The 119,911-nt window shown below is 40.5% G+C and overlaps 2 protein-coding genes across 2 annotated transcripts; both read left to right on the top strand.

Moving 5' to 3' along the window:
* The first annotated feature begins 24,675 nt into the window (after positions 1-24,675).
* TMEM30A (transmembrane protein 30A) lies at positions 24,676-64,701 on the top strand. Its single transcript, XM_068984882.1, has 6 exons — positions 24,676-24,988; positions 50,319-50,426; positions 57,034-57,121; positions 58,148-58,291; positions 58,903-59,109; positions 61,984-64,701. The coding sequence occupies exons 1-6, from the start codon at positions 24,752-24,754 to the stop codon at positions 62,175-62,177; spliced, it is 978 nt and encodes a 325-aa protein (XP_068840983.1). The 5' UTR covers positions 24,676-24,751; the 3' UTR covers positions 62,178-64,701.
* Positions 64,702-73,558: 8,857 nt separating this feature from the next.
* On the top strand, positions 73,559-78,967 carry COX7A2 (cytochrome c oxidase subunit 7A2). The gene is made up of 4 exons (XM_068985325.1): positions 73,559-73,688; positions 74,825-74,914; positions 77,070-77,154; positions 78,754-78,967. The coding sequence occupies exons 1-4, from the start codon at positions 73,671-73,673 to the stop codon at positions 78,810-78,812; spliced, it is 252 nt and encodes an 83-aa protein (XP_068841426.1). The 5' UTR covers positions 73,559-73,670; the 3' UTR covers positions 78,813-78,967.
* Positions 78,968-119,911: the final 40,944 nt, after the last annotated feature.

Raw genomic sequence — 119,911 nt, 5'->3', positions numbered from 1 at the left:
TTCTCCTGCATTTATAATGAAATTTGCAGGGGATGATGGTGTGATCAGGGCAACTCAGATGGTTGCTCTTTTCCGCCCCTGCTATGATTAAGTCCCTTCTTTAAACTCTAATGGAATGTGAGTGACAGATGAGTAAAATTAATCTACATTAATAAAAATTGTCTTGACAAAAATAAAATATTAAAAAATGAATAGAAAATAAACACAGAAGTCTTTATCTAGTGAATAAACAAACAAGATTATAAATAGTCATACTCCAGTGAAAGTGTGAAAGGGTTAGTTGCTCAGTCGAGTCGGACCCTTTGTGACCCCATGGGCTGGAGCCCACCTGGCTCCCATGTCCATGGGGTTCTCCAGGCAGGAACACTGGAGTGGGTTGCCATTCCCTTATCAACATCCAACTGAAAAAACTGCCCCCGTGTTCAATCCTGGCACTATCCCAGGCCAGGCTCACATAATTTCTATATATTTTATTTTAAGTAAACCTCCAATCATCAGTATGAATGACAATCCATTTTCAATGGAATAATTATGTTTTCTGAAGCAGAGTCATAATCAGTGTTTCCAGATTAAGATGCATAGTTGAACTAATTCATTATGTTGCCTCTTTCTTTTTGATAGGAGAATGTGTTCTGACAGTACTGATTACAAAGATTTTTTTTTCAAGTATTTCATAAAACATTAAGGTTTGATGAAGTTAGTTGTAAATATTCCAGATATCAGATGCCTGGAATGGTCACAAAATGTGAAGAATTAATTGTATCTTAGGACAACCATTTGAAAAAAAATCATGATGTGGAGTATATAGCTTAAAGATTAACAGAAACACTGACACTATTGAAGTAACTCACAGCTTCTAAAAACCAGTGACAAAGGAAGTATAAAGTGGTGTGTTAAACAGTGTAATTAATATGGTTGTGCCTTTTTTCTATATACTGTGGTTGAATTTTCCTGGAAATAAATTAAAAGTACAGCTAAAGTAGGGTGTGTTCATGAATGTGATGAGCAACAATTCTAAAAACACCAAAAATGCAAGATGGAAGTTTTTTAAAAAAACATCTGGCACCTGAGGCATATATGTGCCTCTGGACTCCAGTGCCATGCCTCTGCTAAAAATATTAATTGGAAGGCAAAAAAAAAGAACAATAAAAATTGCTGTAATGAATTCATAAAAATGGGGAAAGTTTCGTGGAATTATTTTTGCTTGCTGACCACTAAACTTTTTATTTTCTTAAAATTTCAGCATTTACTACATAACTGATGAAAACTGTGTTTGTTACCTAGAGAAACTGTCATATATTCATAAATTTCAACAGAAATGTTTATCGGTGCCATGACAAGATTCTTTTTTTTTCTGGTGTTATTTTCTTTTTGTTTGTTTATGTTATTTTGGTAATTTTACCTCACCATTCACAGATTTTGTTATTTGAACAATTCAGGTCTGTATTTATTTAGATTTTTTGCTTTAAAAATATCAGATGTTAACTTTTCCAATATAAGAGATTTATAATGTGATCAAATATTCTTAGAAGTCTTGCCGGTTTAATGGATTTTTGAAAGCAAAGATTGCATTGAAAAGTTTGTGAGCTGCATTCTATTTTCACAGCATTCTCAATTTTGTCTCCTTTAAGTTTTATTAAATCCATGAAAAGCTTATTATTTTTCACTACACCCAGGTGAATTTATGGATATATACTTGTCTTTTCTATGAATGTAATATCCTACTTTCATTTTTTTCACAGGCTATTGATATTACTAAGCCAATTAAGACATTCTCTATGTTATTTCCCAAAGCCAACTATGTTTGTCAAAATCTCACCAGGGTGAGAAAAAATAATGATTGTGATACAAAAGCATTTGTGCAATATTCTTTTTTGAATTGGAACATAATAGTTATCAAATTAAAATCATTTAAAATGAATATTTGACCTTCTTTTTACTTAAAATTATTTGCTTTAAAATAGATTTCCCCTCTGCATTTCGTATTTTCTTTAAAATATGGTGTTTTTCAACGTGAATAAATATAAGTCAAATAGCAGATCTCCCAAAATGAGAGAGGCTTTTTCTCTGAGCTGTATCATGGTTTGAGTCCCTACAAGACACCAAGAGATGGAAGTGGTTACAGGGTTTCCCTTGTCCATAAGCCTCCCCCAAATGCTTTGTTGATCAACATTCAGATACTTCTCACTGCCTTCCACTGTCTGTCTAAAGGTAGATTGCTCAGCAGAGCAAATGCTCCTGAGGTTTTGCCAGCAACTGTCAGCCCAGCCCCCACATAGGCAGCTGGATAATGGTTTTAGAAAAGTGGGGTGGGGATGACGGTGGGGTTGTGCTCTGATCTCTTTTATTTGCCAGCTTTGTGCCAGAAATGGTGGTCCACTGCCATAGCCAGCCTGAAACTTATCTTTGCCTTATTTGAGACAAAGGAATGGGTTTTTCTTATTTATTATTTAAAGATACACATATCCAAAAACCAGGCAAGGCTGCTGTCTACACAAAGATGCCTTCCACAGGAAAGCTGCAGATGTTAGGGGTCTTGACCACAAGGACAGATCTTTGGCTTCTCTTCTTTGAGGTGTGGAGCCCTTTGGGGTACATGGTTTGAGAGCACTTGCCAAAAGACTGTTTATTTCATGACTTCCCGGGAGAAGGGGTCTCAGGCTTTCCATCATATATGGGCAAATGGAATATTGTCTCTGAGCCCTGAACTAGAGTCACTTTTAGTGAGAACAGGTGCTTCCCCTAGGTATAGAGAAACCAGAGCAACTTATCTGGGCTTTATGTTTGTTGGCAATAGGACACACTGCACGAAACTCTTTTTCATTTTTTTTAAAATTAAAATTTTTTTTTTCCTTTACAATACTGTATTGGTTTTGCCATACATCAACATGAATCCGCCATAGGTGTACATAAGTTCCCACTCCTGAACGCCCCTCCCACCTCCCTTCCCATATCATCCCTCTGGGTTATCCCAGTGCACCAGCCCCAAGCATCCTGTATCCTGCATCGAACCTAGACTGGCGAGTCATTTCTTATATGATATTATACATGTTTCAATGACATTCTCCCAAATCATCCCACCCTCTCCCTCTCTCACAGAGTCAAAAAGTCTGTTCTGTACATCTGCATCTCTTTAGCTGTCTCACATATAGGGTTATCGTTACCATCTTTCTAAATTCCATATATATGCGTTAGTATACTGTATTGGTGTTTTCCTTTCTAGCTTACTTCACTCTGTATAATAGGCTCCAGTTTCATCCACCTCATTAGAACTGATTCAAATGTATTCTTTTTGATGGCTGAGTAATACTCAATTGTGTATATGTACCACAGCTTTCTTATCCATTCATCTGCTGATGGACATCTAGGTTGCTTCCATGTCCTGGATATTATAAACAGTGCTGTGATGAATATTGGGGTACACGTGTCTCTTTCAATTCTGGTTTCCTTGCTCTGTATGCTCAGCAGTGGGATTGCTGGGTCATAAGGCAGTTCTATTTCCAGTTTTTTAAGGAATCTCCACACTGTTCTCCGTAGTGGCTGTACTAGTTTGCATTCCCACCAACAGTGTAAGAGGGTTCCCTTTTCTCCACACCTTCTCCAGCATTTATTGCTTGTAGACTTTTGTATTGCAGCCGTTCTGACTGGTGTGAAATAGTACCTCATTGTGGTCTTGATTTGCATTTCTCTGATAATGATTGATGTTGAGCATTTTTTCATGTGTTTGTTAGCCATCTGTATGTCTTCTTTGGAGAAATGTCTGTTTAGTTCTTTGGCCCATTTTTTGATTGGGTCGTTTATTTTTCTGGAATTGAGCTGCAGGAGTTGCTTGTATATTTTTGAGATTAGTTGTTTGTCAGTTGCTTCATTTGCTATTATTTTCTCCCATTCCGAAGGCTGTCTTTTCACCTTGCTTATAGTTTCCTTTGTTGTGCAGAAGCTTTTAATTTTAATTAGGTCCCTAGAATGCAAAAGTAGGAAGTCAAGAAACACCTGGGGTAACAGGCAAATTTGGCCTTGGAATGCGGAATGAAGCAGGGCAAAGACTAATAGAGTTTTGCCAAGAAAATGCACTGGTCATAGCAAACACTCTCTTCCAACAACACAAGAGAAGACTCTACACATGGACATCACCAGATGGTCAACACCGAAATCAGACTGATTATAGTCTATGCAGCCAAAGATGGAGAAGCTCTATACAGTCAGCAAAAATAAGACCAGGAGCTGACTGTGGCTCAGATCATGAACTCCTTATTACCAAATTCAGACTCAAATTGAAGAAAGTAGGGAAAACTGCAAGACCATTCAGGTATGACCTAAATCAAATCCCTTATGATTATATAGTGGAAGTGAGAAATAGATTTAAGGGCCTAGATCTGATAGATAGAGTGCCTGATGAACTATGAAATGAGGTTCGTGACACTGTACAGGAGACAGGGATCAAGACCATCCCCATGGAAAAGAAATGCAAAAAAATGGCTGTCTGGGGAGGCCTTACAAATAGCTGTGAAGAGAAGGCAGGCGAAAAGCAAAGGAAAAAAGGAAAGATATAAGCATCTAAATGCAGACTTCCAAAGAATAGCAAGAAGAGATAAGAAAGCCTTCTTCAGCAATCAATGCAAAGAAATAGAAGAAAACAACAGAATGGGAAAGACTAGAGATCTCTTCAAGAAAATTAGAGATACCAAGGGAACATTTCATGCAAAGATGGGCTTGATAAAGGACAGAAATGGTATGGACCTAACAGAAGCAGAAGATATTAAGAAGAGGTGGCAAGAATACACGGAAGAACTGTACAAAAAAGATCTTCACGACCCAGATAGTCATGATGATGCGAACACTAATCTAGAACCAGACATCTTGGAATGTGAAGTCAAGTGGGCCTTAGAAAGCATCACTATGAACAAAGCCAGTGGAGGTGATGGAATTCCAATTGAGCTGTTTAAAATCCTGAAAGATGATGCTGTGAAAGTGCTGCACTCAATATGCCAGCAAATTTGGAAAACTCAGCAGTGCCCACAGGACTGGAAAAGGTCAGTTTTCATTCCAATCCCAAGGAAAGGCAATGCCAAAGAATGCTCAAACTACCACACTCACTCACATGCTAGTAAAGTAATGCTCAAAATTCTCCAAGCCAGGCTTCAGCAATACGTGAACCGTGAACTCCCTTACGTTCAAGCTGGTTTTAGAAAAGGCAGAGGAACCAGAGATCAAATTGCCAACATCCACTGGATCATGGAAAAAAGCAAGAGAGTTCCAGAAAAACATCTATTTCTGTTTTATTGGCTATGCCAAAGCCTTTGACTGTGTGGGTCACAAGAAACTGTGGAAAATTCTGAAAGAGATGGGAATACCAGACCACCTGACCTGCCTCTTGAGAAATCTGTATGCAGGTCAGGAAGCAACAGTTAGAACTGGACATGGAACAACAGACTGGTTCCAAATAGGAAAAGGAGTACATCAAGGCTGTATATTGTCACCCTGCTTATTTAACTTATATGCAGAGTACATCATGAGAAACGCTGGACTGGAAGAAACACAAGCTGGAATCAAGATTGCCGGGAGAAATATCAGTAACCTCAGATATGCAGATGACACCAACCTTATGGCAGAAAGTGAAGAGGAGCTAAAAAGCCTCTTGATGAAAGTGAAAGAGGAGAGTGAAAAAGTTGGCTTAAAGCTCAACATTCAGAAAATGAAGATCATGGCATCTGGTCCCATCACTTCATGGCAAATAGATGGGGAAACAGTGGAAACACTGTCAGACTTTACTTTTTTGGGCTCCAGAATCACTGCAGATGGTGACTGCAGCCATGAAATTAAAAGACGCTTACTCCTTGGAAGAAAAGTTATGACCAACCTAGATAGCATATTCAAGATCAGAGACATTACTTTGCTGACTAAGGTCCGTCTAGTCAAGGCTATGGTTTTTCCTGTGGTCATGTATGTATGTGAGAGTTGGACTGTGAAGAAGGCTGAGCACCGAAGAATTGATGCGTTTGAACTGTGGTGTTGGAGAAGACTCTTGAGAGTCCCTTGGACTGCAAGGAGATCCAACCAGTCCATTCTGAAGGAGATCAACCCTGGGAAGGAATGATGCTAAAGCTGAAACTCCAGTACTTTGGCCACCTCATGCGAAGACTTGACTCATTGGAAAAGACTCTGATGCTGGGAGGGATTGGGGGCAGCAGGAGAAGGAGACGACCGAGGATGAGATGGCTGGATGGCATCACGGACTCGATGGACGTGAGTCTGAGTGAACTCCAGGAGATGGTTATGAACAGGGATGCCTCGCGTGCTGCGATTCATGGGGTCGCAAAGAGTCGGACACGACTGAGCGACTGAACTGAACTGAACCCTTTTGTTTATTTTTGCTTTTATTTCCAGTATGCTGGGAGGTGGGTCATAGAGGATCCTGCTGTGATTTATGTCTGAGAGTGTTTTGCCTAAGTTCTCCTCTACAAGTTTTATAGTTTCTGGTCTTACATTTAGATCTTTAATCCATTTTGAATTTATTTTTGTGTATGGTGTTAGAAAGTGTTCTAGTTTCATTCTTTTACAAGTGGTTGACCAGCTTTCCCAGCACCACTTGTTAAAGAGAGCATCTTTAATCCATTGTATATTCTTGCCTCCTTTGTCGAAGATAAGGTGTCCATAGGTGTGTGGATTTATCTCTGGGCTTTCTATTTTGTTCCATTGAGCTATATTTCTGTCTTTGTGCCAGTACCATACTGTCTTGATGACTGTGGCTTTGTAGTAGAGCCTGAAGTCAGGCAGGTTGATTCCTCCAGTTCCATTCTTCTTTTTCAAGATTGCTTTGGCTATTCAAGGTGTTTTGTATTTCCATACAATTGTGAAATTATTTGTTCTAGCTCTGTGAAAAATACTGCTGGTAGCTTGATAGGGATTGCATTGAATCTGTAGATTGCTTTGGGTAGTATAGTCATTTTCACTATATTGATTCTTCCAATCCATGAACATGGTTTATTTCTCCATCTATTAGTGTCCTCTTTGATTTTTTTCACCAGTGTTTTATAGTTTTCTATATATAGGTCTTTAGTTTCTTTAGGTAGATATATTCCCAAGTATTTTATTCTTTTCGTTGCAATGGTGAATGGAATTGTTTCCTTAATTTCTTTTTCTACTTTCTCATTATTAGTGTATAGGAATGCAAGGGATTTCTGTGTGTTGATTTTATATCCTGCAACTTTACTATATTCATTGATTAGCTCTAGTAATTTTCTGGTGGAGTCTTTAGGTTTTTCTATGTAGAGGATCATGTCATCTGCAAACAGTGAGAGTTTTAATTCTTCTTTTCCAATTTGGATTCATTTTATTTCTTTTTCTGCTCTGACTGCTGTGGCCAAAACTTCCAGAACTATGTTAAATAGTAGTGGTGAAAGTGGGCACCCTTGTCTTGTTCCTGACTTTAGGGGAAATGCTTTGAATTTTTCACCATTGAGGATAATGTTTGCTGTGGGTTTGTCATATATAGCTTTTATTATGTTGAGGTATGTTCCTTCCATTCCTGCTTTTTGGAGAGTTTTTATCATAAATGGATGTTGAATTTTGTCAAAGGATTCCTCTGCATCTATTGAGATAATCATATAGCTTTTATTTTTCAATTTGTTAATGTGGCAAATTACATTGATTGATTTGCAGATATTGAAGAATCCTTGCATCCCTGGGATAAAGCCCACTTGGTCATGGTGTATGATCTTTTTAACATGTTGTTGGATTCTGATTGCTAGAATTTTGTTAAGGATTTTTGCATTTGTGTTCATCAGTGATATGGGCCTGTAGTTTTCTTTTTTTGTGGCATCTTTGTCAGGTTTTGGTATTAGAGTGATGGTGGCCTCATAGAATGAGTTTGGAAGTTTACCTTCCTCTGCAATTTTCTGGAAGAGTTTGAGTATGATAGGTGTTAGCTCTTCTCAAAATTTTTGGTACAATTCAGCTGTGAAGCTGTCTGGACCTGGGCATTTGTTTGCTGAAAGATTTCTGATTACAGTTTCAATTTCCATGCTTGTGATGGGTCTGTTAAGATTTTCTATTTCTTCCTGGTTCAGTTTTGGAAAGTTGTACTTTTCTAAGAATTTGTCCATTTCTTCCACGTTGTCCCTTTTATTGGCATATAATTGCTGATAGTAGTCTCTTATGATCCTTTGTATTTCTGTGTTGTCTGTTGTGATCTCTCCATTTTCATTTCTAATTTTATTGATTTGATTTTTCTCCCTTTGTTTCTTGATGAGTCTGGCTAATGGTTTGTCAATTTTATTTATCCTTTCAAAGAACCAGCTTTTGGCTTTGTTGATTTTTGCTATGGTTTCTTTTGTTTCTTTTGCATTTATTTCTGCCCTAATTTTTAAGATTTCTTTCCTTCTTTTATTTTTCTTGAATGTCATTAAACTCCACATTTATAATTTGTATTCAGTGAATCCCAAGGAACCTATTGTTGCTGCTTAGTTACTAAGTCATGTCTGAGTGACCCTGGACTGTAGCCTGTCAGGATCCTCCGTCCGTGGGATTCTCCAGGCAAGAAGACTGGAGTGGATTGCCTTTTCCTTCTCCAGGGGATCTTCCTGACCTTTGAAAGATGTCAATCAGCTGGGGCAACCCTACTGACTGCAAGTTTCCTGGCACAGCCAGATCACAGCCTGATCCACAGAAAACAGTAGGAACCCAGTTCTCTGCAGTTCCCAATTTTTTAAAAAAGATAATCAGTTCTTTCATTTTGCCTGGCAGTATTTCTAGCATCTCTTTTTCAGAGATAAGCATCTCTAAGAATAAAGTCTTTCTTTGTCTTTCTCTTCAGGAGTCCTTTTTTTCTCTTTCTGCCTTATGTTGACTAGCACCAGGACACAATGCTGTCTCTCTAGTTTGACTGTAAGTTTCTCAAGGGCAGGACTTGCATATTCCTTAGAGTGAATACAAGATACTGAATAAATGTTTGCAAAGGGCAATATAATTCCTTCTCCCAGCTGCCTTGCCTCATGGTTTTCCATGACCATAAGCACATAGTCAGTTGGGGGTTTTCTGATGGACTCTCACTCCCATTTGTCTCTCCTTGAGAGGAAGGCATGTGCATAGTCAGAATAGCAGGGTGCTTTGTAGGCACTTGGTAATTGACTCCTAATCCCAAAGGGCTGCTCCTTCAGTAGTGTGTTCTGGGCTAGATCTTCCTCACCAAATTGACTTGCCTGGTGATTCTTCCCTTGCAGAAGCCACTGTACCCACTGAAGTTTTCAGAGGCAGAATATCTGGATGAAACAGGAGTCTCAACACTCATTGATTCACTCTGCAAGGACAAAAATGCCCTCATTTTATCAGATCACCAGATGGTCTAGGCTACTAAAACACAAGAGATGTATTCAGCCATTTTTGAACCACAAAAGAGGTAAGCACTGGTTCCCACATCGAGCATTGGTGCAAGTAGTCAGTGGGACAAGGGCACTCTATAAGCTAACAAACCAAGCATCTCCCAGAAGAGGAGGGTACCAGACAACTTTGTTCATAGGGAAATTGTGACCTGCTAAGATCTTGCTTGAGAAAAGGAGCATGATCACTGAGGGTATATATACAGTTTTACAAAACATTAATAACAAGTTTAGTATAAGGTTCAACTTTCTCTATGTCCCTTTATCTTTAGTTCTATTCTCTTCTGGGTGAAGTGAAAGTCATTCAGTCATGTCCAAGTCTTTGCGACCCTATGGACTATACAGTCCATGGAATTCTCCAGGCCAGAATACTGGAGCGGGAAACGTTTCCCTTCTCCAGGGGATCTTCGCAACCCAGGGATTGAATCCAGGTCTCCTGAATTGCAGGCAGATTCTTTACCAGCTGAGCCACAAGGGAAGCCCAAGAATACTGGACTGGGTAGCCTATCGCTTCTCAAGTGAATCTTCCCGACCCAGGAATCGAACTGGGGTCTCCTGCATGCAGGTGGATTCTTTACCAACTGAGCTATCAGGGAAGCCCTCTCTCCCGGGTGGAGAACCACAATACCACTCAGACCTTAGGATCCATTTCCTCACAGTTTAGTTTTTGATATCATAAAGAGGATACGGTGTGGTACCTCCTCAGACCCCCTATTAGACCCTGACCACACATTTTATATGCCAGTGACCTCATTATTTTTCAATTATTTGTTGGTAAATTGTCTTTCTCACACAAATGTGAGTTCATTCAAAGCAGATCAAGTTAATTCAACAAGTTTATTGAGTTCCTTTTATGTCCCAGTTCCCTTGACAGATATTGGAGATATAGTAATTGACAAAAACACCTCTGACCTTGAGAAACTTATACCTACTAGGAAAGACAGGTATAAAAAGATACTTTCTGACACTATGGTAAGTGCAAGTATAGAGATATGCACATATTGCCACGTGCTCAGAGAACAGTTCTTGGTTCAGTCTGAGGGGACAAAGACTTGAACTGGCCACTGTCCTGAATCTTGACGCTTGAGTAGGAATTAGCTAGCAAGGCAGTTTCAGTGGAGGAGAGGTCTGAATTCTGGGAGCACTGGGTCCGTGAGTACTGGGTGTTGGAGACAGTGAATGCAGCTTTTTCATCCCAGGAGATTTGGTGACAGTCAAAATGATGTGGTGGAACAGTGTGCCGAACCTCATTCCTTACCGTGTGCTTGTTAGGGAGAAATCCCAGGAGGGCCTGATGTCCTAAATATTCAGTTCCAGTTACTAAAATGGGACTAAGCAGGCTCAGTAAAAACTGACTTTCACTTTTAAGTTCATCTTATGAAAGTCATCCTTCAAGTATATGTTAAAGTTACTTTAAAGAAATAAATGGGGCTTCCCTGGTGCCTCAGAGGTCAAGAATACACCTGGCAATGCAGGAGTCATGGGTTCTATCCCTGAACCGGGGAGACCCCACATGCCGCAGAGCAATGAAGCCCGTGCACCACAACTGTTGAGCCTGTGCTCTGGAGCCTGGGAGCTACAACTGCTGAGCCAATGGGCCACAGCTTCCGAAGCCCACTGCCCAGGAGCCCATGCTCTGCGACGAGAGAGGCCACTGCAATGAGAAGCCTGCACACTGAAATGGGAGAGCAGCCCCTGCTCACCACAACGAGACAAAAAGCCATGCAGCACAGCCACATATAAATTAACAAATAAAAAATCATTTAAAAAATGAGTGACTTAATAGATAGTAGTGGCCCAAGTGTTTCAAAAACAAAAACAAAAAAACAAAGATGAAATGCCTGCAATACCCATTCCCTCCAAACTTCCAATAATTTAGTACTTGGAGTAATGGCACAAAGTAAGTTCAAGTCTAAAAATTGTCCAACATGTGATTTATAAGAGATTAATATTTTTAAGATTCTACTTTCCTGCATCTCTTGAATGATTCTCATGGAGCAAGTAAAGTCTCTTTCCTTCATAGCCCTTCCCCTTTGAAAAAATAATTTCACTGTTACACATATGTCAGTTGACTGTCAAACAAGAAACTGTAATGTTGCATTTGAAAGGAAGACCTTATCTATAACTAATGGCACTCATAATTGATAACTGATGGAAAAATACATACCATGGGAAGTAACTGACAAGGTTCTACACAATGGAGGGAAGATCCCCTGGTGGCTCAGATGGTAAAGACTCTGCCTTCAGTGCTGGAGACCTGGGTTCAATCTCTGCTTTGGGAGGATCCCCTGGAGAAGGGAATGGCAACCCACTCCAGTATTCTTGCTGGAAAACCCCATGAATAGAGGAGCCTGGCAGGCCATATAGTTAATGGGGTCACAAAGAGTCAGACACAACTGAGTAATTAAGCAAGCCACACAGTGGAAGTTACGGAGCCTGAGGTTCCATTAGAATTGTATTCTTTCATTTAAGGAGTGTGTAGAATTATGAGACTACACTTGATCTTAGCCAAAAGGCCAAGAAATGATGTAGAATTATGAGAAATGGAACCTTATTTCCTTCCCCAAACAAAGTTCTTAGACCTCCTACCAGGAGTTTTGGTGTCATTATCTTTCCTCTAATGAGATTAACCATTAAAGTATCTTGTTTGACTTGTCTTTCTGACTACTGATTGCGGTTATTCATGGATTTGCATAATCTTTATCACAGTCAATGACCTCAGGCTAATTAGACAATCTCACTGGGAGAACAAAAGGATTTTCTTAAATGCCTAACTGAAAGTTTAGTAAATACCCTACATAAAAATCAGAAAAAGATTAACTTTAACAATAGTTTGGATCAAGTTCTGTTGCAATAAATACAAATCAGATCATATTCCTGATGAAAAATTAATCAATACAGTAAGTCCCCTACATACAAATGAGGCCCGTTTTGAGAGTGCATTCGTAAGTGCAATTTGTATCAAAGTCCAAGTTAGCCTCGGTTAACTAAGTAGTTAAGTAACACATGTGGCAATATAGTACTGTACCATAATGGGTTTATAATACTTTTCACAAATAATACATAAAAAACAAACACAAAAATAAAGAAAGCATTTTAAATCTTACAGTACAGTACCTTAAAAGTACAGTAGTACAGTACGACAGCTGCACACAGGGGCTGGCATCGAGTGAACAGGCAAGAAGCGTTACTGACTGGAGGAGGGAGAAGGGTGGGAGATGAGAGAGCTGAAGGGTCGTCAGCAATAGGAGATGGAGGGCGAGCTGCAGTTTCACTCCCACCTGACAGTGATGGCACAGGTTCTGGTTCCTTACTGGGTTCAGCTCTGCCCATCCTTTAGAAAAAGTGATCCAGTGACGTCTGGGTAGTAGATCTTTTTTCTCAACATAGATGACGTTGGATTGCATACTGCAATCTTTGTGTACCATTCCACGTTTGGGTCCTGTGCCTCAAAAACTAACAGTGTCTCCTCTGGGACCTCCCTAGTGTCCAATGGCTGAGACTTTGCACCCGATGCAAGGGGCCCGGGTTTGGTCCCTTGTCCAAGAACTAGATCTTGCATGCTACAACTAAGATTTCACATGCTGCAACTAAAGACACACACAAAGATGGAAGATTTTGCTTGCTGCAAATAAGACCCGGCACAGCCAATAAAATATTTAAAAAATAAAATTATCAGTGCCTTCACAAATAGAGAAAATCCCCTTGCCATTTCTTGCGTCCTAAATTTCTTTAGTTACTACTTCTTCCTCTTGTCTCCCTTTGTTCTTTCTTTGGACCTCCAATTCCATCAGGTCTTCCTTAGTAAACTCCTTGTGTCGCACAGTAAGAAGTTCAAAGAAGATATACTCTTGCAAATCTAGCTTGAAATAAAGATACTGTGCTACTGTGCTCTATACAGTACTGTGCATTAAAGAACACGAAAGCACAGCTACTTGTAGAGGATGCACGCACGTGACAGTGTATGCCAGACACGTGACGTGACTGGACATGTGAAAGCATGTTTGCATATTTAAAACTTCAAAACTTTAAGTTTGTAGGTAGGGGACTTAACTGTAGTCAATCTAAGAAAAAAAAAATGGAAAATTTTATTTGAGCTAGCCTGAGGATTATAACCCAGCAGACAGTCTTTGAGAAAGCTCTGAGGATTGCTCTGTCTGGTAGAATGGTAAACTCCAACCCACTCCAGTATTCTCACCTGGAAAATCCCATGGACAGAGGAGCCTGGCGGGCTCCAGTCCACAGGGTCACAAAAGAGTTGGACGGGACTTAGTGACTAAACAGCAACAGCCAACAATTGATCATACAGGCTCTTTTAAGTTGGCTATCCTGGAAATTTTTAGAAGGAATCTCAAATTAAACTTTCAAAGACATCAAGGCTGGGAAAGCATGTCAAGGGCTTGCTGTGAGATTCTGCGATAGCTATAGACTTGAATGTATTCCTCTCTTCTCAAAGTGAAAGTGAAAGTGAAGTCACCCAGTCATGTCCAACTCTTTGTGACCCCATGGACTGTAGCCTACCAGGCTCCTCAGTCCGTGGAATTTTCCAGGCAAGAGTACTGGAGTGGGTTGCCATTTCCTTCTCCAGGGGATCTTCCCAACCCAGGGATTGAACCTGAGTCTCCCGCATTGCAGGCAGACGCTTTACCATCTGAGCCACCAGGGAAGCCCAAAAAGGGACGCTGTGGCTGCATGGGCCGGGAAGTCCTCAACAAATCTTGAGATTCCTGCATCTGCCAGCCTTTCTTATTCATCTGATGAGGTTGCTGGGAACCTAAGAGTTTCCAACTTCTGGAGAGAACAGGGAGAAAGGAAAGATAAATGTTACAGTTTCACTTACAAAGGTATAATTTATCAAATTGCTGTAAGCTATAATTAGCTTAGCTTCCCTTGTGGGTCAGACGGTAAAGCGTCTGCCTACAATGCGGGAGACCTGGGTTTGATCCCTGGGTCAGGAAGATCCTCTGGAGAAGGAAATGGGAACCCACTCTAGTACTCTTCCAGCCTGGAAAATCCCATGGATGGAGGAGCCCGGTAGGGGTCCTGGGGTTGCAAAGAGTCAGACATGACTGAGTGACTTCACTTCACTTCATAATTAGCTTAAGGGGAAGGGTTTCCTTATAGCTGGTCACAATAAATACATTTGGTTCATAAGCAAAGCACAGTGATATATGTTTTTGAGACAAAGGGTTACATTTCAAATGATGTTTTGACAGTTTATACAATCCATATCTGCATGTACAAAATGATTAGTGGATCATCCTGCCCCTTTACAAGAATAAGAGGAAAGGGTTACTTCTGAGGCGGTATGGCTAATGCAGATTCACAATACACACTAAAGGGGAAGGAAGAGGCTCAAATAAGCAGAGGAAAATCTTTATGTTCAAATTTTTGTCTTGTCATGAAATATGACTTTATTTCATCAATTCCCCCTCTTATATCATTAGTCTTTTAATGGAAAGCATTAGGTGAGTAAACACTTGGTCCCTCAATGCCAGGATTGTTGCTTACCTTCCAGGCAACAATCTTGCCTGGAAAATTCCACAGACTGAGGAGCCTGGTAGGCTACAGTCCATGAGGTCACAAAGAGTCGGACACGACTGGGTGACTTCACTTTCACTTTCACTTTGAGAAGAGAGGAATACATTCAAGTCTATAGGCTCTATCAGGCTCTATCATGTCCCTTCATGTTGCATCTTTATAGCTTGGCTCTTTCTTTCCTTTTAGGGTGTTATACTAGTGAGATGTCTGGGATGGACTAGTGGTAAATTCCAAGTTGTCCAATAGGACTTATGTCAGTGTTACCTCACATGTGCATTTTTCATGTTCATTAATTTTTTGAGAACTATGGATGTGATCAGCAGTTTCAAGATTTTAGGTATCATTATTTTAATAGGAGTAGGTGATATACAGTGCAAAAGGCAAGAAACTATCACTTTATAAGTCACACCAACTATAATCAAAATTGTCAATTGGAGTAACAATGTCATTAAACAAAGGTTTAAGCCAAGATCCTCGTGTGTGTGTGTGTGTGTGTGTGTGTGTGTGTTAGTTGCTCAGTTGTGTCCAACTCTTTGCAACCCCATGGACTGTAGCCCAACAGGCTCTTCTGTCCATGGAATTCTCTAAGCAAAAATACTGGAGTAGGTAGCCATTCCAAACCATTTCCTCATATTTCCACTAAACTGGGAAAAGGATCATTCAGAACAGAAATTTGATTCTTCATATGTGTCATGAGTTACACCAGAAGACACAGCAAGTATAAAAATCCAACATGCATTTTGCATTATATCATCAGTTCTCCCATTTTGTAAGACCATTTTTCTCATCATAAAGACTTCAGAAGTGGGCAAACTGTTGGCTTGATGACTATCATTCAAAGTTTGCTCAGTAAATGTTAAAGCCACTATGTGATTAATGATATCTTCCATTCCAAGTGAAGGAATGAATACACTGGCTAAATGATCATACCATTGGAAAACTGATAGAAAATCAGCATGCAAATATCAAAGGCAGATTGACAAGCATTGTTTCCAAGGCTACACATAGGGGACCTTGACCCCAAAAGAAACCAACTCTGCATCTTCCTAACCAACCTGGGGAGAGCCAAGGCCATAAACTTGTTCCACAAATCTACTGGTCCTTTTAGGAACTACCCAATATTTAACATCTGGTGAAAAGGAATATTTATGGCCAGGTTCAAAGCAGGTTACATTGGCCAAGTAAGAAGATCTCACTTAGTAATACTGGCAGTAATGGTAGCTTACATGGTACTAGAGCTTCTTTCTTCTAAGCTAAAATGTCTAACGGCCATTCAACTAGAACCTTGGAGGGAGAAATCTACCAAGGTAACCTAGGAATACTGAATGCAGGTAATTGGCCACATGTCCACCAAATGGATTGATTTTTGCAATTTTCAAATGAGTGAGCCCAAGGAATAAATACATTTTGTTCATAAGTAAGATATGAACAATTATCAAAATAATTAGTACATAGTCCTGGTCCAGTAACTTGGGTCAGCTCTCTAGTTCAGATGACGTCGTCATTTTGTCCTGGTCTGGTAGTGTTGGTCTAAGTTGAAGTTGGGTGTCAGAAACAGGAGTTGCAATTACACAGACTCTTTAAGTTGGCTAAGCTGGAAATTTTTATAAGGAATCTCAAAGTAAACTTTTAAGAGGCATCAAGGCTGGGAAAATCATGTCAAGGGCTTGCCATCACATTCTGCCTGCAATAGCTACCGACTGTCTTCTTAAGGTCCTCAAGATATCTTGCAATTCCTGCACCTCCCAGGAAGTGGCCTTTCTTATTCACCTGATAAAGCTGCTGGGAACCTAAGAGTTTTCAATTTCTGGAGAGAACAGCTAGAGAGAAAAGATAAATGTTACAATTCTACTTATAAAGGCATAATTTACCAAATTGTTGTAAGTCATAAATAACTCAAGGGAATGATTAAAAATCAGTAATATTTCAGATAAAAAACACAAAAATATTATAACCATATTCATCATTTCCCTCAGTCCTATGTGACTAATTCTTGATCTTAATATTCTGTTAACAGTTTTATGAAGCCATCAGGTTTTTCCATTAGAATTCTTTCATTTCTTACCCAGTTCAGCACTATGACCTAAAAGTTATCAGAAGCTTGTGTTTGTCATAAAGTTCTTTCTATGAATCATTTTGAAGATCAAGTATTTGTGTGTTTTTTTTTTTTTTTGCAAAAACATCAGTAAAATAATAACTATAAATGACAAAAGACTTGGCAAGGTTAGAAAGCTGATTACAATGTAATCGACAAAGTTGGTTATTGCTGTGGCAAAAGACATATTAGGATAATAGTAGAATTATTACTGCTAACATTTTACTAGGACACAATCAACTTTTACGAATTTCACACAATCTCTAGAACATTCATATCATGATGTTTACCTAATACAGCATACGAAGGTTATTAGCACTCATTGGACAACATTTCCCATGTAATTTAACACACCAAATAAGACCAAATCTTATTGAGAAAACAATTCTTTTGAGGTATTCCAGGGGCCCTTTAGAAAGTCACAAAGGTCAATGAAACGTCAATTAGAATCTGATCTTTGAGAAGTTTGTCAAAAATATCAAAAGATTTCAAAACACTTAGTCAATAAGATCATAGGTCATTGTGGGACAATGCTTATTTTCTTAACCAAAGTAACAATAAGGAACAAAAATCTACAAGCAATAAATGCTGGAGAGGGTGTGGAGAAAAGGGAACCCTCTTACACTGTTGGTGGGAATGCAAACTAGTACAGCCACTATGGAGGACAGTGTGGAGATTCCTTAAAAAACTGGAAATAGGACTGCCTTATGACCCAGCAATCCCACTGCTGGGCATACACACCGAGGAAACCAGAAGTGAAAGAGACACGTGTATCCCAGTGTTCATTGCAGCACTGTTTATAATAGCCAGGACATGGAAGCAACCTAGATGTCCATCAGCAGATGAATGGATAAGAAAGCTGTGGTACATATACACAATGGAGTATTACTCAGCCATTAAAAAGAATACATTTGAATCAGTTCTAATGAGGTGGATGAAACTGGAGCCTATTATACAGAGTGAAGTAAGCCAGAAAGGAAAACACCAATACAGTATACTAATGCATATATATGGAATTTAGAAAGATGGTAACGATAACCCTATATGTGAGACAGCAAAAGAGACACAGATGTACAGTCTTTGGACTCTGTGGGATAGGGGGAGGGTGGGATGATTTGGGAGAATGGCATTGAAACATGTATAATATCATATATGAAATGAATCACCAGTCGAGGTTTGATGCATAATACAGGATGCTTGGGGCTGGTGCACTGGGATGACCCAGAGGGATGGTATGGGGAGGGAGGAGGGAAGGAGGCTCAGGATAGGGAACACGTGTACACCCGTGGCGGATTCATGTTGATGTATGGCAAAACCAATACAATATTATAAAGTAATTAGCTTCCAATTAAAATAAATAAATTTATATTAAAAAAATTCAAAAGCTAATATAGAAAGTTATAACACATTACTTAAAAGGTAAGTAAATGTTACAATCTGTTATCTCATTTACATTTAATTTATTTAATACTTTCATCACATCAAGTTATTTTTCTTGCTGGAAAATTTTATAACAGGAATAATAAAATCTTATTTAACTTCTAGTAGAACTTCCAGATGTACAGGCTGGATTTAGAAAAGGCAGAGGAACCAGAGCTCAAATTGCCAATATCTGTTGGATCATAGAAAAAGCAAGAAAATTTCAGAAAAACATCTACTTCTGCTTCACTATGGTAAAGCCTTTGTGTGGATCACAACAAACTGGAAAATTCTTAAAGAGATGGGAATACCAGACCGCTTTATCTGCCTCCTGAGAAATCTATAGGCAGGTCAAGAAGCAAGAGTTAGAACCTGCCATGAAACAATGGACTGGATCAAAATTGGGAAAGGAATACATAGCTGTATATTGTCACCCGGCTTATTTAATTTATATGCAGAGTAAATCATGTGAAATGCTAGGCTAGATGAATCACAAGCTAGAATCAAGATTGCTGGGGGAAATATCAACACCCTCAGATATGCAGATGGCACCAACCTAATGGTAGAAAGTGAAGAGAAACTAAAGAGCCTCTTGATGAAGGTGAAAGAAGAGAGTGGAAAAGCTGACTTAAAACTCAACATTCAAAAAACTAAGATCATGGAATCCGGTCCCATCACTTCATGGCAAATAGATGGGGAAACAGTGGAAATAGTAACAGATTATTTTCTTGGGCTCCAAAACAAAATCACTGTGGATGGTGACTGCAACCATGAAATGAAAAGAGGCTTGCTCTTTGGAGGAAAAGATATGATAAACCTCAACAGCATATTAAAAAGCAGACAGCACCTTGCTGACAAATGTCCATCTAGTCAAAGCTATGGTTTTTCCAGTAGTCATGTATGGATGTGAGAGCTGGACTAGAAAGAAGGCTGAGAGCTGAGGCACCAATGCTTTCAAACTGTGGTGCTGAAGACTCTTGAGTCCCTTGGACATCAAAGAGATTAAGCCAGTCAATCCTAAAGGAAATCAATCCTGAATATTCATCGCAAGGACTGATGCTGAAGCTCCAACACTTTGGCCACCTGATGTGAAGAGCCGACTCTTTAGAAAAGACTCTGATACTGGGAAAGATTGAAGGCAGGAGGAGAAGGGGACAACAGAGAATGAGATGGTTGGATGGCATCACTGACTCAACGGACATGAGCTTGAGCAAACTCTGGGAGACAGTGAAGGACAGGGAGGTGCGGCATGCTGCGGTCCAAGGGGTCGCAAAAAATCAGACATGACTTAGTAACTGAACAACAACAGAAATAATAAAAGTATTATACTTAATGTTAATAACTCTAAAGACATGTCTATATTAAGCCAACAACTTAATTTCATTCATTAACCATTAATCTTAGATCTCATGACCCTGAAGTTCATTTGGGTTAGTTTTTTAAATATTTCTGAGTATTTATATAAGTGCTTAATTTCCTTTAAGCCAATTAAATAGAGCTCTTTTACAGATTAACATTGGCAATCTTACACATCTACAACACACACACAGATAATGATGTTGTGCTGAATAAAAAGCTAGGTGGGTAAAGCTACCATGATGGCAGAGCATAGTAGAGGAAAAGGAACTGGAACGATATCAAGGAGTCTGGAAAAGTCATTTCAACCATTTGGACCTCATCTGAAAAGGTAAGTTTTAGATTAAAAATGTAAGAAAGCTTTCAGTTATACAAGTGTTGGCAAACCTCTCAGATTCAAGTTTGGGTGTCCAACGTGCAGCCCAAACCAAGTACTGAGACCCCAGCGTGCATGGAGAAAGGTTCATTAGATTTGGCCAAAGTGAGAACAATAGAAGCAAGATTGCTTAGCTTCCCCGTAACAAAGAAGCTAAGTTGGGGAATTTTACATGATTAGGAAGCAAGAGAGAGGGAGTTTTAGGGAACTGAGGGGGGAAATCTATGTTTCTTCAGTCTCAGAAAACCACTGGTACAACCAGACTTCTGGGTGCCAGCAGCTGATCATATATTATCCTTAAAGTCATCCATTTCTTCTGCAATACAAACTCATAAATTCTCCTTGTGACCCTGGTGTTATCTCCTCCTGCCTGACCAAGAAATAGCATTTCAGCAGCTAAAAGTTAGATCATGAAAACAAGGAGTACTGGGCAGGGAGCAAGGAGCCAACATGTGTGAGCAAACAAGGCCTGCTGCTGCTAAGTTGCTTCAGTCGTGTCCGACTCTGTACGACTCCATACATGGCAGCCCACCAGGCTCCTCCGTCCCTGGGATTCTCCAGGCAAGAATACTGGAGTGGGTTGCCATTTCCTTCTCCAGTGCATGAAAGTGAAAAGTGAAAGTGAAGTCGCTCAGTTGTGTCCGACTCTTTGCGACCCCATGGATTGTAGCTCACCAGGCTCCTCCGTCTATGGGATTCTTCAGGCAAGAGTACTGGAGTGGGTTGCCATTGCCTTTCTGCAAACAAGGCCTAATCAGAATTTATTTTAGTCCAGTTGCTAAATGTTAGGGGGTGCTAAAATCACAAGGGGTCTGGCTAATCACAAGGGACCCAGCTAAAAACAAGGGACCCATGCACACAGGTCTATATTTCAATCAAAATGGACTTTTTAATTAGAAAAGAAGAAACAAGAAGTTAATCTTTTCTACAAACAAAAAACTAAAAAAAATAAAAACAGTATATCAGAAAAAATATATCATGATCACTCAGATCACTAGAATAACAACAACAGCAAAAAAAAAAAAAAACAAACCCTGAAAGCAAATTACTTGACCAGTCTCAGAAAACGCTGGAATACCAACCCAGTTAAAGTAGTGGTCCCCAATCTTTTTGGCAACAGAGATGGGTTTCGTGGAAGGTAATTTTTCCAGGGACAGAGGCAGGGGTAATGTGGGCAATGGGGAGTAGCAGATGAAGCTTCACTTGCCTGTCGCTCACCTCTTGCTGTGTGGCCTGGGTTCCTAATAGGCCGTGGACTGGTATCAGTCTGCGGACCAGGGTTTGGGGATCTCTGACTTAAGGAACTATCACATTTTTAGTGGGTATAATGATGCAACCAGAAATGGGGAGAAAAAAAACTTGCCTTATGTTTTGTATTGTTGCATTATGTCCAACGTTGTTTATATATATTTACAAGCCAACAGACCCTGGAGAAAGAAATGGCAACCCACTCCAGGATTCTTGTCTGGAAAATCCCATGGACAGAGAAGCCTGGTGGGTTACACCCCATGGGGTCGCATACAACTGGACACGACTTAGCAACTAACACACACAAGCCAACAGAACTTAGCAAAACATTTCTCCATTAGCTTTGATAGCTGAATCTTTTCCACTTGTGCCTGAGGTTGAAAGGACATTTACATAGATCAAAACAACATATAGATCAATTTATGTTACCAGTGCTATGCTAATTATTCGAGAGATAAATGTTGCTATATGAGCAAATGAGTTATCTGCCAGATAAATATTAGATTGGATCATCCCTTGAAATTTGTAGTCATTTTTTGAAAATGCATATAATTGTAAATTATGAGGCCCAAGCAATCTTTTAGTTCCCCTTCCCTTAGTTCACCTTCCAGAAGGCCTAACTATAGACAAAGGCTTAAAGAAAGTAAAGTTTGGTGACCTTTTTTTTTTTTTTAAGTGATGTGACTTACTCTCTGTTCTGGATTTCAAAGATGCCAATTTAACATGGGCTATATATAATTTAAAAATTCTTTTCTACAAATAAATACTTCCTGCAGAAAATTTGGAAAATACAAGATTGCAAAGAAGTAGAGGAAAAACATTCTCCATCCAGTCAGCGGAGGTTACTACCATTTACTTTTTATACTATATAGTTATACTACTTTAGTATTACGATTAAGTCACTTTTTGTTATGTATTTCCATGGGCCATTAAATCCTTGGTAGTTCTTCAGTGTCTGCACAAAATTTCATTTTATAATAATGCCATTCTTCATTGAAGTTTCTTTATCAAAAGTAAAATAAGAGCTATAGATTATTAGGATTGTTAAGTCTTTAATAAAAGACCTATTAAAGATGTGAAGAGATGTTTTTCCAAAGAAGACAAACAGATGGCCAACTGGCACATGAAAAGATGTTCAACATCACAAATCATCAGAGAAATGCATATCAAAACCACAATGAGATATCACCTCAAAACCAAATGAGATATCATATCACTGTCATACCTGACAGAATGTGATGTGCTGTGCTTAGTCACTCAGTTGTGTCTGATTCTTTGCGACCTGATGGATTGTAGCCCGCCATGCTCCTTTGTCTATGGGGGTTTTCCAGGCAAGAATACTGGAGCGGGTTTCCAAGCCCTCCTCCAGGGGATCTTCCCAACTCAGGGATCGAACCCAGGTCCCCAACATTGCAGGTGGATTCTTTACCATCTGAGCCAACAAGGAAGTCCAAGAATACTGGAATGGGTAGCCTATCCCTTCTCCAATGGAACTTCCCAACCCAGGAATGAACTGGGGGTCTCCAGCATTACAGGTGGATTTTTTTACCAGCTGAGCTACCTGAGAAGTCACCTGTCAGAATGGTTTTCATCAAGACCACAAATAATAAATGTTGGTAAGGATGTGGAGAGAAGGGAACTCTCATGCACTTAGTAGGAATGTAAATTGGTGCATTCACTGTTGGAAAAAGTATGGACGGTTCTCAAAAAATTAAACGTATAACTACCATATGACCCAGTAATTCCACTCCTGAGTATTTATCTTTCCCAAATGAAAACAGTAATTTGAAAAGCTATATACACCCCAATTGCATATCATCATTCCAGGTGGCTCTAGTGGTAAGAAGGAATCCTCTTGCCGGTGCAGCAGATGTTAAGAGACACCGGTTTGATCCCTGGGTCAGGAAGAGCCTCTGGAGAAGGGTAGGGCAATCCACTCCAGTATTCTTGCCTGGAGAATCCCATGGACAGAGGAGCCTGGTGGCTACAGTCCATAAGATTGCAAAGAATGGGACACAAGAGATTAGCAGGCATGGAAGCAAACTAAATGTCCATCAACAGACAAATGGAAAAGAGTTAATACTCACACACACACACCACGCAACGGAATACTACACAGCTACAGAAATGAATTAAAATTTGTCATCTGCAACAACTTGGACAGACTTGGAAGTTACTATGCTAAGCTAAATAAGTGAGACTAAGAAAGTTTAAATACTGTATAATATCACTTGTATAATCTAAAAAAGTAAAACTAGTGAATATAACAAGAAAAGAGAGAACAAACTAGTTACCAGTGGGGAGAGGGAAAAGAGGAGGGGCGAGGAGGGGCAAGGTGGGGGCAGGGGATTAAAATGTACCAATTATTAGGTGTACTTTACAGCACTGGGAATATCGCCAATGTTTTTTAATAACTATGACTGGGGCGTAACTTTTAAAAGTTGTGATTCATATTGTACAACTGTATCTCATTTTTTTAAGACTTAAATCAATATGCAAAGTAGCCTGGAGATCATAAATGGTGGAAAAACAAGTCAGAGCAATTACAGGCATGATAACAGGGTAAACCCAGTCACATGATTTATTCCTGAGAACAAAAAGATCACCAACCATATACATCCCACTAATATTTATCCTCGCACTTTAAGTGGAGGTTTATTTCTTTAAGTCGACAAAGTCGTGGTTTTGTAACTCAAGCAAATACTGCCAATGCCACGAGGCTCAGGCTCTCTTTGTGTGGCCTTTCCAATGCTGCGCTCCCCTTTTACAGAGGACCTCGAAGTAGACGAAACACCTAGCTGGCTTGAAGCCATCCGCCCCTCGGCTGACGGAAGCAGTGCAGGCCGGGCGGATCCATCAACCACCTGAAACACCCGTCGCCATGATACCAAAAAGAGCGGGCAGCGGAGTGCGAACAGAAGCTTCCGCGAGCCGAGTGGAAGACGCGCTTATGGCGCAAGCGCCGAGGCCTCTTCGCCCCACCCTCCCCAGGGCCGCGCATGCGCCAACGCAGCTTCCCACTCGGGATAGAAGCACTCCCTTTGTCGTCACAGGGCAGATGATCGGGGTGCGTCCGCCTTTTCCCTCCCCCTTCCATCCTCCTCCCTTTCCCCCTCCCCTTGTCCCTCAGTCTTCTCCCTCCTTTCTCTCTCCCTCCCTCTGGCGTCCCCCGCCAACTCTCGCTTCCGGTCGGCGGCTGTCTGCGGAAGGGTGTCCCTCCCCTTCCGCCTTTACAGCGGCGGCGGCGGCGGCGGCGCCTGCGCGTCTTCTGTCAGGGTCAGCAGGCGGGTGCCCTGGGCCGTCCACCTGCGCGTTGCGGAGCCGCACCCGGGGGGGTCGATGGCGATGAACTATAACGCGAAGGATGAAGTGGACGGCGGGCCCCCGTGTCCTCCCGGGGGCACCGCTAAGACCCGGAGACCAGATAACACGGCCTTCAAACAGCAACGGCTGCCGGCTTGGCAGCCCATCCTGACGGCTGGCACGGTGCTGCCCACCTTCTTCATCATCGGCCTCATCTTCATCCCCATTGGCATCGGCATCTTCGTCACCTCCAACAACATCCGCGAGATCGAGGTGAGCGGCGGGGAGGCGGCGGCCGTGCGCGTTGGCGCCGCCGGGGAGCGGTGTCCCTCCTTCCTGGGGTCCAGGGGGTCGGGCGGGCCCTGCCCTTCCCCACCTTCTGTCTTCCTCAGTTTCCTCTTTCTTTTCCTACGGGTTTTTCTGCATTTGCATCTTTGCCGGCGCTTTCTCTCGCTGTTTATCCAGTTGGGGAATGACTCTTTGTAATGCAGAGTGTGGGTCAGGGGAAGAACGCCCCTTTGATGGGCGGTTTGTGTGGTTTTGAACCTCTAACGGAGGTTAAAAAAGGGAAAAAAAAGAAAAGGAGAAGTGGAAAGAAGTTACATGGAGATCAAACTCCGGGAGAGTTGACACGGTCAGAGTGTCACTTATCTGTGTGGGGATTATCCCGAGTCACGGAGATAACAACACCTTGGCCGTTGTCGGGGAAAGGACCCAGTGTCTTAGAGGCAATGATGATTTTTATGTAAAGAAGTTGCCATGTGGCAGATCACGTATTAGGACCTGTGACCGAAGTGTGTACAGTACTTTTCACTTTGAACTCACAGATGCTTTTACTTACAGGGGCGTGTTACCGGTGAAAGGTAACTTGACGCTTCAATTCCGGTTTTACTTTTAGGTTACATTGATTAATAATCATGCCCTACATTCGCCCTCGTCCCCCCTCAACCCTCCCCACCCCGCCAGATTTTAAACTGAAAAAAAAAAAAAAAAGTCTGTGACCTCACAGGGAGAGTAATTTGTGAATTATTTCCTGAACGTCTTACTGTTATAAGACATGATAGAGAAACTTGGGGAAACATCTTGACCTCCGTCGGAGAAACCATCATCGTAATATAGTACCTTCATACATCTGCAGTGGTGAAGATAGGTTGGTACAGAATGTAGAAACTTTGTGTACATGTCCAGTATTAAACATCTGCTCATCCTCTTTTCTTGACTATCTGAGGGTATTTTTTATCTGTTTGAAAGGGGAGGAACGGGTACAAAATTCTCTTGATTTTTTTTCTGTTCTATCAGTTATGTCATTTTTTTCCCTTTTTAATTATACTAAAGACTTTAAAATGTATGCATACAATTTAATAGGGCTTTCAAAACAACTTTATTTCAATGGCAGGAATAGGCATACTTTCCAATTTAATTAACAGTGTTACCTGTAAAAGCAGAATCATATTTTTAATTGTACAACGTGTACATTTCTGTTAGTAATACGAGTGTATAGCATAGTTTTAAAATCTTTTACTGAAAGTTCATTTTCAGTTCACAGTAAATTTTTCAGTCTAATGTTCTCTTTTATCATTTTTATCTCCTAGTAGTCCTTCAAATGTAGTCCTTAGTGTTCTCCCAACTGTATTGTGCTGTGCTGTGCTGTGCTTAGTCGCTCAGTCATGTCCAACTCTTTGAGACCCCCATGGACTGTAGCCCGCCATACTACTCTGTTCATGGAGATTCTCCAAGGCAAGACCACTGGAGTGGGTTGCCATGCCCTCCTCCGGGGGATCTTCCCAACCCAGGGATCGAACCCAGGTGTCCCTCATCGCAGGCGGATTCTTTTACCGTCTGAGTCGCCAGGGACGCCCCAAACCTTTTTAGGACCACACATACCAGGATGTGAGCATAGTGGTATAATACAAGGGCCGTGGGCTCTAGGCAGGAGTCAGGCAGAGCTGGGTTTAAATTCCAGCTCAGCTATTAACTGGCTCAGTTTGTTGCAAAACATAATCACCCTAAGCCTCAATTTCTTCACTTGTAAAATAGGTAAATAATTCCTATTTTTTGTGAACTGTGAGATTTAGAAAGAAGATAGATAATATTCCTGGTACTACATTTATACACTAGTTACTGTATTGTGATGTCCGCTAATCAGGAGATGAGAAATGGAGTCAGAGGGGTTGGTATTTGCTAGTAAGCTAGAAAAGCATTGTAAAATTGAGACAGAAACCAAACCTGGATGTCTTGATTTTCAGTCTTAAGCTTTTACACTATACTGGGATCCTTATGTCTATGTTTTTAGCGGATATTAAGATGAAAGCAGCAGTAGTTTGGAATTTATATGATGAGTCTTTACTAAATTATCAGAACTCAATTTCTGTCAGTATTTACTATACTATGAAGGTAAATGTTAACTTTCTTTAAAACTTTCAGATTCTGAAATAAAGTTCTTCACGCTAGTTGATGAAATGGAAAGTTCGTAAATAATTTTCATGTATGTAATTCTGATTTCAAACTGTCTGAAGAGTCTACTGTAGCTGGATCTCGTTAGAAGGACACTGAAGTTGAGTCAAGGCATTAGAGTCCAGCTTTTACTCCCTAGTTTGTGATCTTAGGCATGTTTTTGAGTCTCAGTTTTCATTTCGCTTGAAGAGCTGAACGATTCAGACTAGATGATCCCTTAGAGGCCTTGTTCAACTTTAATATTCTGTGACTTCCAACTTTAATGTGATTTTAAGAAAAATGCTGCATATTCAAGTTGTATCACCTTTGGAACTAGAGGAGATGAGAATTAAGAATGATTAGGAATTTTGTACCAGTGCTCAGATACAGTTGTGCAAATAAATTTTTTAAAAATTTGATGATTGTGTAGAGAACTGGTTCTGAATTGAGCCTGGAGTTACTAGAAGAACCTAGGGAACTTCCCCTAAGCACACATACTTGTTTCTGACTGCTCCCCACCCTTTGTCAGTCACTAGTTTAAAGTTGAGGGTTATTAAAAATAAATATGTAAGAAGAAGTTCTTGGCAAGATTCACTTCCGTACTACACGTTGCTCACATCTCTTTAGCTTATGTCCTCATTTTTGAAACTTTTAAGACTTTCATTATTGCACTCATCTCATCCACTAGTAAAGTAATGCTCAAAATTCTCCAAGCCAGGCTTCAGCAATACGTGAACCATGAACTTCCAGATGTTCAAGCTGGTTTTAGAAAAGGCAGAGGAACCAGAGATCAAATTGCCAATATCCTCTGGATCATGGAAGAAGCAAGAGAGTTCCAGAAAAACATCTATTTCTGCTTTAGTGACTATGCCAAAGCCTTTGACTGTGTGGATTGCAATAAACTGTGGAAAATTCTGAAAGAGATGGGAATACCAGCCCACCTAACCTGCCTCTTGAGAAACCTATATGCAGGTCAGGAAGCAACAGTTAGAAGTGGACATGGAACAAAAGACTGGTTCCAAGTAGGAAAAGAGTAAGTCAAGGCTGTATATTGTCACCCTGCTTATTTAACTTATATGCAGAGTACATCATGGGAAACGCTGGGCTGGAGGAAGCATAGCTGGAGTCAAGATTGCTGGGAGAAATATCAATAACCTCAGATATGCAGATGACACCACCCTTATGGCAGAAAGTGAAGAAGAACTAAAAAGCTTCTTGATGAAAGTGAAAGAGGAGAGTGAAAAAGTTGGCTTAAAGCTCAACATTCAGAAAGCTAAGATCATGGCATCCAGTCCCATCACTTCATGGCAAATAGATGGGGGAAACAGTGGAAACAGTGGCTGAGTTTATTTTTCTGGGCTCTAAAATCACTGCAGATGGTGACTACAGCCGTGAAATTAAAAGACGCTTACTCGTTGGAAGGAAAGTTATGACCAACCTAGACAGCATATTGAAAAGCAGAGACATTACTTTGTCAACAAAGGTCCGTCTAGTCAAGGCTATGGTTTTTCTAGTAGTCATGTATGGATGTAAGATTTGGACTATAAAGAAAACTGAGTGCCGAAGAATTGATGCTTTTGAACTGCAGTGTTGGAGAAGACTCTTGAGAGTCCCTTGGACTGCAAGGAGATCCAACCAGTCCATCCTAAAGGAGATCAGTCCTGGGTGTTCGTTGGTAGGACTGATTTTGAAGCTGCAGCTCCAATACTTTGGCCACCTGATGCAAAGAGCTGACTCATTTGAAAAGACCCTGATGCTGGGAGGGATTGAGGTCAGGAGGAGAAGGGGATGGCAGGGGATGAGATGGCTGGATGACATCACCGACTCAATGGACATGGGTTTGGGTAGACTCTGGGAGTTGGTGATGGACAGGGAGGCCTGGCATGCTGCGGTTCATGGGGTCTCAAAGAGTCAGACACAGCTGAGCAGCTGAACTGAACCAAAGGACTTTCATTGACATAATATATCAAATTACTAGGCCAGAGAAGACTTTTCCAGTCAGAATGCTTTCGTAATATAGCTTAAAGTGCTAAGATCAGAAATCCAGATAAAAATCAGTGGGTCTTCATCTTTTTCCTGGAAAGTTTATACAAAATATTACTACTCTTGTAAAGCATGTTGGACTCCCCTAAAAAAGGTGTTTAGAAATAGATTATCTCGTCTCATTAGGTTTCTATATCTTGTTTAGCTGGGTTTTAGATTTTCTATTATCTAATAAGATAGAAATTTTTAGAAAACTAAAATTGTTCATTTTTTCAGTCATAAAATATTTAATACCTAATTAAAACTAAGATTTAATATCTTCACTTATTATTAGCAGCAAGAAATAAGTCTTTAATGTGGCAGTTGTAAGAGTCGGGAACATCTTTCTATTAATACCATAAAGGTAATGTTTTTCTAGTTGATGGTCCTTGTTTTTGAGGCAGAGATGTCAATTGAATAGTGCGAACCTGAAAAAGAAAGTGAAAGTCGCTCAGTCCTGTCCGACTGTTAGTGACCCCCATGGAATTCTCTAGGCCAGAATACTGGAGTGGGTAGCCTTTCCCTTCTCCAGGGGATCTTCCCAACCCAGGGATCAAACCTAGGTCTCCCTCATTGCAGGCGGATTCTTTAGCAGCTGAGCCACAAGGAAAGCCCAAGAATACTGGAGTGGGTAGCCTACCCCTTCTCCAGGGGATCTTTCTGATCTAGGAATAGAACTGGGGTCTCCTGCGTAGCAGACAGATTCTTTACCAACTGAGCTTTCAGAGAATCCCCTTCTATCCCTGATAGAAAGTATTCTTAACTTTTGCATTTTCACACGTTTATCAGTTTTAAGTTATATAGTTGCAAATTAATGGTTAGAATCAAATGAGGACATTATTTGGAGTGATAGCATAAATTTAGAACTAAATATTTACTTCAAAATTAATATTGCCAAAGTGTTGTGTTCAACCTACATTTGCATTTCAAATTTTAGTGGAATAGCACTCCCACCCCCATGCAAACATGCTTGATTGAGAAACCCTAATTCTCTTCCTCTTCACCTTATTATTGTTTCATTTATCACCCTCAACTCTGTTATTCTGGTTTTTTTCTGTTTCCTAGTTTCTGACAAAAATTGATTTTTATCTTTTGATTTTATGCTTGTGCAGTTTGAATTCTTGGGGCTTCCCAGGTGACTTGATGGTAAAGAATCCACCTGCCAATGCAGGAGACTGGGATTCGATCCCTGGGTCAGGAAGATCCCTTGGAGAAGGAAATGGGAACCCATTCCAGTATTCTTCCCCGGGAAATCCCATGGACAGAGGAGTCTGGCAGGCTACCATCCACAGGGTCACAAAAGAGCTGGACACGACTTAGTGACTAAACAACAACTTAGGTTCTTAGATTTAAGGATTTCAAAAGGATCTTCTGTATTTGGTATTCTTTGTTTATACTTAGCCCATAGCTAAGAGTCAAAGAAGAATAAGTTGGTTTGTAGACATGATTGTTAAAATTTAGATAGTTCATGTTGAGAAGTGTAAAGATTTTAGTAGTTAAATGAATTGCAGTTGGTTAGAAGTTGACTCTTGGAAACGAGATTTTTAGCATTCGTGTTATTTGTTTCTCTTGTAACTTTAGTACTTAGGGCCATGGTACGGGGAGGAAGGTGGAGGGGGTGCATGATGGGGAACACTGGTACACCTGTGGTGGATTCATGCTGATGTATGGCAAAACCAATACAATATTGTAAAGTAATTAGCCTCCAATTAAAATAAATAAATCTATATAAGAAAAAAGTAAATATGGCTAGCGAAACCACTTTTGTGAAGCCCAGGAACTGAGAATGGTTTTACAGATGGACATTTGCAATTGAGTTTGATGCTAGAGGATAGTAACCTTGAACTCCAATAATATGAAATGTTATCTCCCCAAAATAATTTTATTCTTACTTGTAGACCTGTGTCACCAAAAAATTGTACACATTTATTATTATATTTTTAATTCCATCAATTAAAATCTGTTATATAAGAACCTATATAATATCTCCAAACCTGCCTCTTAGTTTGCAAAGCATAAAATATTTACTTTCTGACCCTTTACGGAAAAGAATTTCCTGTCCTTGACTTGGAGTTTTAAAGAAACATACTGCCAAATTTAGCATTTGTTATAAAAATAGCAGTGTTTATTTTATACATTCTAATCCTCAATAATTTTTCAAGGTAGGTGTAGTGATCACTGATAATTGCTTGTATTCTACATTCTTTGTACAAATAAATGTAGAATACCTTAGTTGAATTTACCATTGATCTTGGTACAGGTAATATTATTATCCATGTCTTTTCACAGATGAAGTTTAAGCAACTAAACGAAATTGCTTTTGAAGTTTTTACTTCGGTTACCTTTTGTCTTCATTAGAGCCTCTAGAAAGGACAAGTAATTCTCTTTTATTTATCTCTTATTTTTTAATTTTTATCTTTTAAAGATGAATTCTTTAGTATGAAATCATTAGTTCAAGGGGTACTTAAAATGTTGTTTTTAAATTTAATCTAATTAATACTTAATATGGTTTACCTTATTACTCAGCATTTTGTTGAGTGATCTGTTTAAGTCTTATATTGATTTCCTTTTAAGTCAGATTTACATTCGAAAATGGAAGTTCTCCAGCCCTTATACAGGGTACAAATGGCATGTCCTTCAAAATCCTCCTTTCCCACTGCATGAAGTCCAGTCAGCTTTCTTAAGAATGGAATGCAGTTTAAGAATTACTGAGAATTGTCAGTTTGATTTAGGAGAACAATTACAGTGGTAGCAGAAACAGAGCTGAGAAACATGATAGCGCTTAAACTAGCCATCTCCATCTGTTGCTTTGCCTCTGGCTCTTTGTGTTTTGAATTTAAGCTGCCAGGCAGGTCTCCCGCTTGTTGTTCTGCACTGTGCCTTCTATGCTTTTGACATGTAATAGGCATTAATTTTTAAAATAAGGGAACTATAGTTCCTCTCCTACCTGGTAGCATCTTTCTTTCTAGGGTAAGTTATGAATTATTATCTTAAGTATAAGCTGTTTCTTCCCTAATTTTATTGAGGTTGCAATTGACAAAAATTGTATAGATTATATAAATTTTATATTTATATAGTTATATATATTGATACATATACATTGATATGCATTGTGAAATGATCACCATAATAAAGCTAATTAACGTGTCCATCACTTCCTATAGTAACTCACATATTAAAAAGACAAGTGATAACAAGTGTTTGTGAGGATATAGAGGACAAGGAGCTCTTATGGAATGTAAATTGGTATAGCTATTAGGGATAAGATTATGTTAGGTGCTCAAAAATGAAAATACAGAACTACCATAAGATCTAGCACTCCCGCTGCTGCTGCTGCTGCTGCTGCTGCTGCTAAGTCGCTTCAGTCGTGTCCGACTCTGTGCGACCCCATAGACGGCAGCCCACCAGGCTCTCCTGTCCCTGGGATTCTCCAGGCAAGAACACTGGAGTGGGTTCCTTCTCCAATGCATGAAAGTGAGAGTGAAGCACTCCCACTAGGTATGTTTTAAAGGAACTGAAATCAGTATCTTGAAGAGATACATGCACTCCCATATTCACAAACCTTGTTTTTGTACCCAGTGGATTTTATTACAATTTGGATATTAGGCCAGGCTGCCTCTGAATTTGAGTTTATGAAGGATATAGTGGGGTTTTGATGGTAAAAACTCATAGACTGAGTTAAATTTAGCAAGAGTTTTAATCAGCATTTAGCATTTTCTATAAGTAAAGTGCTGCTCTGGGTATAGTATGCCCAGAAAAAAGTCTGTGAACAGGTCCTCCTTTTTTTTTTTCTTCCAAGTAGTGAGCCCTCCTTAGAAACCTCACGAAGTCTTTCGGAGGAGATGAAGCATATACACATAAAAGGAACTGCAAGCATTGCTGGATGAGCGGCACAGATAGAATATGCCCTAGAGGTCCAAAGAAAGACAAGATTACATGTCTCCAGTAACCGTGGAAAACTTTCAGGTGGGCTTTGAGCTGGAACTTGAAGAATAAATAGCACTTCTAAAGAGGAGGTTGGGTGCATTCCAAGAAAGCAGATTTAGATGAGCAAAATCGTAGTAGCAGGAAGTCAAAAGGTGTAAAAAGTTGGAGTGAGGGAAAATAAGCTGATGCTAGGTGGTGGATAGACTAGGTATTTGATGATAAAAGATGATGGTGTCCACTGTAGAATGATTGCAGTGAAGAGCAGTTAGATTTAGGATGTATTATGAAAGTAGAGCTAAAAGAATTTTCTCATGTAGTGGGTGTGTAGCTGCTGCTGCTGCTAAGTCGCTTCAGTCGTGTCCAGCTCTGTGCGACCCCATAGATGGCAGCCCACCAGGCTCCCCTGTCCCTGGGATTCTCCAGGCAAGAATACTGGAGTGGGTTGCCATTTCCTTCTCCAATGCATGAAAGTGAAAAGTGAAAGTGAAGTCGCTCAGTCATGTCTGACTCTTAGCGACCCCATGGACTGCAGCCTACCCGGCTCCTCTGTCCATGGGATTTTCCAGCCGAGAGTACTGGAGTGGGGTGCCATCGCCTTCTCTGGTGGGTGTGTAGGGTGTGAGATAAATTGTAGAATCAAATCTAACTTGAAGATATTTTGGTCTGCATTGGAATGATGGAATTGTAATTTTGTAACCAAGCATGGGTTTGTATGCCAGGTTGCAGAAACTGATAGCAAGTATTTGCAGCAAAATGTAGGGTTTTATTTGTAGAGTGCCACCGAGGGGAGTGGGGGACAAGCCACTCCGACCTGGTCTGTGAGTTGGGGCGTTTCTTAAGGAAAAGAACACAGAGGCCGAGATTAATGGTCATCTTGTGATGTTTCTTTATTTGCAGTTTTGAGGGTCAGGATGTCTCTGGTTTACGTGGTCCATGGCTCAGGCATCTGTGAGCTCATCTTGTCCCGGAGAAACAGCCTGAGTTTGTGTGTTAATGATGATGTCTATAAGAGCAGTTTTAGTACAGCAGTGATGTTATCAACAACCACTGTGATTTTAGTCATCTGACTCTGGTTGATTAGCGTTCAGCTAGCACAGGCTTGAGGTCAGAGGGAACAAGAAAGGGATAAGTTTTGGATAGAGAGATTGATTAGTCATAAACTCAGGGAACACGGTTTTAGGGGGAGGTGGCTTTAATTTATCAAGATGGGGAAGACCGTAGAAACAGTTGCGGTGTGATAGCAGGGGTTGGGAGGTTAGAAGCTGAATAAAGAGTTCTGGTTTTTACTTGTTACAGTGAGATGCCTTTTAAACATCCAAATTGGAAATAATGAGTAGACAACTGAACAGGGAGAAGGTTGAGACTGGGGTCAAGTATTTTGAGGTTTCATCAGTGTAGATGATACACAGAGACATAAGATAGAATGAAGTTAAAAGAGTTAAAGAAGGAAGAACATCCAAAGAGAGCCATGAGTCACTCCAGTGATTATAGAGGTCGGGGAGTGAGGAGAAGCTAGCAAAGGAGATAGAGCAGGAACAGCTAGTGAGACCGGAGAAAAGCAAGGAAATGTGGTGGTCTGGAAACCAGTTTCAAGGTAGAGCACGTGATAACTACGCCCAGGGCTGCTGCTGCGAGTTCACGTGAGCGGAAAACTGGAAGCTGACCTCCGAGTTAACAGCATGAAAAGCAGCTCTCGTGCAACGAATGGAGTCACCATCCACATGGGTTTCAAGCCAGAAACCCCGAAAGTCTTACTTGTCATCATCTTATCTCTAGCCACTAACTTGTGTAGATTTTACTTTCTCTGTATTTTTTGAAACACTTTTTCCTTTTATTTCTACTGCCTTTGTCTGTATGTTTTCCATGTATTGCTAGGTTATTGTAATAGCATTTTATTTTATTTTTCTAGTTGGCATTTTCTTCAATCTTTCTGCACGTTACTGCCAGAAGCGTGCAGGCTAGTCTGAATATTTAAAAGACTGGTCTGAATATTTCATCTCTCGCTTAACATTTCTTCCATGTCTGCCTCTGGCATTCAGGATAATGTTCAAAACCCTTAACATGGAATGTAATTTTCTTCATGATAAGCTGGCCTCATCTCCTACCACTCCCCTGCCCTTTGCTTTAGTCATAACTGTTGCAGTTTATGAAATGTGGCATGTTGCTAGATCAACCTGAAATATCCTTCCTTTCTTGTTCTACCACAGTTTTCAAATTTCATTCCTGTCCCACCTGATATACTGAATAAATGGATGCTTCTGTCCGGTTTCATAAGGACTAGCTTATAACCTGGCATAACATTATTGAATTATATTTTTAAATTACTAATTAACATAACTTTCTATCCCACTATTATATAAGTTCTCTTGTGGCATGAACGATGTATTTTTCCATTATATATTATCATCCTGGCATCTAATAGAGATAGTTCCTGGAATCTAATAGAGATCTAAAATGTTTAAATAAATGAATGAATAAATTCCAAAGATGATGCCTAAATTTTGAGTTTGGATGCTTGGGGCAATGGTGGTACCATTTGTAGGCATCAGAAGACCACTCTTAGGTGTGAGGTTATGGGAGTCAATGAACCATGACTATTTTTTTAACTGAAATTTTTAGAAGTGTAACCCCCCGAATTAACAAGTCACAAATATCTGGCTTAATTTTTAAGAGCTCACCATGGATTTGAAATACCATGGAGATGGTAAGAGTTTCAAGTGAGAAAGAAGAAATTCAACCAAAGGAATACATCTAGGAATATGAAAATGGGACTTGAGGGTGGAAATAAGTGTATAATGTGTACCTTATAATGTATGAAATATGATATGAGGCCGCACAAGGTTATTGTCAGAAAGTAGCACTGGAGACAAAGATAAAAGCCACTAATATTTGAATATCAGTTATATGACTGTGTAAAACAAAGCTTTATGTAGAAAAGACCTGTATTTCCTTTAAATAGAAGCCCTAGTTTACTCATACTGATTGCTTATCTGTTCCTTTTCTCTACCCTCTTGTATAGATTGAAGCATAATTAGCAAAGCCATTTTCATCAGTTTTGTCCTAGGCAGTTTTTATAACTTGATACTTAAGTAAGAGTCTTAAGGGGTAAACTAAACCTCATGTTGGAGTATACTTTTTTGTTTGTAAAAATGCATTAAATGCCAGATGTAAAAACTTTGTGTGTGACAACTTAGTATAACAGAATTCTATTTCAAACTCTGAAAGTTAAGGTGTTCCTGAAATGACATCCACCTTGCCATAACCAAGTTGTTGTTTTGAATCTGTATTTTAGACAAAAACTATGAAGATTTGCTGGTACTGTTTAAAACATCAGCATATTCATGAATGGTGTCAATTTTATTTTTAAAACATAATGTCTTTTAAATTGACTTCCATGTTTCCAAATGATTGTACAGTAGGAGCAGGCCAGTCTTATATAAAGAACAGCAATTTTGGAGTTAGACAGATATGATTATATCACTGTTACAGATTGAATTGTGTCCCTGTGAAAGACACGTTGAAACCTTAAGTCCAAGTACCTGAATTTGACTTTATTTGGAAATCGAGTCTTTGCAAATGAAATCAAGATGAGGTTATTCTGGTGGGCTCCTGTTCAGTATGTCTTATCTCGTGTCCCTGTAAGAAAAGACAGGCATAGAGTGAAGATGATGTGAAGAGAAGACACGGGGAGAATTACGTAGCAGCAGATGTGGAGGTGGCGTGATGCAGCTGCAAACCGAGGAATGCTGGCCGTTGCCAGAAGCAGGCAGGAGGCAAGGACCGTTTCTCCCCAGGGTCTCAGGGAGAATAGCCCTGCCGGCACCTCAAGTTCAGACTTAGGGCCTCCAGAACTGTGAGAGAAGAAATTTCTCGTGTTCTAAGACACCTAGTTTGCAGTAATTTGCTTCACTAGCCCTCAAAAACTAATAATAGTCATATATTAGCTTATTGGTTCTGGGCAGTCATGTAACCTCTGAATATCAGTTTCCTCTGAGAAAGATTAAAATAGTTCTGGCACTGAATAGACATTTGGGAAATAATAGCTAGTTTTTAAATTTTTTTATTGTTATGATGGTTTGCATGACATATTACTTAATTCGTTTATCATTTCCACATGTGAGATTGACTTTCTGATTGAATTAGAAGTAAACACCTTTTCGGTAGTTCTCACTAAGATACTTTAACCTACAGAAACATGCAGCGGGTTTCATACGACTCATAGAATTTTATTAGGATATGAAGGGTTAAACTTGTTCTGTAACTAAGCTTTTGATTTTTTAAAAAACTAATTTTCAAAAATAAAATAGTGAATTAAAAAAATAATTCAACTGTTAACTTTTAATTGACTCTAAATAATTTGAGTATGTGTCGACTGAAAAAAAAATCATCAACCTTAAAGTTGTGAGTTAAGTTTTGTTTGCAGGTCTTACTGAGTATTGAGCCCAGGAGACAGCCTCCCAGCTCTGATGTGCTGTCCCCAAGAGGTCCGGAAGGAGCCAGGATATATAGAGTTTAGTCCCCGACTGAATCCCTAAGAAGAGACTGACACTGAAAGTTAATGATTTTAGTGCTTTTCTGTGTATGGGAAGATGCAGGAGTCTGGGCTCACTGAAATTATTCCTTAGATGCATCTTGACTGTCTCAGGCCAGTACCTCAAGCACAGAATGCTTCCTGTTTTTCCTCCATGCTGAATTTCCTCAGGGCACACCATTGGTGGGCAGATGCCATGGCTAATTGCTTGGTGCTTATAGAACCGGGATTGGGGGGCAGCATTCCCTGTCCACGTGTCGATGTGATGTCTTTCCTCCACCTCCTTTATCTGATGAGCGTTTTTGAAGGGAATTTTTCTTCTTGAGGTATTACCTATTGAATAAAAAGGAAGCTTTTTATTTTATATGCTTTTAAAAATGTTCAGTGTCCCAGAATATCCTGCTTTCTTCTTGTGCCCCCTTTCCCCCCCTCTCCTCACTCTTTGCAGTCCTTACCCACCTTCTTTCTTACTGGGGCCTGGGTTATACAGATGACCTCATCTATAGTCATAAAAACATGTGGAGAGCTCAGTGCTGTCCCTCATTCTTGAGCCTTGAGTTAGAAGCAGTGTAAGTTGTATTACTTCCTCTGAGGCGAGAACATGGTCCACTGCTCAGCCTGTACAGCCTTCTCTTTTCGTGGGAGATCTCTTCATAACAAAGGGGGAAGTTGGCTTCTGTGGTGTCACATCAGTGGCACTGGTTGACTCCCAAATCCTGAGGTGTCTGCTGGAGGCACCTAGGGCAAGGTTAGCATCGTGACCTCCCTGTCCCCCAGCTCTGTCTGCCCTGCCTGACGGGAACTGAGCCAGCTTCGTTTTTGTTGCTGGAGTTGCAGCATCTCGTGTGTGCAGCTGTGTCGGTGTGAGGGTGCTGTCTCCTGAAGCTTCTGACTCCGCCCTTTCTAAGAGTTCTGGGCTGGCTCTCTCTACATTTTGTCCCCTGGACTACAAAGCCACACTGCTCTTGCTTATAGTGACTCTAGTTACAGAAGCTACCCCTTTAGCTTCGACTCTGTAATCCAATTTCATTTTTCTGTTTTCTGAGACCTAAATTTTCCTTACTACTGATTGCCAACTGTTTGGTAAATGGACACTGTAGAAAAATTAGATGTTTTAACTGGTGAACTCCTAATTGATTCTCACATTTTTAATGCAGAACTTTATGTCCCAAATTCATGTACCTTGGCTTTGTTCATGTGTTAAGCCCTCAGTTAGAGATTGTTGCTCTTGGTACTATCTCCTTGTAGGTAACATCCACTTATCAGTCCTCATGGAGAAATTGCTGGATACTGGATTAGGTATGAGTTTCCATAGGACCTGTATTTCTTTTACCAAAACACCCATTCCATTTCAGTGACGTGTGTTTTGTCACTGTAAGCTGCATGTGGTTAGATATTGGGGTGAGTCCCTCTTGCCTGGAAAACACAGACATTCAAGTAAATATTAAGTTAATAAGTGATGCTTTCCTGACAGCACATTCAGGAAGAAATGAAAGTCATATTTCTTAGACTCCTTTTTTAAAATCTGTTATCACACGGGTGTTTGGTTATGTTAGCCTCCTCTCTCTCCACTTATTTCCTGCAGGACATTTTGAACACTCAGGATTACTTAGCTTTCCGAGGCTTTGTTGCCAGCAACAGTAACCAACTGTGGGTACCTGATGGGGGAGAGGATTTATTGGAGGGAGATTGGGTAGGTCTCACACTGAATAGGTGGGAGGTCTAGAGGATCAGGTTTGGAGACGAGAGGAAAGCAAGGGAAGTTTGGAAGCAGAAATAGTGGCTCAGATGCCACAGCCGCTGTTTAGTTGTCTGTTAGACTACTGCTTCAGCTGCTGGTCTGATGACACCCACTCAACTCTGATTTTGTGGAGATTCAGTGCTCTAGTCTGTATCAGGCTTGATCCAAATCTTACGCTTTTTGCTTGGCTCCTGGGGTTAGGATGCGGAAGGACTCAGTTGCTCTCTTGGCTTCTGAAGTGGAAGATTGAGCCCTGCCTGCCTCCGAAACTCTCAACATGGAGAATTCCCCAGTGCTTCGGAGTGTGTTTGGGTGCTGGGCAACCTGATTAGCAACAAAAATAAATCACAGATACTTTTCTTCGTTCATATAATCTGGAGGCTCTGAGTTTGTGCATCAGAAACGATGGTATATTCCTTGTGTAAGAGGACATAAGATGGTGTTAAGAACGTAGATTTTAGAGAAAGTCAGAGCTGGGTTTAAATTCTTGGTGGGTGATACTGGGAAAATTACTAAACCTTCCTAAATGTCAGGTTCCTAGGTTAAAATAAGGAAAATAAAAATTAACTTTGCAGGAAACTATTATACATTATATATATTAATGAGTTGATGTGTGTTAAGTACTTAATGTCAGGCACTTAGTATATACATTTGATAAACAGTAGCCTATAAAACTATGGAGAAGGCAATGGTACCCCACTCCAGTGGACGGAGGAGCCTGGTGGGCTGCAGTCCATGGGGTCGCTAAGAGTCAGACATGACTGAGCGACTTCACTTTTAGTTTTCACTTTCACCCATTGGAGAAGGAAATGGCAACCCACTTTAGTATTCTTGCCTGGAGAATCCCAGGGACGGGGGAGCCTGGTGGGCTGCCATCTATGGGTCACACAGGGTCGGACACAACTGAAGCGGCTTAGCAGCCTATAAAACAAAGCATGTTCTTATGGATCCAGTTTACCTTTCAGCATTGTCTCATTTCCTTCCAATGTGAAAATGCTCCGCAAATCCAAACTGTTCATGCTCTGCTGCTTCTGCTGCTGCTGCTGCTAAGTCGCTTCAGTCGTGTCCGACTCTGTGTGACCCCATTGACGGCAGCCCACCAGGCTCCCCCGTCCCTGGGATTCTCCAGGCAAGAACACTGGAGTGGGTTGCCATTTCCATCTCCAATGGGTGAAAGTGAAAACTGAAAGTGAAGTTGCTCTGTCCTGTCCCACTGTTCGCGACCCCATGGACTGCAGCCTACCAGGCTCCTCTGTCCATGGGATTCTCCAGGCAAGAGTACTGCAGTGGGGTGCCATCACCTTCTCTGCTGTTCATGCTCATTGTCCTTAAATGTACCTGTGGGTCCTGGCTTCATGCTTCGCCATATGGCCCTCTTTTCCATCTTTTTTTCCTTTTAATGGCTCATTTCAGATCCTCTTTTCTTTGAAAGTACTAGTCCGTCTGGTACTTACTGTCCTCTGCTGTTCAGTTTAGCACTTAATATTATACTTATTTTCCCTGTGTGTTAACCTTTGATGAAGTAGTCTTCTGGAGGGCCGAGGGAACTGTTTTTGTGAAGAAGCAGTTTAGTAGAAGGAACACTGGACTTCGAGTCAAAAATTCTTGTGTCCAGCATAGCACCAGCTCTTGCTATTTGCGTATCCTTGGGCAAGTTTCTGAATGTGTTCTCTTTATGTAAAATGAGGATAATACTTCTGGATTTTGGTGAGGATCAGATGAAATACACGTTTAATAGAAAGGACTGTGTAAACTACATAAAATACTACTTTTGCATCTGCCTTGCACTTCATGTCATGTGTTGCAGATAGAAAGGTTTAAGGTGTTAATGATCATTTTTTTTACTTTCAGAATTTCCTGGAATCGAAGACATGTAATTTTTTTGTATATTTAAAAAAGTATAATTAAAAGATTATGATGAAAATGTTATAGCTATCCTTTGATTTTGTAGAAGTATAATTTAATATTAAGCAATACTTGGTTTAAAAATACTTAAGTTTTAATATACTATAGTAGTGTAATTTATTAGATTTCATATTCCATCCTATTGTTTTTGTTCAATTAAATAAAGAATATATCTTTGTTTAATCACAACTGATCATCTTTCTTTCCCCCTTTGCCTTAGACACCAATTTGAAAGAGAGTGGTTTAAGAGGTTTCTGTTCAAAGGCAAACCATATATGGTAATAGACCCAGCTGGCAACTTTTTTTTAATCCTAAATTAGACTTAGAAGAAAGAGAAGATGTGTAGAGATTTTTAAACAAAAAATTGAAAAAAATTTAATATATTTTAATATAGATTTTAGATATATTTTTCTAAATGGTCTCATCTTTTCTCTCATCTTGTCAACATCATAAAATTTGACTTTTAAGTGGAATATTTTACATGAATAAGCCCTAGGTAGAAAGCTGTGACCTCTCAAGTTTAGTGAAAAATTATATATGCTTTGCCTGTCTTCATTTAGGAGACTTGTGTTTATTAACTTGTTTTAATTACATGCTAAGCCTCTCTTAGATATTTGTAGTGAATGAAAATTTTCTCTAAACAAAGTTTCATTAGTAAGTAGGCTTTGATGGAGAACATTTCAATAGGTTGTATCAGAATTTGACAAAATGAAGTTTTATTAAGCAGTTTTATGATTTTTGAAAAGCAGTTAGGTGTAATTGTTTAATTTTTTAAAAACTTCTGTTGGAGTATAATTGATTTACAGTGTGTTTCAGGTGTATAACTGAAGTCGCTCAGTCGTGTCCAACTCTTTGCGACCCCATGGAAGGTAACCTGCCAGGCTCCGTGGTCCATGGGATTTTCCAGGCAAGAATACTGGAGTGGGCTGCCATTTCCTTCTCCAGGGGATCTTCCCAACCCAGGGATTGAACCCGGGTCTCCTGCATTGCAGCCAGAAGCTTTACCGTCTTAAGCCACTAGGGAAGTCCAACACATATATTAATTCTTTTTCACATTCTTTACCCATATGGGTTATTATAGAATATTGAGTAGAGTTTCCTCTGCTATACCGTAGGTCCTTTTTGGTTATCTGTTTTGTTGTGTGTGTAGTAGTGTGTCTGTGTTAATCCCAAGCTCCTAATTTATCCCTGCACCTCCCCACTCCAGCGTTTCCCCTTTGGTAACCATAAGTTTGTTTTTGAAATCTGTGAGTCTGTTTCTGTTTTGTAAATAAGTTTGCTTTTATCATTTTAAAAATTAAGAGTCCACATGTAAATATTATTGTATAATATTTGTCTCTGTCTGCCTCACTTCACTTAGTATGATAATCTCTGGGTCCCTCCATGTTGTTGCAAATGACATTATTGCCTCCTTTTTTATGGCTGGGTAATATTCCATTGCATTTATGTAGCACATCTTCTTTATCCATCCCTTTGTCAGTAGACACATAGGTTGCTTCTGTGTCTTGGCTATTGTAAACAGTACTATGAACATTGGGATGTTTGCATCTTTTTGAATTATATTTTTTCTTGATATATCCTCATGAGTGGAATTGCTGGATCAAAAGGTAGTTCTATTTTTAGTTTTTTAAGGAACCTCCATACTGTTTTCCATAGTGATTGTACTAATTTACATTCCCATCAGTAATGTAGGAGGTTTCCCTAGATGTTGTAATTTAAAGCTTTATTTTCTATATACAGATTTTAACCTTTTTTTTCAATTATGAAAAGAAATTGAATATCCACATAGAAAGTTTACGTGTTCAGTTTCAAAAATAAAGGTCAGTTGGCTTTTTTTTTCTTCTTACTTTATTAAGGTAAAGGTAATTAGAGTTGTTAATGATAAAATTCTTACTTATCACAAGAGTGATAAGACAGATCCCAGTCTGGGAGAAAAAAGTTGTTAAAAGGCATATCTGATAAAGGGCTGTTACCAAAATATACAAGGGACTCTTAATACTCAGCTATAAGCAAGTGAAAAACTATTAAAAATAGGCAAAAGACCTGAACAGGTACCTCACCAAAGAAGATATGCAATATCCTAATAAGCTTAGACTGCTACAATGACGTGTTGTAAACTAGGTGACTTAAATAGCAGGTACTCATTTCTCACAGTCCTTGAGGTAGGGATGTTTAAGGTCATGGTGCTGATAGGTTTGGTTCTTGGTGCGGACCCTCCCGGTTTGCAGGTGGCCACTCTCCTGCTGCCCTCACCACAGCAGAGAGAGAAGGAGCTCTGATTTCTTTTCCTCTTTTTATTAGAGGTATTAATCTCATCATGGGGACCTCACCATCCTGACCTCATCTAAACCTGATTATTTCCCAAAGGCCTCAACATATGAATTTTGAAGAGACACATTCATTTCATACATTCCACCCTTGTGCTCATGGACAATACTTCTATTCCATGTAATCAGCCCCCAAAATCTCTTCTGTTTCCAGCATCACCTTTAAAGTCTTCTAAATATCATTATAATCAGATAGGTGAGACTCACAGTATGATTCATCCTGAGGCAAAATTCTCTCCAGCTGTGAACCTGTGGAACCAGATGTGCTTCCAAATACTGTGAAGTAACAGACATACAGACACTCAAATTTGAAAGGGGGGAAAAAAAATGAAAAGGGTGATGAGTTCCAAGCAGATCTCCAAAACTTAGCAAGACAGATATCATCAGATCTTAAGGCTTGAGAAGCCTCTTAAGGCTTGTTAAACCTCTTTGGTTTAACACTCTACCTTCGAGACCCACTGGGGTAGAAGTCCTGCTTCAAGGCTCTGGGTTGCTGCCAGCCGGTCTGTTGAACTCCTCCTCCAGTACGAAATGAGGATGTAGCCCTGATGGTGTCAGAAGTCATCTCAGGGATCATTCTTCTCTTCTTTTGGAGAACCCGTAGCACATTATGTAGAGAATGGCTCCGTGGGCCAGTCCTGTCGGATCTGAGCAGTTCCTCGGCTTGCCTTCCTTCTGCTCCTTCTCTCTCCCCTTGAGTTCACACGGCAGTGTGTCTGCTAGAATGGCTGACTAGGTCCACGGTTCGCATGCACACTCATCTCTTTACTGAATGGTTGTTCCGCTTAGTATTACCCTTAGTTGTACCCTTAGTATTCTTTTCAGAGCATGCTTTCTGATTTTTTGTGGTATGGATAGGTTTGAGAATTTTTGTTTAACATGTTTTCTCTTTGTTTAACATTTTTTCTTAGTCCATTTTCTCCTCTCCCGTCTTACTATTAATAAGCAGTCAGGTGGAACCAAGCCACTCTTTGAACACTGCTTAGAAATCTAAATATCCAGCTTCATCCTTCCACAAGTGCTACATTCCACAAAACCCTGGATCACAGTTTAGTCATATTCTCTGCCACTTTATTGACAAGGATCACCATTTTCCCAATGTCCAATAATGTCTATTTCTAAGACTTCACCAAAGCTGTCTTTTACCATCCATGTTTCTACCAGTATTCTGATCATGTTTATTTATTAGCTCTCTAAGGAGATGGAAGCTTTCTTTTTAACTCTCCTCATTTCTTTCTAAGATCTCACCAGAATCACCTTTAATGTTTATATTTCTAGCATGCATCTCAAATCTCCAGCCTATACCCATTTCCCACTTCCAAAGCTACTTCTGTCTTTTTGAATATTTGCTGAAGCAACACCTCACTTCTCAGTACTAAAGTCTGTCTTAGCGTAAACTGCTATTTTAAAAACTGTATAGACCAGATAGCTTAAATAACAGACATTTATTTCATACTGTCTTGGAGGATTGGAAGTCAGACCAAGGTGCTGGCAGGTTCAGTTCCTTCAGATTCTTCACCCTGAAGAGAGTGAAGAAAGACCCTCCTCCTGACTTGTAGATGGGTGCCTTCTCACTTTATCCTCCCATAGCAGAGAGAGAGAGAGAGAGAGAGAGAGAGAGAAGGAGCGTGCAGAGAGAGAGAGAGAGAAGGAGCGTGCATGCAGTGTACACAGGCAAGCACTCCGCTCTGTTTTTTCCATCTCAGAAGGATTCTTGTTCCATTGTGGAGGCCCTACCTTCATGATCTCATCTAAACCAAATCCAGTGTTCCCACCTCCAAGTTATATTGGAAATTAGGGCTTCAACATATGAATTTTGGCGGAACCAAACATTTAGCCCATAATTTACAGATGGCAAGTAAACAAACGTGAAAGATGCTTGACATTATCATTAGGGAACTGCAAATTAAAAAATGAGGTACCACTGCACACCTGTTAAAATGGTGAAAACCCAAAACATCAACAGCATCACATGCTGGTGAGGATGTGGAGCAAAAGGAAGTCATTTATTGCTGGTGGGAGTGCAAAATGATACAGCCATTTTGGAAGACAGTTTGGCGGTCTCTTACAAAACTAAACATACTCTTATAACGCAATCCAGCATTTTTACTGCTTGTTATTTATGTAAATAGGCTGAAAATTTACATCCACATGAAAACCTGCACATGGATGTTTATAGCAGTTTTACTCGTAATTTCTCAAACTTGGAAACAACCAAGATGTCCTCTGTGGTACACCAAGAAAATGGAATAATCTTTGATGCTAAAAGGAAATGTGCTATCAAGCCATGGAAAGACAGAAATCTTAAATGCATATTACTAAGTGAACGAGATAAATCCAAAAAGGCTTCATGCTATATGATTTCAAATTATGTGCCATTCTGGAAGAGGCAAAACCATGGAGACAGTAAAAAGATCGATGGTTGTCAGGGGTTAGGGGTGAGGGAAGAATGAATAGGTAGAGTGCAGAGAGTTTTTAAGGCATGAAACTATTCAGTATGATACTGTGATGGTGTATTTATGTCATTACACACTTGTCAAAACCCATGGAATGTGCAACACCAGGAGTGAGTCTTAAGGTGAACCATTGCCTTTGGGTGATGATGTAACGTTACAGGGTCATCATTTGTAACAAGTACGTTTCTCTGGTGAGGGATATTGATAATCAGGGAGATTGTGTCTGTAGGTCCAGGGAATATATGGGAACTCTGTAGTTTGCATTCAGTTTTGCTGTGAACTTCAAACTACTCTAGAAAATAAAATCTATTTTAAAAAATTCGTGTAATGGAAAAAACTTTTCTCATTTTAGCTGTTAGGTCAGGTCTTCTGACATCTGCTGGTGTATTGCAATTCAGTTGTGACACTAACCACCTGAGTTTGTGTCAGAGTCCACAGGTGTAAGGGCTTGGTCTCCAGCAATACATCTGAGTGCCACTCAGGCACCGGCTGCAAGTCAGGCTCCAGGGCAACCCATACTTACGGCCAGCTGGCTACAAATAAGGGAGTTCCGAGGCCTCCCCCAGACCGCCCTCACTTCACAGGCCAGGTGCAAGTTCAGACGTCGTCAGGCCACCTGAACTTCTCACCAACTGCTCATAAATGTGGGAGGTTACTGTAACTTCTCTCAGGTTTCCCAAGATGCTGGAATGACTCAGAACTCAGGGAAGTGCTAGACTTACACTTTTATTTAAAATTGTATAAATTAGGATCAGCTAAACAAAGAGACATTTGGTGAGGTCCTGAATGTAGAGCTTCGTGCACTCCTCTTCCCTCAGAATCGGGGCTTGTGGATGGGCTAACCAACTCAAAACTCACCTGTGCTTTGGTGGCCAGTGTTTTTATTGGGATTCCAGGAGAAGGCGGTGGCAACTCACTCCAGTACTCTTTGCCTGGAAAATCCCATGGATGGAGGAGCCTTGTGGGCTGCAGTCCATGGGGTCGCTGAGGGTCGGACACGACTGAGCGACTTCACTTTCACGCATTGGAAAAGGAAATGGCAATCCACTCCAGTACTCTTGCTGGGAGAGTCCCAGGGACGGGGGAGCCTGGTGGGCTGCCATCTGTGGGGTCGCACAGAGTCAGACACGACTGAAGTGTGTATCTACTACTTAGCAGCGGTAGCAGTATGATGAAGACAGGATTGATTAAACACTGATGGTTCCGTTGGTAAAGAATCTGCCTGCAGTGCAGGAAACCCGGGTTCGATTCCTGGGTCAGGAAGATCCTCTGGAGAAGGGAATGGCAACCTACTCCAATTCTTGCCGGAGAATTCCATGGACAAAGAAGTCTGGTGGGCTACAGTCCATAGGATTGCAAAGAGTTAACACGACTGAGCGACTAAGACATGATTCAACTAAACCTCCAGCCTTCTCCCTCTTTGTAGAGTTTGAACTGGGCCAAAGTCCCTAGTCACATCTGGTCTTTCTGGTGACTGGCCCCCTGCCTGTCCCATTGTCTTAGCACAAACTCATGTGAATTAAGGGGCTTATCAAAAACAGACTCTAATCAGCAGGGAAATTTTAAAGGATTTAGAGGCTCCTACCAGGAACCCAAGACAGAGATCAAACAGATTCTTAATTATCCAACACCAGGTTTTAAAAATGGTAGCCCTTGAGAAACCTGGTAGTATTTTGTTTGCTTTATTTAATTTGAAGATATGCCATGGAAAGCTGAGATGACAGAAAAGTTGTTTAGACTTTATAGCTATTTAAAAGTTAATACATCATACAGTTTGAATTTTATATTTATGATTTTGTGCATAAATGTGTTTCTTTGTGAAAAAGGAGAGATGAGCCAGTAGGATTACATAGGATCCTTTCCAGTTTTTACAGGCTCACACTGTCTAATAGATGACCTTATAAAAAGATTTTTTTCTGGACTGTGGTTGCTCTTTCAGACTCATTTTTCTATCTGACAGCAGATTATTTCAGAGTGTATTCACTTTCTCCAAGGAAATGGACTTAGTTATGTTTTTCTCTTGCAGATTGATTATACCGGAACAGATCCTTCCAGTCCCTGCTATAAATGTTTGTCTCCGAATGTTACACCTTGTATTTGTACCATAAACTTCACACTGGAACAGTCATTTGAGGTCTGTATTCTAAGTAATGTCTTGGAAAACCCATGCTTTAAAAAATATTGGTATTAATTATTTTTTACTAGTTATTTTCTTGTTGAGATGTTGCTTTAATTTATTGAGAGTCAGTACACTTTTGAGGAAGATTATTTTGTTTAGTTAGCGAATTATGCTGTCTGATAATTAAATGCATTACTAGTTTATTCTAATTAGTACTTTATAAGCAAAATTTGAAACCTATTTCTGGAAAATTTTATAACTGTACAAATCACTTTTGTATCAAGATTCTATCTACATATGTTTGTATTTAAAAAATTACTGCTCAAACTGTGTTGACTACTTTTAATACCAACAGTTTTTACTTTAGAAAATAAATACTAATTCACACATTTAATTGCATCATTTTTTAATCAGATCTGATGGTTTAACCTTTAACGTAAGTGCAAACACTTAGTAAAACCTTACTGACAAGCAGTTAGAAAACTCTCCACAAAGTATGCAATGTGTGTGTGTGTGTGTGTGTGTGTGCACGCACGTGCGTGGTCTGCGTGCTTTTTGCATTCACACTTAGCTGTCATTCTTGGAAACTGAGCCAGATGGTGAAGGACACACAGATTCAGAGTAGTCATGGCTAGACCAATTTATGCTCTCCTTTACCTGGAAATTGAACTTTTAAAATGTACTGTTTTATTCTTCAGGGAGCAAAACTACTTTAATACAGGCCAATTTTTTGAACTTTTGTAGCTATGCTTTAGATTTTTTTAAAGGTACTGATGACTTTTGAAGTCCCTGGTAGATGGTTGCCATCTAGTGGTTATGGATGCTCTTGCACTGAGATAATGGACAATAAAGCTCCCTTTTTAAAAATTATAAAAATAAATTAGGGAGAAGACAGGAATTTAATTATTTTGTTTTAGCAGAAATAGCATAAATGTAAAACATCAGAAAAGTTTGATTTTTTTTAATGTGATGGACAAACTATAAAGATGCATTAAGTTCTGCTTTTGTCAAAACAGGCAGAATGAAAGACATGGACAAGACTTATAATGATTTGGAAGCTCTATTAGTTTCCTCTCCCATTCGGAAACACTTAGGGTTTCAGAACTTTTCTTCCGTGAAGGTGATTGTCCTCAGATTTATTTTTTTTGTGGGTTCTGTGTTCTTTCACAAGCCCAAATTTGAATTGGACTAAAACCTTTTCAGAGAACAGAAATCAGCCAACAAAATAAATGAATAAATAAATAAAAGGTTTCTATGTAAATGGTTTCTTTATATAGACTGAAAAAATTTGCATACTTGACATTCAAAAATCAAGCCTTGAATAAATGATTGTGTATTTGAAAACAGCAAATCAGATAAAGCAAAATATTATTGAAATCCTTTTTCTTTTCTGAATTCCTTTTAATCAAGGATAGATTACAGATTGTAGAGGTAGCAATGAGAAAGGAGAAAATAGCTAATGTTTTTGCCATCTCCAAAAATCTTAGTCATTTAAGATGAGTACATGGCATCTTCTAAATAATTATAGTGTATATAGGTTACTCTTCTTTCCTAGGATTTTTCCAAGTTGACTCCACTGCATACATTAAAGTATTTTGCTTGATTATTATAAAATGACTTCTGTTATCTTTACTAATTATAAATTCATTCATTATTAATACTACATAATATCCTGTTGAAGAATTTACTATGTCCCAATTCAAGTTCAGCATTTATTTTGAGCAATAAATGAAAGCTTGACAATTATATCATTGGAAAGTTGATGCTAGTTGGATAAAGACCAATCTGAATTACAGAAAAAATTTTAAAAAGTTATTTATAGATTTTAATTGGAAGATAATTACTTTGCAGTTTAAAATTGAAAGTAGATCAAAGTAGGCTAATAGATTTCATGAGAGCTTTTTTATTTGTTTGTTTTAATGTAAATAGATATCTTTGAGGTCTTTCAGGGTATTTCAGAGTTTACTCTTGGATTTTTTGGAGCATGCTTTCTTTAACTTTATTTCCAGTTCTGGCAGAATTCACCCCGGTACCTGTTTTAAGTTAACAATGTTCTGAACTAGTCCAAATTACATAGTTTTTATGTATGCATGAAACTTTGTACTTAATAGTTTTATATGAACATTTTTTCCCTTTCTCTAGGGCAATGTGTTTATGTATTACGGACTGTCTAATTTCTATCAAAACCATCGTCGCTATGTAAAATCTCGAGATGATGGTCAACTAAACGGAGATCCTAGTGCTTTGCTTGTAAGTAAAGTGACAGAACATGAAACTGGTGCTTTAATAACTAAGAACATGTGCTAATTGTGTTGTCTTATTTCAGTGGGATCTGTCAGTTCTCATTTCAGTAAGAAATGATAGATATTAAAATGTTAAATTAAAATATTGCTTGTCATTTTTCATTTGTTCAGTGAGGGTTTTACTTTAAATTTTTTTCTCTGGAATTTGCACAGGTTAATGATTAAGAGAGTAATGATTTCTTGAGGCCAGAGGACACGTTACTTCCTGTTTGTTTCTCATAGTATCATTGGGATTTTTGCTTTGTTAACTCCCTAGCCTCAGCTATAAAGAACCTGCCTGCTAATGCAGGAGACACGGGTTCCACATCCTGGGTTGGGAAGATCTCCTTGAGAAGGAAACGGCAACCCACTTGAGTATTCTTGCCTGGGAAATCCCAAGGGTAGAAGAGCCTTCAGTTTAGTTCAGTTGTTCAGTCGTGTCTGACTCTTTGCAACCCAATGGACTGTAACACACCAGGCTTCCCTGTCCATCACCAACTCCCGGAGCTTGCTCAGACTCATGGCCATTGAATCAGTGATGCCATCCAACCACCTCTCCTCTGTCATCCCCATCTCCTCCTGCCCTCACTCTTTCCCGGCATCAGGGTCTTTTCTAGTGAGTCAGTTTTTCCCATCAGGTGGCCAAAGTATTGGAGTTTCAGCTTCAGAATCAGCCCTTTCAATGAATACTCAGGACTGATTTCCTTTAGGATTGACTGGTTTGATCTCCTTGAAGTTCAAGGGACTCTCAAGAGCCTTCTCCAACACTGCAGTTCAGAAGCATCAATTTTTCTGCACTCAGCTTTCTTTATGGTCCAACTCTCACATCCATACATGACCACTGGAAAAACCATAGCTTTGACTAGACGGACCTTTGTTGGCGAAGTAATGTCTCTCCTTCTTAATATGCTCTCTAGGTTGGTCATAGGTTTCCTTCCAAGGAGTAAGCATCTTTTAATTTCATGGCTGCAGTCACCATCTGCAGTGATTTTGGAGCCCCAAAGATAAAGTCTGTCACTGTTTCCATTGTTTCCCTATCTGTTTCCCATAAACTGATGGGACCGGATGCCATGATCTTAGTTTTCTGAATGTTGAGCTTTAAGCCAACTTTTTTACTCTCGTCTTTCACTTTCATCAAGAGGCTCTTTAGTTCTTCTTCACTTTGTGCCTTAAGAGTGATGTCATCTGCGTGTCTGAGGTTATTGGTATTTCTCCTGGCAATCTTGATCCCAGCTTGTGCTTTGTCCAGTCCAGCGTATCACATGATATACTCCACATGTAAGTTAAATAAGCAGGTTGACAATATACAGCCTTGATGTACTACTTTCCTGATTTGGAACCAGTCCATTGTTCCATGTCCAGTTCTAACTGTTGCTTCTTGACCTGCATACGGATTTCTCAGGAGGCAGGTAAGGTGGTCTGGTATTCCCATCTATTTAAGAATTTTTTGACAGTTTATTGTGATCCACACAAAGACTTTGGCTTAGTCAATAAAGCAGAAGTAGATATTTTTCTGGAACTCTCATGCCTTTTCAGTGATCCAGTGGATGCTGGCAATTTGAGCTCTGGTTCCTCTGCCTTTTCTGAATCCAGCTTAAACATCTGGAAATTCAGTTTACGTACTGTTGAAGCCTGTCTTGGAGAATTTTGAGCATTACTTTACTAGCATGTGAGATGAGTGCAATTGTGCAGTAGTTTGAGCATTCTTTTGCATTGCCTTTCTTTGGGATTGAAATGAAGAGGGACCTTTCCCAGTCCTGTGGCCACTGCTGAGTTTTCCAAATTTGCTGGCATATTGAGTGCAGCACTTTCACAACATCATTTTTTAGGATTTGAAATAGCTCAACTGGAATTCCATCACCTCCACTAGCTTTGTTCGTAGTGATGCTTCCTAAGGCCCACTTAACTTCTCATTCCAGGATGTCTGGCTCTAGGTGAGAGATCACACCATTGTGATTGTCTGGGTCGTGAAGCTCTTTTTTGTACAGTTCTTCTGTGTATTTTTGCCACCTCTTCTTAATATCTTCTGCTTCTGTTAGGTCCATACCATTTCTGTCCTTTATTGAGCTCATCTTTGGTATCTCTAATTTTCTCGAAGATATCTCTAGTCTTTCCCATTCTATTGTTTTCCTCTATTTCTTTGCATTGTTCACTGAAGAAAGCTTTCTTATCTCTCCTTGCTATTCTTTTGAACTCTGCAATCAGATGGGTATATCTTTCCTTTTCTCCTTTGCCTTTAGCTTCTCTTATTTTCTCAGCTATTTGTAAGGCCTTCTCAGACAACTATTTTGCCTTTTTGCATTTCTTTTTCTTGGGGATGGTCTTGATCCCTGCCTCCTGTACAATGTCACGAACCTCCGTCCATAGTTCTTCAGGCACTCTATCAGATCTAATCCCTTGAATCTATTTGTCACTTCCACTGTATAATCATAAGGGATTCAGGTCATACCTGAATGGTCTAGTGGTTTTCTCTACTTTCTTCAATTTAAGTCTGAATTTGGCAATAAGGAGTTCATGATCTGAGCCACAGTCAGCTCCTGGTCTTATTTTTGCTGACTGTAGAGAGCGTCTCCATCTTTGGCTGCAAAGAATATAATCAGTCTGATATCGGTATTGACCATCTGGTGATGTCCGTGTGTAGAGTCTCCTCTTGTGTTGTTGGAAGAGGGTGTTTGTTATGACCAGTGTGTTCTCATGGCAGAACTCTGTTAGCCTTTTCCCTGCTTCATATTGTACTCCAAGGCCAAATTTGCCTGTTACTCCAGGTGTTTCTTGACTTCCTACTTCTGCATTCCAGTCCCCTGTAATGAAAAGGACATCTTTTTTGGGTGTTAGTTCTGGAAGGTCTTGTAGGTCTTCATAGAACCATTCAACTTTAGCTTCTTCAGCATTACTGTTTGGGGCATAGACTTGGATTACTGTGATATTGACTGATTTGCCTTGGAAACAGAGATCATTCTGTCGTTTCTGAGATTGCACCCAAGAACCGCATTTTGGACTTTAAAGAGCATGGTGGGCTACAGTCCACAGCGTTGTAAAGAGTTGAACATGACTTAGCAACTATACAACAAAAGCGACAGTCAGTCTGTAATGGAATTTTGATGAATGTAGCGTTCTGGGAATATAATTTGTTCTGTTGGGTTTATTCATTATTATTATACTGGGTAGGAGTATGTAAATAAACTACTTTTAATTTCTGAGATTATGTTTTAAAATCAGACATGTATGCTCTTTGTTTTTTACCCTGTGGGACACCTAAGTACTAAAATCCAAAGGGTGAGTTACTGAAAAACTGTCTGAGGAGCTTTTTGAAAATAGAGGGTCCAGAATTCTCCTAAGTCTTTCATGTCTACGTCTACAGGGTTGGAGCTCTAAAATGTCTATTTTTTACAAGCTCCCCTTCTGATGCTCAGCCGGGTTTGGCAACCTATGGACTAGGTGATCTTAGGTTCCTGACTGTTGTTCAGCTTCCATAGTAGTGGTTGGTGCTCAAGTATTTTATACTGTTGCTGTCAGTGCAGCAAGCCTTAGGAATCGCACGGTAATTTAAGGATTTCTTAAAAACAGTGACTCTCTTAGAATGCAGTTTAGAACCATATTGGGACCAGAATGGTCCTGGTAAATGTATAATTGCCCTTGGTTATCCTTCCCAGTTTTATTGCTCTTTCTTGATGTTTGGAATCTTAAGAAATAACAAGTCTGTTAAAGATTCCAGTTAGTTCCGCAATAGTTTGCAGTCCATGTGGGGGTTTATGTTGTGAGATCCACAAGTCCAGAGAAGGTGATGTTCCGTGAGACACACCAGGTACTCAGAATTTGTTGATTGGGTGTGTGTTGAAAGACCCAGAAGTGGTGGTTGATTTACAGTTCTTTTATGTAGATAACACTCTTCACAGAGGGCAAAAGAAGCTGAGATTCTTTTCTTCCAAACTTCAAGCAAAGTTTTTCAACTAAACTTAGGATTTTCTGTAAAGGGCCAATAGTAAACATTTTAGAATGAAGGCAGCCATAGACAATACTTAAGTGAATGGGTGTAGCTGTGTTCCAATAAAACTTTATTTACAAAAACAGGTCTCGGGCTGAATTTGGTTTGCAGGCTGTCATTTATGGATCCCCGGACTAGACCAAAATATGTGACTTAAGACCAGATGGCTTTCAGAAATTTTAAAGATATTCAGAATAAACAGATTGAAGTGTAAGTTACTTAACATCATGTGTAAGGCCCTCCACAATCTCATGTCAGCCTACTACTCCAGCTTCTTTGGTTTTATAGTCTATCCTTAATGTCCCTTTGGCTTGGCTGCCCTGGGCCGTATATACTATTCCATAACTATGCCTGGTGACACACGTAATCTGCCCATTTTGACATTTGCATTTCATTTGTCTAGATTGTGGATTTTACTCTTTCCCTGGAGGTCCTCTCATTTCAGGCTTGCTGTTTAGTGTCTCTGGATGCAAACTAATGTCTTTCTGTGTGTACTTCATTCATACTGTGTTCATACGTCATTTCATACTTTACTTAACACAGTCTCCCCGTATCATCCACTCTCTCTTCCTTTCCAGGCCGTTCCAGCAGTTCTGCGTAACTGCTAGAGTAATCTTTAAAAAAACATAAATACCATTTCTCTGCCTAAAATCTTTCAGTGGTGTTTTTACTCAGGATGGTCTGAGCTATGCACGACTCTCCAGTCTTACCGCTTTCTTTATTGCCCATACTCTTAACTACATTCCCTCTTGACTTTCTCAGAGATACCAGGTTCTTTCTAAATGGCGTGTGCTGTCCTCTCTGCTTCAGGCTCTCTTCTGCGTGTTCTTCACGTGGCTGTCTCCTGCTTTCTTCAGGTCTTAACTTTGATGAGAAGGACTTCCCCGTATCATTTCTTTACTTATCTTCTGTCTTCCCAACCACACTGCAAGCCCATGAGAGCAGGGAGCATGACTTTCTTTAATCACCATGTACCAAGTACCTCTACAGTGCCTAACACATGAGAGGCGTTTACTAAACATATAGGAATAAATACAGACACTTTTGTCATGGCTCTCATTTCATATTATAGTTGGTTGTGTTTGGGTTTGTTTCCCTTGTTACATTGTGAGTTGCTGAGAAGCAGACTTTTTTTTCTTCCATTTTTCCCTTTCTAGCACCTTTCATGGTATGTGGTACATGTTAGGTACTCATTAAATGGTTTTTCTAAGCCAGTAACTGCAAAGTATGTAACACTGCTTAGTTCAGTACCTGATGACTAGGTAGTGAATATTTTCCTTTCTTTTAAAACTTCAGTAACTAACTTAGTAGCTAGAAGACAGTTCTTCAGGACTCAAGTCCACCATCTCCTCTCTGCTGGTTTTCTAAATGAAGTTGCTATTCCACTCCCTCCCTCGCCCCCCAGGAGTTTAGTGGTTACAATATATGTATATATGTCACACTGAGAGTTTATTTACCTTTTTTTCTTGAAATCACACTTTTAATCAAACCAATCAAATAGTAATAGGCTAATTATATGTTGTTTATCTTCATAGCCTTAGAATAATAACTTTATGAATGTAGATGGCATAGGGACCGAAAAGCTGAGAAGTCAAATATTAAAGAGACTTTATGAGATTTCTGCCACATTTCTTTAACCTTCTCCTGTCTTTTTCACTCCTGTAATTCTTTTTCCAATGAGAGTGTAGATATAAGACAACATTGGTGATAATGAAATAGCCCTAGGACGCTAGGTTCTAGTTAATTTCAAACTGAGACTTATCTTGGTTTATGTGTTTTGAGACATGGCCTAATGTGGCCTTGGAATCGCAGAATAACTCAGACATGTACCTCACGTTAGACTTGGTAGAATCTCTAGATTAACTCTACAATTTACATCTTTCCTTGAGATCTTCAGTGGGAACTAAATCAAAACTGAATCTGGAGGACAGGTGAATTGCTGTTTGCCTTGTCAACATGTTTGCTTTCTTTAACCTGGATGCACAATTTAGAGAAGACTGCTATATTCTGGGACTTCTTCTCCTTCTCTCCAGTCAGCCAACCCTCTTCCCTGCTCTCCCTTCCTTCTTTCCACAGGATTTAATTTGGGGATTTAACTCCAAATTACAGAATTTGAAATTATCTAGTTGAACATGTTCTTTTTTGTAAGTCAGGCCCAGATAAATCAAGGGACTTGCCTGAAGTTACACAGTACCTTAGTTGGAACTAGAAGCTCCAGTCTTACTTCCAGTTTAAGATTCCCTTCATTACGTTATAGCTGGATTGACAATAGATGGCTTCTTAATTTTTCTTGGGTTGAAAACTGTTTGTAGTTATTATTTCTGTGTTGGTATGAAGATGTTTTAAAATTTCATTTTGACATGTATCTGTGTGACAATATATGCAAAGATTATAAAGCAATAATGTTAAGGAATATATTTTGCATAGTTAAATGTGGTATTATTTATAATCTGTCTATAGGGTAGATACTGTATGCATTAAAAATAAGAAATGTGTAGGCATTGAATTTTTAATCAGTAATTAAGGCTAACTGAAAATCCTCTCAGAGGCCTGGATAATAATTTCTCTCTTCTTTCCTTTTGAATATCAGAATCCCAGTAAGGAGTGTGAGCCTTATCGAAGAAATGAAGACAAACCAATTGCTCCTTGTGGGGCTATAGCCAACAGCATGTTTAATGGTATGATATAGAGATAAACAAAGATTATATATAGTATACTATAGTTAGGAATATTTGTATAATCTTACAGAAATAAGAATGGACTTAGCAACTGAACGGGAACATGAAATTGTAAAATTCAACAACTTTAAGATAAATATATAATATTAGTTATGCAGTGGGATATTGGAATGCTTTATGACTTTCTTTTGTGAATTCTTATATTTTAAGAATGAATTTATGTCTCTGAGAAGAAAGAAGTAGAGATGTTCTGCTAACTTCTGGTTTCATATATGATAAACCAACTTTGAATATTCATACCATTAAAAAGGGGCTACAGCACTGTCTGATATGAATAAAATATGAACCATAAATGAGAGACATGTATATAATTTTAAGTTTTCTGATAGTCACATTAAAAACAATAAAAAACAAGTTAAATTAACTTTAATAATATTTTATTAAACTCAGTATGCCCCAAATATTATCATTTCAGCATGTAAGTGATGTTCAGTATATAAAGTTCTTAGTGAGATATTTTATATACTAATTTTTTATGTAAAATCTTTGTCTGATGTATATTATAGCCTTATAAAACATATTCATTTGGACAAGCCATAATTTCAAGGGGTCTGTAGCAATATAGCCAGTGATTACCATGTTGAACAGTGCAGATAGAGAATTTGATAAGCCAGAAGCTGTTTAGCAATGTGTGTTTTTCTTTTTTAAAGAATAGGAGAGGCAGATTTACCTTGCAACTTGTTTTATTTGTGTTATTATTAAAACATTTGACCTTGTCACATATCAGCTAGCCATGTAGGAAAATGACTTGGAACCGTATTGAGGGAAGGCAAGTTCATCTAGGATCATGAAGTTACCATAGTTAATTCACATGGAAATAACCGAGAGAGCAGATGCACATCATGTGCCTGCTTTGTTAAAACTGCTTTGGGGAGCAAATACCAGATCCTCATTTCTCATGGAGTAAAGCTATTACTATGGATTTTCAGTAGATGTTTAGTAATATCTCTATTTTCTTGTGTCCAGATACACTAGAATTGTTTCAGGTTGGCAATGCATCTGATCTTATGCCTATTACTTTGAAAAAGAAAGGTATTGCTTGGTGGACAGATAAAAATGTAAAATTCAGAAATCCCCCTGGAACAGATCCCTTAGAAGAACGATTCAAAGGTAAAGTATTACTGTTATCCCGTAAGACATAATCTAGGTATTTTAATGAAATACCTAAAATTTCCTGTCTTTAGGATCTTAAAAAAGTTTATGGTTTTTTAAAAACAACTTTTCTTCATATCAAATTAGGTAAAATATGTAGCATTTTCTAATGTGTTAGAATTCTAAAGGAAACATACACTGTTCATCTTGAATTTCTCTGGTATTTTCTTATGTGTTTCAGCTATAATCTTCTAAAGTTGTAAAAGTTTATTTAAACAAGTATTTATTTAAATTTTATAAGTCCAATTTTTTTTTCTTTGCTTCCTTTATTTCATAATGTAATGTTTCTTACCATTGCATCTTTGCATTAAGTCGTCTGCCTTTTGGTACATACTCAATAGCCTGATATCAGTCAAATCTTTGTAATTATTTGTTAAGGTTTTATGTGATGAATTGATTTCTCTTTAGATTTTAAGACTTAGAATATGACTATATATCTGTTTTTGCACATAGGGAAAATATTCATATTGTCTATCTCTTTGTTTTATCAGAGTGTGACTTTTCATTGAAACTCTTAATAAAATTGAATATTTTGTCTCCCCATTCCACTCCCATCTCTCCTTTGTAAGGCACAACGAAGCCAGTAAACTGGGTTAAACCAGTTTACATGTTGGATTCTGACGAAGATAATAATGGCTTCATAAATGAGGATTTTATTGTTTGGATGCGTACTGCAGCATTACCTACTTTTCGTAAGTTATATCGTCTTATAGAGCGGAAGAGTGATTTACACCCAACGTTACCAGCTGGACGATACTATTTGAATATCACATACAGTATCCTTTTTTGGCCAGGTACACAGATGCAAAGACTCTGAAAGGAGTACCGTCCAAGCTTGTCTCAGTTATGCGGCATGCTACTTTGCGCTTTAGTTTTGTTCACTGCATTTTTATAAAGGAGTATGTGTATAGGCATGAGAAAGTCTCTTTTAACTTGTTTCTTCTGGAAACATATTTAATTTCTGTATACTTTGGACTAGAATTCAAGCATATTATTTGGTGAAAGAGTGATCAGGGGCTCCCATATTACTTGGTAGATTATTTAAAATGTAGAGCTAGATTTATTAATAAGTTAGATATTTTTATGAGAGAGATTGTAATTGAGTTTAGTGCAAAGGCTAGTAAGTATACCTAGTGCTTAGCAAATAAATGTTGGTGGTACTGGGCTGTTTCAATTTTTTTTTTTTTTTCAAAAAATTTTCTAGATATAAAAAATTAATGAATTTGTTATTCTATATCAACATAATTATTTATAATGATTCTGTTTACAGTACCAAAGCTTTTTTATCATTAGCTGTATTGTTCTACCTTAATAATTTAGGCAGACTTAAGTGCTGATAAATATCATTTATTTCATCTTAACTCTATGTCAGTTATATTAAATACTTTGCATATATTATTTATTTCAAGCATTGTGAATCATCTCCATACTGTAGACAAGAATACAGGAACATGGAGCCTTTAAGTAACTTAGCTGAGATTACACAAGTAGTAGAAAAAGTGGGGTTCAGAATCAAGCTGCTGACTCCAAAGGCTGTTGACTTTACCATCAACCACCGCTGTAGGCTGCATCCCTGGCTGGTTCACTCAAGTAGTCAGACCTGTCCATATCAGCCTGGGTGCAGAGTCTTTCCTCAGCTAGAAATATTGGGCACTAACTTTTATTTTAAACAAAATCTTTACATCTTTTAACCTCTAGCCCATTGCTTGTATATATCATGGATGAAAATAGCTCTCATATTAGCATTTAAATGTTTGCTGATGATCTTACATTTTTGATTTTTCATAACCCAAATTATGATTCATGGGGTTGCAAAGAGTCGGACACGACTGAGCAACTGAACTGAACTGAACCGAAATTAGCTATAAATATATACTTTCAATTTAGATTAATAAATGGTTGAATTAATAGATCTCATTTCAAAGCAAAGATCTATTTGGGTCCTTAGTCTTTTGATTTTGTACCTCAGTACACACCTGAGCGTGACCGGATAGTGACAGACTGAAAGTGCCCAAGTTTTGGAAACTCTGCCTACATAGCAGCAGTTTTAGATAAACAGACTCAATGGCACCCCACTCCAGTACTCTTGCCTGGAAAATCCCATGGACGGAGGAGCCTGGTGGGCTGCAGTCCATGGGGTCACTAAGAGTTGGGCACGACTGAGCGACTTCACTTTCACTTTTCACTTTCATGGATTGGAGAAGGAAATGGCAACCCACTCCAGTGTTCTTGCCTGGAGATTCTCAGGAACAGGGAGCCTGGTGGGCTGCCGTCTATGGGGTCGCACAGAGTCGGACACGACTGAAGCGACTTAGCAGTAGCAGCAGTAGCAGAGAGAATAAAATGGCAACCCACTCCAGTGTTCTTACCTGGAGAATCCCAGGGACAGAGGAGCCTAGTGAGCTGCCGTCTGTGGGGTTGCATAGAGTCGGACACGACTGAAGTGACTGAGCAGCAGCAGCAGAGAGAATAATCTTGAGGCTGTAGCCAAAGTAGAGGGCAGCCTGCAGCCTACAGCACAAGAAAGGGAAGGCTTTGGAGCACTCAGGGTTTCTTAGCTGACAGATAATTTGCACCAAGAAAACTGTTAGGAGAAATGTAGACTGTTTTGAAAATCGGTAAGACAGAAATGAGACCCGCAAAACATCAAGGGTTAATTATCAAAACTGAGTCTAAGGTGGGGAACTAGATATTAGAATTAAGGTAGAAGCCCCCTTTTTAGGGTTTGGATATTGAGAGACTAGCTTTGGTGATTTGATACCACATCCCATAGAGTATTGGGTTAGTTAGAACTCTTATAATTATTCCTGGCTTGGGTTGCGATTCATTTAAGAACTAGTAGAACTGAGCCTCCCATTGGAGTCACAGGGCCTGTCTTCCAGGCTGGGGAGCAACAGAAGCTGGAGAAACAGATGGGAACTCTCACACTTGATTCAAAAGATGCTTCTGAGGAAGTTGTGAACCTTTTGCTTAGGGACTTAGTTCTGTCTTCTTCTCTGCCCTAACTCTTGCCAGAATCCTGGAATTGGTCCATGGATGTAGCTCATCCAGTATGTCGATGTTCCATTTCTTCCTTCATTTCCACTCTATTTTAGCCATTGACTGTGTGGCACACTGTGAGTTTTCTCATTGCTCCAAGTCCGCCATCTAAAACTTTAGTGTTATGCTTTTTGTCTTGTGCTGAGCCCTCCCTCCTTCTCAGAACGACACTCTTGCTGCACATGCGTTTTGAGCTCAGTGCTCAAAAAGTGCCCCAGTCCCTTCATTCTTCCCATTTCTCCTGCTCTGTCAACCTCATTTTCCTCTATGGGTTTCATTGCTGTTTATCTGAAAAATTTTTTTTTTTTCACATTACAGGCCTTTTACCCCCTCCTGTGTAATGAGAACAGAAATATCTGAGAAATGAGAAATTACGTAACTCTTAAATTTAGTTGCTTTTGCTTGTAAACTATATTGGCTTCTACTACTAATAGTTTGTGAAATCAATCCTTTAGGTTAATAATTACATAATTATTTTGTGATTTAGAACATATGAGTAAGGTATCTATCGTAGAATTATGCCAATGAATTACAAGGAATTAAATGGCAACTTAAGTTGTATTTTAAAAATCAAGTAACAAGACATGGATGTCTTCCTATACACTCTTCAGATTACCCTGTACATTCATTTGATGGACGGAAGCGGATGATCTTGAGCACCATTTCATGGATGGGAGGAAAAAATCCATTTTTGGGGATTGCTTACATCACTATTGGATCCATCTCCTTTCTTCTGGGAGTTGTACTGCTAGTAATTAATCATAAATATAGAAACAGTAGTAATACTGCTGACATTACCATTTAATTTTATATTCTGAAAACAAATTTACTGCATGTGCATCAAGGCCAGTCCTGTTCAACCTAGCTTTCAAATGCTGATGTTCTGGTTAGTATGTCATTTTTGAAGTTGGCACATAACATTTTTTAAAAAGCAGTCTTTTGTCTTCTGCTTCTTCCTTATGGATGACTTACGAAAATATATAACGGGTATAAAACAGATTAGCTATACTGATCATATCAACACTGTAACTGCTGAAATGGCATTGTGATGTTTCTTTTGTTGGGACAGGCTGTGTGATGCGTAGAGCCTCTTTCATGTGAAACACGTCTGCTGCTTATACGTTTATGCTGTGTTGATGATATATTGACATGTGATGCTGTATATGTGTGCCTGTTGTGTGAAGAATGGGATTACAAGATGTATAACGACTTGCTAACCTTTCAGGATCCAGAGTTACAAAAAGATGAAGAAAGACCAAATCTAAATAAAACACTTCATCATTTTCATGTGTCATGTGTAAAGACTTCAAGTACCATTTTGTTGAGGTGATTCCTGTATTCAGCTTATCCAGTACAGTTGTCAAGCTTAAATTTGATTTCAAAGGACATGCTTAACCTGGCTAGCATAGGAATTAATGCTCGTGTCTGAAGAGGTCAGGTGGATCTCAGGAGAATTTAAAATTCCACTTTCCATTTTGGCTAAGATGTTGCAGTCAGGAAACTCATCTTACTTGGCTCCTTTTACATGTGACCATTTCCCTTGAAGTTTACACTTCATCAGGGATCCAAGAACATAGGTGAGATGGGAAAACTTCTTGGCAGACCTTGTCTTCTGTCTCAACTGTAAACCAGGTATAAATGTTCAAAGGAGACTGTTTTCATTCTTGTGGTATTTAACATTCAGAAATTTGCTTCAGCATTGGAAATACCTCAAGCTGTTTTTAATTTGCAGGTAAGTGTTTTGACCTAAGTACTAATATTATATTTCTGAGATTTTAGAAAACAATAACCTTTATTTCCTCTCTATTTCATCCAGTTTTTACATGTAGGTCAAATGTGGATGTGTATGGACGTTCTCTTTAGTTATGGCACCAATTGTTTTGGTTGGTTTTTCTAAGACGTACTTTCAAAAGAAATTCTTTAAATTTCCTAATTAAATTCTGGAGATTTCGGAGTCTGTACATGATAAATTATAATATATGTGCTTGAAGTTATTTTATTTTCTATTAACTGGAATTATTTTTAATATTCCTTCTTGAATAAATGCTGTAATTTGTTTGCTATGGAACTGATTCTTGAATGTAAACTTATTTTTTCACATGCATGAAATGTATGTCTTAATCAGAGGTGGCTTAATTGCATTGAAATGGCTATTTTTTTTAGACTAAAATAACTCATATGTTTGTATAGAAAAATGCCTGTTTGAATTAAGAGTTTGTAATGGTTTCCTTTGGTTATATTTTAAATCAAAAGGTCTGTGTAATGTATCAATTTTGACTACATTTTTTTAAAAAAAATAACGTAATGGTAATAGTAGAAATGTGCCACACTGAAGTTTTGTACAATATGAAATTCAGTTAAAAGAACCTGTAGTTCATACTTGACAGAATATTACTTGCATGAGGTACTTAATGTTTGGTTATCCTGAAATTTCTGAGTGCATTGGGTATTCTTTGTGTAAAACTATTCTTTGTCAGCCCTTCAGAATATGGTTATTTGTTCTGATAATTGACCCTTTTGCACATGGCAGTGTATTTTCTGGGATATATCAATAGGGGAGAGGGCTTCTCCCAGTATTTGCAGATTGAGTTTGTGCTGTTCAAGGACTGCCATCCTGCGTCTCTTTTTCTAACTGGGGGACCAGGATTGCTGCTACAGAAAAGTCGAAGAGCCTCTCCAGCCCTTTGTCATCTGTGGTGAAGATGGAATCTTAAAATATATTTGGAGTTTCATCTGTTTTTACAAATACATTGATGGCCTAAGTTCTCCCTTGTCTGCTGCCATTTGAGTTGTAAGGGATTCCTGTTGCTAAATACGAAGAACGTGGAACACTCATATGGCCTCTGTGATTGGGGGAAGGAAGGAAAACATTTCTTTTTTATGGGCTTTATGCTCACTTTTTGGAAACACCAGTGTCATACTCAGCTTTCAAAGAATCAGAATGCATTTTAAGACAACTAGGTTGAGTAGAAGGCATTGAAGAATACATTAACTTGCTGGAAATAATTGTGATACATGAAATTCCCAATTGATGGAATTATTTAATACGTAAAAACTAAGAAATTTCTTTGAAATCATAAAGCAGTTTAAAAATAAATTGGTAAAAATAACTGTACTACCTAATAGAGAATTATTCAACCAAGAGAAGAGTCAAGTGACTATTATTTGTTTATTGGTTGGTAACAGTTTATTTGTAACCTTGATTATATTGAAAGATAACTTACTGTTAGTATATTCTGTATTAATAAAAATGAAAAATATTAATTTTGCTATGTTTAAGTGTCTTGCTAAAATAACAGTGCCCCAGTATTGTTAATATTTAGCTCTGAATTTTAGCCCAAGCTCAATGAGTCTAAGTTTTAACATTTCCATGCCTAGATTTGATTGCCATCTGTATGTGTATTAGTCACTCTGACAGCATTAATTGCAAGATATATCTACACTACTGAGCAGCATCTGTTCTTAGGAAGTGGTCAGATTATAACCTCAGTTATAGGCAGACAGTCTAGATTTGGTATTAGAGCAAGGGAAATTTTTGGTAAATAGAAAATGAAAAACTGGTAGGGAGGCAAGGGTGATGAAAATAATGACGAAGGTAGGGAGGGGGCATAAGAAATGAAAAGGCAGACTAGGAAAGACGAGCAGCTGAGAGGTAGGCTTAATGGTTGCTGTTAAGCCTCTCATCTCCTGTCTTCATGGAGACACTGCCTTCGTATTACTCTGTCATCCTGTGCTGGTTAAGCTGCAGAATTCTGTTCTTTGTGAACCTGGTTATTTTGAGGGGAGGATGGAGGGAGTAAGGAAGTGCTGTTTCAAGGAGAATTTGATGCATAAATGTAGTATTTGGATAATCTAGCAAAGTGTATTAGAGCTGGTTTCTTGCCCATGCCCTTCAGTAAACACAAAAATCATATTTCCCCTAATGTCATTTGAAATTTCAGAATAAATATGTCTAAAATCAAGTCAGACCATGGTGACCTTATTTTCTTTTATATATCTAAAACTTATCAAACTAATGTACACAGTTAAAAAAATATCTGAAGGCTTTAAGATGAAAAACAGCAGTACCCGCCCCAGCTTTTCTAGGGGTGATCACTTTGACTTCAAAGGTTGTTACCTTTGGTATTTGTCTTGATGTATCTAAATAACATGTCTCTTCTACTATTGCTTGATTTGATAACTTGAGACCTTACTGTCTTCTTGATGCTACTACCTGATGATTTAGCTAACACACATATTTCCCCTTCTCCTATTATATAGTTATAATATTCAATAAACACATTAACTGTTGTTTAATTATGACTTTAAAAATATTGTATTCAATAGAGCAAAGGAGAGCACCAAGATTATACTTTGTACACTTTATTTTTCCCGGAATTAATAATCATTCTACTTTTTTAACATTTACGTAACTTTCTGGAAGCCTGTCTTAGAATTTTTCTAGCTTTTCTGGCAGGTCCATCATGTTCTCACTGTTAGTCTTTTGATGGGTTTTGTCTCCAAATATCAGATAACCCGCTTCCCTGTTGTTACTAGGAAGGTCTGTCCTGTGTTTGTCCTACTTTGCCAGTCTGTACTGGTGGTGTTTTGCTGAGCTGCACAGCTGTTACTCCATGCTCTCATTGCACCCTCCTGTGTCGGATCTGCTGTGGCCTAATTTACTCTCTTGTTTACTGGAGCGATATTCAGTTTTTCATGTAGGTGAATTTCCTCCTATTTCTAGCTAGTCTGAGCAATCTATTGTGTATGAATGGACCCCAAAAACTTATTGAAAGCTCTTTGTGGGCTAGTGCTTGACAAGTGATGGCCTCCCTAGCATAGGGCTACTCAGAACTGCCGCTCATGATAAAATGCTTAGACAAGTAATAAATGGTTGGCAGGTCAGCAACTGTAGGTAGATTGAATTTTGAGAAGTGCTGCATTAGGGAACGACTGTCAGGGAGCCAGTCCTTTGCCTGGAGGCCTTTTCTGTGGGACTCTAGTCTTCTGCACAAGGGTTGAAAGAGGGTCTGTCTCTTACTGCTCAGAACTCTCTGCTTCTGCCTTGTCCTCCCCCTCAGTTTCTGTTTCCACTGCACATATTTCTGCTATACCTGTCCCTTGGTATATGCTGTCCATCTAGTTGTCTCCCATTACTTTTTCCAGATAAACATTCTCTTGTCTTCTGCCTGTGGGAGACCTGATTGAGGTGAGAGGTGGTATCTGGCCGAGAGGCAGAGGGGTGGAGATCTTGGGGATTGGACCATTCTGTTGTGTACAGTTTTCAGCTACTCATTTTCAGGCTGGTCCCTTGACTCCACTCTGCTGTAGCTTCTCCTTTCAAGTCTGAGCTTCTCAGGGGTTTGGGAGCCCATCAGCATGCTTCTCAGTGGCATCTGTCCCCTTGTAGTCCCTTTAGATAGTGACTCCGTCTGTCCTGCTCAGCCGTATTCCATCTCCTTCTGTTTTCCAGAAATCTGTTGAAATTGATTTCTGTTTCTCTTCTTTTTACTCTCCATCTTTTTAGGCTGTATTTTTTAACATGTTCTTTAGACTGTCATTACTTTTTGTTCTTGTACAGTTTTATGAATTTTAACACATGTATAGATTTGTGTAACCATCTTAGAATACAGAGCAATACCACAATCCCCAGTCTCCTTTCTCCTGTACAGCTTTATAGTCACCCTTTCCTCCACCCATGATCCCAGGCAACCACTGATCTTTTTTCCACCCCCATTGTTTTGTCTCCTGAAATGTCATAAATGTATTCATATGTAACCTTTTGAAGCTGGCTTATTTTATTCAGCATAATGCCTTTGAGATTCACCTAAGGTGATGTATCTAAAAATATCTCTTTCAGTTCCTTTTCTTTCATTTTACTGGAGTGATAAACCTTTGGGGCCTATCCACTATCTTAAACTAGAACCACCTTGAAGTACATTTTGGTGGTTTTACTGTGTTTTTAAATTAATGTGAGCTTATCTGTATGTCACAGGCTTTTCTATGAAAGGGTGGTGTGGAAGAAGACTGAACTCACCGTGCACCACTTTTACTGTGAAGACTGATAACGCCGCTTTCTGCATTTCTTGTCCTTTGTTGACAAGAAACGCAGAAAAAAAATAGCTTTACAATTACATGTCAAATAACAGTTGAATCAGTGGTCTAAAATAATCCCTGGGGCGTGTTGTCTTCCCTTTTTCACAACAAAGCTTGTAAAAGGGAAATTATATTTTAATACTGTCTTCAGCTAGCCTTTCGCCCCACTGTTGCACTGTGGCCTCTTCACTATCAATCTGTGTCTGAAAGATTCTGTAGAATAATACAGTTTTTAGAATCAGGCTGACCTGGCTCTTAAATATATAAACTGTATCTTCAGATAATTTAATCTCCTAAATCATTTACTTATCATTTCCTTGCCAGTAAAATGGGAGTTTTAATACCCACTTGACAGATTTTGATTTGAAGAATAAAGCAAGCGATAGATGATAAGCATTTAGCACAAAGTATAGAAAAATGGCACTCAGGGAACAACTTTTTGTCAAATCAGCTGAGCCCATCCCATCCTAGCCTGGGCTTTCTCTTACCATTACTCGATGTGGTGAATGGTATGAGCAACCGTCTTAAGAATTAAGCCAGAAATCTCACCTCCCCAACTTCCCAGTCTGATAAATCACTACATTCTATTGATTTTTGAAGGTGCTTCCTCGTTGACTCTCTCACCCATCTTCTAAGCTACACTCCTTTAGCTCCATCGCTCTTGCTGCTGACGTGAGGTTTTGTTTGGATTTCTTGGATGACTGTAATGTGTTAGCCCCTTAGTCGTGTCTGACTCTGTGACCCCTTGGACTGTAGCCTGCCAGGCTCCTCTGTCCATGAGGATTCTCCCAGCAAGACTACTGGACTGGGTAGCAATTCCCTTCAAGTGCCTGCTAATGGACTCTTTGTCCTAGTAATTCATATCCAATCCAGCCTTTTCACTACTACCAGAATGATCTTGAAATAAGAGTTCTGATTCTAAAGCATTTGCCATTTAAACCTTTAAATGGCCTGAACACCTTCAGAATAAAATCTAAAACTCATCATTAAAAACCTCCTGTCTTCCACTATTGCCTCACATTTCCATTTGTCCTACCAAACCAAACTACTTGCATGCCGTTCCCCAAGAGATCTGTTCATCTTTTCTTCACCTTGCATCTGCTGTGCCTTCTACCTGGATACTTTCTCTGTTGACCCATATCTCCTTTCCAGCATTTCCTCCTGTGATAATAACTCACATTTACTGAATTGTATCATTTAATCTTCACAGCCACTTGATGATGGGTACTAGTATTTCCATTTTACAGATAAACAGGTATAAAGAATGAAATTTGCCTTCCTTCATATTACTATTCAGGGCTCCCCTCATAGCTCAATTGGTGAAGAATCTGCCTGCAATGCAGGAGATCCAAGTTCGATTCCTGGGTTGGGAAGATCCCCTGAAGAAGGAAATGGCAACCCACTCCAGTATTCTTGCCTGGAGAATCCCATGGACAGAGGAGCCTGGCAGGCTACAGTCTGTGCGGTTGCAGGAGTCAGACACGACTTAGCAACTGAAGAGAGAGAGATTACTATTAAATGACAGATCTAGGTTCTAACTTCCAGGTTCTTAACTTGTAATATTTTTTTTTCTCTTCACTCCCACCCAGGCCTCTGTTTTACAGTTCTTGTAGCAGATTATGCTTGATGATGATTATACCTGTTACTAATCATGTTTTTGCCCCAAGTGTGGAATGACTTTTAATCTTTTCCCCATTTGTTTTAATTCTACCAGACTTTGCTAATATTCAGCCTTTTAAAAACGTTCCTAATGAACAAAACTTTACTTGAGTTTCCCGTAGCAACCTGGTATCAGTTACCAGAGAGTCATTCTGTCTGCATCATAATTTACTCTTAAGTGTATGTTATCTTTGTAATTATTAAAGGTTGGAGGTTTAAAGTTATCCTGTGAGCACATCACAAAGTGTTACCTCCATAATAACTTATCGGGGGTAGCAAACAAATTGTTCAACAGGAGTGAACTTATATTGTGGTTTTATGAAAGTATTTTTCATACATAGGATTTTAGATCCGAGGATAAAGATCATTAGCCCAATCCCTAACTTTGATGATGAAAAGACTGCAGCTTGCAGTTAGAGAAATTATTTAATAATAATACAGTAGTTGAGACAGCCAGATGTTTCCTGATTATTTAACTTATATGCAGAGTACATCATGAGAAACGCTGGACTGGAAGAAACACAAGTTGGAATCAAGATTGCCAGGAGAAATATCAATAACCTCAGATATGCAGATGACACCACCCTTATGGCAGAAAGTGAAGAGGAGCTAAAAAGCCTCTTGATGAAAGTGAAAGAGGAGAGTGAAAAAGTTGGCTTAAAGCTCAACATTCAGAAAATGAAGATCATGGCATCTGGTCCCATCACTTCATGGGAAATAGATGGGGAAACAGTGTCAGACTTTATTTTTTGGGGCTCCAAAATCACTGCAGATGGTGACTGCAGCCATGAAATTAAAAGACGCTTACTCCTTGGAAGAAAAGTTATGACCAACCTAGATAACATATTCAAAAGCAGAGACATTACTTTGCCAACTAAGGTCCGTCTAGTCCAGGCTATGGTTTTTCCTGTGGTCATGTATCGACGTGAGAGTTGGACTGTGAAGAAGGCTGAGCGCCGAAGAATTGATGCATTTCAACTGTGGTGTTGGAGAAGACGCTTCAGAGTCCCTTGGACCGCAAGGAGATCCAACTAGTCCATTCTGAAGGAGATCAGCCCTGGGATTTCTTTGGAAGGAATGATGCTAAAGCTGAAACTCCAGTACTTCGGACACCTCATGAGAAGAGTTGACTCATTGGAAAAGACTCTGATGCTGGGAGAGATTGGGGGCAGGAGGAGAAGGGGACGACTGAGGATGAGATGGCTGGATGGCATCACGGACTCGATGGACGTGAGTCTGAGTGAACTCCGGGAGTTGGTGCTGGACAGGGAGGCCTGGTGTGCTGCGATTCATGGGGTCGCAGAGTCGGACACGACTGAACTACTGAACTGAACTGAACTGAATGTAATAAAATATGAAATTATATCTTTTATCAAGCTAGTAGTTTTTAATACATTAAACTTCACATGAAGCCATTCTGCTACATTATTTTTGTAAAGCTTTAAGTGGTTTAACGGTGATTCCAGAGTTAAAATACATCCCAATCACACAAAACTCTATTCTGGCTTTCCTCTGCTTTTTATGTAGAGGAGCTCTAGGCAGGATGAAAGTAAGTGTTGTCATTTTTTAAGAAAAAGGAAGATTGAGTTAACTGTGATTTGGTAGCTTTGCCTCAGTAACTGTGAAATTTTTTCACTTAGTACTTTCACATCTACATCCAGAAAGGTATCTTACAGCAAAAGTAAAATTAACCATTACCCACCTCAGATTTTCCACATATCTAAATACTGCCAGTTCTCTTATGAAGTTCTAGAGTTCTCAGAAGGAAAGATTTTCAATGAAAGAGTCATTTCTAATAATTTTCTGATATTACAAAAGAACCCCAAATGGATGTTTTGGAAAAGAACCTATTTTGAAAATAAATATTCTGCTTCAGAGAATGAACTTAACAAATCAGGTAACAAATTTCAAGTGTGCCTGGGAAAATTAAAGTTTGATAGGCACCCAGGCAAATTTCAGCTGTTTTTCTGTCAGGAAAGTCAGTTTACAGAGCCAAGGGGATGATGAGTGAGGGACTCTGGGACTGAAAAATGATTGAAAGGAGTACAAGTATTAAGAAAGATTTTGTGAACTTTTATACTCAGTAAAATGAATTTGCTGTTTTGTACAGTGTACTATTCACTTAACCAGTATTTACTGAGCATTTTCTAACATGCCAATTCTAGGTGCTGGGGATACAACAGTGAAGAAAAAGATTTAAGCAGAGCCATTATTTAATTTAAGTCCTTAAAAGGATCATTGCTGTGTGGAAGATAGACTGAGTGGAAGAGTAGAAGCAGGGAAACCATTTAAAAAGGGTTTTTTTTTTTTGTTTTTGCAGTAATGCAAGCAATAGATGCTGACTTGGCCTGGAGTGGTGGTAGCTGTGGAGATACAAGAAGTGATCAGATTCATAGATTTTGAAAGTGCAGCCAGTGGGATATGCTTATGGATTAGTTATAGGATATGACAGGAAAAAAGCCCAAGTTTGGGGCTTGATGTAAAATTACAGAGAAAGCTTAGAAATAAGGAGTAGAAAGAATTCAGTTTTGTTAAGTTTGAGATGCCCATTTGACATCTAAGTAGGGATGTCTGGTGTGAAAGGGGAAAGTCAGATTGGAAAGCTGTCTGCACACAAATGGTGTTTCATGGCATTGGAGGAAATCACAAGAGGGATGAATGTAGAAAAGTTGTAATCTGAAATTCAGAAATTGAGAGATGAGGATCAAAGAAAGGAAACTAATAGTGGCGGCTTCTGAAATAGAACCACTGAAGGAGGAGTGTGTGAAAGTCTCATTGGGATCACCTTTCAAACTATACACGTTAATACTGTATTGCTACATGATTTATTTCCAAATTAAAAGCTGAACAGATACTGTGAGGGAATGATCTACTGTGTTAAATGTAGCTGATAGATGGAAAAGAGGAAATTTGATACTGATAGTTTAAACATTAGGAGTGGAAGGGAAAAAAGTATAAGGAAATCTGTTTTATGGTGGAGGAGAGAAATGTTACGGTAACTGAACTCTTAACAAGACTTGTTTAATTTGGCAATGTGTTTATATGCTCAGGGAATGATACATTAATAAGGGGAAAATTGTAATGACATGAAATAAGGATCTACATCTACTTTAGAATCTATTTTATGTGCCTCTTTGGTTCTTTTTGGACAAAACTGTAAATCTATATCATTAATTCATCTGCTGGGTAGTAGGTTACCACCTTTAAGCAGTCCCAGAGGAATGGTAAGAAATTCACGTAATCTCTGTTCTTAATTACTATCCAGTTGGCTAAATGGAGAAAACAAGAGCATATACAACTTTAACAGTTACAAATTATAGACAATCTATTAAAAAATCGCTATGCCCCAGCTGTTGGCCCCTGGTAATTATGTTCAAGTATTTGATTACAGTGCATAATTCAGAGTGGAGAATAAACCAGGTCCTTTCAGTCCCAATCTAGGCAAGAGATGAATTGGTTATTCATAGTTTATAAATATACAAATTAATAAATGATTGGGTATTAAAATTGGTGAGGAAAAGACCTGGGAACAAGTAACTTGGGTCTAACCCTAAAGACTAGAAGGAATTTCAGTTATTTACACATTTCACCTAGCTGAGCCCATATATCATCAGCTTTCTTTTTGAAATGACAATGGAATAATTATGTTTGTGAAAATGTGGACATATTTATTGCAGTATGGGGTAGCTGTTTTTACATTTATAGCCGCTTGGGGGTGGGCACTTGTCATGTGGGGTTATTTAAGCACGGCTGCCATCTGTACGATAATTGCTGTGCTTAGCAAGTCCAATCACGGAATGTGCCCTGCCAGCCTGAGGCAGCAAGCTCCAAGAGTCTAAATTTGCCCTCTCGTTTTTGGCCCCCCAGTTAAAAATTTCCCCTCTTTTCAGCGTTCTCCCAGACTCAGAGAAACAAGCGGACAGCTTCCACAATTTCGCGAACCTGTGGGAGAGTTTCATGAATGGGGACTTATGCAGCATCCAAAGGTAGAGGAAGATAAAAGCTGGTATCCCGACGCAGCTGTGTACAGCACATACTCAGCTCAAGGAACAGTAACGGTCTCACGACAGTGGAGAAAAAACAAAACTGACTATCCGTGTAAGAGGAGTTAACCCTTTTTGTTTCGTATTTTATCCAGCCAAACCAGGTTGCTCAGAGTTTTACGCCTTCTTGTTCAAAATACACAAACTAATTTTCTTTCTTAGCCTGGCCTCACATTAATTTTATCTAAGCTATTTAAAAAGAGGACGTAACTCCTCACTGCTTGCCTCTCCGGTCTCAAAAGTCGTCTGTGTCTCCCCAGCCTCAGCTCCTGGGCCATCCCGCCGCTCAGCGAAGAGGCCGAGGCGCGGAGACGGCCAGGCGCCTAGAGCGGCCGCAGCTGGCCGGCCGCCCGCTCTTTTCTTTTGCTCTCTATGGTTAGGAGCGCCGGCCCCGCCTCCGCCCGGAACTGTTTGGGTTCCAGGCGCTTGCGCAAGGCCAGAAGGTAGTTCCGGTTCCCGCGTGGGGCGTTCTCGTTGCTGGTGGTCAGTTGCCGCGGTTGGTGGGCAGTAACTGAGCCAAGATGCTGCGGAATGTTCTGGTGAGGAGCTACTCTGCTAGCCCTGGGGATGTAGGGCGGGAGGGTTGGGAGCGGAGGCTGGAGAGTCACGACAGAAAACTCCTGGGAGAGAAGGGAGTGGGCGGCTTCGGAAGTCACCTTGGTTGGTGTCCTTTTCGCTTGACCTTCCTTCCCTTCCGTGCATCCCTCTCGCCCCAAGCTGTGCTGAATAGCTGTAGGGAGAGGAGAAGCCTGGGAGGAGGCCAGAAGGTTGTGCGTTACACACGCCTGGGGCTCTTAGTCGCCACCCCTGGTCTTGAGGGTCCAGGTGGGAAGTTTCTGATACCCGGAAGCCTCGGAAAGATACAACCTCTGATACTGAAAGGTTTGAGTTTCAGTGGTTGTGGGCTTTATGGGTGTCAGAAGGCAGTTTGAAAACAATCTACTCAATTTTGGGTGGGGCTTTAGGAGCATTCATGGCCGAAGGGTCGTGTTGCTATCACCAGGCGGTTTTCCGCGGTGTCCTTTACTCCTCCACCGACTTTGAGCATGCGGAATAGTTTCCCCAAATTTTGAGAAAGAAAAGGAAAATGTAACCGTGGTCGTTTTCATCTTCTCAATATATTATTTATTTTAGAAAATGGAGTGCATATTTGTTGTTTTAATCCAGCTGGATGTGTAACGCAAGTCTCTCTTGTAAAAGACTTATACCCTATTGATTTTTGAGGAAAAATGTAATGAGGGAAGCATTTTAGTTAGATAGGAATCATGCCAGTTTATTTGATACCAACTAATAGGTTTTTAATAATCTGGTACAGTATTAAATAAACAACTTTGATTCTAGTGTTATTTTGTAACCATTGTTTATTTTTATAATATCTATGTATCAGTATGTTTTCCTCATATATTGTTACTGGTTCAGTTCAGGTAAAGGTCATGATTTTTTTCGCTCCAAATCTACATGAATTACCTCTTGAATGTATTTGGTAATTCAGAATGCAATGTAAAATGCAATGGACAGGAAACAAAGAGGAAACCTTGCGTGCTTGTCTATAGCTTTGTTATTGATGAACCAGATATGTTTTGACTGTCAGTTTGACTTTTCTGTAGTACTAAAGATTAGAAATGGTTAAGGGTTTCTTTAAGCCCTAAGTCTAACATGGATTTTTAAATTTCAGGCTCTCCGTCAGATTGCTAAGAGGACCATAAGTACTGCTTCACGCAGGCAGTTTGAAAATAAGGTTCCAGAGAAACAAAAGCTGTTTCAGGTATTGAAGTATTTTATAGGTGTTACTTGTAAAATCAGATTACTGAAAGTTGGAGGTAGGAGGTAAATCTGCTTGTTAGCAATCCTGCTGTGTTAGCAAAAGAATAATAAGAAACTGCCTATTGATAGCTAACTGGGAATTTGCTATGACCAGGAGGCCTTTGAGACAGCAGATGAAATGAGGGGGGAAGGGTAAAGGTCAAGACACTTTCTTTTGGAGGGGTCACCTTGGGTTGATACTCTTTGGGGTAGTTGCACAGTAGTGGACAAATAGAAGGAGCTCAGAAACAGAACAAATATATGCCTAGAAACTTGATACACGTTAAAGGTGTATTTCGTATTAGTGGGGAAAGGATACAGTAAATTGATATTGGAAAAATTGGCTGGCTTTTATGAAGAAAGTAAAGTTACATCCCTTCTATATTTTATATATTAAAAGATTAATTTTAGATGTAAATACTTCTCCCTCAAAAAAAACTAAAAGATAATATAGGAGAATTTTTTCCAGTTTTACTGAGGTATGTTTGACAAGTTAAAATTGTATGTGTTTAGGTTGTACCTGATTTTTACTTAAGGTGTACATTGTTTACATTTAATATATCTGTGAATGATTATCACACTCAGGTTTAATCTTAGGAGCCATCCTCAGAAAGTCTTTACAAAGCCTCGAAGCTGTAAAGGAGAAAAATTGAACAGTTTGGTGACATGAAAATTTCAAATGTTCTGTGGTTACAAGAGCTCAGTGACAAATTGAGAGAAAAGTTTTAAAATGAACGAAAAGTCAATATCCTTATTATACAGAGAGCTATAAATCAGTAAGAAATGCAAATTAAAATGACAAGTTGCTACTTTTTCCCCTGATTGATTGTCACAATTTTAGAAGATTTAAAATAGGTTATGATAGCCAGGTATGGGATATATGTGTATTCCTATACAGTACATTGATACATGCCAGGTAGTAGTGTTCGTACAGAAATTTTACAGGGTGTTTGAAAGTATCATTAGAAACAAATTACATACGCTATGATCCAGGACTCCCATTTTAAAAATCTTTGCTATATAGGGAATTTGCTGACAGTCCAGAGTTAAAACTGCACTTCTAATGCAGAAGGCATGGGTTGGATCCCTGGTTGGGAAACTCAAGATCCCACGTGCTGTGAGGTGTAACCAAAAAAGTAAAAATTACACACACACGCAAAAAGAATCTTTCTTACAGAATAGTAGCATAAATATATAAAAGTAGGAAATAGGCTGTTATTCATTATGGGATTTTAATATTTAAAAAATCCCAACCTAAACATGCATTAATAAAAGATTGGCTAATTATGACACTTTTTACACAGTGGAATGCTATATAGCCATTAAAAGGAACAAAGTAGGTTTAAATGGACTAACAGTGGTTTTTAAAATAAGTATTGAGTGAAAAATAGTGTGATAGATCATTATATAGCACAATCTCATTCATGTAAGTATGCATAATTTAGACGCTTTGACAATATAAGCTTTAAAAAATTAAGGATATGTATTTTGCTGTCAATAGTGGATTTCTCATGAGGAGAGACTTAATGGCACATAGCAGTTTACCTTTTATAAGTAGTTAGGTTATTGATTTTTTGTTTTATTGTGATCTCTGGTTTTTCATAAAGAAAATTTTAAATGGTTAAAAAAAGTTCTGTCGTATGCTGCAAAAAATAAAACATATTTAGTAGATGTATAGAATATCTACTATATGCCAGGTGCTGGACGGGGGCACTAAAGATGTAATTTAGGGTTATAAACCAAAATACTCTCCCCATTTTTTAAGGGAAGGAAGATCCCTATAACCAAATCTAAAGTTTGATGATTACTACATTTTTAAAATTGATGAAGTCAATATATTTCCATAGCTTTACTGTTTATATTTTCCTTGGAAAGAGCATCTTTTTTAGATCTGAAATTAACTTTAAAAGATAAAGAATGTTGATTTTTAGGAGTTTTTATTTTAACAGTAGTTGCAGTAGAGAAAGAATCAGGAAAATTACAGTCCTTTTTAATTTTGGTATTTAAAATATTTCAGTTCTAGGTGTCTAAGAAGCCACTACTTTCATATGAATAGATTAATCTTTTTCATTTAGTTGGAAGCAAATGACACATGTATTAATTATTATTTATCCTAGGAGGATAATGGAATTCCAGTGCATCTGAAGGGTGGGATAGCTGATGCCCTCCTGTATAGAGCCACCATGATTCTTACAGTTGGTGGTAAGTTGGTGGAATGTTGCTCTGTAGCAAAGTCATAGTAGGGATAGCTAACAACGTCATTGCTCTCACTATGCCAGTGTTTTAACACAGGCAGTCTGTCCCCAGAACCTGAGGTCTTAATTGCTTCACAAACAATGACTCAAGAAGATGATTGATACACATTGTATAAGAACAGTTTAGCGTCTTTAAAAAAAATAAGCCAATGAAGTTTGGTGGTTATCTTGTGATAGAGGTGGCTTTTGGAACGTGCCTGTGGTGGCTGTGCAGGCCTTTGGAGGAGTCAAAGATAGCTGCTGCTCCCCGTCTCCTGTAAGAGAGCTTCTTACATATTTTGACTGGGATGCATAATAGAAACACAGTTTAGATGTAAACCATGTACATACGTATGTATGATGGAAATAAAACCTTGTGCAAGACAGTACTTTTTTCACTACATGTAAAGCACTTTAATATTTTTTCTGTGAATTGGGTGGGTCCATTATTTAGTACTAGCAATCACAAATTGGTATTTGTGATTGGAGTATCACAAATCGGAGTTCTAGGAGCAGAGTTAGGAATTTGAATGATTCCTCCCTAGGGGAGAAGGGAACATAATATTAGTGATTACTGTGTGCTCCTTCTGTTGATAGGAAAGCCGCATACATGGGTTTCTATCACCCTTGTATTAAGTCTGTAATGTGTCCTCCTTTTAAAGATGAAGTTGCGTTAATTTTGTTGTTGTTCAGTCACTAAGTCATGTCTGACTCCTTGCAACCCCATGGACTGCAGCACCCCAGGCTCCCCTCACGGTGGAAGGAAGAAGACTGAAGCAGTTTGCCATTTCCTCCTCCAGTGGACTACGTTTTGTTAGAACTCTTCATTATGACCTATCCATCTTGGGTCATGTGCATGGCTTGGCTCATAGATTCATTCAATTAATGCAAGCCCCTTCGCTGAGACCAGGCTGAGGTCCATGAAGGGGTTGTGTTAATTACCCAAGATGATATCACTTCTTTGTGGAATAGCTGATATTTGAACTCTAATCACAAAGTCCCCTTGCTTGTGCCAGGGTTCCTTCTTTGACTTGAGTTGAATGTAGTGAAGGGCCCGTTTATGGACAACAACCAGAGAGTGACATTTGGGCTTTATTAAGGTAAAGTCCTAAATTAGAAATTCTTACTTATAGATTTGATTATTTAAAAATTATATGTCAGTCTTCCTTGGTTTTATATTGATGATACACTTCAGGGAAGGCTTTGGATATTTGACCTTCTTTGGCTTTTGAATCATTCTTAGCATTTCTCAGGCAATCTTAGGTTATATATTATTAATCTTATTTTAAATTTTTACATGCCATTAAGTTAGCAAATACATTATTTTACTGTGTCTAACACTTCCTATACAAGTTAACTAATACTGAAATGATATTAAATGTGTTTGTATATATTTTAAATTTTGCCAGCAATCTATCAAAATACTTTTGTATGTTCTCATAAAAGTAGTCATAATACCAAGATTTCCTTTACCTTACCTTTCCAACTTTTTAGCTGGAATATTGAGTTTATACATTCAAACCTCAAGGTTTCTTAAGTTCTTACTTTGTCTCTTCTCATTTTTCAGGAACGGCATATGCCATGTATGAACTGGCTGTGGCTTCATTTCCCAAGAAGCAGGATTGACTTCAGTTTATCCTGCTAGCAATCAGTTGGTTCAATTCCATTCAGCTCTCTGTGGACCAGTAATCTGATACATAACTGAGTTCTTTGGGGATCAATATTTATTGACTTGTATTAGCTGCCACCAATAAAGCAGTCTTTACCATGCCTTTTTTTATTTTATCACTTTCGGATACATTATACCAGTAATATCAGCCTTATAAACCTTGGTAAGGAGCAAAAAATGTTTCTTTGGTCATTCGGTTATATAAAGTACTGTTGTGGTATTATTTTAGTGACTTTATTTTTAGCAGCTTCAGATTACAACAGGGAATGGTCTTCAGCTCTAAAAGAGCTTGACGCATGGAGAGTCTTAGAGTCTTTCCCTCTTCCTCCGTGCTGTACTGTATCTTGGGATGTGCTAGTACCTGAGGTTAGTAGAAGCAGGTTATTTTTGGCTCATGGTGTTCAAGTTTTTTTTTTCCTCTTAGCTGTGTGTTTATGGTTAAGAATATTAGATGTATTCTGCAGTGTAAAATAGGCTTTAGTAGAGTAGCTGTAAAGTAATCCAGCATTTGTTCTTCTTTTCACACTCAGCGTGGGCTTCTGTCATGTTAGTTTAATCCATAATGTGAAGTGTGCCTTTCCTTAAAATGCTTCATCTGTCACAGTTAATCTTCTGGGGGAATAGAAGGAGTCAGACTTGGTCATCTCCTCTGCAAGGCGTGCACTTGTAACAACCATGAAGATGAGTCTAGGTGTGTCACACCTCGGGGTAATCTATCAGTAATGGTTTTCTAAACTTCAATTTCTAGATAAAGTTGAGAAAGTCAGTATATTTAGAAAAATAGAGTCAAGTCTGAAATAGCCAAACCAAGTCTTTGCCTTTTAAAACATTGAGGCTTATTATACAAATCCATCTCAACAGGTACCTGATAAAAGGTGTTTCAGCCTTGAATCTCGGAAGTCAGATCTTGGGAGCCGTATACCTAACCTGCTACTGAATGCAGGAGTCTGCCCAGCCTCTTACAGAATCTCATTGCTAACAGCAGACAACACTGCTTTTGAAAGGAGTGTAATGAGTATCATTAGACATTTCTAAACTTGGAGGAAGGTCTTAAGTTGCCATGGAATCTGGTCCAATTCTGTGATTCAGAGGGAAAAAGCAGCCACTGATAATATTTTGAAACTAGTTAGATTTATCAGCATTGTGGTGGTGGTTTAGTCACTAAGTCGTGTCCGACTCTTGGAATCCCTTAGGCTATATAGCCTGCCAGGCTCCTCTGTCCATGGGATTCTCCAGGCAAGAATACTGGAGTCAGTAGCCATTTTCTTCCCCAGAGGATCTTCCCAACCCAGGAATCGAACCTGGGTATCCTGCATTGCAGGCAGATTCTTTACTGACTGAGCTCTGAGGGAAGCCCCTTAAAGCAGCCAGCATTGTATAAAGGAAAATTTCATCCATGTGATTTGAAATGCTTTTATAACATGATGTGAAAGATACTTTTGTACAGCAAAAAAAGAAGTCCAGCTTGGTATCCTCAATAGCCTTTATTTCTTGGAGCTGTGAGGTACTTATCTATTTCTAATGAAACCTAGTGAGGAAACATACATGATTGGATAAAGTAGAAGTTGTTTAAATGCTTAAGATACTTAAAAATATTTTTAAGTGCTGTAATTAAGTTTTTGCCCTTCACTCTAAAATTCTGCACTGTCAGCAGGGGTGGAAATGCTGCTGCTGCTAAGTCACTTCAGTCGTGTCTGACTCTGTGCAACCCCACAGATGGCAGCCCACTAGGCTCCCCCGTCCCTGGGATTCTCCAGGCAAGAACACTGGAGTGGGTTGCCATTTCCTTCTCCACCATGAAGGTGAAAAGTGAAAGTGAAGTCGCTCAGTCGTATCTGACTCCTAGCAACCCCATGGACTGCAACCTACCAGGCTCCTCGGTCCATGGGATTTTCCAGGCAAGAGTACTGGAGTGGGCTGCCACTGCCTTCTCTGAGGGGTGGAAATGGGAAGGTGACAAAGGGCAAGATCTCAGAAGAGGGTTTGCTGGGTAGAAGCCTGTGAACTTACCTGCTGCACTTAGCATTTAGTAAGGGAGAGATGACTGTTACTGATAAATTTCAAAGACCGACCAAGTGTCCATAGAACAGAGCTCATAAGAAGTATCAAAACTGTGCCCTTCAAAAACATTTGTAATTCCAATCTCCTTTGTAGCTTTACCACATATTATCCGTTTGAGAATAGTGAAGTGAAAGTTGCTCAATCATGTCTGACTCTGCGACCCCATGGACTGTTGTCCATGGAATTCTCCAGGGCAGAATACTGGCAGAATTTCCCTTCTCAAGGGGACCTTCCCAACCTAGGGATTGTGCACAGGTCTCCCGCATTGTAGGTGGATTCTTTACCAGCTGAGCCACTAGGAAAGCCCTCATTATAGTATCTGCTGCTATACTATTTGAGAATAGTATCTGCTGTTAAACAAGAAGTTCTATGATGATATTATCCCATTAATATAAACACCAGGGGAGATACGTTTAAGTGAAATTATGTTAGTACTGTGCTCAGGATTGCATTTGTAGTCTAGCTGTTCTAGATGAAATTACATTGAAAAGCTAAAGCTCAGGGCATGCAGTTTACCCAAAGATAGAAACAGCAAGACTTCAAGGCTAGGTTTATCTTGAATTGTTGAAGTTCATGGTCTTACCAGTATATGTCATCATATCGGATGTTTAATTTTATTGGCTGGGACAGCTTCAGTGCACTGCTGGAAGCATTGTAGGTAAATATGAGTGCCCTGCAGACTTCATCCCCTGGCCTGTCAGACTTGAGAAAGGGTGATCAGTACAGTCTCCATTTCCATTTTTCAGTTTCACGTTGATCTCTGTATAGCTTGCAGTCTACCTGCCTGTTTAACATTTGTCTCTTCCTCTTTGTACGTGAGATCTAAAGTCCGCATTCGTCACCAGCCACATGCTTCTCTGCTTGGTGCGTGTATGCTCATTCTTGACTGAGTATCTGGGAAAGTGCCCCAGGTTCTGCTGGAAACTTTGACATTCTTCACTTTACTCCCAGGATTTCCTGTGTTCATCTTTGTCAAGAATTCCATGCCTTTGAATTCAAATTTGAATTAATAATTGTTGATAAGACTGGGAACAAGTGCAGCACTGTAGTCAGTCACCGATCATGAAGTCAGGAGACCCAGCTTCAAGCTTTGTATTAGATGACCGTGGTAGCTAGCCTTGCTAAACTTGTATCCCCATCTGCATAAATGGAATAATGCCTACTGCACATGGCTATTCTAATGCATGCAACGCAAAAAAAATGGTTTCTGACATGCCAAGTGTACAATAAACGCTAGGCACTTCTATTGTCCTCTGAGAGAAAGAACTGTATCTTTTCAGCTCATCCCTGTCAACTGGGCACAGCGCAGGGTCCATGAGCTGGTCAGGGCTGGTAAGACAGGTCACGCTTTCATCCATGACTTGGATGTCTTCAGGCTCTGCTATCCTCAGTGCATGGCTTTCATTCTTGTAAGATAGCTGCTGCAACTCCTGCTATTGTGTTTGTTTTGTGCAGGAAGAAGGAAGATTGATGAAAAGACCACATGCTAAACAAGCGAGCTCTATTTAAAGAGCCTCAGAAGCCCCACCAAAGACTTAAGCTTTTATCTCTTTGGCCAGATCTTCTGCCAAATGGTTGTGTCTGCATTCAAGGAGGCTAAGAAATGTATTAGCTGGGCCTATTGCCAAGCAAAATTGGAGTTCTGTTTAGTAACAGGAGACAGGGTATTGAGTTGGCAAGTAACTGTCTCTGCCCTAGTCAGTTTTTTCAAATTTATTTTAATTTGAGGATAATTGCTTTACAATGTTGCGTTGGGTTCTGACCTACGAGAGCAGGAATCACTGATATGTACACATATATCTCCTCCCTCTTGAACCTCTCTCCCACCCTCATCCCACCCCTCTAGGTTCATCACAGGGCATGGGCTTTACCCCAGCCAGTTTGTTTGTCAAAAGAATGAAGTCCACGCTGGAGGAGACAGGAAGGACCTATGGGCATTTCGGTTCCTGGTTGTAGTTGCCTCCAATGCCCACAGCTATGCCTGCTCGTAGGCTTGATTGCATTTCATCATCAAATAAGTTTCCCTTTGTGCTTAAGTTAGTTCAGGTAGGTTTCTCAAGCAAGAACCAACCAAAGCAGGATTTCCTGTTTTCCATCTCTTACACCATCTAGGACCACACCCCGACAATTTACTCTAAACCAGTTATACGCTTAAATAAGGCAGCCGCTACTGGTTTCTCATAGCAGACAGGAATGTTTCAAAGCAGCAAGAATGCCAATAGGGAGAACACGAGTGATAAAAACAAATTACAATGCTGCTATAGTCCATTTGGTTCAGGGTTTACAGAACCCTTTCTGCCATTTGAGGGCTGCTCTTGTGGCTCAGTTGGTAAAGAATCTGCCTGCAAAGTGGGAGACCTGGGTTCGATCCCTGGGTTGGGAAGATCCCCTGGAGAACGGAAAGGCTACCCACTCCAGTATTCTGGCCTGGAGAATTCCATGGACTATAGTCCATGGGGTTGCAAAGAGTCGGACACAACTGAGCGGCTTTCACTTTCTGTCATTTGAGGTAGTTTTACACAGGTTCCCCAAAGCTGCCGACTGATTTCACAGACATCTAGCCTGGGACTCCCACTGCTTGGGTCCTGTATGCACCCATGTGTAGGGCAACACCTCATGAGCCACTACCCAGGACCTTGTTTCTACATATACCACAAGTTAACATATGTTGGGTACCTACAGGGTGCTAGACTCTCTTGTGGGTGCCTGGGAATCACTGTTGAACAAAATATGCAGATTCTTATCCTCACTGAGTTCCCGTTAGAGTGAGGGGGTGGCAAGGAAGACAGGTAATAGAACACAAAGATAAACTGTGCATTATGTTAGTGGGAGAGTCAGTTCCTAGGTAGGTTGGTGAGTCCGGGGTCCCTGAGGAGGAGAGTCAGGTCTAGGGCTCTCGAGGAGGTTATAGGGATCTGGAGTCCTCAAGGAGAAGAAAAGGACAAATGTTTTTTTGTTTAAGCCCAGAGCTGATGATTGCATGACAAAACAATTCATCTTGCTCAATGATATGTTTTTCTTAAATCCTGTACCAATGATTATATGACAACAATGTATCTTACTTGAGGACATATTTCTCCTTCTTGGGAATCTTCTGACAAATCCAGTCATCTTAAAATGTATATTAGAGAGTGGGTCTGGTAAAATCTTTTTATTTATTGTTGGTTCTAATCCCATTATCTTAAAATGTAAATTGTGGGAAATGAGTCTGGTAAGACCTTTACAGCCTTGAGACATTCTTTTGATTTACTGTCATAACCAATTGAAAGAGTATATAGCTCCCTTCCCAAGACTAGCAAGGGGGCCACTCTCCGCCCCCTTCTGATGTCTGTGTCAGAAGCTTTCTCTGTCACTTTTCATACTTTAATAAAACTCTGCTACACAGAAGCTCTTGTGTGATCAAGCCTGGTCCCTGGTTCTAAGCTAAATATTTGGAAATCACGACTCTGATACTGTTCACCATAAGCTACGTTAGCAGGTAACGAATCCTATGGTGGTGCTGGGGGAACCAAATGGCATGGGGCTGGGGTTATTGGTTGTAGTAGTAAATGAGGTATGAGGACAGGTGTCAGTGGGAAGCAGACTTAGTGCTTATTCACTCAGTTCAGTTCAGCTCAGTCGTGTCCTACTCTTTGCAACCCCATGAATCACAGCACACCAGGCCTCCCTGTCCATCACCAACTCCCGGAGTTCACTCAGACTCACGTCCATCGGGTCCGTGATGCCATCCAGCCATCTCATCCTCAGTCGTCCCCTTCTCCTCCTGCCCCCAATCCCTCCCAGCATCAGAGTCTTTTCCAACGAGTCAACTCTTCACATGAGGTGGCCAAAGTACTGGAGCTTCAGCTTTAGCATCATTCCTTCTAAAAAAATCCCAGGGCTGATCTCCTTCAGAATGGACTGGTTGGATCTCCTTGCAGGCCAAGGGACTCTCAAGAGTCTTCTCCAAAACCACAGTTCAAAAGCATCAATTCTTTGGCTCTCAGCCTTCTTCACAGTCCAACTCTCACGTCCATACATGACCACAGGAAAAACCATAGCCTTGACTAGACGGACCTTAGTCGGCAAAGTAATGTCTCTGCTTTTGAATATGCTGTCTAGGTTGGTCATAACTTTTCTTCCAAGGAGTAAGCATCTCTTAATTTCATGGCTGCAATCACCATCTGCAGTGATTTTGGAGCCCCCCCAAAATAAAGTCTGACACTGTTTCCACTGTTTCCCCATCTATTTCCCATGAATTGATGGGACCAGATGCCATGATCTTCATTTTCTGAATGCTGAGCTTTAGGCCAACTTTTTCACTCTCCTCTTTCACTTTCATCAAGAGGCTTTTTAGTTCCTCTTCACTTTCTGCCATAAGGGTGGTGTCATCTGCATATCTGAGGATATTGATATTTCTCCTGGCAATCTTGACTCCAGCTTGTGTTTCTTCCAGTCCAGCGTTTCTCATGATGTACTCTGCATAGAAGTTAAATAAGCAGGGTGACAATATACAGCCTTGATGTACTCCTTTTCCTATTTGGAACCAGTCTGTTGTTCCATGTCCAGTTCTAACTGTTGCTTCCTGACCTGCATACAGATTTCTCAAGAGGCAGGTCAGGTGGTTTGGTATCCCCATCTCTTTCAGAATTTTCCACAGTTTACTGTGATCCACACAGTCAAAGGCTTTGGCATAGTCACTAAAGCAGAAATAGATGTTTTTCTGGAACTCTCTTGCTTTTTCCATGATCCAGCGGATGTTGACAATTTGATCTCTGGTTCCTCTGCCTTTTCTAAAACCAGCTTGAACATCAGGAAATTCATGGTTCATGTATTGCTGAAGTCTGGCTTGGAGAATTTTGAGCATTACTTTACTAGTGTGTGAGATGAGTGCAATTGTGTGGTAGTTTGAGCATTCTTTGGCATTGCCTTTCTTTGGAATTGGAATGAAAAGTGACCTTTTCCAGTCCTGTGGCCACTGCTGAGTTTACCAAATTTGTTGGCATATTGAGTGCAGCACTTTCACAGCATCATCTTTCAGGATTTGAAATAGCTCAACTGAATTCCATCACCTCCACTAGCTTTGTTCATAGCAATGCTTTCCAAGGCCCACTTGACTTCACATTCCAGGATGTCTGGCTCTAGATGAGTGATCACATCATCGTCATTATCTGGGTCGTGAAGATCTTTTTTGTACAGTTCTTCTGTGTATTCTTGCCACCTCTTCTTAATATCTTCTGCTTCTGTTAGGCCCATACCATTTCTGTCCTTTATCGAGCCCATCTTTGCTTGAAATATTCCCTTGGTATCTCTAATTTTCTTGAAGAGATCTGTAGTCTTTCCCATTCTGTTCTTTTCCTCTATTTCTTTGCATTGATCGCTGAAGAAGGCTTTCTTATCTCTTCTTGCCATTCTTTGGAACTCTGCATTCAGATGCTTATATCTTTCCTTTTCTCCTTTGCTTTTCACCTCTCTTCTTTTCACAGCTATTTGTAAGGCCTCCCCAGACAGCCATTTTGCTTTTTTGCATTTCTTTTCCATGGGGATGGTCTTGATCCCTGTCTCCTGTACAATGTCACGAACCTCATTCCATAGTTCATCAGCTTATTTGCTCAGTTGTGTCCAATTCTTTGTGACCCCATAGACTGTAGTCCAACAGGCTCCTCTGTCCATGGAATTCTCCAGGAGAAGAGGAAAATTAAAAATTTTACATAACCTCCTGTTCCTTCTGCATCTAACTCAGCTTGCTCCTTGCAAAGTGTGGATCACGTAGGTCTCAGAAAGTGGGGACTCAATACTAGAGATTGGAGCTTATCTCACTCACCCTTGTCCTGCTCTCTGTAATTGCCCAGTCCCTGCAAACCCAGGAACATGCTTAATCACGCCTGTCTGTGTATAAAAACTCTGTAACCCATTTATTCGGGGCTCAGAGCTTGGAGTGATAACTCCTCTGGGCCCGCCGGTATAATAAACCTGAGTTTTCCAACTCTCTGAGTGTGGTGCTTGGTTTCTTGAGAACTGGTTTCTGCAACATTTCTGGCGGTCCCAGAGAGATTCCAACCATGCCGGCCCCTTGAGCCACTGGATTGGTGGCTCGACTTGGCAGGAGTGAAGGAACCCCGAGATGAACGAGGAGGCGCACCGCCTGACGGTATTACGGGTTCTCTTTTGGACCAGCGTTCGGACTCTCCAGATGGCCGAGCCCCAACTGCACTCATCGGAGGGATGGACCAACTCACCAGGAATGGCCACAGGAACAGGTAAGACCCCAGGGCCAGTCCCCAGTCAGGTCCTACCCCAAGAAGTGGAGACTGATCACCTCCTTGGAGCTCCCAGGAAGGGAGCATCATATATGGAGAACTGGGGACTCAGGAGAAGGGAGGCATTGTGACTGATAACCTCCTTGGAGTTCCGGGAAGGGAGCAACAGTTAAGGAAACCTGGGGACTTGGGAGAAGGGAGGCATTGTGATAGCCACTGAATGTGAGTGTGTGATTGCTGATTGAACAGAGTGAGAGAAATCTTTCTTCTTATAAACTGCAAAATCAATTATTTTTGCATATGCAATTAAAAACAACTAGAAGGCAATGGCACCCCACTCCCGTACTCTTGCCTGGAAAATCCCATGGATGGAGGGGCCTGGAAGGCTGCAGTCCATGTGGTCACTGAGGGTCGGACACGACTGAGCTACTTCACTTTCTCTTTTCACTTTCATGCATTGGAGAAGGAAATGGCAATCCACTCCAGTGTTCTTGCCTGGAGAATCCCAGGGATGGCAGAGCCAGGTGGGCTGCCATCTACAGAGTCGCACAGAGTTGGACACTACTGGAGTGACTTAGCAGTAGCAGTAGCAGCTTGTTAAAAGCCCTGCCTGGGGAAAAGCTGAAAGTCAACACTTTCCCTGTCCTTGAAATACACAGCCAACTTTGGCTGACCTCAGCCTTGGGTAAATTAGAACTTCAAGCAAAGAAAAAAAAAGGGGGGGGGGGTCAAAGACATATTTTAAATCTCAAACAGAAAAAATAAGATCTGTGTGTCTTTTTGTATGTCTCAGCATGTGTCTTTTGTTTTGTTTTCTGATAATATTGTTGAAGTTGTAAATGAGTTCTAATTTGATTGACCTAAAGAAAAGTAAGCACTTACACATCAAATAATTCTAAATACAAGAAAAATAAGCCTAAATAAATTTCAGATTCACGTGAACTTGGAAATATTCAATATTAAATATCTAGTATTAATATTTGTTTGCTAATCTAAAGGAAGTAGGATGTATGTTTTTAATAAAGAAGATATAAAAAATAAAAATTACATTTTATACAGGGGAAAAGAAAGTAGGTCTGACTTACAGGTGGCTGTTACAGACAGTGATTAAAAAGTTTGTGGAAAGCAGACCCTGAAAAAAAATTTGTACATGGTTGAAAGTGAAGTTGCTCAGTCGTGTCTGACTCTGTGATCCCATGGACTGTAGTCTACCAGGCTTCTCTGTCCATGGGATTTTCCAGGCAAGATTACTGGAGTGGGTTGCCACTAAGTTTAAAATAAATTTAATTAAGTTTACCTAACTGAGTTTAAAGTAAGCTGGTACAAAACTTGAATTTGGTCTTTCTCTTTATTAAGAGGACGTACTTTCTTCAGATGTTGAACTGCTTTTAATAATAGATTTAAGTTTCTTTACCTCTTAATTGACCAGTTCTATATTTACCTTTGAAATCTTTTGTTATCTTGGACTAAGTAAATAACTATTATTTCACGGTGACTTATATGATCCTACCTGACTGTTATAAACCCTTTTGATATTTATCGACTAAACTTCCTAAATAACTTGACTTCTAGCTAACTTTGGGATGCTTCAAAGGGCCCCTGAGACATCCCAAAGAGCTATTAAGCTACCTGGGTTCATTGGACATGTTAAATTACATAGGAAGTACTGTTAAAGTGGTGGGGGGAAAATCTTTTCAGCTTATACTGTATGGCTGACGTTACTAACATAGATATCCCAAATTTATGTGAAATTCACATAGATCTGCTGCTGCTACTAAGTCGCTTCAGTCCTGTCCAACTCTGTGCGACCCCACAGACTGCAGCCCACCAGGCTCCCCCGGCCCTGGGATTCTCCAGGCAAGAACACTGGAGTGGGCTGCCATTTCCTTCTCCAATGCATGAAGGTGAAAACTGAAAGTGAAGTCGCTCAGTCGTGTCCGACTCTTAGTGACCCCATGGATTGAAGCCTACCATGCTCCTCTGTCCATGGGATTTTCGAGGCAAGAGTACTGGAGTGGGGTGCCATTGCCTTCTCCGCATAGATCTGATATGCCCTGATAAACTATGGTCAATTATAATTCTAATTATCATATTAAAGTGTTATGACCAGGTTTATTTGTCAATTGCAATAGAATCAGATTTTAAACATGCCTTCTATGGTTCTACTTTCATGCCTTTAGAAAAATGCTGCTAGTTTTTCAAGATTTATGGAAAAAACTTTCTAAGATTAAGCAGATAAACAAATTTTATTATTAATAGTAAGCTGGTACCAGACTGGAATTTGATCTTCTCTCTGTCTAGAGAACAAAGATTTCTTAAAATGAAGCTTTCAATAAAAGATTATGAATTTCTTTGCCTTTAAGTGATTTATATTTGTTTTTAAAAATCTTTTTGTTATTTTGGTAAAGTAAATAAACATTATTTAAGATTATGGTACATGTAGACAAAGCTCATTCTGCTTCCCCACCACCCCCCCAAAAAAAAAAACAACCCTCACAGTTAGACTTTTGCTATCCTGCTGTCCTTGAAACATGGCTATAGTCTGCTCTTAAATTAGGAAATTAAAAATAAGTAAACAACAGCTGAAAATCAAAGAGCCAGGGCAATGAGAAATCCAAGTTGGCTGCTTGGCTTTTCCTGGCTCCCTGACAGACGTTTTTTATTTGATTGGTTAAAGCCTTACCTGGCTACTGTGTTAATGCCCTCACAATGAGTTCTCCAGAAAGAAAAAAAAAAAAATTTATGTTTCGCTGAATATTAATACTAGTCTTGTTAATTAAGGTCCATGCTTACTAAGACTCACTTCCGAGATAGTTCCTTGTTATGTTACATTGCTAAAAGTTTTAATTAAGTTATTAGAAAGGACACTAAGATAGTTTCTAAAGCTTATCTCAGTAACCAATCTTTGGATAAAAGTCAGATGCTCCATGATGTACAACCAGGAGATTAACAGTTGGCTATAATCATTTAACTGAGTCAGATGACCTGGGGTATACCCGGCTGTACCCAGTGAAAGTTCTTGACTTAAGTTCTTGCTTGTGACCTTACTAATAACTGCTAGCTATATTATTTTCTGTGTAGCTTGTTTCAGAAGATTATTTCTTACGTTACCAAATGTGTGACTGAACCTGTGATAAAATGCTGATATGTAGTTCCATATGAGATCAATAATTGTAATAATGTAACTCTAGATATGGGAAGAAGCAACGAAAGGAAATATTTTCCTGGACCAAGAGGTTAGTAAGGTAGATATGGTCCAGAGCCTTTTGCTACTTACAAGGCCTGGTCTAGTGACAACACATTGAGTAGCTGTAAATGGAATCTTTGTTAGACTGGGAATGAGCCTTCCCAGCACCGTGGGACACAATGACCATGAATGCCCCCAAAACATGGTCAAAAATGTGGTTATGAAGGGGCCCTGCTGACTGAAAGTTGGCCCTTGTCAGCTGCCTCTACAAAGATTAAATCATGACCACTACAAGATGCTGACCTTCAACGCCCCCTTGAAAGGAGTTCAGGGTGGAGACAAAAAATAAGGCACCCTGTGCTCTGGGAAAACCCAGAAAAACAGGCCTTCAGATAGTCAGATGTTTTCTGGTAAAGATTTTTATGAGTCCAAATTCGTGCATCTTCTCATACCTAGAGAAACACTAATGTCATGAACCAGTGTCTGAACATGGTTCTCCTGGCTAGCCCCTCAGCAGCTTTCCTACATCCATTAATCTTTGGGCCAAATATCTTTAACTTTCTTGTTGAGTTTGTTTCTCCAAGTAGTAGTATGAGAAGAATATCCCCCCAGCCAACACCCAGACAATGCTAGAACAAGCTGCCTTATCATTCTGTGCACTCTCATCTCCCTCCGTAAATGTACCCCAAGATCCTCAGTGTATTCTTCCTTTGAGATCTTACATGGGAGACCAACCCCAGTGATTAAAAAAGCTCAAGGGAGACCACCAACAACTAGCTGACCTGGAGATGTCCCAACACCTCCAGGCCCTGGGAAAGTCTTCTGCCATATAGCCCAACAAAGCTTAGAAAGGACATCCATTTCTTTGGGCAACTGGACTCACCTCTGTCAGCTGGGAGATGAGGTATGAGTTAAAGATTAGAGCAAAAAAAAACCCACTTCAGCCAGTTTGGACAGGCCCTCACACGGTTGTCCTGGCAACCACTACTACTGTTAAAGTTATAGGCATCATCCCTCGGATCCACCACACCAGAGTCAAGAAGGCAGCTACTTCCTGTAATGGGACACCTGGAAAGCAGTTCGGGACCCTCAAAACCTCCTCAAGGTCTGGTTCTAAAGACAACAGCCCTCACCCACGAAGGACACTGAGCCCTGCTCTAGTCACACCGGAAGCTGACTAGCCCATGCACGGCAGAAGCTTGAGGATTCGGCTATCAAAATATCGATGGATTTTCATTGTCAACCCTGGTCTCTATCCCTAATCGGTATTATTGCTGTGCTTTTCATTACAGGGCCAACTAGACTCCCTGGCTGAGGTGGTTTTACAGACTAGGAGAGGGCTAGACCTACTGACAGCTGAAAAGAGAAGACTCTGCCTCTTCTTGAATGAAGAATGCTGTAAGCCAATCGCGAATAGTCAGGGACATGGCCCAACAGCTAAGGGAACAAATCATAAAAAGGAGAGACAAGCTAGCTAATTCCTGGGGTAACTAGAATAGGAAAAGGAGTATGTCAGGCTGTATATTGTCACCCTGCTTATTTAACTTCTATGCAGAGTACATCATGAGAAATGCTGGACTGGAAGAAACACAAGCTGGAATCAAGATTGCCGGGAGAAATATCAATAACCTCAGATATGCAGATGACACCACCCTTATGGCAGAAACTGAAGAGCTAAAAAGCCTCTTGATGAAAGTGAAAGAGGAGAGTGAAAAAGTTGGCCTAAAGCTCAACATTCAGAAAACGAAGATCATGGCATCCAGTCCCATCACTTCATGGCAAATAGATGGGGAAACAGTGGAAACAGTGTCAGACTTTATTTTGGGGGGCTCCAAAATCACTGCAGATGGTGATTGCAGCCATGAAATTAAAAGATGCTTACTCCTTGGAAGAAAAGTTATGACCAACCTAGATAGCATATTCAAAAGCAGAGACATTACTTTGCCAACTAAGGTCCGTCTAGTCAAGGCTATGGTTTTTCCTGTGGTCATGTATGGATGTGAGAGTTGGACTGTGAAGAAGGCTGAGTGCCGAAGAATTGATGCTTTTGAACTGTGGTATTGGAGAAGACTCTTGAAAGTCCCTTGGACTGCAAGGAGATCCCACCAGTCCATTCTGAAGGAGATCAGCCCCAGGATTTCTTTGGAAGGAATGATGCTAAAGCTGAAACTCCAGTACTTTGGCCACCTCATGCAAAGAGTTGACTCGTTGGAAAAGACTTTGATGCTGGGAGGGATTGGGGGCGGGAGGAGAAGAGGACGACCGAGGATGAGATGGCTGGATGGCATCACGGACTCAATGGACATGAGTCTGAGTGAACTCTGGGAGTTGGTGATGGACAGGGAGGCCTGGTGTGGTGTGATTCATGGGGTCACAAAGAGTCAGACACGACTGAGCAACTGAACTGAACTGAACTGAACTGAACTGGAACAGTATCTGCAGCTGGGCATCGTGGCCTCTCCCTTTAACCGGTCCTCTCTTCATGCTCTTTGCGGTGTTCTTGTTTGGCCCTTATATTCTCAGTGCTACTACCCAGTTCATGACCTCTGGAATTGAATCCATAAAGTTACAAAGCTCAATATAGCCCCCTAACCGATGGGGAGCTCTGAACGTCCTACCAAAACATGAGGTGATGCTTTCTATGATGAGTGATAGAAGCATCAAGAGGGGGGGAATGAAGAGGAAAAGTTAAAATTTTACATAACCTCCTGCTCCTTCTGCCTCTGTAACTCAGCTTGCTCCTTGCAAAGTCTGGACCACACAGGCCTCAGAAAGTAGGGACTCACAATACTAGGAAGTGGAGTTTATCTCACTCACCCTTGCCCTGTGCTCTTTGCAATTGCCCAGTCCCTGCAAAACCGCAAACCACCTTAATCATGCCTGTCTGTATATAAAAACTCTGTAACCCCTTTGCGCGGCGCTCAGAGCTTGGAGTGTTAACTTCTCTGGTCCCGCTGATGTAATACACCTGAGTTCTCCAACTCTCCTAGAGTGGTGCTTGATTTCTCGAGTACTGGTTTCTGCAACACAGGCAAGAATACTGGAGCAGGTTGGCATTTCCTTCTCCAGCATGTCTTCCCAACCCAGGGATCGAACCCATGTCTCCTGCATTGGCAGGCAGCTTTCTTTACCTTCTGAACCACCAGGAAAGCCCTTTCAATAGAAGAGTTATATTTAAATAAAACAGGAGAGTTGGAGGCAACTTAAGCAGGTATGTGGGGAAAGGGCCTCATAGGAAGAGGGAACAGCTTAGATCCCATGCCCTAAGATGCCTGGCAAGTTCAAGAGCAGGGGCGGTTATCACTGATGGAGGGAGGACAAGGAAGAGAGGCAGGAAGGGATCACGCCCAGTAGGGCCTTGATGGACGTGGCCTTTCACTCCGAGTGGCGTGGGGAGCCGTTGCAGAGTCTCTCAGAGAAGAGAGGCTGCCATGCTTTAACGAGGATGGAAAAGACCAGAGGGGCCCCCGGGTAGAGGCAGATGGACTCAGGAAGCCTATGCTGCTGTCCAGGTGAGGAAATGAGAGGGTAACAGGCGGGAAGGCCAGGGGTCTCCAAATGGAGGAAATAGGCTGCAAGCGTCAGACAATCTTTTCTCTCTCTTAAGCGGCAGGAGGAAACAAACTACTAGTGTTATATTTTTTTTCCCCTTCTCTATACAAATTTAAAAAGAGGTTTCTTTTAAAATTGTGTGTTGCCATGAAGACACCTGGTTCCAGCAGAACTTAACTTTTCTCAAACCTTGAGCTAACTAACCAATGCGTTTTTCTTATGGAAATGTTTGTCTTAAGCTATGTTAATGAACTATGTATGTACCCTAGACTCTGTCTTCAAGTTGGTTCTGCCTAAGACTCAGGCAGCTGCGACTGGCCGGCGCACTAAGCGCAGGTGGCTGCGACCGGACGGCACACTAAGCGCGGCCAAGAGGAGCTACCCTACGTCCGAGGTCAGGGACAGAAGCCGAGGGTACCAGGCTGCGATGGCGCAGGAATGGCCGAGAGGAGCTACTCCTTGTCCGAGGTCAGGGGTGGTGGCTGCCAGGAGCTACCCTGCGTCCGAGGTCAGGGTTGACGTCCGAGAGGAGCTGCCCTGCGTCTGAGGCCAGAGACAGCACCTGAGAGGAGCTACCCCATGTCTGAGGTCAGGGGCGGCGGCCGAGAGGAGCCACCCAGCGCCCAAGGCCAGGGGTGGTGGCCGGGAGGATCAACCCCACCTCCAAGGAGTGGTGGCGGCCTGGGCACAGGAGGGCCTAGAGGAGCCAACCCATGTTGAAGGTCAGGAAGGGCAGCAGTGAGGAGACATCCCTCATCCAAGGTAAGGAGTAGCGTCTGCACTTCACTGGAGCAGCCGTGAAGAGATACCCCACACCCAAGGTAAGAGAAACCCAAGTAAGATGGTAGGTGTTGCAAGAGGGCATCAGAGGGCAGACACACTGAAACCATACTCACAGAAAACTAGTCAATCTAATCACACTAGGACCACAGCCTTGTCTAACTCAATGAAACTAAGCCATGCCTGTGGGGTAACCCAGGACGGGCGGGTCATGGTGGAGAGGTCTGACAGAATGTGGTCCACTGGAGAAGGGAATGGCAAACCATTTCAGTATTCTTGCCTTGAAAACCCCATGAACAGTATGAAAAGGCAAAGTGATAGGATACCAAAAGAGGAACTCCCCAGGTCAGTAGGTGCCCAATATGCTACTGGAGATCAGTGGAGAAATAACTCCAGAAAGAATGAAGGGATGGAGCCAAAGCAAAAACAATACCCAGCTGTGGATGTGACTGGTGATAGAAGCAAGGTCCAGTGCTGTAAAGAGCAATACTGCATAGTAACCTGGAATGTCAGGTCCGTGAATCAAGGCAAATTGGAAGTGGTCAAACAAGAGATGGCAAGGGTGAACGTCGACATTCTAGGAATCAGCGAACTAAACTGGACTGGAATGGGTGAATTTAACTCAGATGACCATTATATCTACTACTGTGGGCAGGAATCCCTCAGAAGAAATGGAGTAGCCATCATGGTCAGCAAAAGAGTCCGAAATGCAGTACTTGGATGCAGCCTCAAAAACAACAGAATGATCTCTGTTCGTCTTTGTTGGGACCTGACCTGAGCCATGACAGGCTCGACAGGCCACACTAGGCCTAGGCCTCAGGTTCTTGTAAGCATGAGTCATAATTCTAGGAAGCCCCACCAAGGTCCCCCATGACACCAAGGTCCCCCTCGATGACGCCAAGTTTAAGTCAATCACCACGATGACCCAAGGTTGAGTCAATCACCACACGCCAAGTACACTATTGCTGAGACAAAAGACTGCCTGTATATAAGCAGCTGTGATTCAGAGCTTGGGGCTCTCGTCAAGACTCCACTGTGCTGGATGAGACTTGAGCCCTAGCTCGAGCTACCAATAAACCCTTTTATGCTTTTGTATTGCTGTGGACATCTTATTCTCTCAGTTTTGGGGACTCGGACACTGGGCATAACAGTCTCCAAGGCAAACCATTTAATATCACAGTTACCAAGTCTATGCCCCAACCAGTAACACTGAAGAAGCGGAAATTGAACGGTTCTATGAAGACCTACAAGACCTTTTAGAACTAACACCCACCAAAGATGTCCTCTTCATTATAGGGGACTGGAATGCAAAAGTAGGAAGTCAAGAAACACCTGGAGTAACAGGCAAATTTGGCCTTGGAATGTGGAATGAAGCAGGGCAGAGACTAATAGTTTTGCCAAGAAAATGCACTGGTCATAGCAAACACCCTCTTCCAACAACACAAAAGAAGACTCTACATATGGACATCACCAGATGGTCAACACCAAAATCAGATTATATTCTCTGCAGCCAAAGATGGAGAAGCTCTATACAGTCAGCAAAAACGAGACCAGGAGCTGACTGTGGCTCAGATCATGAACTCCTTATTACCAAATTCAGACTCAAATTGAAGAAAGTAGGGAAAACCACAAGACCATTCAGGTATGACCTAAATCAAATCCCTTATGATTAGACAGTGGAAGTGAGAAACAGATTTAAGGGCCTAGATCTGATAGAGTGCCTAATGAACTATGGAATGAGGTTCATGACATTGTACAGGAGACAGGGATCAAGACCATCCCCAAGGAAAAGAAATGCAAAAAAGCAAAATGGCTGTCTGGGGAGGCCTTACAAATAGCTGTGAAAAGAAGAGACGTGAAAAGCAAAGGAGAAAAGGAAAGATATAAGCATCTGAATGCAGAGTTCCAAAGAATGGCAAGAAGAGATAAGAAAGCCTTCTTCAGCGATCAATGCAAAGAAATAGAGGAAAACAATAGAATGGGAAAGCCTAGAGATCTCTTCAAGAAAATTAGAGATATCAAGGGAATATTTCAAGCAAAGATGGGCTCGATAAAGGACAGAAATGGTATGGACCTAACAGAAGCAGAAGATATTAAGAAGAGGTGGCAAGAATACACAGAAGAACTGTACAAAAAAGATCTTCATGACCCGGATAATCACGATGGTGTGATCACTCATCTAGAGCCAGACATCCTGGAATGTGAAGTCAAGTGGGCCTTGGAAAGCATCGCTATGAACAAAGCTAGTGGAGGTGATGGAATTCCAGTTGAGCTGTTTCAAATCCTGAAAGATGATGCTGTGAAAGTGCTGCACTCAATGTGCTAGCAAATTTGGAAAACTCAGCAGTGGCCACAGGACTGGAAAAGGTCACTTTTCATTCCAATTCCAAAGAAAGGCAATGCAAAAGAACGCTCAGACTACCACACAATTGCACTCATCTCACACGCTAGTAAAGTAATGCTCAAAATTCTCCAAGCCAGGCTTCAGCAATACGTGAACCGTGAACTCCCTGATGTTCAAGCTGGTTTTAGAAAAGGCAGAGGAACCAGAGATCAAATTGTCAACATCCACTGGATCATGGAAAAAGCAAGAGAGTTCCAGAAAAACATCTATTTCTGCTTTCTTGACTATGCCAAAGCCTTTGACTGTGTGGATCACAGTAAACTGGAAAATTCTGAAAGAGATGGGAATATCAAACCACCTGACCTGCCTTTTGAGAAATCTGTATGCAGGTCAGGAAGCAACAGTTAGAACTGGACATGGAACAACAGACTGGTTCCAAATAGGAAAAGGAGTACATCAAGGCTGTATATTGTCACCCTGTTTATTTAACTTATATGCAGAGTACATCACGAGAAATGCTGGACTGGAAGAAACACAAGCTGGAATCAAGATTGCCAGGAGAAATATCAATAACCTCAGATATGCAGATGACACCACCCTTATGGCAGAAAGTGAAGAGGAACTAAAAAGCCTGTTGATGAAAGTGAAAGAGGAGAGTGAAAAAGTTGGCCTAAAGCTAAACATTCAGAAAATGAAGATCATGGCATCTGGTCCCATCACTTCATGGGAAATAGATGGGGAAACAGTGGAAACAGTGTCAGACTTTATTTTTGGGGGCTCCAAAATCACTGCAGATGGTGATTGCAGCCATGAAATTAAAAGACACTTACTCCGTGGAAGAAAAGTTATGACCAACCTAGATAGCATATTCAAAAGCAGAGACATTACTTTGCCGACTAAGGTCCGTCTAGTCAAGGCTATGGTTTTCCCAGTGGTCATGTATGGATGTGAGAGTTGGACTGTGAAGAAGGCTGAGTGCCGAAGAGTTGATGCTTTTGAACTGTGGTGTTGGAGAAGACTCTTGCGAGTCCCTTGGACTGCAAGGAGATCCAACCAGTCCATTCTGAAGGAGATCAGCCCTTGGATTTCTTTGGAAGGAATGATGCTAAAGCTGAAACTCCAGTACTTTGGCCACCTCATGCGAAGAGTTGGCTCATTGGAAAAGACTCTGATATTGGGAGGGATTGGGGGCAGGAGGAGAAAGGGACGACAGAGGATGAGATGGCTGGATGGCATCACTGACTCGATGGACGTGAGTCTGAGTGAACTCCAGGAGATGGTGATGGACAGGGAGGCCTGGCATGCTACAATTCATGGGGTTGCAAAGAGTTGGACACGACTGAGCGACTGAACTGAACTGAAGACTCAGAACGACTTTACAGACTGGTATGTTTTACTCAACAAACCGGTTTGTATGTTTTACTCATGCAAATGTTCTCTTAAGTTATGTTAATGAGACTGTATTTGCTTAGAAACCTGCCTTTCTTCAAGAGTAATGCCCATCATTTTATGACCCAGAACAACTCACCTTGTGTCAAAGTTATCTCAAAATGCATGTTGTAGGTGAGGGGCTTGGTTCCACTCTGCGATATGAGACATCTCCTTTCTATAATCAACAGCTTGCTAGTAGCTATATCACATCCGGCTAACAAGGGGGGTAATCTTTCTGCCCCCTTCTGATGTCTATGTCAGAAGCTTTCTCTATCTCTTTTATACTTTAATAAAACTTTATTACACAAAAGCTCTGAGCAATCAAGCCTCGTCACTGGCCCCAGGTTGGATTCCTGTCCTCCAGAGGCCAAGAATCCTGGCATCTTTCATGGCTCAGCCACAACCTTTCAGAAGGATGGAGACCGGGAGATGATCTTCATGGAGGCAATGGAAAGTGGTCAGATCATGAACAGAGGACGAGCTTTACTCCACCAGCCAATTAAACCTTGCCCTTCTCCATCCACCCTTGCAGACATCCATCCAACCATGACTTATGAAAGTCTGCTTTGTGTGAGGCACTGTTCTGGCTCTGAGGATATAACTGAACTAGACGAGCAAGCTCCTCTATGGAACTTGCATTCTAGACAGCAGACATAGACAGTGAGTAAATTCATGAGCATGGATAATGGTCTACAGTTGGAACTGCTATAAAGGACTCAACAGTGTGATCTCTTAGGAAAAGTGCCAGAGTGGAAGCTAGAAAAGGCCTCAGAGGAAGTGACATTTGAAACAAGACCAAAAAAGAAGGAGCCTACTGTGCTAAAACTTGGTAGAAAAGCATTGAGGGGAAAGGGGAATTGTTTTGCATGGTTGAACTGCAGATAGAAGACCAGTGTTGTTGGAACACAGGGAGGCAGAGAAAGACAACAGCAGTGGTTATCTCTTCCCCTGTGACCAATATAGCATTTGGCCATGTTCCTACACTCAGGATCCAGATTGCTTTTTTATTTGCTTTCATAATATTACACAATACAATCTGAGGACCATAGCATTGATTTAACCAAATGTCTAAACAGGGCCTCCCAAGTGGCTCAGTGGTAAAGAAACCACCTGCAGTGCAGGAGAAACTGGTTCAATCCCTGAGTCATGTAGATCCCCTGGAGAAACTGGCAATCCACTCCAGTATTCTTACCTGGAGAATCCTACAGACAGAGGAGCTGGTGGGCTACAGTCCATAGTGTCAGAAAGAGTCAGACAGGACTGAAGTGACTTCGTATGCATGCTAAACAGAAACTATTCTATTCCAGATAGTTGTTGTTGTTATTATTATTAGCAAGAACTAGAAGCTGAGAGAATACAGTTAAGGGGAAATCAAACAGAGCAATTATGTTTGAACCTGATTTCAAATCAAGATCTTATTCTGAACCCCATTTTTTTTAATCCACTATGTACCAAGTTACTTCCTAATAAGCAAAGAAGAAAGAAAAACACTTAGGACAACTTTACTGGTTGGTTCTCTCATAGATTTTTTTTCCTGTGTGGACGCTGTTGGTTCACTGGTTATTTTGGTAAATTTGTATCTTAATAATTGTTGATTTTTAATTTTCTTTCTCTCTCCAGTTCCAGTGAAGCTGACCGTGTATCTGCTCTGATTGCCCATCTCTATGAAATGGAGTTTCAGTTTTACAGTTGGTACTTATCATTTTTTAAAAACAGCTTCTTTAAGTTGGAGATATTTTGAAGAACTTACCTCATTAATGAGAAAAATAAATCCAAACACAAGACACTTTCTATATTTTTATTCTAGTATAATATACTAGAGGGGAGAAATGATTGCATGTTTACAATTAAGTTGCTTGGAAACTAGAGAGCTGTCTATTTAAGTGGTTATTTCCAAGCACGCATAAAGTTTGCCTGAGGAAGAGGAACTCACAGTATTAAACTTTGCAGCCTTAGTGCTAGAATATAATAAATGTGTGTATGTATATATATGTATGGCTTTTATTTTTTATTTCTAGTTCTAGAATCACTGGTTTTCAATGATAAATGTGCCATTAATATAATAAAAGATGGGCTGTTTCCTTAAATTCTAAGATTAGGTCAGAGCTTCATTGACCTCTTTGTAGGAGGCTGTAAACTTCCCTCTGGGGAGTTGCTAAAAATATTCTCTGGTATTATTCTGAAGATTAAAGGCTAATGTCCTTATTTGGCTTTGTTAATCTCTTTCCAGGCCTTTTAGCCCCAATTAATGTGCTAAATGTTTTATTCATGGCCATTACTATGGATATTTTCCCATGGTGCTTTTTCTTAAAAGAGTATCTTCTTTGGGAAATTAGAAAGTGATGAAACATTGTAACTGCTTTGGTCGCAAAAACATACCTTCACCCTTTGGTCATTTTTCCACCTTGATTCTATCTTAATGATCATTGTAATGATTATTTCTTTATATGAATTTTAATTTTTAATTCAGGCATAGTTGACTACCATGGTGTATTAGTTTCAGGTGTACAATGTTATAATTAAGTATTTTTATCTTGTTGTTCAGTCACTAAATCATGTTCAACTCTGCAACCTCAGGGACTGCAGCATGCCAGGCTCTACTATTTCCTGGAGTTTGCTCAAATTCATGTCCATTGAGTCAGTGATGCCATCCAATCATCTCATCCTCTGCCACTCCCTTCTCCTCCTGCCCTCTGTCTTTCCCAGCATCAGGGTCTTTTCAAATGAGTCAGCTCTTCACATCAGGTGGCCAGAGTATTGGAGTTTCAGATTTAGCAACAGTCCTTCCAATGAATATTCACAGTTGATTTCCTTTAGGAATGACTGGTTTGATCTCCTTGCAGTCCAAGGGACTCTCAAGAGTATTCTCTAGCACCACAATTCGAAAGCGTCAGTTCTTCAGTACTCAGCCTTCTTTATGGTCCAACTCTTGCATCATTACATGACTACTGGAAAAAAACATGGTTTTGACTGTATGGACTTTTGTCGGCGAAGTGATGTCTCTGCTTTTTAATATGCTGTCTAGGGTTGTCATAGCTTTACTTACAAGGAACAAGCGTCTTTTCACGTCATGGCTGCAGTCACCATCTGCAGTGATTTTGGAGCCCAAGAAAATAAAGTCTGTCATGGCTTCCACTTTTTCCTGCCATGAAGTGATGGAACCAGATGCCCTTGATAGCTTACAGTGAACGTGTCATGTTGGATTCTTGATCTCCAAAGAAGATTTAGTTTTGGGACCAGGGACTAGGCTTGATCACTCAAGAGCTTTTGTGTAGCAGAGTTTCATTAAAGTGAAAAAGGGACAGAGAAATCTTCTGACACAGACATCAGAAAGGGGATGGAGAGTGTCTCCTCACTAGCATAAGCAAGGGAGTTATATACCTTTTTAATTGACTATGACCAACCTAGATAGCATATTCAAAAGCAGAGACATTACTTTGCCGACTAAGGTCCGTCTAGTCAAGGCTATGGTTTTTCCTGTGGTCATGTATGGATGTGAGAATTGGACTGTGAAGAAGGCTGAGCACCAAAGAATTGATGCTTTTGAACAGTGGTGTTGGAGAAGAGTCTTGAGAGTCCCTTGGACTGCAAGGAGATCCAACCAGTCCATTCTGAAGGAGATCAGCCCTGGGTTTTCTTTGGAAGGAATGATGCTAAAGCTGAAACTCCAGTACTTTGGCTATCTGATGCAAAGAGTTGACTCATTGGAAAAGACTCTGATGCTGGGAGGGACTGGGGGCAGGAGGAGAAGGGGACGACCGAGGATGAGATGGCTGGATGGCATCACTGACTCGATGGGCGTGAGTCTGAGTGAACTCTGGGAGATGGTGATGGACAGGGAGGCCTGGCATGCTGGGATTCATGGGGTCGCAAAGAGTGGGACACGACTGAGTGACTGAACTGAACTGAACTGAACTGAACTGCAATAAATCAAAAGAATTTCTCAAGGTTGTAAAGATCTTACCAGACCCACTCCCATAATACACATTCTAAGATAGCAGTATTAGTCAGAAGGTTTTGAAGAAGGAGAAACATGTCCTCAAGCAGGATACATTGTTATATAATCCTTACTACAGAGTTTGAACTCAGTTGTTCATTGTTCTGGGCTTAAAGGAAAAAAAAAAAAAAAACATTTTATGTGACTAAGACTAAGGAATGTAGAGGGAAAAAACGCACTTGTCCTTTTTTCCTCCTTGAGAATTCCAGACCCCTGTTTCCTCCTTGAGAGTCCCAGACCCCTTTCTCCTCCTCCTTGGGGACCCTGGACTTCTTATCAACCTGCCTAGGAATTGACTCTCTCACCATGATCTAAGTTTTTTGAATGTTGAGTTGTAAGCCAGTTTTTTTCACTCTCTTCTTCATCCCTCATCAAGATGCCCTTTAGTTCCTCTTCACTTTCTGCCATTAGAGTGGTATCATCTGCATATCTGAGACTGTTGATATTTCTCCCAGCAATCCTGTTCCAGCTTGTGATTCATCCAGCTGGGCATTTCATGTGATGTACTCTACATATAAGTTAAACAAATGGGTGACAATAAACAGCCTTGATGTACTCCTTTCACAATTTGGAACCACTCCATTGTTTAATGTCCAGTTTTAGATGTTATCTCTTGACCTGCATACAGGTCTCTCAGGAGACAGGTTAGGTGGTCTGGTATCCCTGTCTTTTTAAGAATGTTCCACAGTTTTTAGTGATCCAAACAGTCAAAAGCTTTAGTGTAGTCAATGAAGCAGAAATAGATGTTTTTCTGGAACTCCATTGCTTTCTCAGTGTTCCAACAGATGCTGACAATTTGGTCTCTTTGAAACCAAGCTTGTACACTGGGAAGTTCTCAGTTCACATACACTGTATAGATGTGAAAGTTGGACTGTGAAGAAAGCTGAGCACCGAAGAATTGATGCTTTTGAACTGTGGTGTTGGAGAAGACTCTTGAGAGTCCCTTGGACTGCAAGGAGATCCAACCAGTCCATTCTGAAGGAGATCAATCCTGGTTGTTCATTGGAAGAACTGATGCTAAAGCTGAAACTCCAATACTTTGTCCACCTCATGCAAAGAGTTGACTCATTGGAAAAGACTCTGATGCTGGGAGGGATTGGATAATATTGGATAATATTCAAAAAAATTGGAGATATCAAGGGAATATTTCATGCAAGGGTAGGCATGATAAAGGACAGAAGCAATAAGGGCCTAACAGAAGCAGAAGAGATTTAGAAGTGTGGCAAGAATAAACAGAAGAACTATACCAGAAAGTTCTTAATGACCAGGATAACCACAATGGTGTGGTCACTCACCTAGACATCCTGGACATCCTGGAGTATAAAGTCAAGTGGGCCTTTGATCACAGCTAGTGAAGGTCATTTAAAATCCTAAAAGATGCTGCTACTAAAGTGCTGCACTCAATACATCAGCAAATTTGGAAAACTCACTAGTGGCCACAAGACTGGAAAAGTCAGTATCATTCCAATCCCCAAAACGGGCAGTGCCAAAGAATGTTCAAACTGCTGTACAATTGCTCTCCTTTCACTTGCTAGCAACAGTATGCCCCAAATCCTTCAAACTAAGTTTTCAGTTCAGTTCAGTTCAGTTGGTCACTCAGTCATGTCTGACTCTTTGCGACCCCATGAATTGCAGCATGCCAGGCCTCCCTGTCCATCACCAACTCCCAGAGTTCACTCAGACTCACGTCCATCGAGTCGGTGATGCCATCCCGCCATCTCATCCTCTGTCGTCCCCTTCTCGTCCCTCCCCCAATTCCTCCCAGCATCAGAGTCGTTTCCGATGAGTCAACTCTGCATCAGATGGCCAAAGTATTGGAGTTTCAGCTTTAGCATCAGTCCTTCCAAAGAATACCCAGGACTGATCTCCTTTAGAATGGACTGGTTGGATCTCCTTGCAGTCCAAGGGACTCTCAAGACTCTTTTCCAACACCACAGTTCAAAAGCATCAATTCTTCAGTGCTCAGCCTTCTTCACAGTCCAACACTCACATCCATACATGACTACTGGAAAAACCATAGGCTTGACTAGATGGACCTTAGTTGGCAAAGTAATGTCTCTGCTTTTGAATATGCTATCTAGGTTGGTCATAGAGTAAGGAGTAAGCGTCTTCTAAGAAGTAAGCATCTTTTAATTTCATGGCTGCAATCACCATCTGCAGTGATTTTGGAGCCCCCCAAAATAAAGTCTGACACTGTTTCCACTGTTTCCCCATCTATTTCCCACAAAGTGATGGGACCACATGCCATGATCTTTGTTTTCTGAATGTTGAGCTTTAGGCCAACTTTTTCACTCTCCTCTTTCACTTTCATCAAGAGGCTCTTTAGACTTCTTCAGTTTCTGCCATAAGGGTGGTGTTATCTGCATATCTGAGGTTATTGATATTTCTCCCGGTAATCTTGATTCCAGCTTGTGCTTCTTCCAGCCCAGCATTTCTCGTGATGTACACTGCATATAAGTTAAATAAGCAGGGTGACAATACACAGCCTTGATGTACTCCTTTTCCTATTTGGAACCAGTCTGTTGTTCCATGTCCAGTTCTTTTTTTTTTTTTCCATGTCCAGTTCTAACTGTTGCTTCCTGACCTGCATATAGGTTTCTCAAGAGCCAGGTCAGGTGGTCTGGTATTCCCATCTCTTTCAGAATTTTCCACAGTTTCTTTTGATCCACACAGTCAAAGGCTTTGGCATAGTCACTAAAGCAGAAATAGATGTTTTTCTGGAACTCTCTTGCTTTTTCCATGATCCAGCGGATGTTGGCAATTTGATCTCTGGTTCCTCTGCCTTTTCTAAAACCAGCTTGAACATCAGAAAGTTCACGGTTCATGTATTGCTGAAGCCTGGCTTGGAGAATCTTGAGCATTACTTTACTAGCGTGTGAGATGAGTGCAATTGTGTGGTAGTTTGAGCATTCTTTGGCATTGCCTTTCTTTGGAATTGGAATGAAAACTGACCTTTTCCAGTCCTGTGGCCACTTCTGAGTTTTCCAAATTTGCTGGCATATTGAGTGCAGCACTTTCACAGCATCATCTTTCAGGATTTGAAACAGCTCAACTGGAATTCCATCACCTCCACTAGCTTTGTTCATAGTGATGCTTTCCAAGGCCCACTTGACTTCACATTCCAGGATGTCTGGCTCTAGATGAGTGATCACACCATCGCGATTATCTGGGTTGTGAAGATCTTTTTTGTACAGTTCTTCTGTGTATTTTTGCCACCTCTTCTTAATATCTTCTGCTTCTGTTAGGTCCATACCATTTCTGTCCTTTATCGAGCCCATCTTTGCATGAAATGTTCCCATGGTATCTCTAATTTTCTTGAAGAGATCTCTAGTCTTTCCCATTCTGTTCTTTTCCTCTATTTCTTTGCATTGATTACTGAAGAAGGCTTTCTTATCTCTTCTTGCTATTCTTTGGAACTCTGCATTCAGATGCTTATATCTTTCCTTTTCTCCTTTGCTTTTCGCTTCTCTTCTTTTCACAGCTATTTGTAAGGCCTCCTCAGACAGCCATTTTGCTTTTTAGTATTTCTTTTCCATGGGGATGGTCTTGATCCCTGTCTCCTGTACAATGTCATGATCAGGCACTCTATCGATCAGATCTAGAACCTTAAATCTATTTCTCACTTCCACTGTATAATCATAAGGGATTTGATCTAGGTCATACCGGAATGGTCTAGTCATTTTCCCTTCTTTCTTCAATTTAATTCTGAATTTGGCAATAAGGAATTCATGATCTGAGCCACAGTCAGCCCCCTGGTCTTGTTTTTGCTGACTGTATAGAGCTTCTCCATCTTTGACTGCAAATAATATAATCAATCTGATTTTGGTGTTGACCATCTGGTGATGTCCATGTGTAGAGTCTTCTTTGTGTTGTTGGAAGAGGGTGTTTGCTATGACCAGTGCGTTCTCTTGATAAAACTCTATTAGCCTTTGCCCTGCTTCATTCCATATTCCAAGGCCAAATTTGCCTGTTACTCCAGGTGTTTCTTGACTTCCTACTTTTGCATTCCAGTCCCCTATAATGAAAAGGACATCTTTTTTGGGTGTTAGTTAAAAGGTCTTGTAGGTCTTCATAGAACCATTCAACTTCAGCTTCTTCAGCATTACTGGTTGGGACATAGGCTTGGATTACTGTGATATTGAATGGTTTGCCTTGGAAACGAACAGAGATCATTCTGTCGTTTTTGAGATTGCATCCAAGTACTGCATTTCAGACTGTTGTTGACCATGATTGCTACTCCATTTCTTCTAAGGGATTCCTGCCTGCAGTAGTAGATATAATTCACCCATTCCAGTTCATTTTAGTTCGCTGATTCCTAGAATGTCGACATTCACTCTTGCCATCTCTTGTTTGACCACTTGCAATGAACAAAGCTGGTGGAGGTGATGGAATTTGAGTTGAGCTGTTAGAAATCCTGAAAGATGATGCTGTGAAAGTGCTGCACCCTATATGCCAGCAAATTTGGAAAACTCAGCAGTGGTCACAGGACTGGAAAAGGTCAGTTTTCATTCCAATTCCAAAGAAAGGCAATGCAAAAGAATGCTCAAACTACCGCACAATTGCACTCATCTCACATGCTAGTAAAGTAATGCTCAAAATTCTCCAAGCCAGGCTTCAGCAATATGTGAACCGTGAACTTCCAGATGTTCAAGCTGGTTTTAGAAAAGGCAGAGGAACAAGAGATCAAATTGCTAACATTTGCTGGATCATCGATAAAGCAAGAGAGTTCCAGAAAAACATCTATTTCTGCTTTAGTGACTATGCCAAAGCCTTTGACTGTGTGGATCACAAGAAACTGTGGAAAATTCTGAAAGAGATGGGAATACCAGACCACCTGACCTGGCTCTTGAGAAACCTATATGCAGGTCAGGAAGCAACAGTTAGAACTGGACATGGAACAACAGACTGGTTCCAAATAGGAAAAGGAGTACATCAAGGCTGTATATTGTCACCCTGTTTATTTAACTTCTATGCAGAGTACATCATGAGAAACGCTGGACTAGAAGAAACACAAGCTGGAATATAGGTTGCCGGGAGAAATATCAATAACCTCAGATATGCAGATGACACCACCCGTATGGCAGAAAGTGAAGAGGAGCTAAAAAGCCTCTTGATGAAAGTGAAAGTGGAGAACGAAAAAGTTGGTTTAAAGCTCAACATTCAGAAAACGAAGATCATGGCATCCGGTCCCATCACTTCATGGGAAATAGATGGGGCAACAGTGGAAACAGTGTCAGACTTTATTTTGGGGGGCTCCAAAATCACTGCAGATGGTGACTGCAGCCATGAAATTAAAAGATGCTTACTCCTTGCAAGAAAAGTTATGACCAACCTAGATAGCATATTCAAAAGCAGAGACATTACTTTGCCGACTATGGTCCATCTAGTCAATGCTATGGTTTTTCCTCTGGCCATGTATGGATGTGAGAGTTGGACTGTGAAGAAGGCTGAGTGCTGAAGAATTGATGCTTTTGAACTGTGGTGTTGGAGAAGAGTCTTGAGAGTCCCTTGGACTGCAAGGAGATCCAACCAGTCCATTCTGAAGGAGATCAGTCCTGGGTTTTCTTTGGAAGGAATGATGCTAAAGCTGAAACTCCTCATGTGAAGAGTTGACTCATTGGAAAAGACTTTCATGCTGGGAGGGATTGGGGGCCAGAGGAGAAGGGGACGACCGAAGATGAGATGGCTGGATGGCATCACTGACTCGATGGATGTGAGTCTGAGTGAACTCCAGGAGTTGGTGATGGACAGGGAGGCCTAGTGTGCTGCGATTCATGGGGTCGCAAAAAATTGGACATGACTGAGCGACTGAACTGAACTGAATTTGCCTTGATTCATGGACCTAACATTCCAGGTTCCTATGCAATATTGCTCTTTATAGCATTGAACATTGCTTCTATCACAAGTCCCATCCACAACTGTGTATTGTTTTGCTTTGGCTCCATCCCTTCATTCTTTCTGGAGTTATTTTTCCACTGATCTCTAGTAGCATATTGGGCACCTACTGACCTGGGGAGTTCCTCTTTTGGTATCCTATCATTTTGCCTTTTCATACTATTCATGGGGTTCTCAAGGCGAGAATATTGAAGTGGTTTGCCATTCCCTTCTCCAGTGGACCACATTCTGTCAGACCTCTCCACCATGACCCACCTGTCTTGGGTTACCCCACAGGCATGGCTTAGTTTCATTGAGTTAGAAAAGGCTGTGGTCCTAGTGTGATTAGATTAACTAGTTTTCTGTGATTATGGTTTCAGTGTGTCTGCTCTCTGATGCCCTCTTGCAACACCTATCATCTTACTTGGATTTCTCCTACCTTGGGGATGGGGTATCTCTTCACGGCTGCTCCAGCAAAGCCCAGCTGCTGTTCCTTACCTTGACGAGGGGTATCTCCTTACCGTCACCCCTCCTGAACTTGAACGTGGAGTAGCTCCTGTTGGGCCTCCTGCGCCCGCGCAGCCACCGCTCCTTGGACATGGGGTTGCTCCTCTCGGTGGCTGCCCCTCGCCTCGGGCATGGGGTAGCTCCTGTCGGCTGCTCCTGTGCCATCGCAGCCTGGCACTCTCGATTGCCGTCCCAGACGTCGGACGTGGGGTCGCTCCTCTTGGCCACCACCCCTGACCTCGGACATGGGGTATTTCCTCTCAGCCACCTCCCCTGACCTTGGACGTGGGTTAGCTCCTCTCGGCCACACTTCTGCGAGGTCCGTCGCAGCCGGCATTTACGGAGGCCTTTTTCTCTCTTGCTATTCTGTGGAACTCTGCATTCAGTTAGGTATATCGTTCCCTTTCCCCCTTGCCTTTCACTTTTCTTCTTTCATACCTGTTTGTAATTCCTCTTCAGACAATCACTTTGCCTTCTTGCATTTCTTTTTCTTGGGAATGGTTTTGTTCACTGCCTTTTGTACAGTGTTACAAACTTCCATCCATAGTTCTTCAGGCACTCTGTCTACCAGATCTAATCCCTTGAATCTCTTCATCACTTCCACTGTATAATCATAAGGGATTTGATTAGGTCATACCTGAATGGCCTAGTGGTTTTCCATACTTTCTTCAACTTAAGCCTGAATTTTGCAATAAGGAGCTCATGATCAGAGCCACTGTCTGCCCCAGGTCTTGTTTTTACTGGCTGTACAGAGCTTCTCTGTCTTTGGCTGCAAAGACATAATAAATCTGGTTTTGGTATTGACCATCTGGTGATGCCCATATGTAGAGTCATGTCTTGGGTTTTGGGGAAAGGGTGTTTGCTATGACCAGCATGTTCCCTTGAGAAAACTCTGTTAGCCTTTACCCTGCTTCATTTTGTACTCCAAGGTCAAATTTGCCCATTATTCCATTTTTATATATTACACTTTTAATACAAGGTTATTCTAAATTATCAGCTACATTCCATGTGCCATATGTTATATCCTTGAAACTTATTTATTTTATACCTAATTGCTTGTACCTTTTAATCCTCTTCACCTATTTTTCTCCTCCAGTAGCCACTATTTTGTTCTCCTGTGTCTCTGAGTCTGTTTCCATACTATTTGTTTTATTTTGTAGACTCTATTAATGTTGTGTGTGGTTCGGTTGCTACATCATGTCCAACTCTTTGCAACCCCATGGACTATATATAGCCCACTAGGCTCCTCTGTCCATGAAGTTTTCCAAGTAAGAATACTGGAGTGGGTTGCCATTTCCTTCTCCAGATTCTGTTAATATACATAACTAAAAACATACAATATTTGTCTTTCCCTGTCTGATATATTTCACTATGCATAATACCCTCTAGTTCTATCCATATTGTTGCAAGTGGCAAAGCTTTATTCTTTCTTAAATGGCTGAGTAATATTCCATTGTGTATATATATATTCCATTGTATCTATACAGTTAAATATGTGTAAATATTATGTATACACATTGTGTATGTACAATGTATATACAATATTATGTATATACATTGTGTGTCTACAATGTATATATATAATATTTATACATATATAATTATATATATACAATGGAATATATATATACACAATGGAATATTACTCAGCCATTTAAGAAAGAATAAAGCTTTGCCACTTGCAACAATATGGATTACTTTGCCGACTAAGGTCCGTCTAGTCAAGGCTATGATTTTTCCAGTAGTCATGTATAGATGTGAGAGTTGGACTGTGAAGTAAGCTGAGCACCAAAGAATTGATGCTTTTGAACTTTGGTGTTGGAGAAGAGTCTTGAGAGTCCCTTGGACTGCAGCGAGATCCAACCAGTCCATTCTGAAGGAGATCAGCCCTGGGATTTCTTTGGAAGGAATGATGCTAAAGCTGAAACTCCTCATGCAAAGAGCTGACTCATTGGAAAAGACTCTGATGCTGGGAGGGATTGAGGGCAGGAGGAGAAGGGGACGACCGAGGATGGGATGGCTGGATGGCATCACTGACTCGATGGACGTGAGTCTGAGTGAACTCCGGGAGTTGGTGATGGACAGGGAGGCCTGGCGTGCTGCGATTCATGGGGTCGCAAAGAGCTGGACATGACTGAGTGACTGAACTGAACTGAACTGAACTGAACTGAGAGGGTATTATGCTTAGTGAAATATATCAGACAGGGAAAGACAAATATTGTATGTTTTTAGTTATGTATATTAACAGAATCTGGAGAAGGAAATGGCAACCTACTCCAGTATTCTTGCTTGGAAAACTTCACGGACAGAGGAGCCTGGTGGGCTATATATAGTCCATGGGGTTGCAAAGAGTTGGACATGACTTAGCAACTGAACCACACATATATAGTTATAATATATATAATATATATGTGTATATTATATAATATATATACAAATAGCACATCTTTATCCATTTGTCCAATGGTGGGTGCATGTATCTTTTCCAATTTGTGTTTTCATTTTCTTTGGATAAATACCCAGGAGTGAAATTGCTGGATTGTATGACAGTTTTATTTTTAATTTTTCTTTGCTGTATTGTCTGGGGCAACTCACATTTCCACCAAGAGTGCATGGAAAATCTCTTTTCTCCACAACCTCATCAACAATTCCTATTTCTTGTCTTTGTGACGACTGCTATTCTGACAGGTGTGAGATGATGTTGTGATTTTGACTTGTATTTTCCTGATGAGTAGTGATGTTGAGTATCCTTTCATATGCCTGTTGGCCAACGTGTATGTCTTCTTTGGAAAAAATGCCTATTCAGGTCCTCTGTTCATTTTAAAAATTGAATTGCTTTTTTTGATATTGAGTTGTATGAGATTAGTTTTTAATACATATTTTGAATATTGACCCACTTAGCAGACATAATGTTTGCAAATATCTTCTCTCATCACCCTTTTTGTTTTGTTCATGGCTATTTTCCCCCCCTGTTCAAAAGTTTTTAAGTTTGATTAAGTCCCATTTGTTTATTTTTGCTTTTGATTCCCTTCCTGAGGAGACAGACGTGAAAAAATATTGCCAAGACTGATGTCAAACTGTGTATAGTTTATGCTTTTCTTCTAGGGATTTTCTTCTAGCAGATCTTACATTCAAGTTTTTAATCAGTTTTGAGGTTGTTTTTGTACATGGTATAGGAAAGTGGTCAAGTTTAATTCTTTTCCATGTAGGTGTCTAATTTTCCCAACACCATTTATTGAAGAGACCATCTTTTCCCCATTGCATATTCTTGCTTCCTTTATCACAGATTAATTGACCATAAAGGGGAGTTTGGGGGAGAATGGATAAATGTATATGTATGGCTGAGTCTCTTCATTGTTCACTTGAAACTATCACAATATTGCTAATTGGCTAGACCCCAATAGAAAATAACAAGTTTGAAGTTAAAGAAATAAATTAATTGACCATATAATCATGGGTTTATTTCTAGGCTCTCTGTTCCACTGATCTATGTGTATGTTTTTGTCCCAGTAACATACAGTTTTATTAGTATAGTTTTGTAATTGTGTTTGAAGCCAGAAAGCATGATACCTCCAGCTTTGTTCTTGTTTTATAGGAATATTTTGACTATTCAGGGTCTTATGTATTTCCATACAAGTTTTAAAATTATTTCTTATATAATGCCATTGGTATTCTGATAGTGATTACATTTAATTTGTACATTGCTTTGGGTAGTATGGACAATGTAACAGTATTAATTATTACAGCCCATGAGCATGGTATTTATCTCCTTTTCTTTGTGCCATCCTCAATTCCTTTCTCGGAAGCCCAAGATCAGGGTGCTGGTCTATTTGCTTCCTCATGAGAGCTGTGTTCCTGGCTGGGAGATGGCCACCTTGCTGTGTTCTCCTGTGGCCCTTCCACATGGTGTGGGGAGAGAGAGAGCTCTGGGGTCTCTTCCTCTCATATTGGATTAAGACCCAGATCTTATGACCCCACTTAACCTTAATTACTGCCATAAAGACCCTATCTCCATGGACAGTCACCTTGAGGGTTAGGGCTTCAAAGTTTGACAGGACACACCTCAAAGAAAATAAATATTATCTCTGGACTTGTGTTCATAAATTTCTAGAAAGTGCTCTAACTGGTCTAGGATCCCTCAGTAGAAAGGTACCATAATTGGTCCCCTTTGTTTTAGGACTTGCTCCTTGCTAACCAATAGCTTCTTCTATTTAGGGAGCTACATCTCTGAACAATTTCTCACAGATTAAACTTATGATACATATAAAGATAGTAGATTTAATACTGTTTAATACTGGTGTGTTTGATCAAGTGCAGGTAAGCACTTTAATCAAGGAGGTAAGCATATTGAAGATATGGTTCTTTTTTTCAAGAGTAACACATGATGGATAATATCTTGATAGATGAGAAAAACTATGTGTTAATTCTAGAAATTCAGAATAAATCTTCTGCTCAAAATTTAGTGCAGGAGAAAGAGAAATTCTGAAAAGTACAGGATTGGAAATTTGTCACATTTTGACATTCAAAGATCCATTGAAACATTTTAAATTTTCTGATGGGGTTCTTCCAAGGCAGGAGGAGGTATGATTGGAGAAATGCAGAAGATTTAGGCAATAGCATTTAAGATGGACCAGTGTCCATATTCAGAGAAGGCAATGGCACCCCACTCCAGTACTCTTGCCTGGAAAATTGCATGGACAGAGGAGCCTGGTAGGCTGCAGTCCATAGGGTCTCTAGGAGTCGGACAAAACTGAGCGACTTCACTTTTACTTTTCACTTTCATGAATTGGAGAAGGCAATGGCAACCCACTCCAGTACTCTTGCCTGGAGAATCCCAGGGACGGGGGAGCCTGGTGGGCTGCCGTCTCTGGGGTTGCACAGAATTGGACACGACTGAGGCGACTTAGCAGTAGCAGCAGCAGCAGTGTCCATACTAAGAGACAGAATGGCTAGTGAGGAGCATGTTATGATAGACGAAGTGAGGTTTAAAATACTGAGGGAAGTGAACTGTCATCTTGGGTGAGAGAAACATAAATTTCATTGTATATATGTACCACAATTTCTTTATCCATTCATCTGTTGATGGATATCTAGGTTGCTCCTTCCAAGGAGCAAGTGTCTTTTAATATCATGGCTGCAGTCACCATCTGCAGTGATTTTGGAGCCCAGAAAAATAAAATCAGCCACTCTTTCCACTGTTTCCCCATCTATTTCCCATGAAGTGATGGGACCAGATGCTATGATCTTCGTTTTCTGAATGTTGAGCTTTAAGCCAACTTTTTCACTCTCTTCTTTCACTTTCATCAAGAGGCTCTTTAGTTCTTCTTCACTTTCTGCCATAAGGGTGGTGTCATCTGCATATGTGAGGTTATTGATATTTCTCCTAGCAACACGAAACGAGCCCTCCACCTTCAGAGGGGAGGACAGAGAGGCCTAGAACGGCCTGCTGGGTGGTGCTCCTTCCACACTGGGCTGCTCCCCTCCTCTTTCTCTGCTCTTATCCATTGGAGGGATGGACAAACCTGACAGCCGGGTGCTCTTGGGCTTCACTGACATAGGAGACCCCTCCCACTGCTAGCTGGCTCTCTGTGCGCTGTCTTCTCCTTTGGAGGCCACAGTGGGTGAGAGGAAACAAGGCCTCCATGCTTCCATGTCCCAGTGCTGCGATGAACATGGGGGCACAACTGTCTTTTTCAGTTATGACTTCCTTGGGGTATATGCCCAGTCGTGGGATTGTTAGATCACATGGTAGTTTCATTCTTAGTTTTCTAAGGAATCTCCATACTGAAAAATAACTTAAATCTTACAAATTATGTGCTTTGTGAGAAGCGGAATGACTGCCACGAAGAGAGAAGAATTGAAAGAAGAATGGGTAAATGTGTCAAGAGGGTCAGTGCATCAGTCTTAGATTTCCACCTTTATTAACCAGAGGGGGAAAGGAAGCTGCCAGAGGAGGTGCTCCAGGATTGGAAGTTATAAATTAAAGATGCAGCATTTTCCTTCAGGAAGAGGACCTGCCCTCCAAGGCCCTTGAACGCAAGAATCGGGGAAGGTAGGGCAGGGGGGCACTGCTTGTAGACAGGGGGGCTGATGCTGTGCTACTTATACTGAAGGTCACACCAGCTTGGGAGCCAGTGGAGGTCACATATATCAGTTCAGTTCAGTTCAGTTCAGTCACTCCGTTGTGTCCAACTCTTTGCAACCTCACGAACCACAGCATGCCGGGCCTCCCTTTCCATCACCAACTCCCGGAGTTTACCCAAACTCATGTCCATTGAGTCAGTGATGCCATCCAACCATCTCATCCTCTGGCATCCCCTTCTCCTGCTCTCAATCTTTCCCAGCATCAGAGTCTTTTCAAATGAGTCAGCTCTTTGCATCAGTGGCCAAAGTACTAGAGTTTCAGCTTTAGCATCATTCCTTCCAAGGAAATCCCAGGGCTGATCTCCATCAGAATGGACTGGTTGGATCTCCTTGCAGTCCAAGGGACTCTCAAGAGTCTTCTCCAACACCACAGTTCAAAACCATCAATTCTTCAGTGCTCAGCTTTCTTCACAGTCCAACTCTCACATCCATACATGACCACTGGAAAAACCATAGCCTTGACTAGATGGACCTTAGTTGGCAAAGTAATGTCTCTGCTTTTGAATATGCTATCTAGGTTGGTCATAACTTTCCTTCCAAGAAGCAAGCATCTTTTAATTTCATGGCTGCAGTCACCGTCTGCAGTGATTTTGGAGCTGCCCCACTTTGGACACGACAGGAGTTTTGGCTGTTGATACAGGCGTCAGGATGTCAGTGTTCTCTCGACCCTGTTTCCCTCAGATTGAGACCCCAGGCATGATGAACAGAGAGCTTTCCCATTCCCTAGCCGGCTCTTCGGGGGCTGCTCTCCACGGCTGCCTGGGAGCAGGAAGGGCCCTTCCCTGAAGCCTGCGGGAGGTCTGCTTTTCCTGTTTAGATCATTTTTCGGGAGTGTCGCCTTTTCCCAGTGCAGCTTGTGAAAAGCTTAGGACCAAAAGGACAGGATATTTTTATGGCAGGACACGGTTTTCCCTGGTGGCTCAAATGGTAAAGAATCCGCCTGCAATACAGGACACCCGGGTTAGAGCTCTGGGTCGGGGAGGTCCCCTGGAGGGGGACATGGCCACCCACTGTAGTCTTCTTGCCTGGAGAATCCCATGGACAGAGGAGCCTGGCGGGCTACCGTCCAAAGAGTAGCAGAGTCCGACACGACTAAGCACGCACGGTTTTCCTGGAAAGGAAAAGCAAGAGAAATAAAGGCTTCACTTAAAAAGGCTCAACTGGAAACAAATGCTCACAAATCAATCCAGATTCAATAGTGATTTGCTGACACGGTGTTTCCATGTCCCTTTCTGGACCCCGACGGGGAGTTGGGCGGCTCTGCAAGGGGGACAGAGCACCACTAGGGGGCAGTGTTGTATAGAGAAACAAACAGTTCACATTCATCCTATTACTATAGAATTAAAAAGCAGCTCAGTAAACCTGAATTTAAAATATCAGAAGTCATCTCTGAACGCCCCGCCACCCCACCGCCGCGCGCCAGGACTGAGCTCTTCTGCTCATCTGTGCTTGGGTCGGGAGGCTGGCGGATGGCACCCTTGCCCTGGGCACCGGGGCACAGAGAAAGCGTCTCCTTTCGCAGTGTTTCCTGCCACTCCGGGCAGACATGGGCAGGAAGCATAAGTTGAAAAGTTGGTAGAGCTATGAAGAAATAATGAATAAAATATGGCCGTGTTAATGGCGGCTCGTTTTCTCCAGTGGTGAGATTTGGGAGGGTTTTTTTTTTTTTTTTTTAATCTCTTTTTCTGCATTATCTTTTTTTTTTTTTTCAGTGATTACTTGTCACTTTGAGTTAAAAATTGCTGTTACCATTAAAGAAAAAAAAAAGCTCATGACTAGACATGTGAACATGCTTTTCCCAGACCATGTGGAGCAGGTGAACGGGTTGCAGGTGATGCTGAAAGGTGAGGACCAGAAGGAGGGCGGGTGCAGGCCGCCTCCACCAGCAGCGGTGAGTGAGGTTTTCATGGACGCAGGGAGATGGACATCCTTCAGGCCAGAGTCAGGGAGAGGGGAGCACATGGACAGAGGCGTGTCCCAGCCCACGGAGCTCCTCCATAGCTCCCAGTTGTGCTGGACTTGAGAGTCTGTCCTTGTGGACGCTAGGAAAGACTTCATTTCTGTTGGACACTCATCTGAAGAGCAGACTCCATCATGACTACAGGTCTTATCTGTTGCTAATATCGACACGTCATCTTGACTGTCTCTTTATCAGGCCTCTCACTGGAAGCTTGATAAATGTTAGGCATTACTCTCTGCTGACAGCGTTACTCAGCAGCGATGTTACATCATGCCGGGAGGCTGACTCCAATCAGCTCTTACTGAAACCAGCAGAGAGCCCAGCACTTCTCAGCCCTGGTGGGCCTGGCAGCTCCTAGGGTAACTACTGCTGGGCCTTCCAGACTCCCATCCACACGGAGAATGCTGTTGTCTGAGCCCCAGCCTGCCCAGGAAAGGAAGGGTGAGCCCAGATTTCTCCTTTTGTTTTGTCCTGATGATGAGGCCTTAACATCTGAGGGAGAACATTCTATTCTCCAGCTCATTTTTGAATGACAGGTCCTATCTTCTTAGGCCAACTTCAACATGCCTTTCTTCTTATTTTTAAGAATTTTAAAAATTGAGGGACAGGAATGACATTCAGGTATTTAAAAAACATTTCTATTTTGAAAACTTTCAGATACAAAGAGAAGCAGAAAAAAAAGTGTAATCAATACTTATATACGCACCATCTGTATCTGAGAACTGTTTATCTTGCTGCATATACTTTATGTAGATATCTTTCCACTAAACCATTTAAATTTGTAGACTATATGAAATTCCACACCAAAATGCTTCACCATATTATCCTGCATAATATAGTAGCTAATTCATTCCTAATGAATGAAATATTGTTTCCTAATATACCAGCCATGGGTTTGTTTGTTTGTTTGTTTTTTTGCCTCAACTGACCCTCAAAGGTTTTTTCATATTGCTTTTTTTCCTAGTCAGGATCTTACCAAAGATCTCATACTGTGTCTGTTACATCCCAAAGTTCTTATAAGCTAGGACACTGGTCTGTGTACCCTTTTTATTTTTGTCAACTTGTGAAGCCCCTGGATCAGCTCTCATAAATTATCCCTGTCACCTGCATACTTGAACTTAACTGTGACTACAGTGCGTGGGGTCAGAGTGGGGAGCACCTTCTGAAGATGGCGTTAGGAATCTTCATGAGGCATTTATAGTTTTCCTTCATTTTCAGTTTTAATATCAAAGTAAATTTTACACTGTCACAAAAAAGTAATACATGTGACATATTTCACAGCTTAATTCCCTATAATATCTCTTTCCATTTCTGTCATGTTTCTGAGATTTTCACCAACTTTTTCTTTTGAGATTGACCCGCCAACTATCCTTTACAGGTGCTTCTTATTTGCAGTTTGACATCTACCAGCCAGAATGATTGAAAATCAGAAAGTCAGGGGATTCCAAGTCTCAGCTGCTAAAACAGTCCGTGCCGTGGTGATGGCACGTCAGGATTCTACGTTACGTTTTAAAGTTGGTCTGTTAAAGTTATTTTGTGTAATACTGTTTTTATAAGTAGGAATGGTTTTTGCAATGCTTCTAATTTCAAGAAATTATACATAGCTTTTTTTTTTTTATACCAGTTAACTAGATTGCAAGGTCAAAAATCAGTGACAAGCTGTCCAAGGTTGGTGAATAAAATTAGTCTTACAACTCTCCTTGAACAGTTTCTCACAAGCTAACAATGTGCCTATGCATGCTAAGTTGCTTCAGCTGTGGCTAATTCTCTGTGACCCTGTGGACCGTAGTCTGCCAGGCTCCTCTGTCTGTGGGGATTCTCCAAGGCCAGAATACTGGAATGGGTTGCTATGCCTTCCTCCAGGGGCTCTCCCTCACCCAGGGACTGAACCCACGTCTCTCATGTCTCCTGCATGGCAGGTAGGTTCTTTACCCCTAGTGCCACCTGGGAAGCCGACTTTCACAAATGCAGTTTCCGAAAACAGATGTTTATAACATCATGGTTGCAAGTATCAGTCCTAAAAACTAGTAAGACAAAATTTTGAGGATTACAGGATAAGTCTTTCCTCATCTTAGTCACAGCTAGACAGAAATTCAATTTTGTGATGATAAAGAACAGAAGTATAAGACTTTTATATAGCTCATGGTAACCGGTATGTATATATGCACAATTCTATGTTATCCAAACAGAGCTGTTTGTAAGCCTTGTGCTTTGCATTCTCAAAAGTGTGCATAAAAATAGCTTCCTAAAATTTCCTTCAACATTTCTTGCTAAAACAAAGCAAAACAAATAAATGCCCAAAGTAACTTTAATATAAATGAAGACAGAATCGACACTACTTGGGTCTTAAATAATTTAGTTCCACACAGTGACTCTCTGTCATCGTTGAATTCCTTCTATTGCTTCCTACCACTATGTGCAAAGTATATCAGCTTCTCTTTCTTCCTGAATGGTTGAACTGCCCAGGGAGTTTAATTTTTTAAAGTTTATTTATTTATTTTAATCGGAGGATAATTACTTTACAGTATCATGATGGTTTTTGCCATACATCAACATGAATCGGCCATAGGTATACACGTGTCCCCCACATCCTGAAGCCCACTCCTACCAACCCAACTGGTCCCTGCAGGTTGTCACGGAGGACTGGCTTGGGCGCCCTGCATCAACCATTTGATTTTTCTCTGTGACGTTGTTCTGAGGAATGCTCATTACTTCAGTCTTTCACTCCAACCTCAGATTCCAGGAAAGCTTGATTAATACTGAATGAGAGGTGTTCAGAGGAGGAAGATGAGATCTCAGATGCTTATCCTGTCTGCTAGGTGGGCAAAGCAACACGAAACCAGCCCTCCTCCTTCAGAGGGGAGGACAGAGAGGCCTAGAACGGCCCACTGGCGGCGCTTCTTCCGCCCTGGGCTGCTCCCCTCCTCTTTCTCTGCTCTTATCCATCGCAGGGACAGACAACCCTGACAGCCGGGTGCTC

The sequence above is a fragment of the Capricornis sumatraensis genome, chromosome 13 (genome assembly GCF_032405125.1).
Source record: "Capricornis sumatraensis isolate serow.1 chromosome 13, serow.2, whole genome shotgun sequence".
NCBI classification, from domain to species: domain Eukaryota; kingdom Metazoa; phylum Chordata; class Mammalia; order Artiodactyla; family Bovidae; genus Capricornis; species Capricornis sumatraensis.
Note: the sequence above shows the minus strand (reverse complement) of the source record. Positions and strands in the feature narration are given on the sequence as shown.

Excerpts from the sequence above, each read along its gene's own strand:
- COX7A2 (XM_068985325.1), top strand. Across the intron at positions 74,915-77,069 it reads AGAAACAAAAGCTGTTTCAG|GAGGATAATGGAATTCCAGT; the intron begins GTATTGAAGTAT and ends TATTTATCCTAG. Across the intron at positions 77,155-78,753 it reads CATGATTCTTACAGTTGGTG|GAACGGCATATGCCATGTAT; the intron begins GTAAGTTGGTGG and ends CTCATTTTTCAG.
- TMEM30A (XM_068984882.1), top strand. The coding sequence starts at position 24,752 with ATGGCGATGAACTATAACGCGAAGGATGAAGTGGACGGCGGGCCCCCG. Across the intron at positions 24,989-50,318 it reads ACAACATCCGCGAGATCGAG|GGCAATGTGTTTATGTATTA; the intron begins GTGAGCGGCGGG and ends CCCTTTCTCTAG. Across the intron at positions 50,427-57,033 it reads GAGATCCTAGTGCTTTGCTT|AATCCCAGTAAGGAGTGTGA; the intron begins GTAAGTAAAGTG and ends TTTGAATATCAG.